The 142,533-nt window shown below is 48.3% G+C and overlaps 2 protein-coding genes and 2 long non-coding RNA genes across 10 annotated transcripts; 2 read left to right on the top strand and 2 right to left on the bottom strand.

Moving 5' to 3' along the window:
* Window positions 1–2,331: 2,331 nt before the first annotated feature.
* Window positions 2,332–56,710, bottom strand: Znf652 (zinc finger protein 652). 2 transcript variants are annotated; one of them, XM_021641641.2, is made up of 6 exons: window positions 56,600–56,710; window positions 19,981–21,112; window positions 17,138–17,285; window positions 16,708–16,823; window positions 16,142–16,286; window positions 2,332–8,392 (listed from the first exon to the last, which is right to left on the bottom strand). In XM_021641641.2, the coding sequence occupies exons 2-6, from the start codon at window positions 20,869–20,871 to the stop codon at window positions 7,872–7,874; spliced, it is 1,821 nt and encodes a 606-aa protein (XP_021497316.1). In that variant the 5' UTR covers window positions 20,872–21,112; window positions 56,600–56,710; the 3' UTR covers window positions 2,332–7,871. The 2 variants fall into 2 exon arrangements, with proteins under 2 accessions (XP_021497316.1, XP_060242881.1); XM_060386898.1 differs by lacking the exon at window positions 56,600–56,710 and adding an exon at window positions 52,979–53,215.
* A 283-nt stretch (window positions 56,711–56,993) lies between these two features.
* Window positions 56,994–71,957, top strand: LOC110551194 (uncharacterized). 6 transcript variants are annotated; one of them, XR_009592821.1, is made up of 6 exons: window positions 56,994–57,172; window positions 65,943–66,044; window positions 66,884–67,126; window positions 68,054–68,996; window positions 69,165–69,739; window positions 71,573–71,957. It is a non-coding gene; the product is annotated as an uncharacterized LOC110551194 (long non-coding RNA). The 6 variants fall into 6 exon arrangements; XR_009592825.1 differs by lacking the exon at window positions 66,884–67,126 and having other exon boundaries at window positions 68,054–68,697; window positions 68,835–68,996; XR_009592822.1 differs by lacking the exon at window positions 66,884–67,126 and having other exon boundaries at window positions 68,054–68,333; window positions 68,835–68,996.
* A 14,051-nt stretch (window positions 71,958–86,008) lies between these two features.
* Window positions 86,009–97,887, bottom strand: Phb1 (prohibitin 1). Its single transcript, XM_021641636.2, has 7 exons — window positions 97,806–97,887; window positions 96,729–96,843; window positions 93,769–93,930; window positions 90,707–90,849; window positions 90,450–90,566; window positions 87,856–87,951; window positions 86,009–86,346 (listed from the first exon to the last, which is right to left on the bottom strand). The coding sequence occupies exons 2-7, from the start codon at window positions 96,814–96,816 to the stop codon at window positions 86,134–86,136; spliced, it is 819 nt and encodes a 272-aa protein (XP_021497311.1). The 5' UTR covers window positions 96,817–96,843; window positions 97,806–97,887; the 3' UTR covers window positions 86,009–86,133.
* A 15,422-nt stretch (window positions 97,888–113,309) lies between these two features.
* LOC132655158 (uncharacterized) lies at window positions 113,310–121,025 on the top strand. Its single transcript, XR_009592819.1, has 4 exons — window positions 113,310–113,536; window positions 115,469–115,505; window positions 117,619–117,705; window positions 117,820–121,025. It is a non-coding gene; the product is annotated as an uncharacterized LOC132655158 (long non-coding RNA).
* The last annotated feature ends 21,508 nt before the right edge of the window (window positions 121,026–142,533 follow it).

The following is a 142,533-nucleotide window of genomic DNA, read 5'->3' on the forward strand; positions in this document are numbered from 1 at the left end:
CTGTGGGCCAGTCAGAGCCCGCCTAGCTCCATCCACGATACAGCTCCCTGGTCACGCAGCCCTCCTCTCCCATCCTTCCCACATCAAGAGGTCCTGTCCTACCTGCCTGCCATCCCCCACCCCCAATGGCAGGTCCTCTAAGCTTTACAGCATGACAGACATGTTCCCTCACCGGGTCCCAATTTGACCTTCACCTGTGCCTCTCCAGAGGTGAGAGAGAGACACCGTCCCCTTCTAGACTAGACATAGTCTTAATCTTCTTGACCTTGCAGACAGGCCCGGAAACAAGCAGCTTCTGCCTTCTCTCACTCCTTTGGATCGACACTCAGCAGCAAGTTTTGCAAACCTAAGGCTGAGGAGTTCTGGCAAGCACACTGAACTTCCTTGAAGAGATGAGAACGTGCAAGTGAGCTCAGCACTCTGGGGGACATCACCTGGCCACCTGCCTCTGTTCCACTTCTGCCTAGTGCTGGAATTACAAGGAGCCCTCGCTCTGTGTGTCTGGCCTTGCTCAGGTTCTCAGGTCTTGCGGAAAAAGGGACCAGGAAGAAATCAGTAAGGGAGACCCTTCCGCAGGTAAATCCCACCAGGCCAATGTCCGCAGGCTGCTGCTTTCCCAGGGATACCCACCTGTTCATGTGAAGATGCTGCAGGGGTCACAATCAAAAATTCCCAGAGAGCTGGTGAGAGCCAGGAGCCCAAGGACAAGGTACTGGCAGAGAGGGCTGGGCCCAAAATTCTGTCTTGCAGGGGTGCTTGCTGCAAGACAGAAGAAGACCTGCTCCTGGTAGCAGATACCCACCAGGGGCAGGCGGTGAGACGGCGTGTGCTCGCTGGCACTCCAGAGACCCCGCTGCTGTCACAGACGTGATGGGGCAGGCAGGGCTGGGACAGGACTTGGAGGAAGAGAACAGGGAGGACCGTCACCTTCCAGCTCTGCATTTAGTCAACACTGGATCCTTCATGATAAGGGCTAGCTTTCAATCTCTCTCTGGACACCAATATTAACAATGGCTGGTTGATCAGGCTGCCCAACAACCCACACAGACCCCAGACCCAGGAGTCCACACTAGGCCTGAGCAACTACTCAACTTAGCGATGCATGAAAACGCTTTAGTCAAATCTAACCAGAGCACCAAGGGATGGATAAGCCCAGCAGAGACTAAAAGCCGAGAAGAAAATACTTTATCGCCCCCTTATGGCTAAAACAAGTACCGCAGAGGAAACAATTCGCTCAAAAATGTTTTTTTTTCCCCCCTCCATATTCTGGAAGATAATACACCTGGTTTTCTGAGGCCATGTATCTGGCGATAAAGCTTGAGAAGTAAACACAAACATTACACCACACCATTTATTTCTTTTCGACTTAACGCACACTTTCCAATGCAGCCAGGCAGTCTCAGATCCTATGCAGGGTGCTAGCGAGGCCCTGCTTCGGGCAACATGGGTCCCTTTACCTGTAAGGCTGTGTTCATTCAGGGGAGCCACAGATGCGGAAACAGGCCGCGCTCTTCTCAGACAGGCAGGCTCTTTACTGAAGCCAGCCAACACAAGCAGCGGGTTTCCTTTTGACATGAAGCAGAACCCAGCTTCCACCCTTTTTGAGCGTCTCCGTTTCCTGTTAAGAACTGATTTGTCACCTCCCCAGCCTCACCAGAGTTCAGATAGGATGGAGTTAACCTGGAGTTAAGCGACGGGGGCACCTCTGAGGGGCAAGAACTCTCTTTGATACCTGACCAGAAGCATCCTAATGAAGACACAAGACAAGACCGCCCCTCTAAGGACACAGGCCCTCCCAGCGACAGGGAAGTGTGGTGCTCACAGGCAGCTGGCTCTCAGGAGGCGACTGTCTAGGCGAGGGGTGGGCAAGGCTGAGGATTCCTACAATGCCTTGTCTACTCAGCCGGGGTGAGGTTACCCCCGTGGCTTGGCGTCTACATTTGCAAACCAATGCTCACAATTTGCCCCACCGATTAACATCCTGTCTGTTTTCAGACAAAAGGGATTAAAAGTTTATCATCGGATCCCGACTTCATACAGCCAGCAGTCTTGGATGCCCGAGTACTAATAACTTGAAGGAAAGAGGCAAGAGATTGTAAGTCAGAAAGCAAAGATTTTGGCTAAGGTTAGTGTTCATTCACTTACAAAAAAGGAAAATAAATAAAAAACAAAACCCAACTGCCTCACTGACAGAGTTCCTCTGTTTTCACTTTAGGAGGGAACACACAACCCATTACATAGCACACAACCCATTACGTAAGTCGGGATGCGAAAGAGCCGCCAGTTGCTGAAGCAATTTTGATCAATGAAGTGCACACGTTACACAAAGAACACACTTCAGCTTCCTTTTTATTCCATCTTTCATATATTAGACACCAGTCACACTTTTTAAAGGACAGCTAGAAAATAAACTGGGCTTTAGGAGGGGACAGGTGGCTGACGGGAAGGGGCGATCAAAACTCAATAAAGGACTTCTGCTAAACCCAGAGAGCACTTTGATATTCCTATGACTACGATAAGGTCACGGGAAGAACCCTGTAAAACGCTTATGAAAGAGAGGGTGTGCCCCACCAGCAGCATTCAGTATCCTTTTAATTAGATTTGGAAGACTTCAGATGAGAAAAAGATGGCTGGAGACACACCAGGTGGCCTCTGGTTTTAAAGGGACAGCCAGCCTGTGGCGAAAGACTAGCAGGCGAAGGACGAGGACGGCTCTGGTATAGGGGTGTGGTAGATGGGGAGTAAGACAGAAAGAAGCTACAAACACAATTGAGCAGCGAGCGACACGGGGCAACAAAAAGACAAGTGTGTTCACAAACCTCGGCCAGGTTTTAGCAAGTTTGCATTTAAGCCCTTTGACTAAGGGTGAATTCCAATAATTCTGCTGAATGAAACAATCAGAGGTAGGATTCAGACCAGGGGGAGAAGGTTCCAGGACGTGGGCTTCTTGAAGGCACTCGAGAGCAGAGTGATTGAGTCTAAAGCTGCAAGGGCAGCAGGGGACAGACCAACGGCTAACAACTCACTCCTCTGTGCTACAGCAGACAACTGTACAACATAGTGACAGGGACACTGTCACTATGCACAAATGAACCGGGAACCCTGAGTTACCAGGGCAGAGAGACCCCACTTTATAACAACATGGCCTGTGGGCAGGGAGTGAGGAAAAGGAGTTTGTTTTCAGAACATGTAGGTCTGCAAAGCACTTTTGATCTAAATGTGTAATTTTTTGAATGGCATGGCATTTACTGAAGCTAGAGCTCCGAAGCTGGAACATTTAAGGAATGTTTCCTTGGCGTCTAGCAAAAGCTACGCTCTAAGGTGGAAAGGTCTGAGTCTATAAAAAGTCTAGCGAGTATAAAAGTATAGAGCTGTGAAGGTGGGCACACTGACAACTTTTATGGCTTCCATAGAAAGTTTAGCGAGGGTCTCTGGGTTGCTTTATCGAGGTAGTTCCAGGGTTGGAAGGTCCGTGTTACTTCTCACGAATGCTACAGATGACAAAGGCGGATTAGCTACCGGGTTGTTACCATGCAACAATGCCACTATTTCTAATGGCTTATGACCTTTTCTTCCTGAAAATGAAAACAAAAATGGAGGGAACTCGAGAAAATTCCTAACTCGGTGAAGCAAAGAAAAACCAGCCTGGCAGTGGTGGTCCCAGCACTCGGGAGGCAGAGGCAGGCAGATCTCTGTTTGAGGCCAGCCTGGTCTGCAGAGTTCCAGGACAGCCTAGGCTACACAGGGAAAACCTGTCTAGAAAAACCAACCCCCCTCCCCCACACACAAAAGGAAATAAAAAACCCTTAAAAGCCAGTGATCCTTTGCTCAGCTTTCGAGTTTTAGGACTCCCAGGCTGATTTTTTTAAGTGGATAAAATGGTTAGCGCTCACATAGCCTCTTTTCATGACATGCTCCACTGTAGTCTGGAAAACATCAAAATCTGTATCATATGGACGATCAAAGCAACAAGAGTGGTATTTCCATACAGTAGCTCCAACAGAGGGGTTCCTTTAGCTGAAACAGGGGATCTCTTAATGCAAGTTTTAGTTTTTCTCTCTTTAAACACAAAAACTCACCTACCATAGTAGTGTTTTCCTAACCAAAATCTACAAGAGGGAATAAATCCACATAGATGTACATGCAAACTGGTGTTCAAGCGCGCGCGCACACACACACACACACACACACACACACACACACACACCCTGCAATGGAATTCTTTCTCTAGTTCATAGTCTCAAACTGTAAATCTTCCAGTGAAATACAAGTGAAAACAAACACATAGCCACTCAACAATAATAAAAACTGAAAAAAAAAAACTCAAGAAGTTCAAATTCAAAGCTTCCGAGATTTTGCCTCTGGTTAGCAGAGGAAGGGGGTGGGGATGGCCAGCTTAGAAAGACAATGTCAACAGATGTGGCTCTCAGGCAGGACAGCTCCACAAAGGTCCATGCGCAAGGACTGATTCGGAGGGCCACTGAGACAGTCCCTGGAAATGATTTTCAAACGTGTCTTTGAACTTTATTTAACTTTTATGTGGAGACTCCCCATTTGCTAAAAATAAGAATATACTGAAAGTGAAGCCACATGCCTTTACATGGTTCATCTCATTTTCATTCAGTCTTAAAATCTCACCCACTAGGAGCCTACCTGGCTCCATTTGAGAGCAGCCGCCTTCCATTAGGATAAAAATGTTTGCATCCAAATGATAAATCTATGTGAAAAGGACTAAAGGTGCAGAACCCAACCTCCAAACCAAAAGATGCATCACCAACTCAAAACCAGCTTGTGGAAGCCAGGCAGGGTAGAGCAGGTACCCTAGTCCCAGCACCTGGGAAGCGGAGGTGGGGGGAGTCATGGATTCAAGGCTACCCATGGTCAACTTCCACTAGGGAGTTCAGGCCAGCGTAGGTAATGTAGGTATTTATCAAGACCCTTTCTCCTAAAAATTACCACCACCAAGATTCTTGGGTGGGCTGGCTGTTGTAGTTTAGTCCTTAAGACCCAGCACTCAGGCTGTGAGTTCATGGCTAGCCTAGTTTACATATAAGTAAATAATCCTTGCAACAGTAAAAGTCTTTGAAGATAGTATAAAATGACATAATGAGAAAAGCCTTGATTTACAATCTTATTCTGAGATGTGGCCTGTGTCTTTACAAGACAACAGTGTAGATAAGGGCCCGGGACTCAAACTCTCCCACAGGTCTTTTTTCACACACAGGTGACAGGAACGTACCAGGTTCTGCAGAGCTAACTCACAGGAGACAGCACAGAGCAGGCAGCCGACCCCAGGCACATTCTCAACCCTGAGTCTGAGTCTCCATCGAGTTAAACCTGACCCATAAGGCCCCACCCTGTGGCTCCTGACACAGAAGCATTTGTTAGGAACTTCGTCACGCAAATACTCATTTTTCCTATGACACTGTCGAGAGTCACTTTTTAGAGCAGGTTTTCTACAAATCCAAGGGAAAAATATTTGTCTGGGGGGAAAAGTGGCATTTCTAGACTGTTCCACATTTCAGTAAGAATTATACACTGTGACAGTGCTAACTCATTTCAAATTTTTTTTTTGTTTGTTTGTTTCTGCTTCTGTTAAGGACGGTGTGGTTATTGACTTGCTACTGGAGTTCCTATGTAGAAGACAGTTTCTTATGGCTATAGTCATCTGAGTTAAAAAAAAAAAAAAATTCTAACCGACTACCTGAATTTTTCAGTGAGTATTCATAGTACATCCATAGAATGGCTGTTCCACCAGCCTTGAGCCTAGAATTCGGAATCTTTGCCCAATTCTGTAAAACTCTTCAGTATAAAATGAGATAACCAATTGACTAAGCTACAGTTTCTACCTGTTTTGATAGTGTGGATGAAAGGAGCCTGTAGAGGTCCACTGGGGCAGTGGGGGTGGGGAAGCTTCTGGGCCACGACAGCCAGACAAGGACTTGGCTTCCTCGTTACCTTGTACGTGCGGGCTCTGAGAATGTATGCAAATATTAAAAATACCATTCGTTAAACTTTATACCTAGAAACTGTAGGAAAGGTGTGCCCTGAGATAATTTTCTGCCACGGCACACAATTTTTTTCTATGCTTTACAAAAGACAAAGGTAAAACTGGAGTAAATCTAGAAATAGTAAACCAAAAAAAGTAATGTAGCGTGTGATACTTAAAAGCAGGAACCTGACTTCATCTGTAGTCCATGTGTCCCCACTGCAGAGGTAAGGGGCCAGAAAAAAGTGCGTGAGGCATATCTGCACATTTACTATCAAAGATAAATAAATACCAGCAAAGGTTCTGAGTTAAGAGCCTGAGGAAAGAGACACGAGGGAGAAGTGGTGGGTAAGCGGCCACTCCTGGAGCTCATCCTGAGATGAAGAAGTGAAGGCATGCAGCTGTGCTGTGCGAACTGTCAGCTAACCGAGACCACCCCGTCAGCCCTGCGCTTCAGCCTTCCGAATAACCAGTTCCAGGGTGCCGGGGCTCTGTGGAAGCTCCCCAAATCTTGAACGAGGAAGCTGCTGAGCGGCAGGGGCACTGCTCGCCCCTTACCTAAGACGCTGCGTCACGCTCACCTGCAGGGGACGAGGCACCAGTATTTGGGGGTTTCCTCTCACTACAGTTTAAATGAAGATACGGATCAGTTGTGGACACCCACACTTTAGAGACTGCAGACATCTTAAAACCTAGCACGTCAACATGTCTTCTCATCTGGTTCTCAGCCACTGTCAGCGATTACATTTGTGATTTCAGTTCACCGCGTTAGTTTCCCCTAACAACTCTTGGAAAACAAAGCAGCCTCAAAGTTAAGAGATTCCAATCCATCTTCCCCTAACAGCTGAGCACGACACAGTTCCTAAGCGAGAACAGATGTGGTCAAAAGGGAACAGCCTCTGCCACTTCCTTCTGAAGAAAGTATTCTCAGTGTCACTCAGATTTTCAAACCAGGCAAGCTTGGGGCGACTCCATTCCAGCACCCGCCCCACTGCATCCACAGGAGCTCAAAGGGACACCCAGGTCGGAGTGTGTCCGTGAGCCTGAAGGACTGAACGTCCAGCAAAGACTTTCAGCTCGGAGTACTGAGCCCGTACTGAGCCTGGCTATTGCAGTGACCTGGTCTGAAGGCCCTTTCAGATACATCCAGTCTCAGAAGCACCTTTGAGTTGTACAGATGTAAGAATAAATTTGAAATAGAAGTTATTATATGCATCTTTAAGAATCACATTTTGATGATTATAAAAATTTATCTATTTTACAACATGGGTTTAGCTACACTGAAAAAATTACACAGCTTATTGAAATAATTTCATTTTAGAAACAGACTACTAAAGTCTATACAAAAACTCTAAAATAATTTCTGTAGTAAAATAAAGTGTGTTAAAAGAGCTACACAAAGAAGAAAATTCCCATCTTCTCTATAATGCTTGATATTGTGTGAAACGTGGCCAGCGTGACTCTGCAGCCAGCACCAGAAGCTGAAAAGAATTCATTACAATACACAGTGATACAGTTAATGCTCTGGATTAATCTCACAGCCTTCCCGATTAGTATAAAGGAAACCAGGTCTGTCCCCTCTTTGAGGAGAAGACCTGGATATAAAAGCAAGCATACCTCATCTGCTGATATGAAATTATAAAATCCCACAGTCTCAGTATTTGAAATTTATAAAAGTCATCAGAAAATGCAAGCAAATTGGGCTTTAGTTCGGTGGTTCCCCTGGTTTTGAGGGCAGTCTTGTTCACTCCCTCGGGTCAGTCTGATGGTTCTCCAGGACAATGGCGAAGGCCCTGAAGGATGCCATGGAGACAGGGAGACCCAAGAGAGGCATGGCTGCATCCCTTCCGCCAACTCAGGGTGGGGATGACACTCCAGCTGGCTAATGATGCTGGGCCTGGGCCGCACTGTTCTTCTCTACCAGGTGCCTGAGGAAGGTGTCCTCACTCTGGCCTCTGTGGTTTAGGGGCTCACTCTTGAAGAGGGCTGGAGGCGGGGGCAGGTGAGGCACGGGTGGGATGGGGAGGTGGTGCGCGTGGTGCGGATGCGCGTGGATGTGCAGGTGCGAGAAAGGGTGCGGGACCGGCCTTGAGGGAAGCGCGCCACCTACCGGGTTCATACTGACTGCAGGGGCTGGGCTCGTGGGAGTGTTGGCCACAGGTGGGGCAGGGGCAGCTGGAGCTGAGGCCAGCGGGATCTGGACAGCTGGCGGCACATTCACTGGGCTGGTCACTCGGAAGCACTTCTCCTTGTGGGCCTTCAGCATGTTGGAAAAGCGGAACCGCTGGCCGCACACATCGCAGGGATAGGGCTTCTCGCCTGTGTGAGTTCTGCGGTGCCTCTTCATGTTGGGTCGGCTGGTGAAGCTTTTGCCACAGATTTCACAGATAAAAGGTTTCTCTCCTGAGGATGAGCACAGACAAAGAGGGCTGATGTTCTGGGCGTAAAGACAGGCACCGGCCACTCATGCTGTCCCCCATAGCATTTTGTTCCCCAAACTGAGACTTAACATGTCACAGTAGGCACAAATACAACGTGTAACCTCCTGTGCTGGGAGGGGAAGAGGAGGGAAGTTAGAGCTAGTGATGGATATGCAGGTGTGGCCTATGGGCACCCTGTCTCTGAACATTAACTACTGCTGAGCCAGCTGTCACTTCAGCTACCCATCCTTTATTTCCTTACACCGGACACTCCCCCTAGACTCTGATCACTACATCTAGGAGCTGTCCCTTCTCCCGGCAACTGTTTGGGGTAGTATACTACCCCTACTGTCTGTGGGTTGTCTTGCCCGAGGCGCTGTGAGGCATAAAGTTAGGAACACTGAAGTCTGGCTCCCGGCGCGTGCTCTGCCAGCTCAGAAGCCAAAGCATTTCATACCCTATGGGTGTGTTCTTCATGTGTGAAAGAATGCATTTGCACGTTTTTTTCTGTAACTCTGTCCCGTAACCAGGAGCAAATAGCTCTTCACCCACACTGTAGTCCACTCTTTCTTGTTCTAGAGAAAGCTGGATCTCCTGCTGCTTCCTCTATCCTACCCACAATTCCCAGAAGACGGAACGAAACACCAGCTACCCCTGCTGAAGGACCTTCCCTGCGACTCACACTCATCTTTCTGGTTGAGTTCTGAGCTTGTCGCCTTTTTAATCCATTTCTTTCAATCTTTTTCTTCCTTCCTTTGAGACATGGTTCATTGCGTATCTCATCCAAATCCCTTGCCTGCTTCCAGAGCTTTGGGATCACAGCTGTAAACCACAAGCACTTGGTCCCTTCAATCATCTCCCCTTCCCTTTAGAGACAAGCGTCTCATGCACCAGAAGTGGACCTTAAGTTTCCTATGTGGCCAACAATGACCTTGAATGTCTAACTCTCACATCTCCACCTCCCAAGGGCTGGTATGACAGGCTTGTGCCACCATGCTCAACTTCCCTTTAATCCTCTTAAAAACGTCAAATATGGCTAGTGGGAAGGTTCAGCGGGTGGAGGCACTGCTGCCAGCCCGAGCACCTGACCCTGAGAAACGCCCCAGCGCACAAGGGCACTGCCACCCCAGCAAGTATCTGTAACTAAGCGGCCAGCACGCGCCCTGCAGACTGTATTGTGGCGGTCCGTCCATCTGAGAGAGGCGCCAGTGGGAACAACCATGTACAGCACAGGGTTGTAGCCATCAACATGAAATATGTGAAGGCGTCTGTAGACTATTAGCAAAGTAAAGCACGCCAAGTTAGAAAAATATGTGCACAGCACCCACCTTTATGTGAAATGTGCACAGAAAATACATGGAAAGAAATAGTGTGTTGTCAAGGTTACTTCCAGGACTTCCAGGTAACAGAACTGCAGACGGTTCTTTATTGGTGTTTGTTTGTTTGTTTGTTTGTTTTGAGACAGCATTTCACAATGTAGCCCTGGCTGGCCTACAACTCCATATGTAGATCAGGCTGGCCTGAAAATCACAGTGAGACACTTGCCTCTGACTTCCAAGTATTGGCATTAAAGGTGTGCACCACCACACTCAGCCTTATTTTTTTACTTATTATTTTTTTCTTACGTGTATAAGTGTTCTGCTGTATGTATGTTCCACATGTGTGCCAAACATTCATAGAGGCCAGAAGACAGTACCTCATCCTCTGGACTACAATTTTAAATGGTTGTGAGCCAACATATGTGTGCCGGGAATTGAACCCAGGCCTTCTGCAAGAGCATCAGGTAATCGTTAACACTGAGCCATCTCTCCAGCTCACATCCTTACATTTAATACTTTTCTGTACTTGTTTTGCTGAAATAAACATTACTTACTTATTCAATAAAATGTTTAATTTTTTTAAGATAGGTTTTGATATGTGGCCCAGGCTGGCCTGGTAATCACTATGCAGTCTAGGCTGGCAAATGCATGGCAATCCTATTGCGTCAGCCTTCTGGGTTCTGGGAAACAGGATTTCGCTCTAGTATTTTAAAAGCACAGTGGTTTGCTAACTGCTTAAACCCTGAACCTCCATTCTCGCTTTCAGAGTCAGTGTTCTTCCTTGCAGCAGCACACGAGAACAGCCCAGGGACAAGAACAGCCCAGGGCCTCTAAGCTCTGACCGCCTGTGCATGGAGAGCACACACTCCCCGCCTGACTCGCTGACAGCACCACACTCGGCTCACAAGCCCCAACGCTGAGTGTTCAGTCAATAAACACATGTTCAACTTTCCTGACCCTTTTAATCATCTCCATTCCCAAGCTCCTGGGCCTTGTGACTTGCCATAGGAAGCCACAAAGGAATTAGGGATGATTATAAATCCATGTCTCACATGAAAATCTTAGTGCATTGATAAGCTTTTACTTCTTATTATACTAGCAAAAGTTTCCACATTGTTGTCCCATGCCTTCACCTGACAAAAAACCATTACTCCCACCTCATTATTTGGTCCCATTGCCTAATTGTGCTTAATGGTTGGTGTTAAGGTTACTCTGAAGCATAAGATAAACTAAAATGCAACATTTGAAGTCAAACCACTGTACCATGGTCCGCTTTAAAGAAGAGTTTCGTGAAAAATGTGGGCCATGAGATGGGAATAGCTAAATTCACAAGATAACTTGAAAAACACAGGCACTAACTCATCTAACAGACAAAGCTGACCCAGCTCAAGAAGTCTACTGTAAGTGGCCAGAAGAAGGGCACTATAAATTAGGAGGACTGCATGGAAGATAGAAAGGTGCTTGGGTACTTGTCTTTCACACTGTGCAAAGGGAAGTGATCTGTCCCCAAACCCAAGCATTCCTGCCCACGTAGAATGAACAGCCCGGGCAGCATCAGATATCCACTCATCTACCTCATATAAATCTTTCTTGAGCTTTAATCCTTTCTCAAACTGCCTCCTGGACATTTTCATTTGAATGTTTCATAGATCTCAAAGCCAACAAAAGTAAGTTAAATTCATTATCCTACCTAGCAAAGCACTCCACTCTCCCATTTCTACCTAACACCACTCACTATTCTACAACCTCTGGAACTACCCTTAATTCAGCTAACTGGGCTTGGCACCTGCTTCCCCTCACTCTCTACACTGGGGCCAAACTGAACTCTCACAACACTTGTGTCACACACCACATAAAAACACACCCTTCTCACTGCTCTTTAAAGCCAAAGGGTTCGTGCTCGGTTTAAGGGAGTCTTTATGGTATAGTCTCTGCTCACTGCTCTTCAGTATCATGCCTTGTACTCCTTGTCTCCTTGCATCTTCCTGCCCAAGCTGTCAACACAAAACTTCCATCAGGCTTCATACACCCAACCCCAACCCCAACCCGAGTAGACACTTTGTGGAGCTAAGGGTATCACTATCTTGCCTGTTACAGTAGCTTCACTTAATAAGTTCTTCTACCCTACTTTTGGTTTTTTAAGACAGGGTCCCTCTGTGTAGGCCTGGCTGGCCTCAAACTGTGTGGACCAGGCCTCTGCCTCCCAAGCGCAGGGACTATTAAAAGTGTGTACCACCATGCCCAGCTTGAGAAGTTTTGTTTGTTTCTTTGTTTGTTTGTTTGTTTGTTTTGAGACAGGGTTTCTCTGTATAGCCTTGGCTATCCTAGAGCTTGCTCTTTAGACCAGGCTGACCTCAAACTTAGAAATCCACCTGCCTTTGCCTCCCAAGTGCTAGGATTAAAGGCTTGCACCACCACCACCCGGCCTTAGTAGGCTCTTAATAAATATTTATAAATTTGAGTTTTAAACATTTAAAGACATGGATTTCTTCCCACACTTTAATGCCTCTGAAACTGTCATTTACCTTATAGTCAATGGCATACTTACAACATTTTCTCAGCAGACCATAAACTCATTTTATAACTGATGGCAACCTGAATTCAATGAAGTATGGGGATCACCATTTAGATCCTTACATTACCTTCTCTACTCCTGGAAACCTTCTCATAATTCAGCTTCTAATATAGAGTTTAGTTTAGGCAAACAATGTTGGCCAAAAAGGCATAAACAGTTTTTGCCTGGGCTGGAGATGTAGCTCTGCAGTAGAGAACTTGACTAGCACATGCCATGACCCTAGTTCAACCACTAGGACAAAAACAAACAAACAACAAACACCTGGGCAGTGATTAAGACCACTGGCTGCTCTTCCAGAGGACCTGGGTTCAATTCCCAGCACCCACAGTGGCTCACAACCAGCTGTAACTCCAGTCTCAGGGAATCCAACACCCTCTTCTGGTCTTTTCACCAGGCAAACATATGATATATAGACAAATACGCAGGCAAACATTCATACACATAAAATAATAATAGGAAGAAAAATAAGAAGAACCATGCAGTCTCTCAGACACTGCGGTCCTTGGAGCTGGAGGCCAGCCGAGGTTGTACAGTTCTGCTGGTGAGGTTTGTTCAAACCTACCATCCAGTTGATTTTGTTGCTGTTTTGTTTTTTTTTTCTAGACAGGCTTTCTCTGTGTAGCCCTGGCTGTCCTGGAACTCACTCTGTAGACCAGGTTGGCCTCCAACTCAGAGATCCGCCTGCCTCTGCCTCCCCAGTGCTGGGATTAAAGGTATGCGCCACTACCACCTGGGCCCCCATTTTATTATTACAAACAATACTGAAAGGCAGGTGAAAGACATGGGGGTGGGGGATTAAACAAGGTCTAATGTACCTCATATATCAAGACCTTTTGTAAACAGTAAAAACACAAAAGGCACAAGCAATTCAGAAAATATACTACTACTCAATAAACAAATGAAAAAATATTCAATCCTATTTAGTAGCTAAAAGTGCAAATGAATACCTGAAACTGTTTCTCACTTATGGTCATAAGGGCTTTCCCAGCTCCCAGGCCGGAGAGCTGCATTTTTCAAGCACATGTGTTGACAACAGACGAGAAGGCTAACTCTATCACACATGCCATCAGGTGTGAGAAGCTTCCCGCCTCCTTGCCCTGTCAACCCCATTCCCAGAGCTCTGCTCTAAGTAAACGACTGTGGATGTATTAGCGATGCTATTCATTTTAGCATTATTTATAATGGAAGCTGGAAACAGAAACAACTTCTAATAGGAAACAATATCTAATAGGGAGTTGGCTAAATAAACAGAAAACATCGTTTACTTTATAGGGCTGCTATAAAGGTTGTGCTAAAGAGATCAGTGTAAGGAACAGATAATCCCTGATGAATGTGTACATACATGATGACTACTCTCATAGCAAACTTTCAAGGACTATTACACAGCTATTAAAATTATATTACTGATAATGATATATGGTAAAGTAGGTTAAAAGTCATGTTGGTGTGGGCTGGAGCAATGGCTCAGTAGTTAAGAGCACTTGCTGCCCTCGCAGAGCGCTGGGTATGATTCTCAGTACCACATGGTAGCTCACAACCACTTGGAACTCCACTTCTAGGGGATTCAATATCCTTTTCTGACCTCCAAAGGCACCAGGCATGCACACGGTGCACATACAAACATGCAAGCAAAACAGTCATACACATAAAATGAATTAATCAAAAAATAAAGAAATAAAAGCAGGTCAGAATAGAGTATAAGAACCCAAATTACCATATGCACAAACATATGAACATTTTAGGCATACAACTTGCCTATAGCCATACTAAGAACAGAACATTTTGTTTTGTTTACGGTGCTGGCTACTGAATCTGCGCCTGCTAAGCACATGCTATATTACTGAGCTATACTCTTAGCCCTTGGAAGAATTTATTTATTTATTTATTTAAAATAGATTAAATCTTGGGCTACAGAGATGACTCAGTGGTTAAGAGCACTTGGTTTCCAGAACCCAAAGGGCAGTTTACAATCATTCTTAATTCCAATTTCAGGTGATCTGGTGCCCTCTTCTGGCCTCCAAGGTTAGCAGTGCACATACATACATGCAGGTAAAAACACTTATACACATAAAATAAAAATAATAAATAAATCTTAAAAGAATAAAATAGGGTGCTGGAGAGATGGCTCAGAGGTTAAGAACACTGGCTGTTCTTCCAAATGTTCTGAGTTCAATTCCCAGTAACGACATGGTGGTTCACAACCATCTTTAGTGAGATATGATGCCCTCTTGCCTGCAGGCACAAATACAGGCAGAATGCTGTATGAATAATAAATAAATCTTTTTTTTAAAGGTTTGTTTTACTTATATGAATGCCCTGTTTTCATACACACCAGAAGAGGTAATTAGATTCCATTACAGATGGTCGTGAGCCACCATGTGGTTGCTGGGAATTGAACTCAGGACCTCCGGAAGAGCAGTCAGTGCTCTTGACCACTGAGCCATCTCTCCAGCCCCAATAAATCTTTTTTTTTTTTTTTTAAAGAATAAACAGGTTAAATCAGCCAAAATATTATTATTTGGTTAAATCTTGGGGTCTCTCTGTGGTGAGACTTTATTTAGTTCCTAATTTTCATTGCAGGCTACATACAGCAGGCTGGCCTTGAATTCACAGAGATCCATCCGCCTCTGCCTCTCAAGTGCTGGGACTAAAAGCATGTGTAACTATTTCTGGCTGGTACCTTCTAACATATTTTAATAAGTATGTGTTACTTTGATAATGGAGAAGAATTGTATTCTTTTAGAGGAAACATTCTTGGCCTATTAGCCAAAGAATATTGATCATAAAAATTTACATAACAACTAAAATAACCACCCAATAAAACGTCTGGGCTGCAAACACAGTGTAACTGGTAGAGTACCAAGGTCAGTTGTGGACAGTGCTAGTGTTTGTAAAAGGAGCTATTATTTCAGCCAGTCCTTTGGAAGCTGGATAATTAAATGTTTATAAGATTCTTATCAATTCTATGGAACATACATCCCTACACGTTCAGAGGGTTAAAATTTATTTAATTTTCTTTAATGGATGTGTTCCTGAAAGGTAATTGGAAATCAAATCCAAATGACTCTAAGAACATTGAGAATGTTTTAATGCCTTTAATCTCAGCACCCCCGAGGCAGAGACAAGGACAGCCAGGTCTACAGAGACTATGTCTCAAAAAATAAGACCAAACAAACAAACAAACAAACAAGCAAGTTATTTATAGTTGGTCATGGTAACTCACACCTGCAATCCTAACACATAGGAGCTGAAGGCAGGAGGATTGCTGTGAGTTCCAGAGCAACCTATGCTTCAGTATAACAGCCTGTCTCAAAAAACAAGACAAAACAAAACAAAACAAAGAAACAAAGTATTCACATAAGTAATTATTTTAAAAATAGTTATGAGGAGGGCTGGAGAGATGGCTTAGCGGTTAAGAGCACTGTCTGTTCTTTTAGAGGTTCTGAGTTCAATTCCCGGCACCCATATGGTGGCTCACAACCATCTATAGTGAGATCTGGTGCCCCCTTCTGGCCTGCAGATAGAGCACTCATATACATTGATAGAAAAATAAGTAAGTAAATATTTATTTATTAAAAAAATAGTTCAGAAGAGAAAATTACAGCACAAATGCAAATTTGTGCCGGTCATGGTAGTGCACACCTTTGGCCTCAGCGCCTGGGAGATTGAGACCGGAGGACTGCTGAGCCTGAGACCAGCCTGGGCTGCACAGCAAGACTTCACCTCGAGACAAAACGCAACAGGAAAATAATGGACATGGATGGCTGGGCCTGAGGACAGCCTGGCAGGTGGCTACGGAGAAGCACGGGGTAATTTACCCTTCGCCAGGAGACCTTACCAGTGTGCGTCTTCATGTGCTCGTCGAAGTACTGCTTCATGTTGAAGTCCTTGCCACACCACTGGCACATGAACTGCTTGTGCCCGATGTGGATGCTCATGTGGGAGCGGAGCTGGTACTTGTACTGGAACCTCTCATCGCAGTTCTGCACGGACACAGAGGACAGGGCTGGGTGCCAGGCAGAGTCTCACCCAGCCCTCACAGGCTCACAGGTGTCTCACTCAAACACAGCCTGCTTCTGGCAGCTATGTCATTATGTTCCTGCAGCTGAGTTACGAACACGGAAAATTTGTCATGTAATCGTTACCGGCTCGTATTTTCTGAATCACCGAGAATGAAAGATCAGTTACTGCACATGACTCCCAAGTTACATGAAGAGATTCAGCTGTGTGCTCATGGGACATTTCTTGTCCTAGCAGTGAGAACACACCAAACTCCTGGTGCACGCCTGAAGCTTCCGTGGCACACAGCCTCCCAGCCCCACGCTTTGCAGCCTGCACTTCGTTCTTGCTGCTGCATCGTCAACACCCCCCCAGCCTTGGCCCTGGCCTGGGCTTGTCCCTTACCTCACATCTGAAGGGTTTCTCTCCAGAATGCTGCAACGAGTGCACCTTGAGTGACATGCTACGCTTGAAAGACTTTCCACAGGTTTCACATGTAAATGGCATGTCTTTTGTGTGTGCTGTAACAGAGAATGCATTTAAACTCAAAACAATTCCACCAAAAGCTCAGCCTGGAAGAAACAGATGTCACAAAGTGAGGCAATTATGCCATCTTAATTTCTACCTCTCCCTTTAGTGCTCCAAAGAGAAAACAAACAGCAGTGCTGAAAGGAATTCTGGGTAGGGAAGACTACACCATCCAGCTTGGTGATGCTTACTAAAAACAAGCTGCTGCATTTAGTCTCAACAAGTTACAACTGACAGGTGCTGCCCACTGTGGAGCACAGAGTACGTCAAAGAGTCCGCAGGCGGAGAACACGGGGCAGAGACTTACCGACCATGTGTTTCCGTACGTGAGCCATGGTATAGAACTTCTTCTCACAAATCTCACAGGCAAATTTCTTTTCCGCATATCCGTGGACAATCTTGATATGTTCATGAAGGGACCAGAGTTTCTTGAAGGATTTGTTACAGGAAACACACTGAGCAGGATAAACAAAAAGAACCTTTATTTATCAAGGCTTCAGGAGGCCATCCTGCCTCCTGGCAGAGGAAATGGAGTTACTTTAGATTCATGGCACAAGGCCAGAATCTTGACAAAAAAAAAAAAAAATTTCCTCCACGGAGTCCATATTCTAACACCAACATCTGTATGGTCTACTTTCCAAGACCCGTCTTTTAGACACCTTGGGAGTGTGCCAACAGTGGCAAAATCTAAGGCAAGAAGTGGAAAGTTCCACTAGCACCAAAAGAGTTAATAGCTATGACCACTTCCAGTTTCCACTTAGCAAAAGGGCATCCATTTTGTTTGGTGATTATGTATTTTGTTGTTGTTGCTTATTTTGAGATGGGGTGCCTCACTATATAGCCCAGGGTGGCCTTAAACTGACTTTACGGCTAAGGTCAGCCTCAAATCATGATCCTGCCTCCATCTCCAAGGTGTGGGGAGCCTAAGCATGTACCGGCATGCCTTGGAGCGCCTTCAGGCTTGCCAGAGCACAGACCTCCATAGCAAGCACAGCAAGACCTCCTACCCAGGCTGCCATGCAGTTGAGATGTGTTTAGCAGAGAACATAAATAAGTTTGAAATTAACACAAGTAAAGACAAGATATATAAGCATTATAGATCTCAAGAGTATAAAAATGTCCTTTACGCCTTGGAAAACACCATTTAAAGAACTCTGTAACAAATGCTCAAGGTTTCCTACCTTTCCCTAAATTTAACTCACTCCATTGCCATTTCCCTCTGAAAGAAGCTAATATAACCTCCAAACCCCTGGCACATCCCCTACCCACTCAACTGCAGACCTCCTTACGTCACAATGATTATTTCCTCAAATCATGGCTGGACTAAATCAACAAAACAATACCAGAAAGTTCTTGGCAACTGCCAGGCTCTGAGAAATGAGCAGTAAAAGAACTCAGTCACTAAAGGCTCTTGAGTACCACTGCCACTGCAGAAGACAAAACCCAGGAGCCAAGAGCCAAGCCGCTGGCCGAACACCGCCCTGGGAAAGGACAGACAACCCTTGAAAGCTGCCTTTTCTGTAAGGGTTAGTTTTCTTATTATGAGCAGTCAGGATTATCAGGAGCTCAATGAAGAAGCCCAGTACAAGGTTCTTTAGGAATGTGAAGGACGTTCTTTTAAAAATATTCCTTTATGAACATGGGCATTTCAGCCTGCTTTGTGTATGTATACTGCATGTGTGCCTGGTGCCCAAGGAGGACAGAAGAGGGCACTGGATTCTTGGAACCAGAGTTACAGAGAGTTAGGAGCTGCCAAGTGGGTACTGGAAAACCAACCTCAGGTCCTCTTCAAGACCAGCTTCATTCGGCAGAACTCACACAAGCGTGAACATACTATGACGAGGAAAAGCATGGAAGCTCGCAAACGAAACAAAAACTGTTGTTTTCTATAATTTCAGCAAATTCAAGTTTAAAAAAAAAAAAGAAGAAGAAAGGGAGGGGAGAAGGGAAGGAGGGAGGGAACAAATCCACAAAACAAGCAGGTCTTAAGAGTCACAAATGAACCTTTTCAGTAAGGAGCCATTATGAAAGCCAAGTTTGACCTTTAGGGGGCAGCACGGGACCACACTCCATTGCAACCAACTCCTCCCTGCCCAGACAACTGCAGAACTTGGCCAGTCTTCGTTTATTTACCCAGCACATCTTGATCAAATAATGACATACAAGTCAAATCAGTGGATTACGAAAAAATCTCTTTAAAGAAAGGCACTGATCTCAGTTGCTGATGAAAAAAACAATTGTCAAAAAGAGAAAATTAAAGGTGGTCACCAATATTAGCAGTTCTCAAATAAAAAGTAAAACAATTTATCTTTTAAAGAGTTACCTTTTAAAGAGTATATACATAGTAATTATATATATCGTATGGAAACATAACAGACTTACCTTGTATGAATATCCACTAATACACAAACATACGCACAAACCAATATAGCTGCAATACATTTAACCTGTCACAGTACAGTCTTTTTTAAGCTGTCACAGCACAGTCTTTCCAAGCCACCAGCCTGGCTTGAATAGCATGTTGTTGCAGTGACAGCACTGTTGAGCGGTGTTATGTAGCCCTACTGCCAGGTGAGCAGCATTTCCGCACTGCTCGGCCTGTTTAAAGCCTGCATATCCCCATGGGCTGCTCTTGACACATTTAGTGTTGCCGTCTCTCCACCGGTGAAAGGAAACTCACTGCTGGAGATCTTCCATTTCCACGGGTCTGAGTCATGGTTTCTGTCCCCATCAGCTGCACTAGACTCTGGCATCCTTTTAAATAGAAAGGAACCCTTCTCTACTCCTGACCTTCACTCAAGACCTCTCACCCCGACAGAAGATGCCAGAACAAATATCCCACAGGTCCTGCAACAGGACTCTCAATGCAAGGTCGGCGCTGACCTACGTCCCAGTCAATCATCTAGAACAGGGCCCCCTTCCAGTGCACCTGGGTTCCCACTAGTCCAGCGTCAGGGAAGAGTAAAGCTTTTGAAACACAGGATTAAGCCTCGGTTTTGAAAAGACCCAAGCAGCAGCGTCTAAAACGATAAATTGGCGGAATCTGTCCCTTCAGCCTCTAGTGCATTTATTCTCTTGGGCAGACACCAGATGACTCTGAACAGCCAGGCTCTATCCTGGAAACTTTGCCCTCTCGGTGATGAGACCTACCTGAATGTTTTTTTCACAGTCTGTTTGCTGGTGAAGGGACAGCTCACTTTCCAGGACAAACTTCTTGCCACACTTATCACAGATCTGCATGCGCCTGTGAGTAACGTTCATGTGCTTCTCCAGGTACCAGCGGGTGTTAAACACCCTGGGGCACTTCTCACAGGTCAGAGTCTCTTTCTCTTCGCACTTAGCTTTCTGCACTGGCGCTTTAGGCTCCGCGGCAGCCCGCTTCTTCCGCTTGGGTAGCTCTGCACTCTTCCTCCGGCCTCGAGTTGTTCGGGGGGTAGGGGAAGTGGTAGCTGCGGCAACAGAGGCAGCTCTCCGGGTTCGCCTTTGTGCAACCCTGACTTTCTCCCCTCGCTTCTCCTTTTTCTTCTGCCGCTCGTTCTCTCCGTAGTCACTGCTGTTATCTGTGGCCTCCTCCTCCTCACTCTCTTCCTCGCTGCTTGTCTTAAGAACAGGAGTCTCTTTGGACTGAGAAGAGACACCCTTTTCCCCTTTAGACACATTTAACGTTTGATTATTAAGGTTTACCTCCACTATGATCTGCTCCCTTTTGTAAGAGACTTCCTCCTCCTCTTCCGTGTCATCAGAATTCTCCCGGTCTTCCTTGACAGTGTGCACTTCAGACACTGCTCTTGGCTCCCTGAAATATGGCTGTTCTTCGGTCTCGTGGAGATGTGGTTTGCTCATCTTGCTGTCCACTAGCACAGAGTAAGGGCTTCCAGACTCCCTTTTATACACTTTGGTGGACAGGTCAAGCTCCTGGCTGGCACCATGGTAGAAGGTGGGTGGTGCCTGACTTCGATGGCTCTCTTCCTGTGCCATTCCTTCTGCATGCACTGCACAGTTTTCAACCAGCTCCTGACAAGGACTGGCTGTGTAGCTCATTGGGAAAAGGCCCAGTTCAGACTACACAGAACACCCTGAAACAGGGCAATTAAGACTCAACTCTTTCTCCATCCACAGAGAACTAAGTACTCAATTGAAAACAAGAAACTCCTGGAGCCCGCGTGCAATTCTTTCTGCGTCACAGCACCAACTCGTTAAGAACAAGGCTGTTCTTACGGCATGAGCAGAGCACTCCTGATTTCCTTCCACAGAGAGCTACAAGGGACTTGGAGCATCTCAGCTACAAAGAGAAAAGAAATAAAATGAGGGAAAAAATTATTATCACCATTTCCTTCTTGGGCCACAAAATTTCTCACAACATACAAAATTTAAAATCATTAAACTACATCCACTCTGAAGCGCTATACTCCTTAAAAGGTTTGGGATAGAATTATTTTACAGGCTTGCATGAGTTCCCATTTTCAGTTAGGATGGAAATTCTACCATGCCAAGAGCCACCTGTCAAGTTCACCAACATATCTCCAGAGCTTACTATCGTGTCTAGCATAGAGCAGGCATTCGATGAGTAAATATCCTCTGCTGCACGCTGCCTGCCACACTGCATGCTGCATGATCCACTGACAGCTGTTCAGTGACACAGGAGGCCGTCAGACACTCAAGAGGGCCATTCAGGAAGTCTCCTTCGGCATCAGCCACCACAGTGAGAGCCCGCAAACAAAGGTGGCAACATGGGCACTGTAGGCCATGGAGATAAAGGAGCTAACTGGCATAACCACACAAGAAAAGTGCCCTGGCTTTCAGTAATTACAAATGAACTGTAACTACAACTGGCTTCAGGTCTATGGAGTAGAGCTGCGGCATTTTGACATCTGTTGCACAGCTCACTAGATCCGCTCTACAACTGGGTGATTTTTCGTTTGTCAGTTGTGGAGAAGACAAAATTCTGAGAATCAGTAACCACCAAGTTCTAAAATCATCCATTTTAAAAAAATCAGAAGGATATACAATTTGTTTGCAATATGCCTCACACATTTAGCCGGCTACCCAGCAGCTGAGTCATACAAATAACACTGAAGTATCGATCCCGCCTAGCTGACAAAATGAAGGAAGACAGTGTTTACTAAGACAGTGTCATGTGACGAGCACTGAAGACACTTTTATTATTCATTATCTACTTAGCACCTACTGCAAAACTTTGGGATTGATTTTTTTGTTGTTGCTGTTTTGTTTTTCAAGACAGGGTTTCTCTGTGTAGCCTTCACTGTCCTGGACTCAATTTCTAGACCAGGCTGGCCTTGAACTCAGAGATGTGCCTGCCTCTGTCTCTCCAAGTGCTAGGATTACAGCAATGCAACACCTTGCCCGGCTATGGGGTTGATTTTTAATTAAGTAAAGCAAGCTTAATTCCCCACTCCCTTCTTTTTATTGAGACAAGAGTCTCACTATGTAGCCCTGGCTGTCCTGCAACTCATTACACAGACTAGACCACCCTGGTCTCACAGAGTTCTGCCTATCTTCGCCTCCCAAATCCTGGGATTAATGCTGTGGCCTCCACTCCTGGCTTTTCCTTAACATAATCAGCTCCACTTGCCTAAAATGAACAAAATACTGCTATGCTGTCCTTTATTTTCCCTTTCCTTTTTTTCCTTCTTTCTTTCTTTGTTTAATTTATTTATGTTTGAGACAGGGTTTCTCTGTGTAGCCTTGGCTGTCCTGGATCTCACGGAGACCCATCTGCTTCTGCCTCCTGAGTGCTGGGATTATAGGTGTGCACCACCCTGCCCGAAATGCTTGCTGTCTCTTCTTAAAAATTATCTCAATAAGAAACTGTTTAGAACACTTGACACTGAACTGTTACGTAACTTTAACAAGTAATAGGAGTCACTTAGGCCTCTCTGAGTTGCTGTACATAAAGCAAACTACCATTAGGGAAGAGAACATGTGAACAGCTAGGCTCATCACGGTGCCAAGAAGTAGGGTTAATTCCTAACCTGACTTTTGCACTGTCAATCCTGAACTGTACTCACATCTAGACTTTAGTATTCTACCTATGCAAAACGTGGGAGCCAAGACAGCAAACCACAAAACTGCAGAGCTTGGCCAGTTCTCTGGTTTATAAACTAACCATAAAGACCTGCATTTATACAGAGCACTTTGTCACATCTTTGTTGACACTTAAGTGCTTCCCATTGTGAGGTACTTTGTGAGTTGTAATAAGCTAGCTGGAGGAGGACAAAGCAGAGGTGCTCCTGGACACTGTCTGATGACTGGCAACAGCCTCCACAGCTCCACATAAGAACAAAACTGAGTGTGTGTCACTCATCACACGGCTAGCTTAAGCAACTCTTACTTTCATCCAATAACCACCGTGGGCCAAAGAAGCAATCAGGCACAAAGTAAGCTACACTGTAGGACCTACAGGGTCCCAATGAACGGTCACGGCATTTTCTAATGTTCAGTTCTCTCTGTAGACATCATGGATAGGCAGAGACACACTTTAAATAAAAGGAACTATTTATTTTTAAGGTAAGAAGTTCTGTGTCTCACTGAGACATTTTCTATTAAAATCTGACAAAATCCAGGCTCTAATAAAGCTCAACATCTCTCAAGAACCAGAAGAGAACTGGCATCACTCTGCCCACCTGTGGCTCCCAGCAGAGAGGGACAGCAAAGTCAATTTACATATATATCAATCGTGCTGGGGTCGTGGGAAGACTCAGTCTAGGGTAGCTTTCTAGAATGCAATTTTCAATACTATCTTGAAGAGGGCTAAGAAAAAAGAAAACCCATATAGAGAATGAAAATGAATGAGAAATGTCCTCTTTTAACAAAACATAAATAAAAATAAACAAAACAAAACAGGTTCTCACTATGCAGCTCTGACTTGGAACTCTCTATCTAGACCAGGGTGGCCTGCAAATAACAGAGATGTGCCTGCTTCTGCCTCCAGAGTACCAGGGCTAAAAATGTGCATCACCATGCCCTGCCCTACAATAGTTTATAAAAATTAAAAGTCACAGGTACTTTATTAACTTAAAAAAAAAAAAAAAAAGATTGGGCCTGGAGAGACAGCTCTGTGGTTAAGAGCACTGTATGCTCTCCCAAAGGAGCCGGGTTCAATTCCCAGCACCCACATGGCAGCTCACAACTGTCTGCAGTGCAGATACCAAGGGATGTGACACCTTCACACTAATGCACATAAAAAAATTAAAGAAATTATTTAAAAAAAAGATTAAATACACAATGTTGTGTTTGCATGTACAGCTGCACACCAGAAGAGGGCACCAGATTTCATTATAGATGGTTGTGAGCCACCATGTGGTTGCTAGGAATTGAACTCATAACCTCTGGAAGAGCAGCCAGTGCACTTAACCTCTGAACCATCTCTCCAGCCCCACTTTTTCTTTTTTGAGATAGGGTCTCATGTAGTCCAAGCTGGCCGCAAACTAATAACTGTGAGTACTTTTTGAATGATCATTTGTGCATGGGTGTTTTGTGCAGCTGGTGCCTGAGAGCACGGAAGTGGGCCTGGAACCCTCCGGGGCCCGAGTTACAGATGTTCGTAGGCCACCTTGTGGGTGGTGGAAATTGAACCTGAGTCCTCCAGAAGAGTAGCAAGTGTTATTAGCCCCTGAGTCATCTCTCCAGTTCCCACCAGGAACTTCTGATCCTCTTGACTCTATTTCCTGAGTGCTGGGACTGCCAATAGGTGCCACCACTCCCAGTTTTATGTGGCACCGGGAACCAAACTTGGGTCTTCACGTGTGCTAGCCAAACAGTCTCACTAAATAGCCTAAACTGGCCTGACTCTTAAGCTCCTTCCTGCCTCTGCCTCCCAAGTACCCCTGCCTGGACTACCATGGCTTGCACTGTGGAACAGCGTCAAGGAATGCTGAGGATCTGTTATTTTCTCACTAGTAAAATTTCTTGGCATTTCACAAAGTAGCACTGTGTGGAGGGGAGGGGGAATTTTATCTAGTCTTAGACAACAGGTATAAATAGTCTAAAATCAAAATATCTGAACCAGATGGGAAAGTTTACTCCAAACCATAATATACCCCAAATACACCCCCTGCCTTTCCCTGCCAGCAAGCCTAACATATCTCCTTAGTAGCAATTCTAAGACACTGTGAGATTCTTTTAAAAATTAAAAATCTTCTCACCACTGCAAAACTGAGAGTGGAAATTTTTATATGCAATTTCCATGTTGCTGTGCACTTCTAAATACCCACCACTGACTCCCCAAGAATAAGAGTAGGTCTTACTCTTTCTTATCTGTAGTGCGTATTTAGACAAAGCATAGAAACTGAATTTTTCTCCACCTTTCCCCTTTAGTTTCTTCTACAGCACACACATAGGTCAGAAATGAGTTAACAACATAAATGGAGACGAACCTTGAGGTCATATACAGAAATGTTGGCCCACAGTTTACAGACAAGCCTGTATAATGTCAGGCAGGAAGCAAGGCACAGCCTCAAGAACTTACTACTTACCCCAATGTGCTAGCTACCCAGACAAGGTGACTCTTACACAAACTCATACTCAAGGTCTATCTAAGGGCTATTGTGAAGGCTGAATCCAGCCACACAGGCCAAGTTTCCGTGTTATACAGAGGACTGGGAGCTGGTTCCTTTTCCCACTCTACTTAAGAGCTTTTCTGAAGAGGTTACAAGTGTGACCGGTACATCAGAGGTTTATGTATATGCTGGACACCCTTGGCAGAGTAAATGTGGAAGAGATACGTAAGAAAAAGGTTAAAAATGAGAAGACGGGGCTAAGTGAGATGGTTCAGTCAGTAAAATACTTGTCCCACCAGCAGGAGTTCAATCCCTGCACCCATGTTTTAAAAGCTAGGCACAGGAGTAGGTGTCTATAATCCTAGTACTGGGAACACAGAGACAGAAGGACCCTGGGGCCTGTTGGCCAGCCAGTCTAGCCAAATCAGTAATTTCCAGGTTCAATGTCTCAAAAACACAGTGGAGATCAGTTTATGAAGATTCCTGTAATCAACCTGAGCAGCCACAGGCATGGGCACATATACACAAACACCAACAAATGAAAGTCACCGGTAGTGGCCGGCACGTGGCCAGCAGGAATGAGCAATCCAAGGTCATTTTGGCTAAAAGCAAATTCACAGGCAGCCTGTGCTCAGAGACCCTGTCCTACCCAACCCTCAACAAAACACAAACACACACACACCTCCCTCTGCTTCTTTAGCCACCCATAGCATCCAGCTGGTAAACCTTCCATGCTGTTACGAACATCAAGTTTCCCTCAAACTTAAGCCAGAACAATGCTCCCTTCCTTAAGCTGGTTCAGTCAGCTGCTTTGTTACCACAACAAGAAAGGCGACCGACACAAAGAAAATTTCTACAGAGAAGTGGCGCTTTTGCTGTGAAAACCAAACCAAACCAAACAAAAAACCCTGACTATGCGGCCCACTGGTCTTAGGAACTGGCTTGCGAGAGGGATGTGGAAGAGTCTGGCACTGTAGGCTAAAAACCCTAGAATGCTGTAAACGGTCTGATGGGCTAATCTAAGGGGAGTCTGGAAGACCAGCATGCCAATTCAATCAATGGAGGCCTGTCCAGGGGAACTGGGCAAGGGGCCTTTCCTGTTACATCCTGGTAAAAGTTGGCTGCCTTCTTCCCAGTCCTGAAAATCTGAGTGAGACTAAATTTGAATTAACAAACTAAGTTGTTTTGAGAAAGAAATGTTAGCACAGCGAATACCCAGGCTGTGGCACGGTTACTGCTTACTTCTCCTAGTCTTATCCTCCATGAGAGAAAGCATATTACTTGAAAAAGCTCTGAGTTTAAGGCTATAGATAAGGCGGGTGCAGAGAAACCACTGGAGCTCCGCACCACTGAAGACAGCCTCCTGCTCTGCAGTGGGACAATAGGAGAGCTGAGGTGAGGACTGAGACTGCTGCAGAGAGGTTCCTACTTTGGAAAACAATCTAGAAAACACTTTCCTGGGGTCAGTCATTAAAGTGGACAAAAAGTGAAGCCCAATTTTCAGTGGAGAAACCAGGATGCTGGAGATACTAGAAAAGTGGGATTATCTGCTGAGGTAAGCCACAGGCAGAATGGGATCAGCCCAGGAAATGAACTGTGTATGCTACCTACCCACAGCAGAGCTCGAAACCAGTCACTGGAGCCCATAGGATCCCACCCAGCCTCCAGATACTGTGTGTGTCCCGCTGGGTTTTGTTTTGTGCTAATCTTTTCTTGAGGAGGTCTATGCTGTGCCTTTGTATATTGGAAGTGTACAACCTGTCTTTTATTTTATTGTATAGGCTCACAAGACATTTCTTTAAATTTCAGAAGAGACTCTGATCCTGGGCATTTTAACAGTATTAGAACTGTTAATACTTTGGGAACGTCTACAGATGAGTGAAATGCATTTTGCATTATGAGATAACCATAATCCCTTGAGGAAGAGCAGAGAATTATGGTTTAACAGGTGTCACACTAACAAGGGGCGACAGTTAATCTTTGCTGTCAACCTGACTGCATTTGGAATCACCTGTCTTTGTGGGTATTTCCAAGGAGACTGAATAAAAAGAAGGAAGCCAGATGAGCAAAAACAGTCATCTCTCCCTGCTTTCTGACTGAAGACAGAGGCCAGCCACCTTATGCTCATTCAAATGTGTTCCCTACCATGATAGGGAAGGGGAAGAGAGGGAGAGAAAGAGGAGGAAGAGGTGCTGGAGGGCAAAAGAAAAGGAAAAACTACAAATTGAACATTATTGAAATAAATAATGTTTGCACACCAAAGGATGTTATCAAGAGAACAGAATCAACAGATAAGATCAGAAGACTATATTAGTAAGACATAGGTTCGATAAAGGTCTGGTATCCAGAATATATCACAACTTAAGAATAAAAAGACAAAAATAATAACACAATGTGGGCTAAGGCAATGGCTCAGTGGCTCCACGGGCTCTTCTTGCAGAAGACCTGAGTCTGGCTCCCAGGACCTACGCAGTGGTGTGCAACCACCTGTAACGGAAGTTCCTGAGGTTCAGTGCCATGTTCTGGATTTCACTGGACACCCGGCACACATGATGCACAGACACACACATAGGCAAAACACTCACACACACACAACATAATAATAATAATAATTTAAAATTAATTTTTTCCTAAGACAGGGTTTCTCTGCGCAGCTCTGGCTGTCCTGATACCAGGATGACCCTGAATTCAGACCTGCCTGCCTCTGCCTCTCCAGTGCTGGGACTAAAATACAATTTTAAATTAACTAATTAAAATTAAGAAGATTTAATGGGGAAAAGATTTGAACAGTTATTTCTTCTAACATGTAGAAGGATAAAAACTCACTTGTGTAGGCATAAGATTATTGTGTAATTCAAATGTTGATTTCTGTACCCCCATATCTGGCTGTAATCCTGTTCTGAGAATCTCCTGTCTCAATGTTGTGTAAACAATGCTCCCCAATTGTCCCCTGGTATGCCAATAAAGTAGCTTACAGCCATCAATGAGAAGGGGAGAGAATAGGGCTGGACTTCCTGCCAGCCAGGGGAAGAGGAATTAGAGGAGAAGAACAGGATGGAGCCATGGCCAGATGTCCAGGAGGGAGCAGGAGAGAGAGCTCAGCAAGGAAAGCTACAAAATGTAAATATTGCTGGGATGTATGCTGGGAGGTAACCAAATTAGTTTAGAGGGTTAAGAATAGAGTAATTGCTCAGTTATTGCGATGTGGAGCTCATTAGTAAACAAATATGAAAGAGTCTCAATTATTTGTGTGATAGCTGGATTAAGAGAGAAACTGAGAGAGCCAGGGGTAGTGGTGCACACCTTTAATCCCAGCACTTGGAAGGCAGAGGCAGTCGGATCTCTGAGTTCAAGGCCAGCCTGGTCTACAAAGCAAGTCCAGGACAACCAAGGCTGCACCGAGAAACCCTGTCTCTGTAACAAAACAACAACAAAAAAAAAAAAAAGAAAGAAAGAAAGAAAGAAAGGAAAAAAGAGAGGGGGAAAGTAGTGAAACAAACATAGTTTTATAAAAATAGCTTTAACATACTTGAAAATGTAAATAATTGTACTGGCTACTTTTGTGTGTCAACTTGACACGGCTAGAATCATCACAGAGGAAGGAGCCTCAGCTGAGGAAATGCCTCCATGAGACCCAGCTGTAAGGCATTTTCTCAATTAGTGATCATGGGGGGAAGCAGCCCATGGTGGGTGGGGCCATCCCTGAGCTGGTGATCCTGGGTTCTATAAGAAAACAGGCTGAGTAAGCCATGGGAAGCAAGCCAGTGAGCAGCACCCCTCCATGGCCTCTGCATTAGCTCCTGCCTCCAGGATCCTGCCCTGTTTTGAGTTAACGTCTTGACTTCCTTTGGTGACAAACAGCAATGTGGAAGTATAAGCTGAATAAACCCTTTCTTTCTCAACTTGCTTTTTGGTCAGGGTGTTCCATTGCAGCAATAGAAACCCTAAGACAATAATACACACTAAAATCCCACTTCATATTTACTAAAACAACTATAATTTGTTAAAAGGTGAAACAAGAGTTAGAGAAGATCTGGAAAAAGCATAAGCTCCCTACATTACTGGTACATATAAAAAGGCACACTTTGAAAAACAGTTCTGTAAGTTCTAGAGGCTAAGCAGATGATACAAAGTATATAAAGTGTAATTAATAAAGAATTAAAAAGACACTGTCAATAAAAAAGAGGCTAAGCAGAGATGACCCAGTACTTCTGCGCCCAAGCATATGTAGAAAACACCGTCCCTAACAGCACACAGTGGGAGCCACACAGGCACCATCAGCTGGGAGACAGGTAGACAGCCGTAGGTCGACAACTATCAGACACCCAACAGGGAGACTGATGCCTAGTCTTTCAGGACTAACCCTGAAGGCATTCTACCGGACACAAACATCTGCATAACTGGAAGATTCTTTGTATGTGAAATGGCCAGAATAAACCAATCCACAGACATATAAAGTTAACCAGTGGCCAGTAGGAGCTGCTGTGGTTAGGGAGGTATGGCAATCACTGCTAATGGACTCCAGGGTCAGTGGAAACATTAGTGGAATTATGTATGGTGAAGGTTATACAGCCTTATTAACACACATACACACAAGCACTGAACTGTACATTTAAAATGGTCCTATGGGCTAGAGACAGCGGTTAAAATGAACTACACTGCCTTGCATGTGTGAGGCCCTGACTTCAATCTGTAGTGCTGAAAACAAACCAATAAAATATAAAAAGAAATAGACTATCTGAACACAAACAATTCAAAGATTATATGAAAGTAACACAATATTTCACATAAAAATGATATTGATCTCTTATATAGCTCATCGCATATAAACTAGATGACAACAGCTGGGCCTGAGACAGTGGAAAATAACAGCCACAGTACTGAGAGGTGAGGGGGGTGGATGGGAGTGTGCAAGAGCCCCGGGTGAGGCTCTTCTCAACTGTGGGGGCAGGCCAGACTACATTCCTAACCTTCAGGGTGCTTTTTTTTTTTTTCAATGTGAACTTAAGAAATTCCATTCCACTAACATTTACTGTCCCACAAAATAATTCACCTGGCCACCTACTGCCACACAGGTAATTCCCAACCTCTAAACTTACAAGCTACAACATACCTCCTCTTTGCCCCAGCAGGCCATACTTTGTTTTGAAAACTGTGTATAGACATCACTAATAAAACAGCCAGTCACAGATATCTTAGTGTGACGGTAAAGTGCTATCGTGGCTTTTATTTGACTAAAAAAATTATTTATGAATCTCATTTTGGGGACCGTAGATAATGAATAGTGTTGAGATAAGTATGCTTAATGGGACTGAATACAACCTTAGCCATGGGATAGGTTAATTTTCAACTTAAAAATTTGTGACTTAAAAAGAGGTTCCCCCCCCCTTTTTTTTTAAATGTAACTCATAAAAGACTAAGCGAATTAAACCTGGCAACAATGCCACCGCTGCATCAAAATTCAAAGCAAAAATGTCCAACAATACCACAAGGAGCTTGAGCAAAACCGCCAAAGACAGGTCTTCCCTGGTGGATGCGAGGAAACTGATCCAACACTGCCTTTCTCTGTTGGGGGCAGTGGGGTAAGGTGAACACAGAGAGATTGATACTGAGATCTGGGGCGATACACTATGATTAGTGAATCTTTCATTGAAGATTTTTATTATTATGTGTGTGCATTCATGCATGTGTTCTGTGTAAGTGTATGTACAGTACCTGTGGAAACCAGAAGAGGGTGTTGAATCTGGAGCTGAAGTTACAGGTGACTATGAGCCACCCCATGTTTGTGCTAGAAACTGAACTTGGGTCCTCTGGAACAGCTGCAGGTGCTCTTGACTGTTAGGTGATCTCTGCAAGCCCTAGTGATTAATAACTCATACACAATACTGGCTAGCATCATGCTAGAACTGAGTATTACTGAAACTGGCGCCATTCAGCCTCGGGCATATATGTGAGACTATCCTCGCTTTCTCTTTCCTTCAAACAGTCACTTTTTTTTTTTTTTCAATGCAGTTTATTCAGAAACCTTGAACAATCCTCGGACCCTGGGGAAAGCCAGCCCACAGCTTAAATAGCCTCTGGGTAGCCAACCCAGGCGAAAACAGTCACTTTTGAATTCTCTTGTTATAAAGGTAAAGCTATAGATAGGTAAGTGGGTTTATTTGGCAAGTGTTTCCTGCTCAATTTCTGTACTCAATGCTTTTACTACCGTCTACACAAGTATAAGAGGAAGATGCTTATTACTGAAAAGAAGTACTGTATTTATTTGTTCGCTCATTTATTTTTAAGACAGGAACTCCCTATAAATACCACACTGGTCTCAAACTCAGAGAGAGCTATCTGCCTCTGTCTTCAATGTATACCACCATACCCAACTACTGTACTGATTTTAACTTTCACAAACTTAAAAGCTGCCAGGAAGCAAACCTGATACACAAAGCAAGTCATGACTGCCAATGATACTTAAAGGGCCTAGAAGGAATAAACTGGACATGATGGAAGGCTATGTACAGAGTCTGAAAACCTGGCTGGATTTTAAAGAATGGAGAAATCTGGAGGCAGAGGAAATTAAAAAGTTGTTCTAGGGGCTGGAGAGATGGCTCAGCAGTTAAGAGCACTGGCTACTCTTCCAGGGGACCTGAGTTCAATTCCCAGCATTCACATGGTAGCTCACAACTGTCCGTAACTTCTGTTCCAAAGGATCTGACACCCTCACACAGAGGTACATGCAGGCAAAACACCAATGTACCTAAAATAAAAATAAACAAATTATTTAAAAAAAGATGTTCTAGGCCCAGAGAAGACTCAGAGAAAGCCATGTTCTCAATAAAGCACAGCCTACTTAGGGAGAAACGAAGACATGGACCCATCTAAAGAAACCCAGGGGCTAGTAGGAGATATGGTTACAAAAGTAAAGCAGAGACAAAGAATGGAGGGGTTTACAAATATTATTATCATCAGTGTGTGCGTGTGCATACACATGTGTAAGTATGGAGGTCAGAGGACAACTCTGTAGTTGGGTCTCTCCTTTGGCCTTTACTTGGGTTCCAGGGATCAAACTTAAGACAGAACAGAAAGTTTTGATGGAGTCTGAGAAATAAGGACAATGAAGATAGCAGAAAGAGCCATAAAGGGGAGATGTGGTAGACTCAAGGTAAGCTTGGGCCAGAGTCCAGTCAGCCTAAGCAGCCAGAGAGAGACCACCTCAGACAATTAGAAATTTCATTCCTATATTTAATGGGAAAATGCAGGTGAAGGACAAGAAGTTACATTATTTTTTATTAGTTTTTTAAAAAAAGTCTCAAATATAAACACAGCATCTAATTCTACCTTCTGTATAGTGTGTGAAAACTGGAGTTTTGTTTATTTGTTTTCAGTACTGGGAATCAAGCCTAGGGCTTTGTGCATGCTTCAAGCACCCTACCACTAAGCTGCAGCCTCAGCCCTCTTTTAACCCTTTATCTTGAGCCATGCTCTCTCTCTGTGGCCTTGAACCCACTCTAGCCTAGGTGGCTGTGAACTTGCAATTCTCTTGCCTCCATATTTGGAGTGTCCGGTATTACAGGCCTGTATCACAATTCTGGCTCAAAAATTGTTCATCTACCCCCATGGCCTTTGGCAGGGATTGGTCTGGAGGGGCCTTGTGGAGTTATACATGATGGGATTTAAGGGGAACACTGCTGACTTCTGAACGCCGTCTTGTGCACAAGTGATGCCAGGAGCTGGGCGCCATCTTGCACCATGCTCTGAACTGGGAAAAGGATACAGTATGTTCAAGGCGGTGTGAAAAGGGGAAAGAATGAGTCTTGAATTTTATCATTAAGCCAGAATCAAACCAGTCCCTGACAAAGATATCCTGTTGATGCGGCTAAATTTTCCTTGTTTTCAAATTGCTTTAAAATTGGACTTTCTATTATCAGAATCTCAAAACATCCATATTCATCTAATCATGTTTGTGATGCAAAGTAGACACTTCTGAAGTGACCTGTCGAGCAGTCAGGTGGACAGACAAGTCTCTAGATAAGAGAGAAACCAGGGCTGTGTGTGTATTCTGATTGTCTCTTAAAGTAACTTAAGATTTTATTCAACTTTATTATTCAACTTTATTATGACACAAAACTTGTGTTCAATAACCACATAAGAAAAACTTAAAGCATGGTAGGGCATGCCTTTAACCCCAGCACTCTCGAGGCAGAGGCTGGCAAATCCCTCTGAGTTTGAGGCCAGTCTGGTCTACATAGTGGGTTCCACTTCAGCCAGAACTACATAGAAAGATCTTGTCTCAAACGAACAAACAAAAATTTGAAAAATTCCAAAATTTAAAACCACTCTATGATAAACTACAAGGACTTCTGAAGTTAGACTGAATGCATTTTTTAATTATGATATATCTAACTCTGCATTAGTGATAAAATTCAAGACCCATTCTTCCCATTTTTCTGCCACACCAATGAACATGCTTTGTCCTTTTCCCCACTTCCCAGCACTGGCGGAAGATGGTGCCCCAGCTCCTGGCATCACTTCAACAAGCCTATGGGGGCTAGTGAGTACAATGTGGTAGTTTGAATGAGGACGGCATCAATAAGGCTCATATATTTGAATGCTTAGGCACCAGGGAGTGGAACTGATTGAAAGGACTAGGAGGTGTGGCCTTGTTGGAGGAAGTGTGTCACTTCGAGTGGGCTTTGAGGTTTCAAAAGCCCAAGCCAGTCCAGGTGTGGCTCTGCCTATGAATCAGGATGTAGCTGTCAGCTACTGCTCCAGTGGCTGCCTTCGTGCCACCATTCTCCCCACCAAGGTGATAATGGACTAAGCCTCTGAAACTGTAAGCAAGCCCAGTTAGCTGCTTTCTTTTATAAGAGCTGCCATGGTCATGGTGTCTCAGCACAGAAACAGAACAGTGACTAAGACACACTTTAAAGTACAACCACTTCAAAGAGGAGGGATAATCTCAAAGTCAAGACCAAGACAGCGTTTGATGCAAACCACGGCACACTGCAGAAGCAGGAACCTGGTTTCGGTCTGAGTGGAGCATCTGCTGTCCTCAAGAGCTGCGACTTTCAAGCAAGATTTCCTTCACTACATGCCAGATATCAGGTAGAGCAGAGAGGCCAGGGAGGGCCAGCAGCACACCCCTGTGCTGCAGCCTGGCTCAAGTCTTCTGTCTGGAAAAAAAAGTACACGTCCAGAGAACACACGCACACACTGACAAGCCTCTGTTCATTACTCCTGACCTAACACTGAAATTTAACTGGAGGCTAGGGTAGGACTTGTGACGGTTTAATGATGTGCTGGGGGTGAGGGGGCTGCGGGATGCAGTTCCCCTCTATACACAGAATTATCCTTGCCTATTGGCTTTATCCACAACTGCTCATGAGTAACCTCAGCCAGGAAACATGATGATTCTTGAACATACAAAGTTTGTTGCACATAGCCTGTTTTTTGGGGTTTTTTTTTTCTTCATTTTTATGTTTATGGGTATTTTGTTCCCATGTATGTCTGTTCACCACCTATGTGCCTGAAGTCAGTGGAGCCCAGAAGAGGGCATCAAGCTGGGTACGATGATGCATATCTGTAATCCCCTCAGGAAGTTGAGACAGACAGATCTCTACAAATTTGAGGCACACCTGATCTGCATAATGAGCTACCAGTCAGTCAAGGCTCTCTCAAAAGAAAAGAGGATGGTTGGTCTAGCCTCCAGCCCTTACAACAGGGGAGTAAATCCCCTGCAACCGGAGTTACAGATGGTTCTGGGCTGCCACTCGGGTGCCAGGAAGCGAATGGGAGTCTTCTGGAAGAGCAGCCAGTGCTGTTAACTGATAAGCCACCTCTTCAGACTCTGTTCTTTTGTTTTTAATTGCAGTTCTAGAGATGGTTCTAGGGTTTTGTGTATGGTAGGCAAATGCTCTACCACTGAGCTATGTCCCCAGCCCTCCACATAGAATTATTCATCTTTACCCAAAACATTTCACTGAGACAGAAGCCCTACACACCTGTATTTCTGATTGAACAATCTGTTCACTCCATGATCTCTTTATACATCCCAAAGAAATTACTTTCAAAATACATGTTTGTTAGTAAGCACCCATTTGTTTCTGCATTTATATTTTAACTGCACAAGAATGTCTAAAAAGTGTCAATGAGCAACAAGGGCACTGGGCCAAGGGAAGTGAACAGACACTCAGGCCTGCAGACAGGCAGGTGGAGGAAACACTTACTAGGAAAATTATTTTTACATTAATCATTGCGATTGACACACGGTGCTGTTTTAGTCTGAAGAAAACCCCAACTCCTCACAATGTATGTGCTATGAGTAAACACAATCAGGAGAAACTTGAATGGTTTACTTTTAAAAACTGTCTTCACATTTTTATTTACTTCATTTAGTGTGTGTGTGTGTATGTGTGTGCACGCTAATGTGTGTGCCATGGCATGTGTATGGTGGTTAGAATAGTTGCCAAAGGGATAAAACAGGTCATCAGGTTTGGTGATGGGCACCTTTACCTGCTGAGCCACCTCACAGGACCACCTGCCTTTGTAGACTAGGCTGGCCTCGAACTCAGAGATCACACACACTCTCTCTCTCTCTCTCTCTCTCTCTCTCTCTTACTCACTCACTGGTTTTCTCATTTTTAGAATTTCTATTTAAATGTAAAGAATCATTTACATTACGGTATGTAAATGAGTGGTCAGCCTGCATGTCTGTGCACCACATGCATGCCTAGCGCCTGCAAAGGTCAGAGGAGGGCATCAGATCGCCTAGAACTGGAGTTACAGATGGGTTGTAAGCTACCCTGTGAGTACTCAACACTGAACCTGGGTCCTCTGCAAGAGCAACAAGTGCTCTTAACCACTTTCCAAAACAATTTTTTTTAAAGACCAAGTTTTATTTTACACCTCAAGCTAGCCTCACTTACTTTGTGGCCAAGGGAAACCTCAAAGACTTAAGCCTCCTGCCTCAGTTTCCATGCGCTAAGATTACAGACATGTATCACCATGCTTATAATTACTCTACCACCTATCTACCTTCCTATCATTTCTTATTTAAACAAGGTCTCTTTGTAGGCCAGGGTGACCTTGAACTCACCCTGGTTACAAGACTGGCAAGGCTGGACTTGGAACTCTTTTTATTGTTTTGGTTTTGCTTTTGTTTTTTTCCAGACTGGGTTTCTTTGTGTAGCCCTAGTTGTCCTGAACTCGCTTTGTAGACTAGGCTGGCCTTGAACTCACAGAAATCCACCTGCCTCTGCCTTCTGAGTGCTGGAATCACAGGTGTGCGCCATTGCACCTGGCCTGGACTTGAACTCTTAATACACCTGACTCCACCTTCTGAGTGCTGGGGTAACAGACTGTACCACCACGCTAGATTATCATGCTTATCTCTACCTTGTTTTTATTTTACTTGAGATTTTCACTTCTTCCTTTTGCTTTTCTTCTTTCTTTTCTTTCTGTCAAATGTATGTGCTGGGGCTCAAACCCAGTTTCTGGACCAAGGTGGGCAAATATACCAATATAAAACAACTAACTATACATTGTATTTCGCAAATTATATAAAACATTATTTTAGATAGCTCATTTTGACACACACATCTATTAATGAAATCAAACCTTTGCTAGGATCAAGAATAAAGTCTTGACTGAAGTGACAGCTCAGTTGGTAAGGTGCTACCTCAGCATCGGGACCTGAGTTTAATCCCCAGCACCATGTGAAAGGCTGGGTTCATTGGCATGTGCTTATAATCTCAGCACTGAAGAGGCAGAGATAGGATGAGCCCTGGAGCAGCCTAACCTATCGGTGACTCCAGGTCCCAGTGAGGAAGGACACCCAAGATTTATGTCCATTCATACACGCATGCACACGCACACACGCGCATGCACAGCGTGTGCACAAGAGCGCAATTCAATCCCTATCCACACATCTGAATAAAATCTGATTTTGATTATATCAAAATGTACATAAAGCAGTTAAGTTCAATAACTTTTAAAACTCAAAACTTTACATTTTATGAATTCCTTGAGGCATGTAGCTTTTTCTTTCTTTCTTTTTTTTTTTAGACAGGTTTTTTTTTTTTAAGGAAATAAAATTTCGCAGTGCTACCCAGACTGGATGTTGTTTATATGCAGTTTAAAAATAAATTAATATCCTCAATTAATTTAAAGATGGGGTCTTGTTTTGTAGTCCAGGCTGGCCTCAAACTTGCGTTCTCGTCTGGGCTTACAGAGTGAGCCCTGACTAGAAATTTATTTTTGTTAGTATTGCAGCTAATAAATACGGAGGAATTATATAACTATATACTGCTCTGCTACTCCTGCTGAACAAACTTGTAGGCAGTGCTAATCAAGGGCTGAATAACAACACCAAGAAAGGGAAACAATGTTTCCTGCTAGAATTGCAGGACATGGCCTACACAATAATCCCCCCACCCCAGGCAAGAACTGAACAGTAATCTGATCGAGCACAGACAGCTAAAAACAAATTGCAAGCCATAAAAATAATTAAGAAGTATGTCACATTGCATCAAATGAATACAATCAGCAAAATTCAGACTATAAGAAATACAACAAATGACTGGGTCAACAAAAGAACCGCAAAGGTGGGGGAAGGGGAGACACAGAAGCCAAGCAGCCTAGAGATCTAAAGGGATTTAACATGGATTAAGGGATCTGCAGCACCCTCTCCTCCTGCTGCTGCGGCTTCTTTTTTACTTTGAGACAGGGTCTCACTGTTACTCTACTCCCTATGTAGAGCAGGCTAGTTTCAAACTCAAGAGATCTGACTGTTTTTTCCTTCCAAGTGCTAAGATTTAAAAAAAGGTAATAAATTTTGGTTTTGAGCATAACACTAATGCTAGCTGTCGTCTTCATTTGATTTTTTACAGTCAGAGTCTTATGTTGCCCAGACTGGCCTAGAGATCATTATGTAGCCAAGGAGGACCTTGAGCTTCTGAATCTCCTGCCTCTGTTTCATAACTACCAGGCTTACAAGTGTGTGCTACTAGGCCCAGCTGAAGATAAAGCCCAGGGCTTCACACATGCCAGGTAAACTTTCTATCACCTGAGCTACATCCCCAGATTGGTAAAATAAGAGTTCTTATACTGATAACATAATATCTGAAATGGTTTCAAATTAATGATAGGGGCTCTAAGCTGAGCAGTGAGCATCAATATTCATAAGCAAAAACTAGCTCCATATATAGGTAAGTGAAACTGAAACTGGTTCAATGGATATATTAAGTTGAGCCCTTTCCCCCTTCCTTCCCCTCCCCCCATCCTTTTGAGGGAGAGGACCTTACTCTGGGTCTTGGGGATGCTGCCACCTCTACTCCTGAAAGCTGGGGCTACAGACATGAGCCACCTACGCTCACATTTACATTTCCCTCTTCATTTTTTTATAGTACAAGTTTTGTTTCTTTGTTTTGTCTGTTTGCTTAGTTTTGGTTTGGTTCTGTTGTTTAGGGGCTTTTGTTTTGTTGTTGTTTGTTTTGTTTTGAAGCAAACTCACAATCCTGCCTCATTCTCTTGAGTGCTAGGATTACAATTAACAATATGTTTTTTCCTCAAAAGCAGTATTATCTCTTTTTTTGGTTATCGTTTTTCAAGACAGGGTTTCTGTGTGCAGTCTTGGCTGTCCTGGAATGGGCTCTGTAGGTCAGGCTTGCCTCAGAATTCAGGGTTCTGCCTGCCTCTGCCTCAGGGGTGCTGGGATTAAAGGTGTGTGGCACCACAGCTTGGCTAATATTACCTCTTTGGAAAGCCCCCAAAAGATCATAATTTAGAAACATATGGGGCACTAAAACTTGATAATAGGGAAAAATGTTTATTACAATGAAATCCGAAGTAATTTCTGTGAGCATGGCCTTCTTTCCTTCTATGGAGAGTACCTTTCCCATCCCGCTATCACACAGTCCTAACCATTCTTCAATTCTAGCTCCAAGGCAACCTCTCCTCACAGCTTCTCATGACAAGTCTGCAAAAGCTTTCTGCCTTCTGGACAAAGCAGACAGGTCCTCTCTTCGCCCCAGCATCCAAATGACAACTGCTTTTCTCAAATTTCATTCCTCCCACTCTAAGCTCTTTGAGAGAAAGAAATGTTCCTGAGACACCCAGTGTGTACTCTGGGTGAGCACACACAGAATAGGACAACTCTGTTTAGCCTGTTTATCTCACTGACATAAGGGACAACTGCCACACCTCTTTTCTGCTTTTTGACTTCAAAAATGGAAGATGTATTTCAGATTTACTGTCCTTAAAAGGGGGGGGGGGGCTGGAGATGTAGACCACTTGGTAGACTGCTTGCCCAGCATGAGGAGACTGCACAGTGTCAGCACTTGGGAGGGGAAAGCAGGAGGGTAAGAAGTTCAAGGTCATTTCCAGCTACATAAAGAGTTGATAGCAACTTTTGGTAAATGAGCTCCTGTCTTAAAAAAATAACAAAGGGGGCTGGAGTAAGTCCTCAGCAGCTAAGAGCCCTGAATGCTCTTCCCGAGGATACGGGTTCAATTCCCAGAAGCCACACAGCCTCACACAACCACCTTGTTGTAACTCTAGTTCCAGGGGATCCAATGCTCTCTGCTAGCCTCTTTAGGTACCACACACGAAGTATATAGACACACATGTAGGCAACACAGGCAAAATAGTGACACAGTGCCTTTTTGTTTGTTAGGAGACACGGTTTCTCTGTGTAGTCCTGGCTATCCTGGAACTTACTCTGTAGACCAGGCTTGAACTCAGATGGCTGACTACCTCTACCTCCCAAATGCTGGGATTAAAGGTGTACACCACCACTGCCTGGCTCAAACAGTGTGCTTAATCTCCCAGCACTGAGGAGGCAGAGACAGGGAATTCTCTGTGAGTTTCAAGCCACCTTGGTCTACAGAGCAAATTCTATGAAAGCTAGAGCTACACAGAGACACCCTAAAAATCCATGCACATAAAATTTTAAACATTTAATTATTTTTAAAAATCCATATCTGAAAGCTGGAGAGCTAGCTGGAGAACGTTAGTTACTCTTGCAGAAAACCCAGATTTGGTTCTTGGCGCCTATATGGTAGGTAGCTCATGACCATCTGTGACTCTAGTTCCACAGGATCAATGCCCTCTTCTGGCCTCCACTGGTCACTGCATGCATTCAGCACACTTCCATGTAGGCAAAACACACATGAAATAAAAATAAGTCTGAAAAAAAAAAGCTGCATCTTTACCCAGTGAAATGGATCAAAAGTGTTGGGACTAAAGTATACCACCAAGTTATTGTGGCATTAGTCATTTGGGAACTTATACCAGAAAACTTATTTGCAAATGTTTGTACATGGATTCTGGTGAAAACCAGGCCCATTTGCTCATTGATAGCCTTTACCAAATAAACGGAGACTATTTGCCATCAAGCTGACAAATGTGTTTGATCTCCAGAACCGTGTGATGGAAAGAGAAGTGACTCCCCCAAACTGTCCTCTGGCCTCCAAACACACTCACATAAAATCAATAAAAGCCTAAATTTAAGCTGTGGTATCTACTCGATGCTGTCAAGTCCTGTCAAGTCCTTCCTTCTCTGCCATGCGCTCAGCTGCTTAAACAAATGGTTCACATTAACTTAGAGAGTCTGGAGGAGTAGCAGTCAGCTTCCCAGGGATTCTGTGCATTCAGACCCAATGGGATTCTGCCTCAAGGCCAGCACCAGACAGGGCTGGACACGAGGGAGGCCCCTGCCTAGAATGCATAAGGCCCTGGGTTCTGTTCCTAGTTCTAGAAACAAACAAAACAACCCAAGATATTTAACTAGCTTAAATGACAGTGAAAGTACTCTACATAAGACACTCTTGACTAGGGCTAGAGAGTTGGCTCAGAGGCTCAGAGCACTGGCTGCTCTTCTAGAGGTCCTGAGTTCAATTCCCAGCAACCACCTGGTGGCTCATAACAATCTATAACGAGATCTGGTACCCTCTTCTGGCGTGTAAGCATACATGCGGACAGAACTCTACATATAATAAATATATAAATATTTGGAAGGAAAGAGAGAGAGAGACTCTTGACTACCATTCTCAATTAGGTCAACTTCCTAGTAAATGAAAGTAGTGAATTTTCCCTGTGCTCTCAGAGATGGGAGCTTCTAACTGAAAAAGGCAGCGCTGCGCATGAACCACACAGGTAACTACAAATCATGTTTCTGCAGGAACACAAGATGGGTGGAGAAGGTTCTTTAGTCCTAACTTAAAATTGCCCTAGGTAGAATTGTCTGTGAATGTTAAATTTTTGAGATATTAATGTCAAAGATAACATTTGCTTAACAAATAGATATTAATATAATTATATATAATACATATATATAAAATAATTGTTATTAATTAATCTATGACAAGGTTCAAGCATTTTAATGTCTAAAAGCTTAATTGATTTTTCAAATAGAAAAGGTATGTATGCTGTAGAACTAGTGAAATATGAACTCTGATATCTAGTTAAAAGGAACAGAGCCAAGTTGGTTTCTTAGTTCTGAGAAACACTGTTACATAAGAATTTATCAACAGAGAAACTGAGTAAAGTGCAGGTAGCTTGTTCCAACTTTTCTCCCCTCCCCCTCCCCCACTCTGTCTTTGAGACCGGGTCTCACTATGCAGCTCAAGCTAGCCTCTAACTCATCAGCCTCCTCAGTGCTGGGATTACAAGTGTCTATCTCTTTGCAAATTTTCTGTGAACATAAAACCACTCAAATACATAAAAAAAAAAAAAAACAAAACTTACTGCAGTAGCATATTGTGAATTATAATCACCTTAAAAGTTTTTCACTACTTAAAAAAAAAAAAAAGGAATCTGTTTTGCTTTTTTTTTTTTTTTCAAAACAGACAGTTTTGGTTTTGGTTGTCCTACTGCCCCTCCCAGCCTCCACCCTGCACTGGAAATGAAATCTGGGGCCTCATTCACATAAGAGCCCTACCAGAGATATATTCCTAGCCTCCCCCCCTTTTTAAATTTCTTTTCTTTCTTTTTATTTTGAGCCACAGTCTTGCTAAATTGCCCAAATCAACATTTTAAAAAATAGTGGGTTTGTTTGTTTGTTTTTAAAGCTTTTATGTTTTTAAATATTTTGTTTGTTTGGTAAAGACTATCAACGCGCAAATGGGTTTGGTTTTCTCCAGAATCTATGTATAAACATGTGTAAATACGTTTTATGGCATAAGTCCCAAAATGACTAATGCCAAGATGACTTGACTGACTTTTGGCGTGCACTGGCACTGTCGCCTACAGCTGGCGGCACTGTGAATCTGGAACAACTTCCTGAGTGCAGCTCAGCACTTCTCCTAGTTCTGAGGTGTACCTGCCCTTGGAGCCCGCAGGGACTATTCACCACTAACAGTGTATGAAGACATGTGAGTGGGGACATCCCTAAAGCATCAGCTACGGCAACAAAAACTTTCAACAGTAACAAAAATCGGTACATATAAATGCTGAAGGAGGGTCTTTTGCACTGAATTTTTAGATACTGATTTCAGTGCCCTGAGATCTGCTGTAACAATTTCCTGTATTTATTAGTTAATATTATAGAATAATTATTTTTACATATAGATACAGAAATATTACAAAACCACCTACATTAATGATGTAGATATATATATTAACTGAAACAGAAATATGTCTATGTGAAAAAAGAGATTTCAGAACATGTGAGAAGGAAATCATATAGTTTCATTATGTAATGCCACAAACATACTCTCCGTGAGTCTGGAGTCTACATCCCTAAGACCTTCCTGTCTCCACTTCTGTAACACCACAGTCTCTCTTACACACAGACATCACATACACGCAATAATGATTAAACTTAAGATAAAATTTAAGACAGACATGATGGTTCACATCTGTAATGCCAGCATCAGGCATTGTAACAAAAGCAGAAGGGGAGCCAGCTCAGCACAGTTTTACATCAGTTGCAGGCTGGCCATGATTAAAGCCTGCCTCAAATATAATAAATAAACAAACAAACAAATAAATAAGCAGCCAGGCACGGTGACACATGTCTGTAATCTCCGAATTCGGGAGGCAGAGGCAGGCAGATCTTTGTGAGTCTGAGGCCAGCTGGTCTACAAAGTAAGTCCAGAATAGTCAAGGCTACACAAAAAACTGTGCCTCGAAAAAACAAAATAAGTAAGTTAATACATAAATAAAACATTGGGGGAAGCCAAATGTGGTAGTACAGACAGTACTTGGGAGGCTGAGGCAGGAGGAACCTGAGTCGGAAGCCAGACTACTACACAACAAGGGCCTGCTCCAAAAACACAAACACAGCACCAGCAGACAGGTTAGTGGTTTTATATAGTGGTAACATACATCATATGACCCAGTGGTGCCCCCCAGAACCTGCCTGTGAATGTTTATAGTGGCTCTGTCCATAATGACCAAAACCTGGAACCAATCCAAACATCCTTCAAAGGGTGAGTGATAAACAATCAGTGGCACACTCAACAATGGGATGTTACCTGGCAATAAAGCTCAACAAACTGCTGGTGGGCACAGAAACTTGTATACCCCCCAAAGACACTGCATGCAAGAAGTCATCTTTATAGGTTACATTCTGCATGTTCCTATCTCTATGATCTTCTCCAGAAGGCGAAGCTACAGCCATGGGGGTCTCGCAGGGTGGTGAGGGATGATGTAAAGAGAGAGGAGGGAAATCTGGGTGAGAATTATACTGTACCTTCATTGTGGTGGTATAGCTACACTAGTATATACTCATACTGACATTTACAGGTTTCTAAAAGCCAGAAAGAGTTATTGGATTTAAATCTTTAAATTACTTTTTCAATTACTGAAGTTAAAATAGTTTCAAAGTTCTTTTGTCAATGCAAAAAAACTGTCAACCTGAACATTAAAAACTGACCTGTTGGAAATATGGGACTGATAATAACTGATTTAATAATAACAAAACAATATAATAATACTTCAATAGGTTCTCAGATTAACTAGTAATCGCTATGTAAGTTTGTTAAATAAATATGTATAAATACACAGTATGTAATTTGGGGTATAAAAATGAAAGAGCACTCTAACCAAGTTACTTGGAATTTTGTCCTCTGGATGACCAAGTTCTGATTATGATTATTTTCTGGCATTGGGTCTCCATGTATCTAGGTTCACTGTGTACTTGAGTCTCTTGCCTCTGCTTGCTGAGTACTGGGCTACAGGCGCGCACCACGCTGCCCAGCCTGATCACTGCTTTTGACACAGCCATCTCTAAAATATCATCGAAGTTCATTACATGGATTTCTTTTTTCTTTTTCCTTCCTTCCTTTCTTTCAACGCAGGGTTTCTCTGTGTAGCCTTGGCTGTCCTGGACTCAGGCCTGGAATTCAGAGATCCACCTGCCTCTGCCTCCCGGAATGCTGTAAAGGTGTGTGCCACCATGCCAGGCTCTCAAACTCCGATTTCTACAGACATAAACGTCCTCTACTGGTCCTTGTTGTGTTTTTATTCTGTAACCATTATTCATGTAAGCTGCTGCTTAAACAGGACCAGTGTTAAAGAAGATTATACCACATAGTTTAAAAGTTTTCTGTGTGCTGGTCTGCCAATAAGCTTAGCAACCTGAGTACCCCCAAGAACCCTGACGATAGAAGTACCTCATGGTGGAAGTAGAGAAGTGACCCTTGACCCCTTCCTACAAGCTGTCCTCTGACCTCCCTGTGTGCAGCAAGACAACGCAGCATGCCCACACGACATACACACACACACACAGAATCCACACTACACACACAGAATTTTAAAATCTTCCCACTTACCCATTAGTTCTATCAGTTTAACCAACAAGATCCAGCAGGTGAATGTGTGTGTGTGCATGTGCGGATGTTTTTTTTTGTTCAAGACAAGGTTTCCCTGTGTAGCCCTGGTTGTCCTGGACTCACTCTGTAGACCAGGCTGGCCTCAAACTCGCAGAGCCCTGCCAAAGGCATGAGCCACCATGCCCAGCGCATGTGTATATATCAAATAGTGTTGAGCATAAGAAGATCATTGTTTTAAATGTGATGCAAAATAGCACCCAACATTAAACCTTTTTGGAATTTCAAGTCTTGAAAGAACTGCCATTTTGTATGGGATAAGATAATACACATAATGCTTTTTAATGATTTGTCGTTATGTGTCCATGTGTCATGTGGCGCTATGAGCACATGGATGTACGAGTGGCTGAGGAGGTCATTGGATCCCCTGGAGCTGGAGTTACAGGCAGTTGTGAGCCTACTGATCTGAGTATTGGGAACCAAACTCCTGTCCTCTGCTAGAGCAGAGGTTCTTAACTACTGAGCCATCTCCCCAGTCCATTTACGTGATGACTTTATCATTTCTTTTTCCACTCTCTTTACCTGGTGAGCAGCTGAGCCTCTATTTTAAGAGGTTGCTCTCTGTGAAATGTACAGGCAGTGGGTTTCCCTTTTTTCTGCTTGTCTAACCTTTATTTTACTTTATGTGTGGGTTTTTTGCCTGCACCATGTAGATGCAGTGTTTGTGGAGGCCAGAAGAGGGCATCAGATCCCCTGGGAGTGGAGTTATAGGCAGTTAGTATCCACTGTGTGGGTTCTGGGAATGGAACCCAAGTCCCGGAGAAGAGCAACCAGTGCTCGCAACAGCTGAGCCATCTCCACAGCCCCAGCAGTAGTTTTTCCAAATTGTCTACCCAGCCCAATTCCATTTTTCTAAATGAAGTAGCCTGAATAGAAACAGACTGCCCCACTGACAGCAAGGGCTGCACTGTGGCACAAAGCTTTGGTTCAGCTGTGGGTGCCGGCGTGAACGTAAGTGAATGGATGTGAGTACACACGGCCTGCTTATTCCTGTGAATCATGGTCCACAAGTTTAACACTGCTGGATGGAGAGAATAAATACCACTCCAGGAGCACGTCTGCCTGCAGGCCACCATGCTTCCTGCCGCGTCTTTTCACAGCAACAACACCCTAACTAAGATAGGTGGCAAAAGGACAGGGAGATGGGAAAGCAGAACAAACAGACTGCAGATCTGACAAGCTGTAATACATGCACAGTGCCTATCTCTTTACCAAAAACTGACAGGATAAAAGTCCCCATACAAAATCCTATTATTTTACTGGGGGCAGTGGCTGATACCTGTAATTCCAGCACTCAAGGGACCAAGGCAGAGGACTGCTATGATTTTCGAGGCCAGCTTGATCTAAATTTTAGGTTTCAAGCTAGCTAACATTACATAGTGAGATTGATCAAACAAATTGATTAAATCTATAAATAGGGCTGGAGAGATGGCTCAGCCATTAAAACCACTTGCTGTTCTTGCAGAAAACCTGGGTTTGGTTCCCAGCACCCACTTTATGGCTCACAACCATCCATAACTCTAGTTCCAGGGTATCTAATGTCTTTTTCTGGCCTGAATACAATGACGCACAGCTCATACACATGAAGTAAATATAAAAATGTTTTTTTAAATGAATAAATAAAATCAGGTCATTCCTACTGTGTATTTATAAATGTTTGATTTTAATATTTTCTCACTAGGTATTATTAGCATACCACATTATAGCAAAGATTTAAATATTTCTAAATTTAAAAATAAAATTTAGCAGCTGGAGAGATGGCTCAGTGGTGAACACTGGCTGCACTTTCAGAGAATCCACGTACGATTCCTAGCACCCACACAGCAGCTCACAACTGTGTGTAACTCCAGTTCCAGGGGCTCCAACACCCTTACACAGACATACGTACGAGCAGGCAAAACACCAATGCACATACAATAAAAATAAAAATTTAAAAAGAATGTTTACAAATATAAAATTATAAAATTTAAATATAGACATATATTAATATTAGGTCAAGAGCTGAAATTTTAGAGCAAAGAACCATATTAGAATCATGGATTATCTGCTTTTTTAAAAATTAAGTCATTACTGTTTTATATATGTCTCTGTGTGTGTGTGACTTTTTTTTTTTAACTTCTTAGTTAAAAGCTATATTCCCAGAAAATTTGGCTTTGCCCACTAGAAAACTGCAAGGAGCCTTTTTTTCTTTTCTTTTTTCTTTTTTTTTTTAAGGCAGGGCCTGGGAAATGTCTCACAGGATAAAGCTCTTGCCATGCATTTGTGAGGACCTGAGTTTAGACCCTGGAACACACACATAAACTGGGACTCAGCCACACATCTCTATAAGGCCAGCACTCCTATGGTGAGATGGGAGACAGGAAAATCCCGGGGCCCACACGCCAGCTAGCCTATGCATGTGCAGAGGTGAACAAAAGACCCTGTCTCAAAGACCAACCTCTGATGTTATCCTGTGACCTCTGCAGGTGCATTCCTGAACTCACACCAACACCGATATATATGAATACAGACTTGCCAGGTTTGGTGGCACATGGCTTTAGTCCTAGGACCTTGAAGGCAGAGGCAGGCAGATCTCTGAGATGACCAGCCCGGTCTCCATAGGAAGGCCCAGTATCAAAAGCGAACACACCAAACCTGCCCACTACACCTTATGCTAAAGTCTGCACAGCTAAGACTACTTTTATTTAGGAAACAACCTACTTTATTTCCTCTCTAAGCTAGAGTAAATGAGTTTCAGTCATGCACTAAATTTAATAAAGTTGAAGCTAAAACGGTCACGTGCCTCCTTAGCATCAGCTTAGTCACTGGCTTCCTAGCCTGGGCACTTGTAAACATGTTTGTTCACAGAGGTGGGGTACCTCTGTGAACAACCACCTCCAGTCCCCAAATTAAAACAAAACAAACAAACAAACAAACAAACAAACTTTCTAGATGTTGCCAAATGTTTCTGCAGGCAAAATAAATCACCTGGCTGAGAGTCTGCGTTACAGATTTATATACTTTAATCGTTTCTGCATTTGAGCAGAGGGGCAGGGTGAACAACATTTCTACAATGAAGGGAAACACCTGATCAAATGTGGGTTTTAACGGAACGAAAATGCTTCAAGGCTCACTAAAGTGTGCATTTATGACAACTACATTCTATCAGCCAACTGGTCGACAAATTTAACAAATCCTAAGATATTCAAAGCAAGCCTTCACTATGTTGCTATTTGTTTAGTACTTGTTGTACCCCAAAATATACTTTCACATGTGACATTTATAAAAATTATAATAGCTGGACAATGGTGGCATAGGCCTTTAGTCCCAGCAGTGAGGAGACAGAGGCAGGAGGATCTCTCTGAGCTTAGGACCAGCCTGGTCTACAGAATGAATTCCAGGACAGCTAAGGCTACACAGAGAAACCTTGTCTCAAAAAAAAAAAAAAAAGGAAAGAAAAGAAAAGAAAGAAAGGAAGAAAAGAACAATTATATTTGTTTATTTATTTATGTTTTGTTTTATCTTGTTTTTGACACAGGGTTTCTCTGGGTAGCCTTGGCTGTCCTGGACTCACTTTATACACTAAGCTGGCCTCAAACTTATAGAGATCTATCTGCCTCTGCCTCATGAATGCTGGGATTATAGGCATGAGCCACCACACCCAGCTCTTAAGCAAATAATGTCCAGTAATGAAGAAATATAGGGAAGCTGCCTTTTTGTCTTTTTGTTTGTTTGTTTGTTTTTTGACACAGGGCCTCTTGTACCCAAGATGGTCTCAAACTAGGTAGTGAAGGGTGACTTTGAGCTTCTGATCCTCCTGCTTCTATTTCCCAAGAGCTGGGAATATACGTATGCACTATCATGTCCAGTTGTGATTTTGATACATAAACTGAGATAGTTAAAAAAAAAAATTAAAAAAACCTTAGGAAACAGAGAAACGCCTTTCCGATACTGTATTTTTTTCAACAGGGTCTCTGTTCACTGGGCAGGCGTCAGCCACCCCAGGAGCTGGGACTATACAGAGAGATGTCTACTGCACACCCGGCTCAGCTGTAATTACTTAAATGACATTTCTATACTATTTGAGAAGAAGAGTACTTTCAGGGGAGCAGCGACCGGGAAAGAACAAAAGAGGTTATTGGGACTTCAACCATCTATCTGCTTTCTTGGCTGGTCATGACGGCAGCACCTGTATACCAGCTACTCAGGAGGCTGAGGCAGGAAGATAGGTTGAGCTGAAGAGTTCAAAACCAGTCTGAACAGTGCAGTAAGAGCTAAAACAACAACAAACAATTTCCCCAGATCTGGAGAGATGGCTTAGTGGTTAAGAGTATTTGAGTATTTGTTGGTCTTGCAGAGGACCCTAACACATACACAGTGGCTCACAGCAATCCATAACTCCAGCTCCAGGGAATTCAACACCCTCTTCTGACCTCCATGGCACCAAGGAATGCAAGTGGTACACTTCCATACATGCAGGCAAAACATTCATACACGTAAAACAAATAAATCTAAAATAATTTTCATTTTAAAAATATTTCCATTCCTGGTGTGCTGGTGCACATGCAGGCAGAGATAGGAGGATCTCCGTGAGTTTGAGGCCAGGCTGGTCTACACAGGGACTTTCAGAGCCACACGGTGAGACCCTGTCTCAAAAAACAATTTCCTCTCCTGGGTACTGATTACACAGGAAAAATTCATCGAACTGCACACCCATGATTCTTCTACTTTTCTGTGTGCACTTTAATAAAATGTTACTTTAAAGAAAGTATATACTAGCTAGACATTGGTGGTGCACGCCTTTAATCCCAGCACTCAGGAGGCAGAGGCAGATGGATCTCTGTGAGTTGAAGGCCAGCCTGGTCTACAAAGTGAGTCCAGGACAGCCAGAGCTGTTACACAGAGAAACTCTGTCTCGAAGAACCAAAAAGAAAGAAAGTATATACTAAGCTGGTTACTTTCAACTTGGTTCCCCATCATTCAACACCCTCCCCGCCCCCCAACAAATTAACCAGTATTACTGGCTTTCTGGAGAACTCTTAAGTTTTTACACAGGAAAATCCCCATGATACAGACATAATATAGACAGTGGCACACCGAGAATATTATTCTGTACCTTTTGGTTTTGTTTCTGCTTTTTCAGACAGGGTCTCCTATAGCCCAGGATGACCTCAGACTTGCTATATAGCTGAAGCTGGCCTTGAATTCCTGCCTTAGCCTCCCAAGGGCTGGGTCACAGACATAAGCCACCACGTTAATTTCCCTCTGGCCTTTCAAAATTAGCACTACTGTACAGTTCCACAGTCATATAGTGTCCTCATTCTTTGTTGCAGTTATATACTATCCCTACTATGTAAATATGTGCCAATGTATTTAATTAAGTCCATACTGGTGGACATTGAGATGGTTTCTGAACCTTTTTACTTTTTTTTTTTGAGACAGAATCTCTATGTAGCCCTGGCTGGCTGGCCTGGAGCTCCCTAGATAGAGCAGGCTGGCCTTGAACTCACAGACACCTAGATCTACCTGCCTTTGTCTTCTGAGTGTTGGGATTGAAGACCAGCTGGTTTCTGAACTTTTGATTAATTAATTTTCATGTAAATGCCTCTGTATGCTAAATCTAGAAGTGTAAGGCTTTCTACAATGAGAAACCTTCAAGCAAGATATTTTCAAACTATAATCATGTACCAATACAGGAAAAGCCCTAACCATTCCAGTTGCCCAATCACAGATTTATCCACAGATTTGAGATCACAGCCTCTTCTCTAGTGTAAGATGCTACTCTGAATGTATTAGAATGACACACCCAGAAGGGGAAAACCATTTAGGTCTTCATTTTGTAGGTCACACAGTGTAAGCAAAAAATTCTGTTCCAATGCTCAGCCTGAAAGAGTCCAAATTCCAAAGCTGAGAGGCAGAGGTATACTTAAGACTATAGTCTGCACTTTGACACTGTTTCACCTTCTGATGCCATAGGCACAGGAAAGCCCAAAACCTTACTACCCATTCAGACTAGTTTTTGTGCTAAACCATTTGATTTTAGTGACCCAGGAAAAGTAACGCTTGTTTGCTTGTTTGTTTGTTTGTTAGAAGAAAGCATCCCTTCTAGAAAAATGTACTCAGCAAAATCTATTACAATTGATTGGAATGTGTAGCCCCAATCTATTGTGTTTGCTCCTTCATTCCTGGTCCACACGGTGCTAGTGCTACTGCAATTTCACACTCTAGTCAAGGACCTTTTTCTCAGTAAGCAGTAAAATCTATGGCAAGTCAAAGATTTTGCCAATCCCTCTTTATCATAATTCAAAGCTAATGACTGATTCCACTGATAGGCAAGCCAGTAGGCAGCTCAATAATAAAAGAAAATAAGGATTAGCAGATTCCCTTGAGGTAAATCCTAATGCATTGCTGATATGTGTCTTCCTTATCTGAAAAGCCTCTAGGTAACCAGTGGGCTCAGAGACTTAACCACAATGCTATCCCGCAAAAAGTGACAATTTATCCTATACCAGCCGAAGAAATTCTATTTTAAAAGTTGCATGCACCAAAAACCACTGCATACATGACCTTAACCGAATCTGTTCATCTTTCTTTCTTTCTTTTTTTTTTTTTTTTTGAGACAGGGTCTCTCTGTGTAGCCCTGCTGTCCTGGAATTCATTTTGTAAAGCAGGGTGGCTTCTAACTCACAGAAATCTGCTTGCTTCTGCCTCCCAAATGCTGAAATTAAAGGTATACATCACCACTGCCTGGCTGAACCAATTTTTCAAAGCAATCAATCTCTATCTTTAAAAGAAAATGAAATGACATATTTTACCACAAAACTTCCTTGTTTAGTAATAAGCAAGGCTACACACAAAATCTACAGACCAAAACCACAGTTAATTAGATTCAACAGGTAAAAGACCTTACCTTTCATTCCTTCCCCCAGTAAAGCAAAAATGTACAAAGCACATACAAACCTACAGCCCTATTGACAGTTCACGATCGAAAACTCAGGTAAGCAAAAGGATTTCTCACAAGTATTTTCACAAAATAGTCATAAGTATTTTTTTAAATCAAACATAAATAAGCCGACTAACCAAATAAACAAGCATCTGATATCTCCACTAGCTCTATGAAGCACTTTATGGCTTACATTAACCATGAGAATTTACACAAGGCTTTGCACGAGATTCAATTCTGGACACAGAACTCTCTGAGATATGTTAATGTCCTAAAACATCTTTTTTTTTAACTGCACAAGATCTGAATAGGCTTAAAAATAAGCTTAGCCTGTCGGTAACACTGCAGAATTTGGAGCTAGGTTTTAATTTACTAGATTTTACCAAGTTTGACCAAGTAACACATCACATACACTAACAAGTCAACTTTCTAAAAATCACGTCGTCCCTGCAAGACAAAGGCAGGCTCCAAGTCAAATATTTGTAATTTTTTTCATCTTAAATCTGTGCAAACAGAACACACCAAATCTCTCAGGCTTGTCATAACTTAAAGTGATCTTCACTCTGTTTCACTCTGACATGCTCCAAATCCTGCCATTTCCTGACTTCCTAACATGAACATATATCAGGAATTAACTGTGCTGGGAATTTGCATACTTTAATCCTCACAAGAAACTTCACTGTACTGATGAGGAAACTAAATTGAAAGAAATCAAAGTGATCTGTTCAATGCTGTAAGGCCAGAAAACAGTAGGGCTGGATGTTAGCCTAGTTTTCCTGGTTCCAGGGAACTCCTTCCTTAGCTAAAGCCACCAACTGCAACACCAGTTCATCCCTGCAGAAGTCAGCACACACACTTGCCTCAAAGTCAAGAGAAAAACAACATACCTGAAACAGTTGCATACAACCCAAAAGTGAGCAAGGAGATGAAGTCACCTAGTCCAGAAGAACTCGTTCTAAAGACTATTTGTCCAAACTCCAAAACAATCCACTCTTTCCACCTTTCTGGCTATCTTTCAGCTGACTTTTTAGAACAAGGGAAAAGAAACTCAAGCACATATTCCCAATTTTGGCACAGTCATCAAAAACCTATGAGAAAAAAAAAAAAAAGAGAAGTATAGTTCAAATTATAGTTTTTTTCTTCAATAGGCTTCAGACTTGTAAAACCAAAAATATCAGTAATCCTACCCACCTACCTACCTCCACCTACTTACCTATCTACCTACCTACCTACCTTTCTACTTATCTACCTACCTACCTACCTACCTACATCTCTCTACATTTCCTTCAGACTTGAAATTTCTTACCACACTAGAAGCTTACTTCCCAAACTTAGAGCACAAATGGAAGCGGCTCCTCTGGAAGCAGATCTGGGAGGCAACAGCTGTGCAGAGGCGCTGCTGGTCTGCAGCCTCCTAAGGGAAGGCCGCCTGAAGAGGACTATTGAAGAAACTGAAGCTGTTGGCACTAATGAGGGTGAGCTGCTGGCATCACTGCTCCTCCAACGCTGCCTCACTGCTATGCTGCGCAATTGTTTCTCAGCTTCCATGTTCTGAACCTGGCAAGCAGAGAGAATGCTGTTCTCACAGCCCTGCGTGTTACGGGACCAGCTGCTCCATGGTCTGTGGGTGTTTAACTAGGTAAGCGACTGGTTAGAATAGGTTCTGCAAAACTAAACCACATGAGCACACTGTCCCTGAGATTCCAGTGGCCCTCCTGTAACTGCAGTCACTGACAAAGGAAAGCAACGTATCTGCAGCTTTGAAGTCCTTTGAGTTTAGAATAGACAAATAATTCAGATGATAAAACTGCAGGTGTGCCACCAACAACATATAACCTGTAATATAAGTCACTTCAGTCATGCATATGAGGTAATAAAAATGCAACATATGCAACCTCAGCACACTTTCAAACATCACAGCATACACTACATAATTATTAGAATAGATGCTATTCTTCAGCTGTGTAGAACAGGGTTCTATGCAAGATTCCAAACCACTTGCCTTTCAAAATGCCATTTAATACCAGGAATTCCTTAAGCTCTCAGAAACCCAAATAATTTTTTTAAGTGGATACTATACGCTCCTGGAGACTGGCTACTATTACGGCCTATCACAAGCTGCAACACATGTCTCTTGGTTGACATATGATCAAAAGACAAAAGCCGAATGCAGAGTAATTTAAACATACACACAAAAACTGACATTTATCAACTGCTTCTTGACAGTAAAGTGCAAAGTTCATTCCCAGCTCTGGATTCCGAATATGAAGAGCAAAATTTCCAATTATAAGTGAAATCTTCCCATTAAAATAGATGATTTTTGATGGCACCATGAAGCCAGATTTAGCACAGTAGGCAGAAGATCCTCAGCCCTGAACAGGTGTTCTACCTTGGGGTGACAAGGAGGCCAGCCTCAGTCTTTAAGCACTTCAGTCCCTACAGGCACTATAGAGTAGATCACACACTTGGCTGTTGAAATTTGCTGCATTTGGAATATGCCAGGAAGATAAAGGATCAATTGGTGAAATTAGGATTATTTTGTCACTAGTTTTAACTTCTTCGGAATGATTCTCAAACTTTTCACAGGAAGATGGAAAAATATAATTCCTCACTGGCCTTACTTCAAAGAACAAAAATGACAGGCCGCCTGGAGAGATGGCTGAGCAGTAAGAGCACTTGTTGCTCTTATAGAGGACTCAGGTTCTATGCCCAGCACCCACATGGTGACTCACAACCATCCTTAATTCTAGTCCCAGGGGTTCCACCACCCTTTTCTGACCTCTGTGGGCACAAGGCATACATGTAACGTGCACACATGCAGGTAAAATATTCATACATGTAAAAATAAGTATTTTTTTCAGAAACAAAACCTACAATGAGACATATGCGAGCTCCTTTGCTCTTTATTCTACGGCCAAGGTAACGCTAACGCTTAAGAGAAACAAAACCCAAACGCAAACTGCTTTCACTTTTGCCTAACACGGATTGTAACGTGAGGTCCCAGGGCCAGCTTCAAGAGGACTGTCCAGTTGCATGCAAAATCATGTATGTATTTCACCGCCAAGAGGGACCTAAAGACTTCGCACACGGCCCGAGGGAAGAGTTCAGAATCACAAAAACTTAGCGGTGGATCTTTTTACACTAAAGACAGAATCTACGTGGGTGCATGTGCACAGCGATGATATAAGCAGGGAAGCCGTTCACCCGACGTGCCCAGCACTGACCAGCCCCACTGGAGAACACCAACAGCCTTCAGCCCACGTTCTAGCATACGTTCAAGCGGCCGCAGCGAACACACATGCTGTCAACAAAGCATGTGCCCTTTCCTCGCCTTTCTCGGAACAATACGGAGCCAGCCGACCATCCTCCGGGAAAAAGTCATAGACCTTCATCCTAAAACACTCCTTATGTAGGCTACGCCTTAAGGTAAACGTCACAACAACAATAAAACCGATGACATTTCTGTGGGCAGTTAAGTACCTAATTCACGGGGGGGGGGGGGGGGGGGGTGCGCCGGAGAAGCAACATCATGAAGATGCTTAGACATGGCTAAGATCCAGAGACAAGCAAAGACCGGCTGTCAGAAGTACATCCCGTGGCTTGGTTGTGGAAAACGTCCTCCTCCAAAGACACATTCCTTTGATTGGCACAAGCTATTTCTGACAATGGATCCGCAGTGACAGGGGCCGTTCTGCAATCAGGAAGTGCTCGAGTGTGCATGTGTGTGTGCGCTCGAGTGTGTTCGTGATGTTGTTGTTGGGGGAGGGACCGGCTAGCTGTAATCAAAGACCCGGCCCGCTTCAAAGAGGAGCCTATGGGATCTCAAATCCCGAAGACCGACTTCGAGGCGAGGCAGAAACCTCTATCCTTGTTACCCGGAGGCATCCCGCGACAATGAACACGTTTCGTGGAGATGTTAGCAGGGGTGTCACTCTCTCTGGTGTCTCCGACCTGAGACTCTTCAGGAGAGCCTGATTGGAGGGGAGGACGGAGTGGGGGGTGGAGAAAGGTCTGCATCGCCCACTGGGCTGAGTGTGGTGCTGCCGGTGGCGAGTGTACATCACATGCGTGTTATCTCCGGGTGCCACAATACTCCCGAGGGCTGGAGGTTTGGGCGCAACCGCAGGGCGGGGGAGGTAGTGGGTGCGAGCCACCAGCTGCAGGGCAGGAGCAGTGTTCCCCTCCGCCTGCCAACCCGTGCACCCCGGCCACCCCGGTCAGGCCTCGAGGCGAGCCCCACACGCCGCGGAAACTGCAGCCGAGCTGGGGTCCCGGGGGGAGGGGGCGGGGGTGAGGAGCCGGCAACCCCGGCCAAGCCGAGAGCCGCAGTCGCGCAGCGGCCGGGGCCTGCCCGCCGGAGAGGGGGCTGCTCCGGCCTAGCGCCCGCAGCTGCCTCGGCGCAGGCTCCGCCGGCCCCGCCAGCCCGGCCGGGCGCGGAGGAAGCGCGGCTGCCAGGGCGCCGCCGCGGCGGGTGGGCGAGGGCGCGGGGAAGGGGGGCCCCTACTCACCCGGGCCGCCGCCGCCGCCGCCTCGGCGGCCCATCCCTGCGGCGGGGGCCTGTCGCCGCGCCGCGCCGCGTCGCTCCAGTCCCCACCGCCCGCCGGGCCGGCCCCTCCCCCTGCCCAACGTCTGCGCTCTGGGCCGCTCCTCAGACCCGGCCTCGGCCGCCGCCGCCGCAGCGCTACGTGGCCGCCGCTCCGACGTCTCGCGACTCCCTCCCGAGCGCGCGAGGCCGAGCGGGGCCGCGGGGCGGGCGGCGGGGGGAGGGGGGTGCGCCGGAGGGATGTGAACGCGAGGGGGGCAGGGAGGCCGGCGGGAGCGCGCGCGCGCGCCCGCGCCCCTGCGCTCGCGGCTCCCCCCCCGCCCCCCGCCCCGCGCGCCCGGGATCCCGGACGCCTCCCCGCCTGCCCCCCTCCCTCATCCCCGGCTGCGGGGTCGGCGCGCATGCGCGGCCCTCGGCTCGGCCCGGGCGCACCTTTTCTCCCTCCTGCCACAATGTGAGCGCTCAGCCGCGCAGATAACCGCCGGCTGCCTGCTCCACCCCCGGCCCTCGCCCACTCCGCCCACTCCCGAGCGCCCAGGTAAAGGCGTGGGCTGCGCATGCGCGCCTCTTGGGAGGGTGGTTGGGGGGGGTGTGGTTGCCAAAAGGAAGCCTGAAGGCAGAAAGCGGGGGATCTGTGCTCAGAGATCCCACGAAATAGGGGGAAAAGATAAAAGTGAAAGACAGGAGAAAGTGGAAGAGTGGGTCAGAGCGAGATTTGGAAGTAAATGTCTTTGACGTACGGAATACGATTGAAAAAAAAAAAAAAACCAACAACAAGCATACCCTAAGTGCTGGCCGCCTTGTTAGTACAGAGCAGTGAGTGACAGAAATAAAAGTAGCGACACGCTCATAAGCAGCATTCATTCTCTAGATAAAAGGGATAGCTGAGAACAACTGGGGAAATTTAGAGACCGCCGGGATGGTGAGCAGAACAGATGGATGGTCGAGCTTGTCCTGTGGCCAGGAATAGGGAAGTGTGTGTGCGTGTGTGTGTGTGTGTGTGTGTGTGTGTGTGTGTGTGTGCTGGAGCCTCAGAACTGTTGCAAGAAGGGAAGGCTCTACTGCAAGAAGTATGACCACATTATGACTAATTAGCTATTAATCATTAATATAATTAATGTTACTATTAGCTAACAAGGTAGCATTTATCCAAGCTCAGAGCCAAGAGAGAGTGTCTGCAATTGAAAGTGCTCTGGCGTACAGGGAGAGAAAATGACTCGGCAAGCCGAAGGCTCCATGGGAAAAGGCCCAAGGTGTCTAACGTCAGGATAACCCTTTCCCACCAGAAACCAAACTTCCTGAAGTTCTCCACGCCTTAGTTGGAACTCCTTCCGTTGCTTTTGCTATTTATTTAGTTTGTGTGTATAAGTGTTTTGCCTGCTCGCAAGCACGTACGAGCTATGGGTGGTTTGCAGGCCACTGTGTGGGTGCAAAGCTTTGAACCAGGGTCCTCAGCAAGAGTAACAAGTGAACTTCTGAGCCAGCTCTCCGGACCCCTTCCTCTATCCTTAAGAGCATACGATATTAATGTTCTTCCATTAAAGCTGACCCCCACAGCATGGGAATAATTTCCACAGAGATCCAGCTAAAATTTTCTCCCAGAACAGCCGGCCATAAACCCCACTCACCCAAATCCTCCGGGGAATAAAATGACCTGAGTCTGGGACAAAGCTAAGAAAGAAATTAAAACTTGCAAATAAAGGGTCCAAGAGCTGACTCTTTCTTTGGCCCCTTCCAAAAACAGATGTTCAGATTTTATTATACTTGGATTCTAGACTCCAGGGATCAGGGGTTTTGGAACTTAGGGCCATGTTCTTCAATAGAGAGTGTTCTCCATGGATAAACACTTAAGTCTGTATCAGGTTGCAACAGGTGGGGAGAAGATCTTCAAGCAGAACAGGAGAAAGGAAGCATAGGTAATAAAAATGAAATTCAGTGTGAGAATAAATGAGGGTTCTGGTGAACTCCTAAGGTCTTCTTGGACACCCGAACCCTTCCTCCACCCTCTGCTGGTCAGCCTGTCCTGTTTGAATGGGAGTATGCAGAGCAATAGCCAAAAAAAGAGGTGACCTTTCAAGTGTCCAACTCTCCATCCACAGACTGTCTGGATTCCCCCTCGTAAGCACAGTATTGTATTAACTCAGCCTTCCATTTCAACAGTGCTTCGTGGTTTGTCTGTTTGTCTTAATTATTACATTTTTGTTATTTATGTTTCTGTACGTGTGCGGTCGACCACTCCATGTGTGCAGAGGTCAAAGGACAACTCGTGGGAGTCGGTGCTCCCTTTCTACCATGTGGTCCTATGCATTTGAAATCAGGTCTTCAGGCTTGGTGACAAGCAGTTTTACCCATGAGACATCTCCTGCCCCTCACTCGCTGGTCCTCGAAGGGAGTTTCTGTCCGTTATCTCATCAGATGTTCCAGCTGCCAGGGCAGACAGAACAGGTATTTTTCCCAGTGAAGGAAATTTAAGCCAAGGAATGTTTTGACGGCTTAGCCAAAGTCATGCAAGCCAGTAGACAACAGAGACAAACCAAGACCCAAGATCCCTAGTTCCCACTGTGCTAGTCTCTCAGAGGGTTTAATAAGACCACTGGGGGAGGGGGAAATGTCACATAGCCTTTTTAAAAAAAAAAATCATTTATTTTTATGTGCGTTGGTGTTTTGCCTGCATGTCTGTGTAAGGGTGCTGTGTCCCCTGGAACTGGAGTCACAGATAGTTGTGAACCATGTGGGTGCTGGGAATTGATCCCAGGTCCTCAGGAAGAGCAGCCAGTGCTCTTAACTGCTGTGCCATCTCTCCAGCCCCTCCTTGCATATTCTTAATAAGTGACAACTGGTACCTTTGGCACATGATAGAAAGGAATCCTGATATTCAGCTCTGTCTCTGTATCTTCTGTATTTTTCCCCCTTCTTTCTTTCTCTTGACCCCTGGGACTTGCCTCTCTCAAGAAACCTTTAGTACCTAGTGTTTTGCAAGTGTTTGGGTTTCAGGCCTGGTTAACAAGATCCAGCTAGGAGCACAGTTCCTCTGCTCTCATTTTACTCTTTCCCCTTCCCTGTGCTGTCTTCTAGTGCTACTGAAGCTTGACAGTCACTGCAGGAGACCTTCAGTGTACATCCATTCTGGTTCCTTGGTCTTGGATAGCTCTTCACAATTTTCTGCAATTAAGACTGTGTCTATGCCAAGGGAACCCACCCAAATTTCTTACGTAACTCACACTTGCCTCAGAAACTCTAGGTTGCTGACAGTGACCTGAGCTCCCGATCCTCTTGCTTCTACCTCCCAAGTACTATAGTTACAGGCATTCATCACCATGTCTGACTCAAAGCAGCCCCCCCCCATTTTTTTAGTGGAAACAAGGACTCACTATGTAGTCCTGGCTGGCCTGAGACTGACTGTGTAGACCAGGCTGGTCTCAAACTCACAGAGATCCAACTGCCTCTGCCTCTGGAATGATATGATTAAACATGCACCACCACGCCTGGCCCCACATTAATATTCAACAGCCAATAAAAAAATAAGGTCCTGATTTTCAAGAGTCACATGGGCAGAGCTAGAACCTGGGTCTCCAGGTCCAAGTCCAGGATATCTCTAAGCCTATCCTGCAACTCTTTGCTGGATACCACACAAAGCAAACTCAATAGATCTGGTCTCTGCCCTCTGAAAGTCTGGACTCCAGTGGACAGCCAGGATGCCAACAAACATAAAAGAACAAAGCGATTTATAGTCAACACATGCCAATAAGTGAGTGAGTTCAATAGATAAGGAAAGCTGGGTTTATCTGGTCTACTAATGTTCTTTTCATTCCAGTCAGGCAAAAAGAACAATATTAGTAAGACTAAAGTTTAGGTCTAATCTCAATCTGCCTACTTAACTTTTCACAGATGAAAAAATATTTGTAGGGGGTAGAGAGATGGCTCAGTAGTTAGGAGTACTGGCTGCTCTTTCAGAGAATTTGGGCTCGATTCCCAGGACCCATGTGGCAGCTCATAATTATCTAATTCCAGTTCTGACCTCCACAGGCACCAGGCATGCACATGACATATAGACATACATGCAGGCAAAATACCCATACATTGAAAATAAAAATAAATAGGGCCAGGCATGGTGGCCAGGCAGGAAGGCATAGGCAGGCAGATCTCTATGAGCTTGAGGTCTGAGGCCAGCCAGGTCTATAGGATGAGACCTCTTTTCTTCAAAACCAATAGGAAAAATAAAACAATGACAAATAAATAAAAAGGAAAGAAATGGGAAGGAAAGATGATGGATGTCTGCTTTCCTCTCTCTTCCCAGTCAGTAACATCTTCAACATTATTCTCCATGCAAGGTCTATAGTGATGGCAAAATGATAGATCAAGTCAATATCCGTTTTAGTGTTGGGGCACACGGTAAAGATTCAGTTCCTATAATGGAGAGGTGGACTTCCAAATCTGAGATAGTTTGGTCTCATCCTACAGAAATGAGGCCACCTGCAAAGGCATGAAGGAAGCCCAGCCTTAGGAAACTGGGCCCAAGTTCCTCTTTAGGGTCTGTCTATGGCAGAGGGTTCCAGAGCCTTAGCCTGCAGTTGTATGTGAGTCTTCCCAAGAGGCTCCTGCACCCTTTTAAGTGGTAGGCTTAATTGTTTCTTGTTTTGGGGGGTGTTTCTTGTTTTTATTTTTTGGTAATTGATGTGACATGTGCCTCAGAGGCATGCACTGAGGTCCAATTGAGGTTTTTTTTTGTTTTGTTTTGTTTTATTGGAATTAATTAATTAAAGAGGGCAGCTGAGAGGGGCCAGAGTCAGTGCCAAACTCTGTAACCCTAAACCAGCCAACCCACCCAACCGGCTGTACCACCTGAGAAACATCCGGAAGTTCTCAAGAAAAGACCTGGGGAGCAGGGGAGGAATTAGGGGCTGCTAGGGAATTCTGGGCACCTCAGATTTCACACACACCGGGGACTGACTCTTGAGGACTCTTAAGGACTCTTAGAGGTAACATGGTAGCTGCAAAAGGAAAAAAAAAAGGTCAAAGGAGATCTGTGAGATTACCAAGCCCGGGAACAAGGGGCCTGGAAGGGCAATGATTGGCAGGAGTAAGAATAATGGAGCCACCAGAGCGTCTGCTTAAGGAGAGGACCGGTGAGCGGAGTCGGAGGAGGCGGAGCCTGGTCCTGGAGTTGTGGGGGCGGGCACCACGTTGCCTGAGGGCTCAGCCTTCAGAGGTATTAATTAAACCCAGACCTGAGGTTGTTAACAAAGCTGTGGCAGCTTTTCATAGGAGTTGGGTTAATAACAATAACAATAACAATTAAGGATGAGGAGACCTTATCTGGAGCAAGTTTTTCTTAGAGGTTGTACCAATAAGTCTTTAATTCTCCTGGCCCCTCCGGGCCACATTTCCTAGAAAGTAAACAAAAGTTTGAGAGGGTTACCCATTGCCCTGGTGCACCTGAGATGCATTTGTCAGCCCTCAAGGCCTACTTGCCTTTGGTTTGGTGGCTTTGTTCATTACTCCATTACTTGGAAATAAAAGCCCAGGATTTCTTTTCAGATTTCATGCTGGGGGTTTGGGGGGTGGGGAGGGTGGGAAGGGATGGCTCAGTCGGGAAGAGCACCCACAGCTGCTCAGGGAACCAGGATTTGGTTCCCACCACCCACATGGCAGCTCACAACCGCTTGCCAATTCCAGTTCCAGGGTTTCTGACGCCCTCTTCTGGCCTCCACAGGTACCAGTCACTCATGTGGCACACACTTAAGTATATGCACATACACATGAAATAAAAATGAACCTTAAAAAAAAAAAAATCCATGAGCTATTCAAGTATTCTGCACTGTTTAGTCTCTGAAAGGAGACTTAAAGAGTGTGGAAATGTAGGCATCTACACCACAGGATGCCCGGACAAGTCTGATGTGGAAACTAAAATCTGTCTTGAGAACACCGGGCAGGACAATGAGACAAGGCTGTGACATATTTGGAGCGGAACGGCTGGCACAGGGCTCAGCTTTGGCCTGCAGTCACGACAATCTGGGCCAGACATGGTGCTACACTCCTTTAATCCTAGCACTTGGGAGACAGAGGCATGGGAGTCCCTACAAGTTGCATTCAAGACTAACCTGCTTTCCATAGTGAGTTCCGGGCCAGGCAGGGCTACACAGAAAAACTGTCTGAAAAAAGCAAAGTGGCGACCTCAATACACTTCAACAGTATGAGTAACCTGAGCTCTCTTTAGAGCCCAGAGAACAAGGCTGATGTGTCCATTAGCGACGGGGGCTCGTCTGTGTGTGTCGTGAAACATAGAGCTGGGCAGCAGAAGTGTCTCTATTGTGAGACGGCAGGGGCCAGTGTCCAGTCTTCTGACCACCATCCCTCCAGAAACATCTCTTTCTCTCCTCTGTGTTAACCACAAAGAACTACCTATAAAAAGGACGCTAGAACTTTCTGGACTTGAATACTGATTTACCTTGTAAATCACATCACAGAACACAGTAGAGTATTACTTGCGATGCCAGGGAATGGAATGTTCTCATTAATGATAAAGCACTCTTCAACAGTTAGTAATATTTCGAATATACTTACATTAAAATTATTCGTTGTTTATCTGAAATCCAAATTTCACCGGCTGACTTCTGGTTTATTCGGCAACCCTTTTGATAGGCAACCTGCTAGACCTTAAAGAAGAAATCAACAAGGAAAAGAGAGCAGGGGGGGGCTTGGGGCCTTGGTAGAAAGGGGGGACAGAAAGGATGGTCAAACCTGTGTAAGAGCATCTAGGAAGCCAGAGCAAGTGACTGCCAAATCTGTTAGGGGTATATCATCCCACTGGGCATCTGTCTGAAACATTACCAAGTCTTCAAATGGCCAAATGTCAAGTTAAACAGTGTTGCAGAAACCTGCATTACATTAAATAATTACATTACATTAAATAAATGAACAAATAGGGGGCTGGAGAGATGGCTCAGAGGATAAGAACCTTGCCTGTTCTTCCAAAGGTCCTGAGTTCAATTCCCAGCAACCACATGGTGGCTCAGAACCATCTGTCCTGAGACCTGGTGCACAGGCACACATGCAGGCAGAACACTGTATACATAATAAATAAATCTTTAAAAAAATAAATAAATGAACAGATAAATAAATAATGTTAAATAATTAAATAAGTGTCATGGCTGGTAGTCCCAGCACTTGGAAAGCTGAGGTAGGAGAATCACCATGAGCCTGAGGCCAGCCTGGGCTCCATAGTAGCTCTAAGCAAGCCTTGATTACAAAGTAAAACCTTATCTCAAAAATATAGAATAAATAAATAAATATCAAACCAGGAATGGTGGTGAATAAGTTTAATTCCAGCACTCAGGAGGCAGAGGCCAGCCTGTTCTACAGAGTGAGTTCCAGAACAGCTAGGGGTTCACAGAGAAACCCTGTCTCAAAACAAAACAAAACAAAACACCAAAAAACAAAAAACAAAACACAAACCAACAGATCCTCTACTCTTTGACACCCAGAACAAATCTCACCAGAAAAGGAGGATAGATGTAGGTAGCTTCCAGCCTTTCGTTTGGTTATGCCAACAGAGGCAGCAGGCCAGTGTCATCCAGAGGCTTGTAGCATGACACGTTCTTCATGTCATAGGATCCCTGGAGCTTGGGTGGCTCCTTCCTTCCCGTGCTGATGAGCCGTCCAGTGGGCTAGGTTCTGTTTCTAAGCACTGAGCACCAAGATACTTGCAGTTTACCGAATGGTTCCTCCTGTCCTAACTCTTATCACTGTTACCCCGTATAATCTGAGCCACTAGGGAAGGAGGAAGGTATCCCTGTTTTACGGACAAGAAAGCCAAGGCACAGAGACCGTGAGTCGGAAATGACATAAGAGCACATTGGTCTTAATGGCAGAGGCAAGAGCGAACTGGAGTAGTTAGGGCCCACGCCTGCTTTTTTCTTTCCCTAAGATTTCTTTTTTCTTTTTTTAATGTGGATATGTGAGTACCTACCATGTGTTTTTTGTACCACATGCGTACCTGGAGCCCGGAAGAGGATGTCAGATCCCCTGGAGCTGCCGTTAAAGTTAAAGCTGGTTGGGATCTGGGTGCTCAGAACTGAATCTTCAGACTGCTGAGCCGTCCCTCCAGTCCCCACACCAGCTCCTTTAACTGCAGCGCTACACCACCTGGCACCCCAAGCTCCACTCAGATTTCTTCACCGGCCCCTGTCGCGCATGAGTAGAATAGTAGCCTCCCTCCGCCCCCTAATTCCCACATCTGCTTTTCTGAACCTGTGAACACGTCACCGCACACTGCAGAAGAAACTTTGCAAGGTGACTGAGTTAAGGGGTGTGGAGTTCACGCTGATTCTAATGAGCCCAGGGCTGTCACAGGAGAGCCCCTGGAAGACGGAGGCAGAGGAGTGCTGGAGTCTGAGCTACGGTTAGGGAAGCAGGACCGAAATCGTGTGAGGCTGGCTGCGAAGATGGAGGAGGAGGTGAGCCGAGGATTGGGGGCTACCCTGAGGAGCAGAAGCAGGCCGGCAAGGAACCATTTCTCCTGGTGGCTATCAAAGGGGGCACGATGCTGCCCACTGCAGCCCAGTGAGACTTCTGGCCTCCAGAATGGAAGGCGACATGTTTGTGCGGCTTTTTGCTACCCAGTTTGCGGCGATTTGCTGGAGCATCCGCAGGAGATACATCCAGATCTCCACAGCTTACGTGGAAATGTTTCCCAAGACATTCCAGGACTTGCCCGAATGTGAGGTCCACTTCACTGCTCCGACTCCCCCGTGCTGAAAATCTCCAGCATCTGTGACAGGCTGTGCTCTTTGGTCTAAGTTTTTTCCCCATACCAGGTCTTCCACCTGGAACACCCAGTCCTTACTTGATATGAGACGAGACAGTGTTTCAGCTTAAAGAAATAAAGGTGCTGAGCTGAGATGTAGCTCAACTGGTAGAGCGTTCTAGCATACACCAAGCCATTGGTTTGATCCCCAGCAGAGTAAACTGAGTGTGGGGTGCACATCTGTCATCCCAGCACTTAGGAAATGGATGCAGGAGGATCAGGACTCTTGAGACCCCATCTCAAAAGTGGGAGAAGGAGAAGGGGGGAAGGACGATGATGAGGTGGTAGAGGAGATGATGATGATGATGATGATGACATCATTATCACTATCCAATAGCCCCCACCATGTACACAACTTCCTCTTCAAGTCTCAATCCCTTAGCCTGAGACATGGTTCTGGAGAGAAACTTCACTGCAGAGAGCCATGTCTGCCTTGGTCCTTTTCAAACCTCCAGCATTTACACTGCTCTTAAGTCTCAGGCGAGGTCTTCCATGTTGGCAGGTGACAATCCTACAGAAGGCTTCCCCACATTCTTTGGATTCCTGGTTTCTTCCTCAGCGTGCAGTGCTGTTTGGAATCACCGGAAGGCTGATTTCCCCACAGGTAACTGATCTCCATCCAGGTAACTGGACCCCGTGGTATTGTGAAAGATGGCCTCCCACCTGCAGGCTGCCCCCAGGGCTCTCCATGGTGCATCCAAAGGCAGGGATTCTGTCTATCAGGGATCTAACTGATGTTGTATAAGATGTTTCTCTACCCAAGCATGCTATGGGCCTTGACTACTCTAATGGCGGCCTTTCAGGACACATTCTCCCATGATTAATGAGAAGAATAAGAATAAGGACAGAAGCTCCATCAAGTCCTACAACAACTCCTGCTCTCTCCACACTTACAACTTGCCTGGGGAACCAAGACTCAGGCGCGTTATTTAGCTAGACAACATCAGACATGTATAGTCAAAAATATCGAGTAGCACACTTTATCCGATAGAACTAGAATTCAGAGAGAGGAGAGTTCAAGCAAGGCTTGACAGGATGGGGAAGGTGGTTTTAAGTACATGGAGTTGAGCCGAGGCACACTAGAATGAAAGCTAGATGGTTAAAGGGTGTGCTTGGCTGTGAACTACAGAGAGGTGTCCCGAGGTAGGGACACACTGGTTCCACAGGGCAGCAAAAAGGAGAGGGGCTAGGGGTGGGGAGGGAGGACAGGGAGAAGAGGGGAGGAAAGAGAAAAGAGGAATGGGAGAAAAGAAGGGGGAAGAGAAAGGAAGGGAAAGAAAAGGAAGGGAAGGGGAGGGAGGGGAGGAGAGGGTAGGGAAGGGGAGGAGGGGGAAGGAGGGAGGAAGAGGCAGTGAAAGAGGGGAGGGAATTTGGATTTGGGAAACTCCACACATAGGGTAGCATTTTGACCATGTTATTTCCCAAACCTGTCTCACTCTACAGCCCCAAACACTTTTCACTGCTGCCAGTCACACCTAAATACGACTGCTTTCCTGCTGGGTTCAATGGGCACAGCAGCACCTCTCTCAGCGTCTGCGGGAGCTATGCCAGTTTCATGACCAAGAATTCTACCTCTGGGCCAAGGTGCCTTGGAGACAGAGCCACCAAGTTGCAGGAAGGACCCTAGGAAAGCCCCAGGAGATCAGCCAAGCATGTTCTGGCTTCCATCTGCTTCCCAGTTATCAGGTCCTTTCACGATTATCCATAAGGAATGCTGATATTTAAGGAAATGAGGGCTATCAGATCCAAAGGCTTCCTGCTTATGTTGGTTTATAGAAGTTGTGCGTTCAGAGCAGAGAACAGTTCATAACTTGCCGTGTGCTCTGGGGCAGATAAGCAAGAAGGAGGACCTTGTAGCATCTTGCCTTGGTGAGACGGTTGAAAAAGACTTTTCTTCTGATTAGAGTGTGAAACGCCCACCCCGAGTCAAACAACCATGTGAGGTGTTAGAGCCTTCCTTCATGGACAAGTCTCTATCTCTCTTCCTCTCCCTCCCTCTCCCTCTCCCCCTCTCTTTCTCACAGAAGAATTACCTACCTCTATAGCTAGAGATAGAGCCAAGGACAGTGGATTTCTTTCCCCACAAGATGGCTACCCTATGGGTCAGGGGATGGGAGCTGTCCTTTCCTGAGTGAAATGGTAGGGGCCTTTTGCAGCCTTTCATAACTTCCGTTGTTTAAAGGGTGGATGGGTGAGGTAGGCAAGCTGTGCACACACACGTGTATGGAGGCCAGAGGTCAACACTGAGTTTCTTCCTCAGACTCTTGCCATCTTAGTTTTGAGACTGGGTCTCTCATGGCATCTGGGGCTCACTGACTTGGCAAGACTGGCTGACCTGCAAACCCCTGACAGCCTCTGGGCTGTTCCTCCCCCGACACTGAGGTTACAACGTGGGCCTCCGTGCTGAGGTTTTTTTTGTTTTTGTTTTTTGTTTTTTTCTGTTTTTTGTTTGTTTTCATGACTGCTGGAAATTGAATTCAGGTCCTCATGCTTGTTTAACAAGCATTTTACTAACCAAGTCCAGCCTCCAAAGGGATTGTTTTGTTTTGTTTTGTTTCAAAAACAGATATTTTAGACTCTAACTTCTGTCTCTGTTTCCTGTGTCACTTCCAGAGGATGCTGACTCCAGGAATGGAGAAACTTTTTCCACTGCAGGAGAACAATGTGGCGCCTCCTGGATCGTGCCGTGTGAGCGTCTCACTAGAAGCTTCTGCAATCCTCCCAGCAAGGCACTCTCTGAGATGTGAAGAAGCGGGAAGGAAGTCTCTATGGTACCATGGTGGGCAGCACGGAAGAGCTTGGGGGCAGCCGTGAGCGCTGCTCTGTCTCACTGCATCTGTCTCCGTTAGCGTCTGTCCTCCCCGCTCAAGCCAGTCCCTCCACTCCATGGCAGGTGGGCCTATCTTCCCTGCGACACACATAGAGCGACTTAGTGGCTGTCACGGTGCCTGGTCCATAGCCTCTGTTCTGTAGATGTTTGCCGAGTGAGTTGGCTGTAAACATGGGAAGGTTTCCCTTGGAAAGGCTGATACTGCTGTTCAGATGTTGAGCATTACAGCACTGATATCTGTGTGCTACGGAGGGGAAGGAACGTGGTTGGGAATGGGAAGGGACTCTACTGGGCAGTAAGAATGAAAGCTTGTAGCAGGGTCCTGAAAACCCCCAGAAGCTCAGAGGGTATCTAGTTGGCTTTGAGAAACTGCTGTGGGCTCTCTGGATCACTCCTAGGAGAGAGCAAGTGAGCGGAAGTCTTCACAGTGAGTCCAAAGATGGCCCGACACAGTGGGATGCTCAAGAGGGCTTGTGCTGAGGGCTGGATCTTTTGACTGGGTGGGTATCAAGATACCAGCAAGCCTTCTCGTGAAGCTTGCTTCCTGTGTGTGTGAAACTCCAGGGAACAGGCAGACTGATGGCATAGGTAGAGGCGGCAACCCCCCACCACCAGGGAGGAAGACGATGTCTCTGGACTCAACTCAGAGGTTCTCCGAAGAGAAAGACTTGTTTTTCTCCAGAGAGCAGAGAAGATATCTCACGTACCTCACTACACGGTAACCAGGTAACCTGCCATGCTCGTAGTAGCTGCTTAATAAGCTCAAGTGACTGTGTGGCTGTTGGCTGGCTCTGGGAGATGTGGACCCCAGGAGCGCTAGTGGAGGCTGCTGGGGTACTTCCTGTCCTCCAGCTCCCATAGCCTCTTCTGCGTTGACCCGCTTTTTCCTTTAAGCCAGAAGATGCTTCCAGGGGCTGCTGCTCTCTAAGTGATGTGCACGGGTGGAGAAAGGAGATGGGGCCTCAGCCCGACGACTGTTAGAGCACTCCCTTCCTCCTCCGGTGGGTGCCTAGAGGGCCAGAACTCATGTGTCCGGATTGCAGGATTCCACTCAACTCCTTAGCTAGCCATCAGTCTGCCCTTCTCATTCCCTTCCAGCCCTTTTCTCTTTCATCTCAGCTCAGCGAGCAGAGACACGTCCCCGCTGGAAGCTGCTGTTAAGAAATGTGGCCACAACACATGTGGACACACACAACACACACACACACACACACACACCTTTCTCAGTCTATGAGCCTTTGTCTGGCCCTTTGCTCCTGGGCCTGACCCATCTTTATGAGATCAAGGCTCTTTCTATCCCAGGATGCCGAACCCTGGCCTCCAATGGGACAGAGCTGGTCATTTTGCACGTCTCCAGCCTTGCCCTCCCTTGGGGGCTTGTGGAAGATCCACCCATATGGCAGAACCTTCCAGAGAGACTCGAAACCAGGAGCCTGACCTCATGATGCCCGAAGCGCCTGGCACAGAAGGTACCAGCTCTGATGTCCTGGCCCGAGCCCAGTTCTCGCTTCTAGAATCCACACCTTCTCTGGCTCTCCTCCAGCCCTACCCCAGCTTAGAATAAGAACGGCCGCAGGAAGGACGTGGTAAGGGAAGGACGGGTCTCTGCTGAGGGACCTAGGCCAACTCATTCCTTGCTGGTGTGTCTCAGTTTCCCCTGGAGGAACTCTGACAGTGTGCCCATGGTTACAAAGGAGCTCGGAACGGCCAGAAAATCATGGTTTTACGTCCTGTTCTGTTGCTGCCAGGAGTCGCCTGCCCCACCCCTTGGCTAGCTGGTGACGCTTGCTCAGCCAGGCAGGGTCCTGCAGGATGAAAGTTCCAAGAAGCCCAAGCAGGAATAATAATGATAATCATCAACGGTGGTGGCGTCTTAGCTACCTGGGAATGCAAGGCCCCACGCCCTGCGCCTCACACCCCAGGACACCGCGAGGGCTCCTTTCCCTGCATTTTATTGCAGAGATCCCACACTCTGCCAGTCCCGGCCCAACCCACCTGAGTTCCCAAGAGCTTCAGTCCAGAGGCCGCTGGCCTCATTCACCACCCAGGCTCCATGGGAAGATTTAGCTCAACAAGGCCCAAGCCTACAGCAGTCAAGGCCGCCCAGCCCAGCTGCTTAAAAACTTGGGCTCCGGGGCTTCCCAGAGAAGCTATCTGCCTGCCTCTGGTGCAGGGCGCTTTCCCACGGACCTGTCCGTGTCTGCTCAGCCCAAAGGCTAAAAGCCTTGCAAGTGTCCACCTGAATCTCCATCCCCCAAGAACTCACCTCAGGGCCCCAGACAGGATTTGTTTTGACCTACAAACTTTCCAAGGCTTGTACTGCTCAAGAGTGATCAACGGGGGTCTAGGTGGGAGAGCGACTCTCACCCCCAATACGCATTTGCAACTCCTTCTCCCACATTTGCTGGCCTGAAGGAATGACTCAGTTTGACACATGCGCCCCACACATCTCCGTTTGTGGGGTTGGCTCCTTCTTTGCGAATGCCTGTGTCTCCATCTCCACTTGATCAGACTCTCTGACCCTTCAAAAGTAGGCCTTGACTCGTGACCTTGTCTGACTCGTGTCCCACTCTGGTTCTTCTTCATCTGAACCTCCCAAGTCGCTGTCATCCATTTGTGCCATGCTTACCTGTATATCCTAACTTACCCACAAGGTCACTTGTGCCCTGGCATCTCCTCCGTTTTCTTGGCACAAGGTTTCTCGCCCAAAGCATAAATCTCAATGAATATGTGTTGGATATAAATTGTGGAGAAGAATCCTTTTCACCCTGTTAAATTCCTCACACAGATGCACTTTTAAATAGAACACATGATTATTTTACTACAAAATGGTGTGGAGGGAAGGGAAGAGAACCTCACCCTGGGTTTCCTGGCAGGTGGGCTGCAGGAACCTCAGTGAAGACTTCATCCCCATGGCTTTGATCCCTAGACACATGTTTTTTATGACCAGTCACTGGCCCAGTTCACTATTGGCCTCTGTCTAGAAAGAGATAGGTTCTTCCAGAGAGAACGACACTTCCCCCCCCTTTCAGGCTTCCATTTTTTTTTTCTAAGCCCCAACTTCCGTCATGCCCACTAGGACTCGTGCCCCAGGGACCCCTAGATTTATACGGTGTCAAGAGAACAAGAGTTGGAGTGCTACAGACCCCTGGCCTGGCTGTTTCACTCGAACCCCTTCGAGACACATTTCACCAACCACAGCTGCGTGTGTTGTTAATAATAGTAACAATAGCTCAGCAACGTCCCGTATTTACCTAATGCTTTTCTCCAGGGAGCTCAACTAATCTTTCTCTCATCTCCAGAAGGAAGGGAAGGACTGAGGCGATGAAGGACAAGTGAGCCATTGCAGCCGCGCTCCCGAATACAAGCACCCTTTGTTCTGTGGGATAAATACAATCCTCAGTATTTCAGCCGCGCAGCGCCGAGGAAGTAGAAAGGCAGCTTATTCTCCGAGATCCAAGACCCACGACTTAAAAACTTTTTGCCGAAATCAAAGCCTTTGTGAAGCATTACATCTTGTTGTTTCGAGGCAGGATCTCAGTGTGTATCCCTGACTGTCCCGGAACGAACTGACTGCTCTTGAACTCACAGAGATCCACCTGTGCTGGAACGAGAGGCGTGCGCCACGGTGTTTGGCTAAGGTATCAGTCACATCTTATCAGCAATAACATTTTAACATGGACGCCAGTATGTGCTTGATTATTTCAGGTGTGTGTGTGTATGTCCGTGTGTGTGTGTATGAGCGTGCAAGTTGTCTGTGTGCTTGTTCGTAGAGGCCAAAGGAGGACATCAGGAGTCCTTTATCACTTTCCATGCTATTCCCTCAAGACAAGGCTCTCTCACTGAACAGGGAGAGCCAGGTTGGTAGTTAGCAAGCCCCAGCCATCCACTTGTCTCCATACCCCTATCCCAGCACTGAGGCTACAGGTCCACGGGCCCAGCCACACCCAGCCTTTCCCATAGTTGCTTCGATCCGAACTAAGGTCCTCGTGCTTTCAAAGCAAACACACTCAGCCCAGGCCTCGTGCGGTCTGTACTGGACTTACACTTGCTATGCAGCCGAGGCTGGCCCAGAACTCCTGATCCTCCTGCCTCCACCTCCCAAGACACGCATCGCACCAGGCTCAGTTACCTCTGACGCACAGCCCGCTACCATTAATATCTGAAGCCATTGTATATATTTGAGGTGACTCTCTTTTTTTTTTTTTTTTTAACAATGGCACAACTTTCCACTTCAAATTGTTGCCTTAATAATCGCAAAAATCACTTTGGCCATGTTCCTGTTAGACCTCATTAAATGGTCCCTGTTTTAACATCGTAATGGGACTATCAACAGAGACATGTGAAGAGGAGGGCCAACTTTGCTCTTTCCTTCTTTCTTCTTATTTCCCCCTTTCACTTTAAAAATATCTATTCTGGACTGTATGTGGTGTGTGTGTGTGTGTGTGTGTGTGTGTCCGCAGGTGCCAGCGCACGCCTGGAGGTCAGAGGAAGATGCTGGCTGTCTTCTTCTATTACTGCCCACTTTATTCTTTTGAGGCAGGGCCCCACCCTGAACCTGGAACCATGTTATAACCGGCAAGCTCCAACGGCTCTCCTGTGTCTGTCCCTCAGAGCACCAAGATAACAGGGGCCCACAGCCACATCTACAGCTTTTACATAGGTCATGGGTTCAAAGCTCGGGCCTCCACGTAGGGCCTTTTACCTATGAAGCCATCTCCCCAACTCCTCCACTCCTCCTCCTCTTTTTTTCTCCTTGCGTGTATCTCTTGATTTGTATATCTGTGTACACACGCTTGCGGAGGGACTATAGGAAAGCCAAAGTTCGACACTGGATGTCTTCCTTAGTTACTTTCCAGCCACCATTTTTTTTTTTTTTTGAGACAGGGTCTCTCTCACTAAACCTGGAGCTTGCTGATTCCACTAGACTAGCTGGTCAGAAAGTGCAGGGCTTCTCCAATGTCTGCTTCCTTAGCGCTGGGATGATGGTCACTGCTGCCACACCTGGCCTTACCTTTTGTTTTGTTTTCCAGACAGGCTTTCTCTGTGTAGCCTTGGCTGTCCTGGACTTGCTTTATAGAACAGGCTGGCCTCAACCTCACAGAGATCTGCCTGCCTCTGCCTCCCGGATGGTGGGATCAAAGCTGTGTGCCACCATGTCTGGCAATTATTTGATTTTTTTTTTTTTGACAGTCTTGCTATGTTGCCCAGGCTGGCCCAGAACTCATGACCCTCCTGCCCCAGTCTCCTGAATGCTGAGATTGCAGGTGTGACCCCTTGCCCTCAACTAGGAGCTAACTCTCAGCAGGCAACTTTGCACCTGTCCCTGCCGACTCTCCCACTCGCTCCCGCCACTCCAGAGACATCCCCGAGTGTACATGTTCCCTCCGACTTAACTGTCATTCTCTCGGCTTCCTTCTTGCCAGGACCAGCTGGCCTGGCCCCCTCCGAACACAAAGGGTTTATCTCTGCCTCCTGGATATTGGTACAAAAATACTCTCTCGTACGACCCTGAAATGTGATTACTTAGTTTTGCGTATCCTCCATCGGGCATTAGTCTCTGAACACGTGGGTCTGGGCTGTATTTCCTGAAGATCATCTTCTTTGCTGTTCCCTCCTGGCCGGGTGTGTAGCAGGCTGTCTGCGAGAGGCCTCCCATTGGCACTAGAGATGCATGGGAACGGTGATGTCTCACCCCCCCTCCCCCCGGCACTGCCTCCCATCACACCTTCCACAGCCAGCTTTAAGAAGCAGCTTGTAGGGACCAGTAACTTGGACATTCTTCCCTGCAATGCTACCGCGCCACCGCCTACAGCCGTCTACTTTCCACAGATATGGAAACAGACGCTGGGGTCAAGTTCTAGTTCAAGGCCACGCTAGTGTGTGTGTGTGTGGGGGGGGGGGTCAGGCTTCCTACACCCAGAGCCCTGATGGAGACCTCCGCGGCACCGACTCCCTGCTGACTGCTTCCATTCAGCTCTCTGCCCTCCCTGTTCTTTCTCCCCGCAAAGAGCAGGTGAGGTTCCCAACCAGCCTAATACCCTCCCCACTCTCCACAGGGTGTGTGCTGTGGTGGCTCAGTGGCTCTTCCTTCCCAGGGACTACATCAAGCGTGACAAGCTCTCCTCTGAGGCTCCACGGTCCATTGACCTGAAGGTCTCTTGCTTGTCCATCTCAAACCTGGGTCAAGACTTTTCATGGGGATCCAAATCCTAGTCTCGGTGGACCCAGATGATTCCTCTGCGAGGCCCACTACGGATACCTGGGGAGCGTGCCTCAGAACCTCCACCTGGTCCACTCTCAGCCATTAATAACAGCTTTTTTAAATTTTTTTTTTTTCCTCTAGACTGCCTCCCCACACTTCCTTCCTGTCCTTATTTCTCTTTACAACAAGGCTGGGTATTTTTAACCTGAGGTTTCCATTTATCTCATCTTGTCTATCTGATCGGGACAGGGCTGGGGGAGGGTACAGGAGCTGGTATGCCCATAAGGCTAGGAGTGTCTGGCCAGTCGTCAGTGCTGAGCCCAGCTTCTGCTCTGCTCTCTGGACAGAGCTCTCCCTTCCTGGCTTTGGAAATGGATGCTGTACATGGCCCTGGGCCAAAGCTTTGGGAACCACACAGGCCACCAGAGAAGCTCACACCGGTGATGTTGGCAAGGCTGTGTGTGTAGCTAGGAAGAGACCAAGGAACACACCTTGCACCCTATGGTCATGCGTCCTTGGAACAGCCACCAAGATGGGTCTCTGTCCACTTTATGGGCATGGTACCCCTCGGGAACCTTCAGAGCAGCTGCCTCAAGGATTCCCTCTCTTCTCCCTTCCTCCCTTTGTTCTCTAGTGCTTGGAGAATTGGACCCAGGGCCTTGAGCTTGTCAGGGCTCTGCACTGAGCTACACCCCCAGATCTTGCTGCAGTTTTCTGTGACCTAGCTCAGAGAGCACCATGCTCCCTCCCTCCCATCTGCTTCCATCTTGTCCTCTCTCAGCCCTATCCTGGCACACCTGTCATTTTCATTTTCTTCTCTATCCTCACCCTTCCACACCTGTGTCACTTCTCTGCACCCAGATGCTTAATAAAAACAAAAACAAAAACAAAAACTTTTATTACTTTTATTCAACGTCTAAAAACTGCAAAGAAAAGATGACTGAGTTATCTTTTAGGTTAGAGTTCTGTAGTATGTGTGTGTCTTTTCTTCTCTTTCTCCATCCAGTTTTCTTAAAAAACAAAACAATAACAACAGGTTGATAGCAGAGAGGTTTCTTCTTCTTCCTCTTCTTCCTTTTTAGTGGCTGACAGTGACTCAACCTGGGCTGCCAGACCCACATCTAATGTTCTCCAAAGTAACTGATAGTCACAAAGCTCGCCCGAGGCTGGAGGGTATCCTACTTTGTACTCTGAGTCACACTGTAAAGGATTAGACCACATGTTCAACATTCTAACATGTCTGACGGCAGCTTTTTAAATGATATTTAGTTTATGTGGATAGCTGTGTTGTCTGCTTCTATGTTTGTGTATCTCGGGCCTGAATGCCCACAGAGGGGCAGAAGAGAGTGTTCAGATTCCCCAGGGTTGGAGTTATGGAGGGTTGTTCGCCAACACGTGGGGGCTGAGAATAGAACCAGAGTCCTCCGGAAGAGCAGCAAGCGCTCTGAACGGATGAGCCGTCTCTCCAGCCCCTCCGGCAGTACTTCTTAAAATTTGAGTTCCTTTTGAACATTTGCCCTCTGTCTGCTGCCTCAGAGAGTTTTCAGTTAGGCAGCCCAGCTCCCATGGGAGCTGGTGGCATGCAGGACTTGTCGACTGCACCAAATATCTGTAGTTCTCATCTGCAGCCTCCACCCTGGCCGCACCTCTGTTTCTGGCTCTTGTAACTGTCCCCACCACACCCTCTGGTTCAGCTGCCCCGTGGCCCCATGTGGCAATGCTTCCTGGCCCCATCGGGAGCCAGCTCTGTGTGGTACCCCTCTTCCTATTGGTTGTTTTAGTCTGCAAACATTAATTGATCACACATTAACTGAGCATCCCAGTGAACAGAGAAAGATGTTCTGCCTCTAGGGACAGCACATTCTCACAACTGTTTCCTAAAGAGCTGCTTTAGAGGTGTTCCATGTCACAGTGCTGGGGCCTAAGGGGACCCAGGCAGGGTTGGGTTTATCAGAAAAGCCTTTCCATGGGGGAGACTGGAGCTGTACTCTCATTGTCAGGATGTCTGGCCAACCTGGGCAAACAGGTAGAAAGCCCATCCTGGCCAAGGGACCAAAATTCCTTGTCATCTCTACCAGGAAGTTGTCTTCTGAATCCTGGCCTGTTCCTTCCCCTCTGGGCTAACTGGCTGATAAAGACTAGGGGCCAGCCTCACCAAAGAGGAAGTGGACTGGCTTCCTGTTTGTTTGTGACTCTCAGAGCTGCATGGCACAGCTACGTACAGCAATCAGACAGGGCAATCTGGCCTGAGCCTGTCCTGAGGCCCTCATTCGCTGAACAGCACAGCCTCCACAGCTGGGTGTCTCAGCACTCCATCCCAGATGGGTGCTCAGGAGGACGGCAGCTGGAGCAGCTAAGCCTGCAGATCAAGGGGAGAGGCAGCAGCAAGTTCCCCCAGGGAGCCAAAACCTTCTCAATGCTAAGTCACTGGGAAGCTGAGGGCCCAGGGCATTGCTGTCCTCCTCACCCCAAAGGTCATTTCCCAGAAGAGACCTTGGGTACAATCCTGTTATATGTGATAAAAACAAGTGCAGGGACCTCTTGGGTCCTTTTAAGAAGCACACAGCAGGCGTAAGATTTATCAGCAATGGGAAAAAGCCACCTAGAAGCAACAAAGGCAAAAGCAAAGACAAAAAATACCCTTCATGAATCCACATGACCTGAGTTCGATTCCCCAGATCCTCCAGTGGAAGAGAGAATAGTCCACCCTGTTTTCTTTCTTACATCTCTCTTTGTCGCTGACAATCAGGAGTATTAAGCTAAACTGCCAGGATTTTTCCTAAGGTCCTTTAAAGAATGGGGCTGTAGGCTTTCAGGATGGAGCAGAGTGGGGTCAGTGATTCACTGAGATTCTGGCAGGGAGGAAGTGTGGGGGGGATGTTTCGCTTTCAGATCTGACCGCCAGTAACAGTGGAGGGGATCCCACACTCTGCCCTGCGGATCCTTTATGGCAGAGGTCTGAACCCTCCAACCAGTTGGAACCCTGCCAACCACTCCCTTTGGGTTTCTTCCCCATTTCACCGCCTCAGAGTTTAACTTTTGGCCTGAGCCAGATAGTAAAGAACAGAAATCAGAAGGAAAAAAAATTTTTTAGTAAGTCCTTTAATAGAGATGACCCTATCACTCGTCATGTGGACTAAGCCTTTAATAAAGTTATTTGTTTTGTTTTTTGCTGTTGTTTGGTTCTGCATGCATATCTATGCAGCAGATGGGTGCTTGGTGCCTGGGTAGCCAGAAAAGGGAATCTGATTTCCCGGGACTGGAGTTATAGAGCCACCTTGTGGATGCTGGGAATCAAACCTGTATTTTTTGGTTTTGTTTGTGTGTTTGTTTGTTTGAGACAGGGTTTCTCTATGTAACCTCGGCTGTCCTGGACTCGCTTTGTGGATCAGGCAGGCCTTGAACTCAGACAGAGTTCTGCCTGCCTCTGTCTGTCTCCCTTAGTGCTGGGATTAGTTGTATTTCTTGGAGGAGCAGCCAGTGCTCCTAAATGCCAAGCTACCTCCTCAGCGCCTGGATGGAGCCTTTTAAAAAAGGACCTGTGGGGCTGGAGAGATGGCTCAGCAGTTAAGAGCACTGACTGCTCTTCCAGAAGACTCAGGTTCAATTCCCAGCACCCACATGGCAGCTTACAACTGTCTGTAACTCCAGCTCCAGGGGATCTGACAACCTCACGCAGACATATGTGCAGGCAAACAAACAAACAAACAAACAAAAACCAAAAACCCAAAAGGTCCTATTTGCAGCTTTATCTCCTGAAACATCCCCCTAGCCTATGACCCCACCTAGTGCTCCTAACACTTGCTAGATGAATGCATAAGCACGTATGTATAGCATTTGCTTTTTTAGGTCTGCTCATTCATAAAAATACCCACGAGATTGCCGGCGGAGCCTCTTTCAGCACCCGGCTTATCTCGTTTAATTGTGGGCCCTCCCCTCCTCTCACATGTTTTGGGAAATTGCAAGGACCACTTTGGGACTTCAGAAAGAAATCCACTGTCCCTACGGTGTCCTGCTGTAAATTCATCGGCAATGGGATAAGCTCCCTCAATGTGATCTCAGGTCACTAAAACCTGAGCATTCTAGCACCCCGAGGGCCTCGCTGGTCTAGGAACAGGTGAGACCAGGGCTGCCTAGAGATTATGTTCCCCCTGGTAAAACATGGGTAGCACTGGTTTGGCTTGTGGATAGAACAGTTAGTATATTTGCAGCCACAGATGACCAGGGAGTTCTCTATCAGAAGGATATGTACAGAGGGTCACCTTAACCTATTTGCTTATCTTTAGTGCTGGCCGGAACAGATGGACCTTTTCTTCTGAACATCCTGTTCCTGTCATCCAGCCTCGACTCCTCAATGGCAATCAGGCTGCTGCCACCTGCTGGAGAAGAGCAGCCATAGTCATGCCTGGCTCAGGGTTTGGCACTGGGAAGAAACTGGGCAAGCTGGGTTCCAAGCTTGCCCAGCCCAGCGGAGAATCTTCCCACAAACAGCAGCAGCATCTAAGGCCTAGATGCTAGAAATACCCCGCAGTGCCGTGAGGCGAGTGCGTCCACCCTAGCTCTTCCTTTCACATCGCTGACTTATGGAGATGTTAGCTAAGTCTTTGTTGCTGAAAGAAAGGTTTCCTGAGAAAAATCAGCTTAAAGGGAGAAAGGCTTATTTGGGCTCACAGTGTATGAGTCCACTGTCGGCTGGCTGCACTGCTTTGAAACAGAAACATCAAACCTCTAGGTTTGTGCAGGGTCACTACCTACCTCACAGCCTGGGAGAGTGAGGGGTGAGAAGGAAGAAGGGAAAGGAGAGCCAGATGGATGCCACACTGACTGACTTCCTCCAGTGAAGCCTCATTGCCTAGTTTCTACCTCCTCCTAAGGTCATTAAACTGTGGATCCATGGAGATTAATCTTGTGGAGGGGGGTGCTGGTGGTGTGCACACACATACATGTGTGCCTGTATGCATGTGTGCGCCCATGCAAATATTTGTGTCCATGTGTGTAAGGCTGTGCACATCTACCAGCCTATGTGCAGACTAGAGGCGGGTGTCCAAGTCTGGGGTCCTGCTCTCGTATTCTGGCTTTCCATAAGATAGGGTGCTTCACTGAACCTGGAGTTTGCTGTTTATTTCATTATTTTTTATAATTTTTTTTGGAATAGGTTGTAGTCCACAACCCCAGCAATCTTCTGTCTCTATCCAAGCCCATGCTGGGCATACAGGCACTAGTAAAATGATGCCTGCCTTTTTTATATGGGTGCTGCGGATATGAACTCAGGCTTTCTTTATATTATACACACACACAGAGACACTTGTGAGCTGCCATGTGGGTGCTGGGAATTGAACCAGGGTCCTTTCAAAGAACACCCAGTGCTCTTAACCACTGAGCCATCTCTCCAGCCTCTGAATGCAGGCTTTCACGCTTATGTAGAAAGCACTGTTATCTACCAAGAAATCTTCCTAGCCCATGATTAATGTGTTAATTAGGTTGGAGCCCTCAGGATCCACCCATTTCTCACAAATCACACCTTTATCTTTGGATTTTGCATTAGGAAGCAAATCTTCAATGCACGAGTCTTTTATATCCAAATGACTACCCTCAGGGTTTTATTGTTATTGTTATTGTTGCAGTTGAAGTTGTTTTGTTTTTTTATCATTCGGTACTGCAGAGGAAACCCTGGGCCTTGTGCTTGCTGTGCAAGTGTTCTTCCTGTGAGCTACATCTCCAGCCCTCTCAGTTTTGTTTTTATTTATTAATTAAACAAAACAAAACAGGGGCCAGGTGTGGTGACACACACCTGTAATCTCAGCACTCAGACGGCAGAGGCAGGCAGATCTAGTTTGAGGCCAGCCTGGTCTACAAAGCCAGTCCAGGATGGCCAAGGCTACATAGGGAAACCCTGTCTTGAAAAAATAAAACTAAAAAAAAAAAAAAAACCAACCAAACAAAAAAACAACCAAAACCCCCAAAAACAGGGGTTGCAGAGATGGCTTAGTGGTTAACAGCACTGGCTGCTCTTCCAGAAGACCCAGGTACAATTCCCAGCACCAACATGGCAGCTCACAACCGTCTGTAATTCCAGTTTTAGGGGATCCAACAGCCTCACACAGACATGCAAGCAAAACACCAATGCACATTAAAATAAAAATATATAAACCATAAAAAGGATAAACACATATTTAAAAAACCCAAACTCAGAATGAAGAATTTACGTGATTGACCAGAGTTCTCCCAAGAGCCAGATTTCAACCCCAAGTCTCTGCTGTTCTACAACTTCCCCTCCGGTCTGGGTTGCCTTCTAGAGTGAGAACATGGGCAGTCCCCCCCAGAGGATATCTTTAACGTGGGTGCTGCGGTTCACTTGCATAAAGGAGCTTTCAGAGGAGAAGGTACTGCTCTGCTTCCTGCCCCGTCTAGTCTAGCTGGTGACAAAGGTACTCAGGAGAGGCATCAAGAGATCACGTCAGCACCCGCGAGTGCAAAGAAAGGATTTCCAAGTCAAGATGCCCCAAACACTGGCACAACTGAGAGCTGAGTGAGAAGCTAGGAACGGCACTAGACAGCAGGTGAAGACCTGGACTTCCCTGATGACGACGATGACGATTCTGCTACCTGGATCTGGTGGGAATTTGGGCAAAACTCCTAACCCTCCATACCTAAAGGAGTAAGTGTTCCCAAGGAGTTGAAAGCTCCCTGCTCAGTTCCATGCTGTCCGGGATGTCAGTGGAGTACAGTTAGACAGGAAGGGAGTCATGGAGGAAGGACACCCTGAAGAGAACCTTTGAGAGTCTGAGGCAGTGGCTCAGGGCAACAAGGAAGTCCCTCAAATTGCAAAAGGTCAGGTTTGGTACAACCTACCATAAAGGGGTCCTGCAGGTTTTCTTTGGGTCTTTGACTGTCTAGGATGAACACGACCTTAGCTAGAGGCAGGAATTTCTGTGCTAGAAGCCATGATTTGGGGGGTTTATGGACCTCATCACTGTCCTTGTCTCTCTCCTTGGCTGTAGCCTCTTTTTGGCTTTTGGGATGGGCCAGCAGTCAATACCTCCCAGAGAACACAGCCATGGATGTAAAGGCGTTTGACCCACATTTAAGCTCCTTAGGAAGGAAGAGTTCCCTTCCTTCCTAAGCCTTATTTGCTCCCCTCCCCATTCTTCTAGTGCCTTGGAAATGTGTGCAAGCCAGTGAACAGCACGTGGTGTTAACCTGCATGCCAGAGCCTCAGTGTAACCGCTCCTTGGATCACTGTGGCCTTGGACACAGTCAAGGACCCTAGGGACAATACACTGTATCTGATAACTCCCCTGGGGCTGGGGCCTCCAGATTCCAGAGCTCTTCCCTTTGAGACATTCTGATCCCCCAAGTCAGGGGTCAGCCATGTTTTCTAGAAAAGGAGAGACAGTATTTTAGGCTCTGTGGGCCACAGGGCTCTGCTGAAACCCTTTAGTGCTATGGCTGGAGCACCCAGGGGTGTAGACAGTTGCACCCCAAGCCAACTCAGCTATGGACATTAAACTTGGACATTTTCCACGTGTCACAAAATATTATCCCTTTGATTTCCCCATCCCACCCTTTAAAAGTCTAGAAACAGTTCCTACAAAAACAAGTAGTGGCTACAGGTGGTTTTTAGGTGACAGTTTAATAATGCCGAAGTACTTACAAGCTTTTGCAGCCAAACTCAGATGGTTCCAGCCCATGGCTTCTCCTCCAGTCAGGCAGTTTGTACTCATCTCCCAGAACGACAAAAGCCTTAAGAACCCCCCAACAGTGGCCCTGCCATTTTGGCTTCACCTGCTCTTCAACAGTAGCTGGACTAGAGGGGACTGTACAGAAACTCTCTTTCCTCCATCCACCCAGTGTCAATGGCAAGGACGTTCTCTTCTGGCTACAAACCAGGTCCAGTATATTTCCATCCGTCCTCTCTCCCAGCTACGTTCATCCGGGCTTTGCCAAGACACCCAGGCATCTACCGGCTGGGGCAAGCCTCCTCGTTACTTTTCCACTTTACTCTCAATCCTGACGTTGTCAGAGTTCCAGGGACAGGCTCTTCTTTACCAAGGGAGACTTCATGATCAAAGCTTCAATGAGGCCAGCTGGAGGTGAGGGTCTCAAGCAGAAGGGTGGAAAGCTGGCCTTGAGGTAGGGAGAGGGCAGGGGTCAAAGGAGGGGAGAGAAGACAGGTGGGCAGGAGAAACAGACTGCAGAAGGATGAATTCATGGGTCATCCTCAGCTACATAACGAGTTGGAGGCTAGCCTGGGACACATAAGACCTTATCTCAACCCAAACTAAGCCAGAGCTAGAGCCTTGGCCCCCAGCTCTCGTTCGACAAACACGGATTCCCGTAAGAACCAGATATGCTTGGCTTGGGCAAAGGGCAAGAAGAGGGAGGGTACCCTGGCCTAACGGATGGTGGGGGAGAGAGTATGCATATATATATACAAACATGCACATAGGACTGCACCACAGGGCGAGTGCTAAATGCCTCACAAGAATGTGCATGACATTGCTCAGGCTGGGGAGAGGCAGTGGGGATAGGAGACAGGGGACCACAGGCAAAAGTGTTGCTCAAGAGAAACAACGGAACCAAGACTTAAGTGTCCTGTGGGCGTTGGGGGAGGGCAGGCTGCTCAATATGACTATGAAAAAAAAGTACAACACAGGCATGGGGTGAGGGGGTGGGGGGGCAGACAAGGGTAAGGATCAGTGCTTGCAAGGGAGGTGCTAGTGACAAAAATGAGCCTTGCCACACAGCCTCCTTCTTACCCAGGTTACTTCTCACAGAGCTGGTGGCTTTACCCAAAATTATTGGCAGACGGGTAAAGGTCATGCCGAGGTCCTAACCACACAGCTCTGCCTGCTGTTGCCGCAAGGCCCTGTAAGGGTAGCATGGCATTTGCACACTGGGCATGGTGGCACATCATGCCTGTAACCCTAGCACTCAGGATGGAGAAAGGAGAATCAGGAGATGCAGGCTAGCCTGTGCTACCTGGGAGCCTGCCTCCAAATAAACAAACAGACAAAGTTTAAAAAACAAAAACACAAATGTCATTTGCTAATCACGCATTTGACTAACAGTCCACCTTCTTTCTCACTTTTCACAGAAACCCATGCAGGAATGACTACAACCCTGCCCCAACTACCACAAACCTATCAGGTTCTCAGAAGTGAGAAAAATGGCAAGGCTTTGAGGTTTTCGCTCCCTTCCGTGTCCAGGGTCCACTGTCTTAGCATGCGAGACTTTAAGCCTGAACAAGGAAACTATTCATCCTCCATGGCGCCACCGGGGAGGAAGCCACTTCCTGTTCTCTCCCTTCCTGACCAGACCAGGACAGGACATGGCTCTCCATCCCAGGCTGGGAGAAGAGAGTTGATAAAGGCCCATTGTGATAGACTCACAAACCTAGAGGCCATCAGGGGCTAAGAAGCCACTTAACAGCTCTTGAACATTTGTGAAAAGAATTATTCTGTGGAAGTGAAGGCAGAGAGAGGCCCCAAGGTTACCACAGGGATGCACCTCTGCCATCCGCCACTGGGCAGCTAACAGCAAAGCCAGCAGGGGACCAGCCTGCCTGCCACCCCATGGGCTGACCTGAGGCAGGAGAGATCCAGTCACCACCAACAAGCAGCTTTACAGTTCGGGGCTCCTGGACACCTGGAAATGAAACCCAATCTCCTGCCAAATGCAGGAAGCACCAGGGTCCTTAAAAGGGCCTGAGGGAGAGAGGAGCCTCCTGTCTCCTCCTCCCAAGGGTGTCCGAAGTAATAAATGGCAGGAAAAGAGGAAGGCTGCAGAGTGGATGTTGGTCTGGAACTTATTAGAAATTAGGCTCTTTCTGCTGCAGTCTTCCGTGTGCTTGGGCCAGGCACCTCATCATTCGCAGGCCTCCCCAGGCTTATAAGCAAATGCACAGCCCAGGAGAGATAGGAGGCCTGAGATTACAAGGGACACCCAGGCAAGCGGGGATATGGGAGTGTTGGTATTAGCTTTGAGGGCAGGGAGCCTATCACTTTCTGTCATTATTCCTTGGGAGGCGAGAGACCAGATTCTGTATAGGCCCAGGGAAAGGTCTATGAGTAGCGTGGGGAAACCCCATCCTTCAGCTCCACCACAAATCTATCTAGCCTGGCCCTGTGGGAGAGGAATCGCGCGGTCCAGGTTAGACAGGAGCTTGGAGCCATCCTGAGGGGCCCTCAGTAGGGCCAGGTGACGAGAGGAAAAAAGTGTTTCTGCCTTGCTCCTAAAAATATGGGGTAGGTACTAGGTCAGCTCTCTCTCCATGATCTAAATGCATGCATTTGGTATCCTTCAGGTGCCAAGACACTGCCAATCCCACCAGCCAAAGCAAAGCAGAGTAACTCACCGCAGAGAAATTCGGGCCACCTGATGTCTAGAAGTAGAGGACAGGAGGGGTCTGGGACTAGATTTGGTACCAACTGCATCCATCCTGCCAGGGCAGCACTGACCAGAGTTGGTGAGCAGAGCAACCCTCTTTGTAGTGATACTAAAACACAGAAGAAAATTAACCTCTTCCCCTGCCTCTCCTCCTGGGAATGCATTTCATGACAAACTCACCCAGGGCTTGGTACCAAGGTTCACTTCAGGATGGGGTATGATCCACCACACACAGCTAGGGCATTATCTACAACCAAAGTACTTTCTGCCTTGCCGGATCTTCCTCCCCATCTGGTGATGCAAACACGTACACAAAACTGCTGGGATACTCTGTTCTGATCCTCTCGATCCCCACAAATTGAAAACAAACCCTGAAGGCAGCTGGAAGGTCTGGGTGTCGTTTATTGACAGCAGCTTACGCTGTGTTTTCTCCCCTTGATTGCTTCCTTCGGAGCACTGGCCCACAGGCCTTGGGAAGGAAAGGGCAAGCTTTGAGAGAGGGGGCGGGAAGGCAGCCGCACCGTCCTTGGCAGGTGTGCTTGGCCGGGCAGGATGCAATCCTTCAAGTTGGAATCCCACTGGGTATTTAAGAGGACCAATGGTGGGGGGTGGAGAGGAAGTCTTCAAACAGGACTCACATCTCAGTCCAGGCCTCTTGTACTATCCAAGTCCATCCCAGGTTTAGGACTCTGGTGGGGGCAGCAGTTAGGCCCACCCACCTGGATGGCAGATTCTTCACTCCGTGCCCTGGTTCGCACACATCTGCTTCCGCTGGCCATGGTTGGAGGGGAAGGGCCTTACGGTTAAGATAGAGCACTTCCTCTGGCCCTCCCCAGCTGCGTCTGTGCAGATTCAAATGGCTGGAAAAATTGAGGGCTTGCCTTTTTGGTTCAAGTATGTGTGCCACTGTCCTTAAATCTTCAATATGCGACAGGATATAGGTCTTTCAGGCTGCCCGCTGTGCTCCCATCCATCACACACTGCCCTGCCCTTCTTCTGCCAACTGCCAGTGCCTAGGAAGGCAAGCAGGTTCCAAAAGGCTCAAGCTGGTTTGCATAGGCACTTGGCAACTTTGGATAGGAAAGTGGGTTAAAAAAAAAAAAAAAAAGTGGAACCAATAAAAGCTTCATTTTATAATCAGAGATCTGAAGTGATTTTACTTTTATTTCCTTCACTTTAAGCCAATCATGAAATTTCACAGTGATTTCTGGGGTGGGGCAGAACGATGGAGGCCGTGGCCTGGTTGGTCTGGTCGTGGAGGAGGAGGCCTCACTGTGGAAGCTGGAGGAGCACGGACTGGCCCGCTGGCAGGTAGGTGATGTTGCGAGAGCGGGAGAGCTGGTAGGCGATGTCCTCAGCAGCTTCCAGCTTGCGCAGCTCAATCAGGCCATCACCTGCTGTGGCCAGTGAGTTGGCGATCAGCTCAGCTGCCTTGGAGTCACCCTCAGCAGAGATGATGGCTGCCTTCTTCTGCTGCTCAGCCTACAGGAGAGGAGGTACGGAGACTGGGATTGCACCATAGCACTGCACATCAGGCTACGGATGTGCCTAACCAGAACCAAGCCGGGCACCCTCACAGGGCCCGTAAGGCACTCGGGGAGCATCCTTCCCTTACGATGTGGTTAACACTGCCCACCCAACCTTCCTCATTCCCTGCATGTCCATTTGTCATTCTAGGACATGCTTCTCTTGGCTGTAAAGACATGGCCACTTGTACTCTGATCCAAAGCCACAAAAAATAAAAAAGGAATCAAATCAATCCTTAGGCCTATCTTTCCCTCCCTGCCAAGTCAAAATGATCTCCATGAAAGCCCGGACATCCAGGTGTGGTGCTAACTGTAATCTTAAATATTAGCGTAGTGGCAGCAGACAGGAGGATCACTGCAAGTTTGAGGCCAGCCTGGTTTACACAGGAAATCTTAAGTCAGCCAGGACTACAAAACAAACAAACAACCCCCTCTCCCCTAAAAATACCCTAGCAGAGTTGGGCTGGGTATAGCTCAGTGACAGCACTCTCCTAGGGTTTGATCCCTAGCACCACAAAAAACCAAATTGTGGGCCCAAAGAGCTACTAAAAACAGTCTGCTCCCATGACTCTTAGTTAGCTGTGGAAAACAGGGGCCCCCAACATGTACCCAAGGATGTCCTTGGTTCACCCTACCAAGACCAACAGGACTGCACCTACTGGGATATGTGGCTTTCAGAGTGTGGCGCTGGGACTCTGAGATCAACAGTCTTCCCTCCTGCCCCTCACTGTGGCACTGGACACAATCGAGCATCTAGCATGTGCTGGGTAAGCTCCCGGCCACCAAGCTACCTCTTTAACACACACCCAGTTTGTTCAACAGATGTTTATCATGCACCAACATCACCAGGCAGTGCTGGACCTGTCACAGCCCTGGAGCACAGCAGACACAAAAGGAGACACCCCTGCCCACGCGGGGTTTATGCTCCCTCAACTTACTTACTTTTCAATTTAAGAACTAAACATCCTTAGATTAGAAAAACTAGCAGTGGAGAGTGGCAGAGAGCAAACAGCCTCTACGTACACCAGGAAGAGCACGATGCTATACAAATACATTGTGTTCCATCACTCTCTGAAACATCTGGATGGACTCGGCAACAGAAGGAAAAAAAATAGCACATCTGGCATATTTGATCTTTTTTGCTGTCAGTTTCACTATGTAACCACGGCGTAAAAATGACTCCTTGATGAAGCGGAAGACATTCCAGGAGTAACATTTTTATGTGTAGGTGAGGGTTTCTGATCTTGGGCAAGTAGAAACTAAGTGACCCTTCAGTGATTTAGGAGCCAAAACTCATGACAGCTCCCAAAGACTCTGGAACTGATTTTAGGAGTAAGGTTCCCTCAGCCCTTGTTGGTTATCCCAGACAGATGACAGATGACCAGTTGCTAGGCCACCCAGCAGATGGGGAAGATTAACACAGGAGAAGGGAAGGGCCGCTCCTGCCATCTGGTTGAACGCTCACCTTTTCCACCACAAATCTGGCCCTCTCCGCTTCCTGCTGAGCCACCTGTTTGGCTTCCACTGCTTCTGTGAACTCCTTCCCGAAGGTCAGATGTGTCTATGGGGAGAAAGTGAGTACAGGATGAGGCAGTAATTGCTTCGACAGCATTGCTGGAAGGCCACCCTGGCCACTGGAAGGAAGAGGCCAGGAATGGCTCTAGCAGCAGCTGCAGGCACGGAGATGCCCTTGTATCTTGATTCCCTCATTCCCACCTCTGTATTCTTAGCTGCTAACACTGTGCTTACACACACTGTGGTCAGTCATCCCATGAGGAAAATGTCCCCCGGGGCTTTGATGGGGCCCACAGACACTGAGAGGGAGCTAATCAATCAATCAACCCCCAGAGGAGACCTGTGGGTCCCAGGACCCCCACCACTGACTATGGCTCTTCCAAGAGCCTTTGATGCCCTGTTCCAAGACTTGAGGGGGGAGGGGGAGGCAGATGGAAAACCGAGCCCCTGAGAGCGGGGGATGTAGCTAGTTCCCAGGGATGCGAGAGCCTGATGCTCCCTGCTTATGGATTAACCAGTCCACTTCCTTCTCACAGCACTTCCACCCCTAGACAGGAAGACAGAGAAGGTGGAGTGCAAATCATGGCATCCCCAAAACACAAGCAGTGCTGGCAAAGGTTTTTAAAAAAAGGCAGGTAAAGCCACTGGTCAGGGTGAGAGCCTGAGTGTGACTACTCGCAGACATTCTCGAGTCACAGAGGTAGCCGGGACCATTTGGCTGCAGCAGCTGTCTCTAAAGATAGTATAGAAGAGGGAACAGACCTCGGAGCTCCTAAGGCCTAGCCTGAAGGGTGGCTTCACCGCACCCAACTGTTTACTGAAATAGTAGGTACAGGGGCTGGAAACACGGCTCAGTGGCTAGAAGCGCTTGCTGCTCTTGCAGAGGACCCAGGTTTGGTTCTCAGAACCCACATGGTTCACAACTATGTGTAACTCCAATTACAGGGCACCCGATGCATACATGTAGTACACTCACATACATGCAGATGAAACATAAAATTAAAGAAAGTTAAAGAAAATATAAATGTAGGAAAAAGAAAATGAAAAGGCACGAAGTAAAGAAAGGGGTTAGTTTAAGCTCAAATGCAACCTGCTTCATTTCCTCCTTTACCCTCCCAATCTCTGCTTTTTTACAACATATGAGACCCCAAAGTTTAGTGGAGAAAATCTTGGCCTCACACCTTCCAGAGTTTTTCACACTACACCCCTAAGCCTTTTGGTTTGTCTCCCTATTTTCTGTGACAGTCTTACTCTGTAGCCCAGGTGGGCTGGAACTCCCAGCAAGACGGGGCTGAGATTTCAGGCCTGGAACAATGTGCCCACCTAGGTCTTACACTGCAGCTGCTCTGCTTTGCCTGACCCACTCTGGACTCTTGTCCAAAGTTTGGATACGGAAATACAATCCTAAGAACTGAAAAGCTAAAAGTGTCATTAAAAAATAAAACTTCTTTTTGAAAGGACCAGCTGAGGGCAGCAAATTCCCCAGGAAATCTAATTTTCTTCTCACACCTCTTAAGCTATGGTTTCTTGTGGTCAGCCCACATTTCCCCAGGATGGAGTATGTGGTCAGAGTCTAGAGAGATGCCAAGTTTCTCTTAGGTTTTTACTCCATGCATTCTCACAGCCAAGGCCCTTGTGTTAACAGGGGAAGAGCCTGGGGATGGCACTCTGCAGAGCCAAAGGCTGCAGCCTGGCATGCTGCCAGGAGAGGGAGCCACATGCCCTTGTCCCTAGGAGACAGAGAAAAGGGGCTGTGCCTGGAGGGGAGCATGAGAATGGCTCCCCATTCTCAACAGCCATGGGGTTTGTTCAGAGAATGGCTGTTTGAACAGCTGCACAGATGCTGAGGGAAAGTCCAGCCTTTCCCAGGCCGGCAACAGAGAGAACAGGAAGCACTCTGCCTTGTTACCCGAACAAATCACTCTAAGACTTTTCCCAGAGACTCTGGAAACTGGACCCGTTCCTCTCACCTCGGTCTGAACTGCTATACTGCCTTCTGCTCAAGTTATGACACCCAGTGTCACATTAATAGAGAGAATAAAGTCTCAAGAGGCCAGCTTACACCTCAGAGGTGTCTCCTGCCCCTGTACACCAAGCCCAAGCAGTCACTCACTTACACTCCATCACTTTTCACCAGGGGCTCCCAAGATTCCCTGCACTAAGCTTCTGACCCTCAGCCCCTTGGTGCTGAGGAATCCCTGAACAGAGCTGGGCTACCCTAGAGAGGAAGACTGCCAGCCTTTCCTGTACTGAAAAAGCCAACAGGAATCACTTTCTAGGGAGCTTTGGAAACAGTTCAGTCGTTGGGGACCAGCAGGGCAATTAGAGGTTAGAAGAAAAATGTGTGTGGCAGATGGGACGTAAAGAACACTCAATCAAAAGCAGACCCGAGGCAACGGCTTCAGGCATTAGGAAGTTTTCACGTTTTCAAGCCCCAGATCCAGTTAAGTGGATATAGGACCTAACCCCGAGTGCCCAGAAACAAAGCCAGTCACCAAAGCAAGAAAAGCAGTCCCTTTCCCCCAGCTTCCTCACGGATCTCACCAGGGACACGTCATCCAGGATGAGCCCAAATGTGGCTGCTCTCTCTGTGAGGTCATCGCTCACCTGCCTGGAGACCAGCTCTCGCTGGGTAATCAGTTCCCCAGCATCGAAGCGAGCCTGGTAAAGGGATGGACAGAAAGCCAGTTGGGTTACTGAGGAAGGAGAAGCAAGCAGCCTACTGACGGCTGGGACCCGCCTACCCACCACCCAGCCACCCCTAGGGCTGCGCTCTGGGCTTGAGGGCCCTCCTCACTCACCACCACCGACTTGAGGATCTCCGTGGTGATAGACGGCAGCACCCGCTCGTCGTAGTCCTCGCCGATGCTGGTGTAGATGCGAGGAAGCTGGCTGGCCACCGGCCGGAAGAGGATGCGCAGGGTGATGTTGACGTTCTGCAAGTCTTAGGGTGGGACACGTACGGGAGTTAAACACGAAGACCGCAGGCGGGCTCTCCGACCGCTAAGTCCATCAAAAGCCACACACGCAATTTCAGTCAGACCCCGAAGGAAAGAGGCGGCTAAGCTGGTTCCTCGGCAGGGAGCCCAGCAGAGCACCAGTACCACGGAATCAGGAACTGGGAATGGCACGGGGACGCACTAGCTTTGCAGCACCCCCTGAACGGCCTCTGATGAGAGCAGCTCACACCGTGTGACCACAGGAGCGTCTCAGTGAGACCATGAACACCTAAGGCAACACATAAGCGAATGCCAAGAATTCTAGAGTGAGCCTTTCCAAGGGCTGCTGTGCGCGCTCAGGTCAAGAGCCAGCCTTGGGTTACTCAGATCTGGTGGAAACAGAGTCCACTGACCTGGGCTGTGGTGCCTCGCTGCTGGTTAGTAATGATGTAGCCTGGTGAAGCCTTGGTCAGACTCAGCCTATCAGTTTGTGAGAATGGGGAGAAACCATGAAGACGGGGAAGCCAGAGAGAGCAGCCGGCTAGCAAGGCCACACTGGGCTTAAATCACCAGCACTGCCGGCCAAGAGCTGCCTGTGAGCTGGAGTCCTGACCCAGCCACCGAGAGAGAGGTGGGAAATTTCATGAATACACACAAGCCTTTGATCTGTTGTCGCCTGCCCCAAATTTTAACAAGTGAAGGTACAAACACAATTTAGCACAACTTTGAGACTACTCAGAAGGGAAGCCCAAAGGTGGGAAGTTCAGATAAATCCAACCTCACTCTTCTCCATTAGTGACCCCCCCCCCCCAACTCCTCTTTGCAGCAGGCAGGCCTCTTATCCTCCCCCACCCCCACCCCCCGCCCTGTCCTAACTTCTTACTCTTCGGGTTCTCTGGGTAAGCTCCAGATCTCTGAGCTCCACACCATCTTCTTTTTGTACTATTTTTGTTTTGAGACAGGTTTTCTCTCTGCGGCCTTGGCTGTCCTTGAACTCACAGAGATCTGCCTGCCTCTGCCTCCTCGAATGCTGTGATTACAGGCTCACGCCACTGCGCCCTGGCTTCTCCTCTATTACAACTGCTTGTTCTCAGTCCTAAGGACTGAGGTCCTTAAGAGCTAGCTCTCTTCTTGGTCATTTGTGTACCCCGGCATCAAGCTTGGCACAGCCCAAGGAGCCCTGAGGGCATCGGGTGCTACTGACACACCAAGCCCACTGGATCCCTCTTTCCCCCCACAGTTCCCTTTTCTGCCTGCACTCTGACAGGAGAGGGGAATGGTAGGGGCTGGTCGGTCACTTAGGCTCTAACTGACAATCCAGTGGAGGATCTCAGGCACAGGGCTGTGTGGCCCCGCCTGTGAGAAAGCAGTCTGAGGTCTGCCCTGCTGGAGCAAAGACCATGGAAAGCAAGGCAAAGGCAAAGTTGTCAGCCACGAGGGCAGACAAACATCCAAACACTGGTTTGGACAGTCACTCTGGGGAACGAGAACTGATGGGAAGGGTCAACCAAGGCAGGAAAGACACATTTAGATTTCCTCAAAGTCAGAACAGTATGTAACTTTTTCCCCTAAGATTTATTTTACTTGATGTGTATGAATGTTTTGTCTGCATGAGAGTATAAGGACCACATGTGTGCTTGCTGGATCACCTGAAACTGGGCTGTGTTGCCATGTGGGTGCTGGGAATTGAACCCAGGTCCTCTGCAAGGGCAACAAAGTGATCTTAACCACTGAGCCATGACTCTAGCCCTCAATACGAAACTCTTAGGTTAATCCTTTGTATTTGTCTCTGAATTTATCCTGCTGCTTGTGCTCATCTGAAATATATTTCAGTCTTCAAATCCACACAAGTACCTCTCCTGGACAGCCACCCTATGAGTCTTTAAAACATTTTCTTAAATAACAATTTTTATTTACATATTCTACGTGTTTGAGAGCACATGGTGCCAGGAGCTACTTGCTGACCAACTCACCAGCCTGAAGTTTTTTTAATTTTTTTTAAGTTAACCTTTTACATTTATCTATTTATGTATTGCGTATTTTGTGTGTGTAGAGGTCAAAGGGCAACTTGCAGGAATCAGTTCTCTTCTCCTGCCACATCAGCCCGGGGACTGAACTCAGGCTATTAGGCTTGACAGCAGGCATCTTTCTAGTCTTTAAGTTAGCATGCAAAGTTTATTACAACATTTCTCCTCTATTCCTTCCATATTATCTTTTTCCCTGAAACAGGGAGTTATATGTATAAGAGGTTAGCCTCAAACTCACTTTGCAGCCAAAGATGACCTTGAACTCCTAATCCTCCTGCCCTGCCTCCCAAGTGCTAGGATTACAGGCGTGTACCGCAACACACAGTTTGTGTAGTGCTGGGCCTAAATTTAGGGACTCCATGCAAGGCAAGAGATCTTACCAACCATACCTCCAGACACACATTATGGCATTTCCCTATATGTGAGTCATTTCGCCTGGTGTACCCTGCTCCAATGCCCCCTAGTACTTCTGGTCACTCCCATACTAAATATTCCCTCTCTTAGTTTTTTGAGACAGGGTCTCTCTGTGTAGTTCTGGCTGTCCTGAAACTTTCTCTGTAGACCAGGCTGGCCTAAAACTCATAGATCCACTTGCCTCTGCCTCCCAGAGTGTGGGGAATTAAAGGTGTGGGCTACCACCCCCCAACTTAGAAATTCTTTTTTTTCCTTAAGACAGGTTTCTCTGTATAGCCCTAACTGTCCTTGAACTTGCACTGTAGACCAGGCTGGACTTGAACTCAAGAGGCAGATGCCTGCCTCTGTCTGTGCTGGGATTCAAGGCACGCACCATCACCTCCCAGCATAGAAATTCTTACGAGGTGAAGTCCAACCTCTTGTATCCTGGGTGTTTCTAGAATGAACACAGCAGCACAGCCCATCGCCACAGGCCAGACTCACCTTTGCTCCCAGTGATGACCGGCACATTCCGTGGTCGAGAGCGGCAGTCGAAGATAATTGGTTTCTGTACCCAAGGGATGAGAAAGTGAGTCCCTTCCCCCACCACAATGTCCTGCACTCCACGGAATCGGTCAAAGATGACAGCTCTGTGCCCAGCATCCACTAGGAAGGAACAATATTGACAGGTCAGAAAAACCAGCAGCCCTATCTTTGCAAGCTCCTTGCCTCTTTCTTTAAAACTTGTAGAAATTCTTTAGTGTGCGTGTGCTTATGCACAAGCCTCGATGCTCACTCACGTGGAGGTCAGAGGACAATTCAGAAGCCAATCTCTCCAGTGGGTTCTGGGAATTAAACCCAGGCTGTAAGGCTTAACAGCACGCGCCTTTACCCACTTTGCCAATCCTTTCTTTTATTTTCAGAAATAATTTCTTATGACTGGGAGGGGACCACGTGCATGCCATTACACACGCCTGTATGCTTCTTCTGCCTTTGCACAGGGTCTGGGGATAGAACTCAGGTCATCTGGCCTTTTTTGTTTTTCTTTTCTCCTTTCTTTTAATATTTGAAGAGTTTAGACCCTTGCCTTTTTCTCTCGTTTATTAGGTTTCCTCTTTCTGCCCTGGGGACTTCAGTGACGGCTGCTCCGTGGCACTCTTTCTCCTTTAAAGAACTGGCAATTGAATTCTGATTAACCATCCCACCCCACCCCCGACTCCCACCAGCACAATTCCAGGAATCCCCTCCCAAGAGCTCTATAACTCAAGCGATCTTCCCCAGAAGACATGTATATACTGGCTCCAGTTTAACCCGATGTTCCCAGAAGCAACGTCCCCACTATGGGAACCCTAAAATATAGATGTTAACGCTGTGCTGTCTTTTTTTGAGACAGGGTCTCAGGATACGGTGCAGACTCGCCTGGAGCTGTCTCATCCCTTCTCTGCCAGCACTGGGAGTGGAAGGGGGAGCAGGGGAATCACTCTGCCCAGTATCCTTCTATGTTTTGTTTTGGGTTTTTTTGTTGTTTTTCCCCCCCCCAAGATAGGTTCTCAATACTTAGCTCTGCCTGTCCCGAAACTCATTCTGTAGATCAGGCTGGCCACGGAGACTCTGCCTCCTGAGTCCTGGGTTTAAAGTCGTGCAACACCACCATCTGGTTAGTTTTTTATTTTGTTTTGCTAAGATATATTTTTACTATATATAGCCCTGGGTATCTGGGAACTCACTATGTAGACCAAGCTAGACTTGAACTCAGAGATCTGCCTGCCTCTACCTCCCAAGTGCTGGGACTAAAGAGCCACCACTATGGCCAGCTTGCCCAGCACCTTTCTAATAGCTGTTTCTCTACCATTTGGAGGGGATGCAGAGATGTCCTGTGGACCCAAGAGAGAAATTTAAAGATGCTGATAGTCTGGTTATACACACGATTAAGGCATCAAGGTATGCCTCACCAGCCAAGTAGATCTCTCTCTCCTCCACCCTCTGACTTTTTGAGACAAAGTTTCACTATGCAGCCCAGGCAGGCCTGCCTGCAACTCAAGATCCTCATACCTCAGCCATATGTGCTGAGATTACAGTATGGTGGCCCCAGACCCTGGCTGAAGTAGCTACTTTCTATCGTTTCCTATTTGAATTCAGACTTGGCCTAAAAACTTTCACTCTGAAAATACTCATCAAAAAGTCATATAGCCAGGGGCAAGAGGCTCAGGAGTTCAAAGCCAGCCTGGGCTACAGGAGACACCGTCTTAAAAAAACAAAGCAAAACAAAACACCCACACACAAAACAGCTGGATGTGGCTGAGTTGCTTAGAGCTACTACATTTGAGCTGGGTACAGAAGCGGGCACCTTTTGTTCCAGCACCCAGGAGGCAGAGGCAAGTGGACCTGAGTTCCAGGCCAGTCAAGAGCTACATGGTAAGATTCTGTCTCAAAAAACAAAACAGCAAAAAACCCACAAAACACCCAAGACAAATCCGTTGCTGTTTTGAAAGAATATCAAAGTTGGAGGGGTTCTTAAGAGAAAAAACTAGTCCAGTCCCACTGTTTGACAATGAGAAAACTGAGGACTGAAAGGAGGGACTTGTCCATAAGGCTGTCAAAGAAAACGCAGCTTAAGCTCCGGGGCACAATTGATGCCCAGCAACGCATCTCAAAAATTATGTTCTCTCCAACTAGCTGAGCAAAACCGTCATTCTCAAGCTGGTCTAGAGATTTCGCCGAGTTAGTTCATGAACACGCAGAAGAGAACCAATAAAATCCTGCCACTCCGCAGAGGCATCTAGGTAATACAGCATTACTTCAAACAACTATAGCACTAGAAACATCCAACTAGCAATTGGACAAGCTGAGAGCTCTAAGGCGTAGCTCTCAACCTGTGGGTCACGATCCCTTGGCAGGAGGGTTGGGAGGTACGGGGGTTACCCAAGACTATCAGAAAAGGCAGATATTTACATTACAATTCACAGCAGTGGCAAAAGTACAATTATGAAGTAGCAATGAAAATAACTCTATGGTTGGGGATCACCACAACATGAGAAACTGTCTCAGTGCATTGGGAAGGTTGAGAACCACTGCCTAGGGCTGGAGAGATGGCTCAGAGTTGGTTAAGAGCACTGGCTGCTCTTCCAGAGGTCCTGGGTCCAATTCCCAGCACCCACATGGTGGCTCACGACCATCTATAATGAGATCTGGTGCCCTGGGGTGCAGGCGTACATGCAGACAGAACACTGTATACACAATAAATAAATAAATCTTAAAAACGAAAGAAAAAAAAAGGGACGAGAACCACTGCCTGCGTGAAGACAGATCGTCTGCTAACATGCAACCATAGTTTGTGGGGTAGCTGCAGGTGAACCCCCTTAACCTCACACACCTTCCCACAGCAGCTGGCATCAGGCATATCAAATGGGCGACGCAGATCAATGGGAATCATTCAGAAAGCACCACCCCAGTCAGGGCCTCACCATTATATAAGGCAGAGTTCACCACGCCTCCTGCGACTGCTAAAGCCAGGCCGAACTTTCCGATGGACTCAAACACTTTGGCAGCCATGATCCTGTCCGTTGCATCCACTCACACCTAAACAAGGGGTAAAAAAAAAAAAAAAATAAGGCAACTTGACATCCAGCTTCTCAGAGAAGACCCTCTCTGGGGCACAGCATTCACTTTTCACTCACCAAACACCCCCGTGAGAACAGTTAACATCTTACAAAGCATGGCACCACGCTTGCTTCTGTAGGTGGTTTTCTTTAGAACCATTCAAGGAAAGAGTCTGCGACGCTTGGCTCATCGTCGGAACGATGCTTGGTACCCAGGAAGCAACTAGCACCACAGAGAATCCCACTCCCATTTCCTAGGCCCCCAAGAGAGGGGTGCTGAGAGGGTGATGCCAACAACCAAAAGCCTAACTCCTGTTAACATTTAAGTTAAGCAGTGGCCAACAGCTTTGTTTAACCTCCGGCTACTTTATGAAAGTTATTACTGGTGAGGTGCCCGGGGAGTAGTGGAACGAGGGTAGACCGGAGAGAGCGAATTCTGGACGGCACTGTGGGACTCCTCCCCATATCTGTTAATAGGAAAGCGGGAGCTGGCAGGGGCGCAGTGAGGCAGAGCGGTGCAGGCCTGGAGGTGGGGCTGCGGCGGGGTGTGTGGGAGCACGGAGCGGACCGGGCTGAGAAACCATTCAGCCTTGAACTTTTTGAATGCCCCGCCCCTGCGTCGCCCTCCGTGAACTCTTCAAACCTTCCTTCCCCTCTCTCAGCCTCCCCCCGAGGGTCTAGCCCGTTTCCCCCACGCACATTCATCTTCCCGCCCTGACACGAAGACACCCCGTCCTTTCTAGCTGTCCTAGCTTCTGGATTTTTCCTCGGCATGTCCCCTCCCCTTGCACAACTCCCAGCTCGTTCTGGACTCAGCCTCTTCCCCCTTCTCCGCTGGGCGTCCCCACGCATGCATCCCATGCCCTCACCACACGCAGGAAAGCAAAGGAGGGCCACAGGGCCACAGAAACAAGAGGCCTGCGACGCCCCTAGCACGCTCACCTGCTTTCACTCTGACCTCCACATGAATTTCCCCAGCCTCACCTACTGCGCACGCGCCAGGCAGCTCCTCCCTTTCGCCCCGCCCTCGTCAAGATCCGTTCCTTCAATTGGCGGAGCCCAGCGAAATGCATCCTGGGAAGTGTGGTTTGCAGTCTTCCTCGGGCTCTGTGGCATTTCGGAGGTCGACTACAACTCCCAAAAAGTTAAGCAGCAGCTGGCTTGTTCAGGAAACCTGTTTCTGTTTGGTGATAACGGAAGGGATGTTGCCGCAAAGCCTCTCGGGGGTTGTAGTTCCTTGGTAATAAATGCACGTGCCTAGTCCTTAAGGAGGTAATTGCTGGGAGCGGAGCTCAGGTCGGAAAGGAGTTGGGTTTCCACTTGGTGGCGGAAGTAACTGGGTGGTGAAAGCGGTGGGTGGGCATTTTGGAAAAAGGTGAGGTGAAATAACTGATGGGCTGAGAGACACTTCTAGGAAGCTAAGAACGGCCCTCAGGGAGACTTGGATAGAGCCTCTTCGGAACCTTAAAAACGGCTTAGAAAAAAGAGGAAGAGAGTCATTCAGGTCTTGCCATCCTCCTGCAAAAGGGCTAGATTTAGGGTTCAAGGGCCTAAGTCTCCTGGGCACCTTTTTTTTGAGACAGGGTTTCTCTGTGTAACCTTAGCTGTCCTGGAACTCGCTGTGTCTACCAGGCTGGCCTTGAACTCAGGTGATCCACCTTCCACTGCCTCTTAAGTGCTGGGATTACAGAATGCACCATCGCTGCCCAGCAGAATTTTTTTTCGAGACAGGATTTCGCTGTGTAGACCCGGCTGGCGTAGAATTTATAGAGATCGGCCTGCCTCTGCTTCCCAAGCGCTGGGATTGAAGGCGTAGACCACCGCCGCCCTCCTCCACTTTTTTTAAAGTTTCTTATTTGAGAAGTTGTGTTTCTCAGATTCACCTGTTCTCAACAATATCCGTATTTGCTGTTGTTTTTGTTGTACCCTCTCCTCGACTCTCTACTTTGTTCTCCCCACTACAATTTTTTTCTCTTACTACCCTCCCTAAGAACAGGACATCCTCTTACTTAAGTAAAAATAATCCACGTCTGCGTTCCAGTTTTGCCAATTCCAATTTTGTCAAGCACGTAGTGACTTTTACAGCATTCCTTGCCACGATTCGATTAAGTAAAAAAATGAAGTACTGTGTTTATTCTCCTGGACATGTTGCTCCGTAAATACAAACTCTTCAGAGAGGATGTGCATACACACACCTAGAAAAAGACATGAAAACAAGCTAGGTGTGGCAGTGCACACCTTCAATCCTATCGCTCAGGAAGCAGGCCCATCTCTGTATGTTTGAGGCCAGTTTGGTCTTTGCAAGTTCCAAGACAGCCAGAGCTACCCAGAAAGACCCCTAGCTTAAAAGAAGAAAAAAAACCAAACAAAAACACAGAAAGACTATGTAGACTGCCGGAAGGTGGGAGAAAGGACTGGGGAGGGTAATAAGGAGGTGAATATAAGCATCGTACTTAAAAACTAATAAACAAAACAAAACAAAACAAAACATTTCATCAGAAAAAATAAAAGTGTGGATGATGTTATGTAGCTCAAATGGATCAGAAACAATATGCAAAGAGCATATTAACAATTAAATTATTATCGTCTCAGTAAACAAACAAACGAACCACGGAATTTAAATTTAGTGGTTCTAAGGGCTGTTGGCTTCACAAAGGAGGAGAGGAGCACCACAAGTGAGGTTGCTGAGGCCCATGCCTGCTGTGTGCTAGGTGTTCAGTTTGAGTAGTTTCGTGAAGGGTATAAGCAAACAATTGGAGGATGTGGGAACTTGTGTGGAAGGTTTGGGCTGCGCGGCAGCAGTAACTTGACTCAGCTGTCTTAAGCAATAAGGAAAGGGGTAGGAATTAAGTCTGGGGGAGCGTTGCCGAGGGTGGTTCAGTCAGTGGCTCGCGTACTGTTAATTTTCTAATTGCTGTGACAAGGTCCCTGACAAGAGCTACGTAAGGGAGGAAGGGTCTGTTTTGGCGCACAGTTTGAAGGCACAGTCCGTTGGGCCGGAAGGAAGGCCTTTGGGGTGGCGGGAGTGTGAGGCAGCTGTCTTTGCATAGGCGGGAAGGAAACAGACCAACATTGGTGCCTCACACGCTTTCTCCTTTTTACTTAGTCCAAGACACAGCCTAGGGGTAATGCCATCCGCACTCAGCATAGGTCTTCTCAGTTAAACCTCTCTGGAAACTCTCAGACACAGCCGGAGGTGTGTTTCTGTGGTGATTCTAGATCCAGGCTAGCTGACAGTGAAAACTTACCATCACACCCATCAGTCTCAGAGGATGGAATTCTCCATCCGTCGGTCTTGACACCTATTGGTGATGAGTCTTGTTCTCATGCGTGACTCCTTGAGGTCGCACAAGATGCTATAGGGGGTCGGAGCCTAATCTTCTCATACTAAAGCCAGAAGGCAGGAACAGGGCACGCCATATTTGGGGGTCTTTTTTTTACAAGACTGAGAGAAGGTTTCTCAGATATGTCAATAAAACATCCACTTCTGTTATGGCCCAGAACTGGGTCCCTGACCATTTCTAGGCCAGTTACTGGCTAAAGAAAACCGCAGATGTATTTGAGACCCAAGGACTCATGAGGCAAATGCTGGCAAGAGGTCTTGTGTGGATATGTTAGGTAGCTGGCCCACCATGGTGGAGCTATTTCCCTACAGTGCAAGTTTGGTCCACTGAAGAAGACGAAGATGACTGAATGGAGTGGGTGGGAAAGTGACCCCCAGGACCAACCCCAAATACCAGTTATTGCAGGCTTGGCTGGAAATCTTTGCTTTATTTTAAGTGTATTGAGGAGTCCTGGAATGGTTTTTTTTTTTAATTATTTATTTTTATTTTGTGTGCATTGGTGTTTTGCGTGCATGTTTTGTCTGTGTGAGGGTGTCAGGTCTTGGAGTTACAGATGGTTGTGAACTGCTGTATGGGTGCTGGGAATTGAGCCCAGGTCCTCTGGAAGAGCAGTCAGTGCTCTTAACTGCTGAGCCATCTCTCCAGACCCAAGTCCTAGAATGCTTTGAAATACCAGAGTGGATGATTCTTTTAGGGGAAAATAGTGGATCCAAAAGAAAAATGTATGAATGCAACACTTGGAATTCCTCAGCAAAAGGACCTGGCAAATCACCCTACCTCAGTGATTCTTGGAATTTTTTAAGTTTTCTAAATTAAAGTTTGTTGTTGTTGTTGAGACAGGGTTTCTTTCTGTAGCCTTGGCTGTCCTGGACTGGCTTTGTAGACCAGGCTGGCCTTGAACTCACAGAGATCTGCCTGCCTCTGCCTCCCTGAATACTAGGATTACGGGAGTGTGCCACTGCCCCTGGGTCTAAATTTAAAAATTTTCAAACGTTTATTTTATTTTCATGTGTGTGTGTGTGTGTGTGTGTGTGTGTGTGTACATGCACACACGTACAAGGGTACTTGCAGAGGCCAAAAGACATCACTCTGTTGGAGCGAGCATTACATGTATTGTGATCCCTCTGATGTGCGTGCTGGGAACTACGCTCTGTCCTGACGGCAGCAACGCTTTTAACTACTGAGCCATCTCTCTAGCCCTTAATTTTTATTTTTGACAGTGCTAAGACCTGACCCCAGGACCTCATGCATGCTAGGCAAGCACTCTATAACCGAGTTACAACTCTGGCTATTCTTGAACTTTTTTTTTTTTTTTAATACTACACTGGTCTATTTTTAAAGCTATCAAGTTCCCCAAAGAGTTTTAAAATATGAACTCCACACACGCTCAAAATAAAAATGAGAAATTTAATACTTTGAATCAATTTAAAAATAACAAGCGTGGCCAGGTGTTATACATACAACTAATCCCAGGACTCAGGCTGAGGCATGAGGGGTGTGAGTTGGAGGCCAGTCTGGGCTACAAGGTCAACATCCTGGCCCAGAAAACAAACGGCAGGACATGGCGGGGCACACACCCTGAGCCCCAGCGTTAAGGAGGCACGAACAGGTAGGTCTTTATGAGATCAAGGCGGCCTTGGTTTAGATAATGAGTTCCAGGCCAGCCAGGCCCACATAGCAAGAACGTGTCTCAAACAGAGCAAAACATCAAATGAGAAACAACTTAGGAAGACTCACAGTTCCTCAAAGTGGCTTGCTGAGGAGAGTGGCGCGGTGGTTTCGCATATTTTGCTAAGCACAGATCCTTCATCTAATCTGCGGGGCTATCAGAAGTCAAGTGGCCCCCGGAAGATTCAGGAGAACAGCAGTGAGCTAGGTGTGCTGGCACATGCCACCCGGCACATAACCGAACCTCTCAACTTAGGAGAATCATAAATTCAAGGCCTGTTTGAACTACATAGTGAGAGTCTATTTAAAACAAAAACAAAACAACAACAACAACAACAAAAAAAAAACAAATAAAATGCACAATAAAAGGAGATAGAGAGATGGTCAGGAATGGTCAGTCATTAAAACAAGCCTGAGGATCTGAGTTTGGTCCCATGTAGAATGTCCGCTGCATGAGCCCAGCGCTGAGAAGCTGGAGACAGAAGAATCCTGGGGCTCACTGGCCATCCAGTCCTGGTTCAATTAGCAAGCTCTAGGTCGAGTGAGAGACCCTGCCTCAAAAACTAAGGTGGGGAAGCCAGAGGTGATGGTACACACCTTTAATGCTTTAATCTCCGTGCTCAGGAGGCTGAGGCAGGTGGTCTGTGAGTTCGTAGCCAGCCTGGTCTACAAATCGAGTTCAGGACAGCCAAGGCTACACAGAGAAGCTCTGTCTTGGGGGGATATAGGAGGGGGACAATTGAAGAAGTCATCTAGCTTCCACATGCATGAACTCACATGTACACCGGCACATACACACACTCACACACAAGAAGATAGAAGTTAATTTCTTTTGAAGCTGGATCCCAGGTCTGTGCCATCAGAGGTTAATTTAATTTTTGCTCTACAGGTCACTCACAGGTTTGATTTCTTTTTATTGTGTTGGGTTTTTTTTTTCTATATTATTTCTTTCTATTTTATCTGTAGGAATGTTTTTCCTGTGTGTATAGCTGTGCACCATGCACTTGCCTGGTGCCCGCAGGAGCCAGAAGAACTAGCTGTGGGTGCTGGGACTGTCACCCTGGTCGTCTGGAGTCTGTGCTCTTAACCTCAGAGCCATCTTTTCAGCCCCTGACTATGCTTTGTCTTGTCTTGTTTCTTTCTTTTCTTTTTCCCACCCCCTAAACGATGACCTTCCTCTAGCCACAGTACATCTGTGTTCTGACTTGCAGGAAGGAGGAAACAGAGAAAACAGTAGTGATTTTACTTTTGGCAAACGAAGCACAGACAGCACATATATTTTCTGCCCTGTTTTATTGATGAAAATTCAGTTACTCGATCTCATGTGGTCACAAAATGGGCTTGGAAATGTAGTTGTGGCTGGACAGCCAAATACACCGGAAGAAAGGATCTGGGGTCTTATTTTTCTAAGTGAGCAACCAGCCAAGTGACATAATTCAACATAAGAAAAGCAATAGCAGGAACGAATATCAAAACAAAACCAAACCAAACACAACAACACAAATGAAAGCTTGGTAGAATCTGAGACGAAACATACACACACACAGAACATAAAAGAGCTAAACAAATCATTTGCTGTAATCAACACATTCAGAGAAAGATTTTGCCACTCATGAGAACAGAACAAGATGGTATTAAGAAAAAGAAGTCGAGTTGAAAAAGCAACTGTTTTTCCTCTAAGTTAGAAAAGATGCGTGGGGCTGTGGAGATACCTGACCGGCTAGAGCCCTGGCCAAGCGTGAGGGTCCAGGTCCCCAGAGCCCACACAAACGCTGGGTGGGCGTGGCCATCTTCCTGTAGTCTGGGGCTGAGAAGTGAGCTGACTAGCTAGACTACCTGAATCAATGAGCTCTGGGTTCAGCTTGGTGTCCTGCCTCAGAAAATAAAGTTGAAGAGCACACCCTACATCGACCTCTGGACTCCATACACACGAACACACACATGCACGCACATCGGCACATGTGTTGTCATACACGCAGCTCCCTGCCTCCACACAAAATGATGCTCACTCTCACTCAGTGAGCATGGTCCCAGAGGAGCCCAGCCAGTGCAGTTGCTCACAACATGTAAGAAGAAACGGAAGGCACAGGATTTAGAAGAGAAGTAAAACTCCATTAACAGAGACCACAATTACACGTGTAGAAAAACCCCAAAGAATATGCAAAAGTACTATTATAACCAGGGCCTGATTTTAGAAATGATGGAAGAGCCAGGCGTGGTGGTGCATGCCTTTGATCCCAGCACTTGGGGAGGCAGAGGCAGGCAGATCTCTGTGAGTTTGAGGCTAGCCTGGTCCTGGACCAGCCAAGGCTACACAGAGAAACCCTGCCTCGAAAAACCGAAAACCAAAACAACAAAAAACCCCAAAACCAAAAACCTTTGGCCTGCGCGTGCGCGCGAACCCACACACACACAAACACACACACCAATAAGTCGGAGGCGGAGACAGAATAATCATTGAGACTCACTAGCCAGCCAGCCTAGCTTAACTAGCAAGTTCCAGGCAGGTGAGAGATCTTGGAAAGAAAGCAAGGTAGGGGTCAGGGGAGATGGCTTCAGAGTTAAGAGCACTGGCTGCTTTGTAGAGGACCTTGTTCGGCTTCCAGCACCCACACACAATGGCTCACAGTCTCCTACAACTCCAGTTCTGATAACCTCTTCTGACCCCCTCAGGCTCCGGCTCAATTGTGGCACACACCAACCCATGCAAACTCACATACTCATAAAAACCTTTAGGAGAAAAAAACAAACAAACAAACAAACAAACAGCACCTGAGGTTGACCTCTGGGCCACACATACATGAGTTCATGTATGTACCTGCCCTACTCACAAAACCAAACCAAATAAATAAAACACTAGCGGAGGATTTTACTCCCGGCAGTGTGAGGATTCGTCAGCAAAGGGTACGTGGAAAACCAGTGAGAATTTAAAGAGAATTTGAAGTTTCGTTCCTAGGATATGGCCACGTGAACCGGCTCAGTGTGAGGGATGTGTTCACAGTGACAAGGTTAGCACTTCAAAGATTGCCTGAAGTCTGAGGGGGCTTCTGGGTAAGGGGGAGTAGGGGGGAGGGTGTGTATGGACTCGACATTTATCTCCCAGATGGAAGGCAATAGGTAAGTATTGACTGTGGGGAGCTCTGCCAATAAATAGTGTGTTTCTGCTTAGAAACATGAAGGGGACAGCAAAACCAACAGATAAAGAGGGCTAGAGGGTCTGGAGAGATGGCTCAGAGGTTAAGAGCACTGTTTGCTCTTCCAGTAGGTCCTGAGTTCAATTCCCAGCAAGCACATGGTGGCTCACAACCATCTATAATGAAATCTGGTGCCCTCTTCTGGCGTTCAGGTGTGCATGCAGGCAGAACACTGTATAAACAACAACAACAACAACAACAATAATAATAATAATAAAAGCTGTTAAAAAAAAAAAGAGGGCTAGAGTGAAGCCAGCTGAAATCCCAGCACCTGGGAGGTGGAGGCAGGAGGATCAGGAGACCAAGGAGGTTACCCTTGCCTAGACAGTGAGTTTAAGGCCAACCTGGGCTGTGTAAGGCCCAGTCTAAAATACAAACAAATGAGATTTGAAAGTGCCTGGGAGTCGTTGCATTTATTTATAATCTCTCAATGCTCCGGAGGTTATGGTGCGGGGGGGGGGGGAGGGGGTGTTCTAGGAGTTAGAGGCGAGTCTGGGCTAGATAGAAATACCTTGCCTAAGTTAGCTAGCTAGTAACTAGCTAACAAGTATGTATATTTGGGAGCAGTGAAAGAAGGGTGTTCATTTTTTATCTACCTTCTGGAACTGAGTTATTTTTTAAAAATTTTGAGACCAGGCTGTCCTTGAACTCGTTGTGGATGTAAACATGTTTTTTGTTTGTTTGTTTGTTTGTTTGTTTGTCTTGATTCCAGTTGTAGGATATGGGACTGATTCAGACTGTCCACAGCAGCAAAGTTTTTGCCTCAGGCGGGCCCTGAGAGGGGCTCTTTGCCAGCTGCAGATAGTTTAACTCTGAGGACTCTGAGAGGGACTAAAAGCCGGAGCCCAGAGGGCGTTGGGGGCTCTGGGAAAGAAGAAGGCTGCTGCTTCCTCCTGATGCTCCTGGTTGCTGTTGCTACAGCGTGACAAGAAATTGGAGAGCTCCCAGAACAAAGATTGGACTCGCCTTAAGGAATCTGATGACCCTAACCATGAGGAAGTAACTAAGAAAAACTATGCCCCTTCTCCCCACTAACCTTTTTTTCCTCTCCTACTTGGTGTTGGGGTGTTGGGAGGGGTTGGGGTGGAGAAGGGAGAAAGAGACATAAGAAACCAAAATAAAATAGAGTTAAAAAGTACGCTAACACGAACTCACAGAGATCCACCTGTCTTTGCCTTCCTAGAGCTGTGATTAAAGGTGTGTGCCATCGCAGTTGGTTGGAACTCTGAGTTCTATGTGGGTATATACTACTTACGTATCTATCTTTAACAACAACAATAAAAACAAACAAGGTGGCTCATGCCTGCGATCAGAGCACTCAGAGGCAGGAGGATAATGAGGCTAACACAGACTGGGTTCCATAGTAAGGCTCAGTCTTAAAAAATAGGAGGAGGAAGGAGAGACAGATGCTAAAAAGAAGAAAACAGACACAGAGTGGCAAAACTTTATGTAAATGGAACCCTACTGTCAGTAAAAAAAATTAAAAAAAGACTCTAAATGTAACCAAAGCTGTTTTCCTAAACTGCTAAAAATAAGCAGAATGTGTTAACGAGATTGATTGCAGTAATCACTTCGTGATATGTGTATATCAAAATAATTACTTAGAGTATTGATTAATTACAGAGAGCATGCCATGATAATTGCGTAGCGCACAGACATGCCTGTACTTCTTAGGCACAAGACATTTAGCTAACGGCATTTTTCTCTGTTCTATAATACTATTTTTTTTTGAATCATAGAAACTGAAATAATAATAATAAAAAAAACCCCAAGGAACCTTAATAAACAGCTGCTGTTAGAATCTTGGCATCCTTCCCTGGTTTCTAATGTATGGATAATTGGGATCCAACTGAGCACCTGGCTTGCTATGGCGCCTCTTGGGCTTCTCCTTGGGGAATCCTGTCATCTCTGAGTGTTTTTGCAAGCACAGGGGATGGTGACAGAATGGGACTCTAAGAAGCGGCAGTTGAGCGTGTCAGTGATTACTTGGGGATGGAAGACGAGCAGTGAGGTGGGGGCGGGATGAAGAGAGGAAAGCAGGCAGGGGGAGCCCACACTTGAGGTGCAGGAGGCTCAGGAAAGGGCACAGGAGGGGAGCAATGCCTCCTGAGAGGCAAAGGTGTTGACTAGGGAGCAGGGGGAAGGCCTCAGTCACAGAGGAGCGATGAGGATACAAAAGCAGGAGGGTTTGAGGCTGGTGGTGGGCAGGGGTGTTGTCATGGCAGCTGGCATCTCCATTCATGATGGAGTGGGGATAAGGTTGAGTGGGGATAGAGGGGAGTTGGGGGTGTCAGGTTCCAGGAATGGCAGGAGGCACGAGGTGGAAAGAAGCAAAACTCCCAAGATGGGACAGACTAGCTGTTGAGGCTTGTGGGTGCAAACGAACAAAGAAGGTTGATGGCTGGTCCCGGGATCCTCTGAAGCAATGGCTGGCTCTTCCAGCCAGGTGTTGGGGTATGTAAATAACAGATTGTTCCGGCTGGGGTTCGGTTGCTTGTCTTAGGACAGAAGAGGAGAAGTTGGGTGGAGAGATTGTAATCTAGGAAGGGTTATTGGGTAGCAGAAAGTGGTACCTGACTTGGGGTCCTTGAGGAAGGGTTGCCATGGAGACCCAAGAGAGTGAGCAAGAAGGACATGGGGTTGTTGTTGGGAAGTAGGTGTTGGGAATGAGAGGCTTGAGAGATGGTTTGGGTGGTGACAAGGTTCACTGGGTTAGCCAAGGGACATGAAGTCACATGTCAATGGGAGGGGGAAGTCAATGGCTCTTCTTCTTCTTCTTCTTCTTCTTCTTCTTCTTCTTCTTCTTCATTTATTTAATTTCAGTGCATAGGTATCAGAATCCATGGAACTGGAGTTATAGACAGTTGTAGATGCTGGGAAATGAACCCGGGGCCTTTGGAAGAGTAAACAGTGCTCTTAACCACTGAGCCATCTCTCCAGCCCTGTCAATGGCTCTTCAAAGGATTGTGGGAAGTCGTTAAAAAAGGGAAGGGTCTGGGGGCTTGTCCACCACGCTCCAGGCCGTGAGTTCCATCCTCACCAAAGCAAAGAAAGAAGGGTAGACATGAGAAAACAACAACAACAACAAACAGATGGTGGGGTGGAGACTTAACTTTCCCAGCCCCCTTCGGGAAAGCTGCAAAGGAAACCACGAGGAGCAAGGGGCTTTCTGAGAAGGGAGAAGGGACTTTGCTCATCAGAAACCAGGCACTGTGAAGGGGCCAGGATGGGTTGGATTACAGGATGGTGGGGAGTTAGAGGGGGGGCTTGGGGACACTGAAGCCAGGGCCTCTCATGGTGATGGTGGTGATGTTTGGGGTGGGGGAGAGAGAGAGAAACCAGATTCCCTCCCTTTCCTTCCCTTGGCAATCTGGTTCTTTCACAGTGGACTGGTGTGAAGACTCTGGGCTCCTTCCCTTCTCTGGGAAGGGGGATGAGGACACGTCTTTCTTGCTACCATGGCACAAGACACTTGCCCATTGGTGTGTTTGCTGCCTTGCTCTGGGCTCTTGGAGGCCTGGACCACGCCACAGAGTGGTACCTTAGAGTCCTGCACTAAGCCCAGGCTGTGCACAGGCAGGACTCTGTGGGCTGTTGCATTAAGTGGGATTAATGTAGGAGGTGAATGGGTCGGACATGCGCTTTGTGGGCATTTTCTGTATCTAGTCACAGGCTGGCCCACTCGAAGGCAGGCATTGACTTCCTAGAAAGGTGCTGATCCTCATCAAGTGTCCTCGGTTGTCCTTTAAGTTCTCGAAACACCTTCTTCAGTGGGGCATTGGTACCTCTATCCTACTCATCCATTGTATGTGCCCCGCAAGTGCCTCCCACCTGAATATCAGACACTCTCCTCAACTAGACCCAGCCAGGGAATACTAAGTGTGTATGTGTTAGTGTGCTGGTCCCCCTTCTCTCCTCCCTTTCCCTCCCCTCCCCTCCCCTCCCCTCCCCTTTCCCTTTCCTCCTCCTCATCTCACACACTCTCTCTCTCTGTCTGTTTTCCTCTCTTTCTGCCTTCCTCCCTCCCCGTCTCTCCAGGGTCTCACTATGTACCTCTGGCTGTCCTGGAACTCACTATGTAGAACAGGATGGCCTCGAACTCACAGAGATCCACTGCCTCCTAAGAGCTAGAATTAAAGGTGTGCACCGCTATGCCCAATGCCTCTTGGTTCATCTCAACTCCACATTCTCTTTCAGTCCTGCCCTGTGAGGGCGTGGGGCATCTTGGGTGTCTCCTTCAATCACATCTCTACCTTGTTTTTGTCTTTGCTCTTGTTTCTTGAGACAAGGTCTCACTATGTAGACCAGATTGGCCTTGAACTCATAGAGACAGGCCTTCCTCTGCCTTCCAAGTGAAAGGCATATGTTACCACATTCTCTTATATGTCTCTCTCTCTCTCTCTCTTTTTGTCAAGGTCTTTCCTTGAATCTAGGCTCTTTCGGATAGGCTGGCAGACCAGGAATCCCTGAGGAATCCTCTTCGTCTCCTTCTTCCTAGTATTAAATTACAGGCACAAATGGCCACCCTTCGCTATTTGCCCAGACCTCATGTCTGAGTGGCAAGCATTTTACCATTTGAGCCATCTCCCCTGGCCCTGGAAACTGTTTTATTTAAAGGCCTTACATGACAAGGGCTGGGCATGTGGCTCAGGGTATATCCCCTTCTCTAGACATGCTAGCACATGCTAGACTCTCGGTTTGATCACAAACACCTAAACAAATAAGCTACTAACTTCGTGATGGATTGAATCGTGGAGGCCCAGTGAGAGTGGCTGTTCCAGCCAGGAGCAAGGGCTGGATGGGTGGAGTGGGCTTCTGATTCCCACGGACACTGAACACCAGCACTGCAAGTACTGTGCGCAGCCTGGAGGACAGAGCAGTGAAGTCGGGGAGGCTCAGCTCCCCCAGGAGCTCCAGGCTGGCCGTGAGAGGCGCAGATACGGATTGATTCTTCAAGCTTCCTTGCCCTTTGCTGTAAATCATGGAAACACTTCTGTCAGGCCCCTGAGGGACCTGCGGGTCAGCTCACAGCCTTGCTGAGAGTGACTGTGTCCTCTGTGAGGTGGAAGTTCTGTCCAGCCTGAGGGTCACTGGGACTGGGCTCAGTTGTGGAGATGGATCGGGGTGGGGGTGGGGGTGGGGGTGGGGGGTGGTGCTCTAGGAACTTCAGCTCCGCGCCAACGGGGACCAACAGCAATACTCTATGTGGCCACTAGGAGGAGCCAGTGTCCTTGAGTACCGGGTGGCAGTTCTCTAGGGATTGGGAGGCAGCCAGCCAGCCATCCACCATGGGGAAGGGTCAACCATTCCCAGGTCCCTAGGCCTCTCCCAGAACACCTCCCCCTTGGCCAACTGTGTGCTAGCTTCCTCTGTCTGCCACACACATGCTCCGTGGAACTAGTCTGTGCATCGATCAAAGGTAAATGCAGAGTCCACTTTCCCAACCTCAATGTAATCTATTTATTTATTATTATTATTAAATTTTTTTTTGTGAGGCCATTCTACCCACATAATCTCTCTGTTTCCGCATCTGAAAAACATGAGGGTTTGCCCAGTCAGATGTCTTCTAAGGCACTATCATGGGTTTTTTTTTGAAGTCTCCCTGTTCTCGGCACTGTCATTTACCCTCTGGCTGGTGCTGTTTTCTGCACACCAATTCCTGGCCCAGCTGCTGCCAGTGAGGGCATTTCTCTGGAAGGTGTGAGAGGCAGCAACCTCCCTGGGACACTAAGAGGGCATCTGTTGAGATCCATGCTCTTGACATGACCCTGGGCCCTCTCCTAAGAGTGTGCTCCATCTCTCCAGGTGGAGACTAGGTTTGCAGGTCTCCACCGGCATGTCCCTCAGGTCCCTGCACTCCGACTTACCCCAGGCTTCCCCTCCCCCAACCCCCTAAGCTTGAAATTCGGGTATGAGCATCAAAGTCTTCTCTCACAGGTCCTGCTCCGTGTTTATGAAGTCCGGACAGGCTTTCCCTGACCGTGCCCCCGCCCCCACTGTCACCACTGCTTCCGGAACCAGTCCGTCTCCCTGACTCCAGCCTGTCCCCTCTCCGGTCTATCATATCTCTCTGCTGCCAGAGAGTGCTTTCTGAAGCACAAATCTGATTATGCACATTTCTGTCCTAGCATCTCCACTGTAGCCTTGTGGTCTGAAGATGAAGCCAAGTCCTAATGAGGCTTCCGAATCCATTCATGGTCTGACCCTTGCTTTCCCAGCCCAAGCTCGTTTCCCAGCATGCTCCTTGACCTGTCTGTACCTCACTTCTCATCACACTCCGGTGGTCAGCCCGTGTCCTTTCGGGGGGGGTTCCCCGACTTTGTCTCTCTGCCCAGAATTCCAGCCTGGACTTCTGCCTCCTGAACTGGGACTCCTCTGAGTTCAAGGACAAACATTTGTCTCCCTTGACCCCTCCCATCCTCTCTAGGTTACTCCCAGAGTTTCCAGACAGGCTTATCGTTATACATCTTATATTTCTCTGTAATCTGTCTGCCTTCCCCGCTAGGCCATAATCCCTGTTTATGTATGGTCGTGCCTAACTAGTATTTGATTCGGTGGAGGGATTCAGTACATGTGCTGAGTGATTAAACGCTCGGACAAATGGTCTGGGAAATCACACACTGGGCTGTAATCTTCTCTCTTCTCTGCTGGACCCTGCGGAGTCAAGGAAAGGGAAGAATGACAGGAGATGAGATGGGAGCCATGGCTGAGGAGTGTGTGGCTTTGTTATTTTTTTTTTTTGCGGGGGAAATCTCTGATACTGATACTCGCGTTTAAATCTGTGCAAGCATATTCCCCGAAGTAAGGGCGTCAGCCTCTTCCTTGTCATTATCACCTGAGTTTTTGGGGGGTGGGGGTGGGGGTGGGGGAAGGGGCTGCCTCCTAGAACACGGTGAAAAGTCAAAACACTTTTTTTTTCTCTTCTCAATCCTTCCGCCCTCCCCACTTCACTAGACGGCAGAATTGGAGTTTCATTCTCTGGGCAATGAGAAGTCTGCGGGGACTTTTAAGTGAGGAAGTGACATGATTTGATTTCCATTTTATAAAGATTGCTCTGTCTGCTGTGTGGCAAATGCATTGTGTGTGTGTGTGTGTGTGTGTCGGGGTTGGGGGGGTACAGGCGTGGAAGCAGGGAGGCCGGAGGGAGGTGGCTGGTGTGCACAGATGAGCGGGGGAACCTGAAGAGATGGAGGAAGGTGAGCAGGTGGACACGGGTTCTGAGGGAAGAGACGATGAGGCCGGTAAACGAGTCTTGTGATCAAACGAGAAAAAGACCTCAGTGGAGAAGGTTCCAGAAGTGTATACAGAAGAAGTGTAGGGACTCTTTGGGAAGCTGGTTTTGTATAGCAAGCACGCTTACACTTATACAGTGGAGCCGAATAGATTCTTAGGGAGATAAATGGGGAGGGGCAATTCTGTCTCTTTGAGCCAATCCTTTATTATATTATTATTATTTGGTTTTTCGAGACAGGGTTTCTCTGTGTAGCCTTGGCTGTCCTGGAACTTCCTCTGTAGGCCAGGCTGGCCTGGAGCTCACAGAGGTCAGCTTGCTTCTGCCTCCTGAGCCAGGCTGGGATTAAAGGCGTGTGCCACCACTCCTGACTCTGAGCCGGTCCCTAATGCCACCACTGGTCACAAGCGTGTGCATGGTGGAAGGTCTCCTGCCCTAAATCCATGCAAACAAGTGTCTCTCTCCACTGGCATCTCAGCCTAAAGGTCATCTCGGGCAGGGCAGCTTGGACACCGTGGCCAGAGAGGACAGACTTTGGTCTTCACTCACTACCACTCTTGACGGCGCCTTTTCTTTTTCTTACTGCACTTTCCCAAGCTCTGGTACAGTTTTCTGACGCAGCCCTTTCTAGAGCTTTGCCCTGAAGTCCCTGCCCACCTCTCTGGTCCTTGACAAGTTTTGACGGAGAGAGAGGAAGCAGTTGAGCACAGGAGATGGTGTGTGTGTGTGTGTGTGTGTGTGTGTGTATGACCTAAGGCTGGAAGACAGCTCACAGCAAGAAGGTGGTAACTGCCCCTCCGCACTGCTGTCCCTTCCCCCAGCTCCACCAGCTGCTGGGGAGGGACGTTGGGGAGGAAGGAGGCCCAGTGATTAAGAGCTCTGGTTGTCAGGGCTGGGGGCCAGGGGGCACGCCCCCTGGGTGACATTTTCTCGCATTGTGTCCTGCGAACAAAAACGAGTCTTATTTGAGGAGCTGGAGCGGGGAGGGGCAGGGGGCGCCGAAGCAGCCGAGTGGAATCGTGGCTCCGGGGAATAGCCATTACTCATCAAAGGCCGGGGCAGCCCGCGTCTTTGTGTGCCCTCCGCAACCCGCCCCGTGCCTGGCCACAGGCCCCGGCTGCCATGCTCAGGGCTGCGGGTGGAGCTGGGAGCGTGTGTGGGCTGAGCCGGTGCTGGCAGCAGCGTGGCCCCTGGTGGGCTTCCCGGAGGAAGGGGTGTGGAGCAGGGCAGCAGCAGGTGAACCGGGGCTCAGGGGACCAGGGACGAGGCGGGGGGGGGGGGAAGGGGTCTAACCTTCCAAGGTGTCAACGAAGCCCCCGGATGGAGTGTCCTGGAGGGCCTGGGGGAAGGGGCCCGCTTCCTGCTACCCTGGCTATTTTGGGGCCTGAATCAAATCAAATCCGCCGCAGCCCCCAGAGCCCCCAGCAGCTGCGCAGAACAGCTGTCCGGCCACCGAGGGTGAGGGGCGGCTGGGACGGCGCTTCCTGCCCCCCACCCATCTCCCCACTGCCCAAGGGTGTGGGCCGCAAGAGAAACCTCTAAGAGGGCAGGGAAAGGGCTCTGGGTTCCAGGCAGAGAGACCCGGACCTCCGGGACCCCGTGCTGTGCTGCAGCTGAGCTCGGCCTCTCTGTGCTCTTTTTCTGCACATTCCCTCTCCTCTGAGCCCCTTCCTGGTGTATTTCTAGGCCCAAGCCAGACCTGTCAGAGCAAGGCTTCCTCCCACCGCACCCCGCGGCCCCTCCACCCCACAGTCCTTTGGAAGCCTTCTTGGTCCTTTTTTGACGAGATGGACTTTTTCTCTGCGGGGGTCGGGGGGTGTCTCTCGCTGTTATCTCTCCCTAGGTTTCTTTGGTATCTCTTTGATCAGGTTGAACCTTCCTTCCTATGGGGCCAGTGAAGGAAGGTGTGGGGGTCTGTTCTGAGTGCTCCTTCCCCAAGCCGGTTCCAGGAGGGCTGGGGCTGGGCTGCTCCTTTAACCTCACCCTCATCTTCCTCCATTCTGGCAGCGCTGCCCTGGGTCTAGTCATTGGGCACTAAGTGTTGGCACCAGGAACAGGTCAGTCCTGGCAGGTACTTTCAGGCTCCAGCTCTGCCCGGTTGAGCCCTCTCATGCCAACTGGGAATCCCAGGCCCTGGCTTGCCAGAGACTGAGGAGAGCCCCCCCCCCCCGCTCTCTCCTTGGTCCACCCTGGCCTAAGGCCAGCTAGTGACCACAAATGTGAGCAAGGCTGACCACGGCCTGGGGCAGGCCTGTCCCGCAGGTCACAAGTCCATGACTGGGTCCCCTCGTGCCCATCCGTGCAGAAAGAACCCCATTGTCCTGGAGGCATAGCTGAGGGGTGAGTTCAGAGGTCAGAAGACCACTGGCTTGGTCATGGTTTTCTGACCACAGCAGGGGCTGTGGCCCAGGAAAACACTCACGTTGGGGTGACAGGACAAGGCATACAGAGTTAGACGCCTCAGCGGGGGTGGGGGGCAGCCCTTCCCCTCCCCCCACCCCGGGGAGAGCCCTTCCTCTCCTTCCACATTCCTTTCGGCAGATGCTCCCCCTCCCTTCGCCAACAAGTGGTCTGTCTCCCCACCGTGGCTGGGAGGGCACCGATGATGAAGCCACTCTGAGGGGAAGCTGGGGGTGTGACACCTGTCCCTGGGGCCCCTGGGCAGCCCCTGGAGCCCCACCAACACCGGGGCAGGAGCCCAGCGAGCTTTGATCTTCTGCGTAGCACATTTATGGTCAAAGCTGCCAAGACAGGAGAGATGCGCCAAGCAGGTCTTCGGGCCACGCCCACTGCTAAGCTTGTCTTCTGGACAGAGGCCTCCTCCTCCGCAGCACAGCCCTCCCTTGACTGCTCTCTGCTCACTCCCGGAGCTCTCTCTCTTCCTCTCCCAGTCTCCTGCCCCTCCCACCCCTCTGTTCTCTGTGAGTCCCAGTCCTGCAGGACAGCAGCGTCCTTTCCTTCTCTGTGGACCCAGGGGACACAGGCATCGATGGTGGCTGAGATAGTTTGTGCCAAACACATCATGCACATGCAAACACCACACACACACACACACACACACACACACACACACAGGATGCCCCCACCTTCAACAAGGCCAGCCTGTGAAAGCTTGAAAAGGAAGCCATTTCAGTTGTTGAGATTCTCCTCATCGTCTTGACCCTACAGGGCTGGCCAGGGTTCTAGAAGACACCAGTGAGAAGGGGTAAGTGACAGGGGTAGACTTTTAGCCAAGCTGATTTGGTCCTGGTCTATGCTGCCAGGAGCCTGCATTGGAGGAGGCCCGTCTGTGGGATCATCTGCACACACCCCCACATTTCCCTGGTGCTGGGAGCCAGTCCCCACTCCCACCTTTCCCTCTCCAGGGATGGCCCACCCCTGTTATCAGAAAATCACACAGCAGGGACTGTGGGATTCAGAGGAGGAGACCCAGAGACCCAAAGAGCCTGGGACAGACAGCAAAGCCAGCAGTGAAGAGATGTGGGGATGGGAGGGAGGGAGAGGAGGAGGAGATAGCAGCAGGGGGGAGGTGAAGGGAGGGAGTGGGGGGGGGAAGAGAGCAAGAGTGAAGAAGTGCTGAGCCAGGAGAAGAGAGGAAGGAAGCCATCAGCCTTGGCCTCCCTCCCTCTCTCCCTCCCTCCATCCCTCCAGCCTTGCAGGCACCCTTCCAGACATAAATGCATCCGATTGGGCTGTTGGGCGTCTGCCATGAAGGCTCCTAAGGGCTCTGCCCTGTAGAGCTCACCTGGCTGAGGGTGGCAAAGTACTCGCTGCCATTACCCCAGAATCGTGGCAAGCCAGGCCATCTGGCTCCATAGTCCCGGGAACCAAAAGGAAGAGGAATCTGCCCAAGTCCCCTTGGGGACTCCGGATCCTTCCTAGCTCCTGCACTGTGCTAACCACTAGGAGCCCGGGCCACTGGCCACCCCCGTCTTCCACTTTGCCAGGCAGTGACTATTTGCTGACTGTCTCTTTCATGTTGCTAATCGCCCAGCCCCATCTAATTGGTAATTAGCCTTAAGAGCCCAAGCCTGTGCTCCACTAATTGCTGTTTGTCTCACCCTCATCTCCGGCAGCAGAGCCATGCCAACTCGGTGCCTGGGCTCTATCCTGGGCTGCTGGCATCCATCTGTGCCAGGCTCAGTAGAGGCTTCTGTGGCCACACCCTACTCTGTCTTCCAGAGGTGCTGTGATCCACAGTCTGCCTCAGCCACAATGTCGGCCCTGCAGGTGGCCAGCCCTCAGGAGTCCCTCTTGGCCCTCAGTTTTCTTTGACATGCCAAACCCAGTTACAAAAAGAGGGAGCCAAGAGCAGGTAAAGGCACTGGCCCCACAGGCCTGGCAACCCCACATAAAGGTGAAAGGAGTGACCCGACTCGACAAAGCTGTCCTCTGACCTCCGCATGCCGTGACCACTCATAGCATGCCCACATATATAATGATGTCTAAGTTAAAAGACGGCGGCCATGAGGCACAGCCTCCGCTAAGGAGAAGAATCCGGAAGGGTCCCCTGAAGGAGGTGTCTTTCTGGGGTATTAAAGTATCTCTAGGGCTTAGCTCTCAGGGAAGGGAGAAGTCTGGACGGAAATAAGCACACCCCTTACATTGGCTGTCAGGGATCTGAAGTGACTCCCAGAGGCGAGACTCTAGGGTCCTGCTAGGAGTGATGCAGGCGCATCGCACCTATCTGTCATAGCTCACAAAGAAGGTTGGGACCACTCTGTGAGCCTCAGCCATGCAGGTTCTTATCATAGGCCTGTGGCTGTGCACCCAGAAAGCCCCAGTGGTCCTCCGGTCCCTGGCCTTCCCACAGTGCTGTGGGTGTCAGCACGGACACGGCCATCTTTTCATGTGGGGCCCTGGATTAGAACTCACATCCTCATGCATCGAATACTCTTACCCACAGAACCATCTCCCTAGCCCCCTCTCCCCATCCTTCTAAATCCCAGAACAAGCCTAACTCCTCCAGAAAGTTAGCCTGGGTTCTGTGAACCCCTCTCGCCCTGTGCTGGGAGGGATGGTCTTCCGGTATGCCCTTCAGTTAGAGTAGAGCCTCCTAGGAGGGAAAGCCTCCCGCCTCACCCCAGGAGGTCCCAAATGTGACTTACACATTTCCCTGGACGGCTCCAGGGTGGGTGCTATTCTCCAGGCTGGGCAGCAAACATCCTCAATTCCTTGCTTATGGTTGAGCCACCTCCCCTGTCACCCCGGCCTTGCAGCATGTGTCCGGCAAGCCCCTGGTCCACAGCTCTGTGTGTGTGTGTGTGTGTATTTTGCAAAGCTCATCTGCCCAGACAGTCACCTTGCTCTCATGACAGTGGGCTCCAGGGACCCTTGGGTGTTCCCAACTTGACAAGAGCTCTGCCAGGAGTGTGAGCGACAGCTCTATGGCTGGCCCAGACAAGGTACTTCCCAGTCTGTTGGGGGCTCTGGGGGAAGATTGCTTGGGAAAAGGCCCTGTGTGGTGAGGCCTGTGCTTTCATCAAAACCATCAGTGACATCTTGTGTTTCCCTTTCAGGCCTTGATTTCCTCCAGCAGGGCTGGCCCGGTGCCCCACAGGGAGAGTGGGGACTGGGGAACCGAGCGGTTCCCGCTATACCAGACGGACCTCTGGAAGAGCTGCTGAAAGTCTCAGGAGCAGAGGGCAGATGAGCTCTCAAGCGTGCCTCGGATTAAAGATCTGAGAAGTGGGGGTTGGAGACTCCGCTAAGGGGGCATTCCGGGAGAAGATTTAGGGTGCTTTTTAGCTGTGTTTTAGAGACCTAGGGGTTTCCCTTGCCGGTGCTGGTGGCAAAGGCTGCGTCTTCTACATTAGCCTCCCTGCATATGTTCTGCCGTCCTGACTTCATGCTCTTTGGAGACGCGGGCTCAGCTAGCTTAGTCCCTCTTTTCTGTGTGGCCTTGGGCAGGCCATCCAGCCTCACACTGAATGGTAATCTCTGGACCTAAAGATGGACTATGACAGTCACCGAGGCCAGGACACTGCGCTGGGCTCCCAGTAAGGAGTTATACGATTAGCTCATATTATTTAAGTCACTTGATTTTTCTTTTTTCATCGTTGTCTGGCTTTTGTTCTTTTAATTCTCTCCTTTCCGTCTGTGCTGATATGGGAAAAGGTTGGTTGGAGGCAGGCAGATGTAGAAGCTGTCTCTCGGACTGTCCGACTTCCTGGAGATCCTCTTTCTGGTCAACAGAGGCTCAGGGATGAGCAACAGAAAAAGAAAAAAAAAGACACAGGTATCCCTTGGTCTCATTCTTCCAGTGTGCCCCTGCCCTTCCTGCCTCTGAAAATATCCCAGCCTTTGAGATGCGTTCCCAGCCTGCTTCTCCACCATGCCTGACAATGGGAGCTTCAGAGGGACCCTGGGGTCAGGACACAGCCCCTCTGTGAACCAGAGCCAGCTGCTGGGCTGGTGACTCTCTGAAGACACATTCCTCATGGAGCAGAGGGAGAGGAAGAGTCTGGGCAGAGCACTGGCCCCTGGCCTCCAGCCCTGACCCAAGGGCCAGTTGTTGCTGGTTTCAGACAAAGGCCTCCTCTTGAAACCTCTGTATGTTTTGGTGCCCACTTGGGAAATGGTGCCAACTAGGGCCTGCCTCAAGGACCAGGAGGGAGGCATGAGGCTGGGGTGCAAATGGAGCTCCCCTCTTGGCGCTGCTGGGCGAGGTGAGTCTGTCATCCAGCTGGCGAGAGCCTGCTGGAGCTTGTGAGGCCCTGCGGGCCTCTTGCCTTGGATTCCTTTCTGTGCCCTCGATCTACAGTGCTGCTGGCCACTCTGGGGCGCCTCGGGCCTTCTTTAAGTTCTTGCCCCTCAGGAATGATTTCTGAGTTCGTCCTTAATTAAGGAAGACTTCACTCAGCTTCACAGGGTGTGGCTACAAGGATTCCAGCACCTCACTGCACCCTCTCTTCCAGTGTAAACCAAGATCCACTGGTGTGGCCACTCCGACCATTTGGGAAGATGAGGATGAAGGCCTGAACAGGTCGTTGTCCAGCCCTGCCACAGCCCCTCCCAACACTCTGCACTCAGGGTAGGAGGGATACTGATGGTGGATGTTAACCAAGCCTTCGCTGCGGGCCAGGCTTCATCTGTATTACCTCCTTTAAGGTTTGGATCAGTAAACATTAGTAGTAAATACCATTACTACACCCCTAGGGGGAAAAATATAGATGCTCAGAGGAACCAGGCAATGTGCCCAGTGACTTAGCTGGGTACAGAAGCCTGTGACAAGGTGACACAGGCAGCAAATGGTGGACCTAGGATCTGGATCCGAGCTGGACTGCCAATATTCATTTCACTCAAAGCAAAAGGCCAGAAACAAAGCCCTAAACCCTTTGACAGTCATATGTGCCGGGGCCAATTAGCTGCTTCGCTCCTAATGAAGGGTGATGAAAGTGGCAAGGAGGGGAGGAATGTGGGATCGATCACAGCGAAGAAGAATGTGTTCATGAAGAGGTGGCTCTAGGAAGCTCCCACAGAAAGATTATCAAGTTGTTCATTCATTCATCCCATCATCCACCCAAAAAATGCACAGAGAACAGGGGCTCTGGAACCTCATGGACCACGTTCAAGTCCCAAGTCTGCCCCTATTCACTGTGTGGTCTCAAGAAAGTTGCTTCACTTCTCCCAGCATCAGACATTCATAGGATGGGGATAAGGAAAGAGTCTCTCTCGTAGCATATGTGGAGAACGCGTGCTATATTACATAGAGGACTTACGTGGAGCCTTGTGAGAAATAGTTTTCAGCATCAATGTTCACTGTCCTTAAGGCTTCAACTCCTCACCGGCTTTTGGGCTAAGGTGCCAGAAGCCAAAGATAAGCAAGACAAGCTGCTCTGCTTGAGTAGACTCAGAAGGAGACAGAACCAACAGATACAATGTCATATCAGGAGAGAGTCATATAGATGCAGCCATGTAGACATTCATGGTGCCAGAGAGATCTCAGGGGAAAGCCATTGTATCTGGGACCTGAAGAATAAATAGGAGACTATTATTAGCATGCAGGAAAGGAAGAGGTGAACACATCTCAGCCTGGGGAACAAGAGGGGCAGAATCCTCAGGGTAGCAGGAGAGGCTGGATGTAGCTTTGGTACCAGGAGTGGGGCAGGCAGAGGGGTCTGAGGGAGCTCACACAGATCAGGGCCTCCATGCTCCTCTGAGAACTTTGCATGTTGTCAGAGACAGCGAGTAACCAACAAAGGGCTGGGAAGGATTGAGAAACATAAGCTTCATCTAAGACATTCCCAGGAGTGGATCCTGAGGGTGTCATCTGGGTCCTGAGGAGTTCTATGATGGAGACACTGGAGGTTTCAGGATGGAGTGTGGCAGGGGTGTCAGCAGGTAGGGAAGAGCAGTGGGCAGTTCTGGGTAGGACTGAGCTGCTGCAGATAGGCGCGTCCAGTCACGGACCCAAGATGCTCACCACACTTCTCTGTGTGCTTTCTGATGAGTGTAAATCTGTCCATCTGGAGTCAGGGACTGAGAAATAAGTGAATGTGAAAATAGAGAGGGGACCCAGAGAGGACCTTGAACCTACTTCTGGACCTAGTAGAAAGGACCAGGACAACAGGGTCTTAAAAAATCAGAGCCCTTGGGCCAATGGGATGGCTCAGTATAGATTCTTGCTATGCAAGCCTGAAGTCCTGAGTTTGACCCCTGGAACTCATAAAAGAAGGAGAAAACTGACTCCACAAGTTAACCCTCTGGCCGTGACACATGTGCCCCCAACACAAATAAAAAAAAATTGAAAAAATAAACCAGAGCCCTGAGTTGCACTAAGGGAGTGCGGGTGTGTGTGTGTGTGTGTTGGGAGGGTTGGCTGTTTGACCAGCCCTGGGAAGCTCACTATAATAGAAGGCCTAGAATAGTGATTCTTAAACTGGAGTTTCTGTGGGACCCCCCCCCCTGGGGGGGAAGCTTGTTGAGGTAGATTCTTCTTCTGTGGCTGGGTGACATCTAAGGATCCAACAAGCCCCTCCTCCTTTGTGCTTCTAGCTGTGCGCCCGTGATCCTACGGCTATCCGCAGGACGCAGTCAACTCACCTGGGGAGGCTTTTCAAAGAAATGAGAAGGAGAGAGACAGAGACAAAGGGAAGAGGGGAGAGAAAGGAAGGAGAGAGAGAGAGACCAAGAAAAAAGAGAAAAGTGGAGGGATGGGTGGAGGGATGGGTGGGTGGGCGGACGGATGGACAGACATACGGTCCTCCAGATAGATGGATACCAGGGTCTCCCCCCAGACCAGCTAAATCTCTCTCAAAGCTCCCTTGGTTACCGGAGTGAAAGTGACTATATGAAAAAGAACTCCAGAATGTGCCCATTCAGGCAGGGGCAGACCCTCGGAGCTCCCTTCTCGGCAGATGGTCCAGAAATAGAGAGCAATTCACCCACATGCAGGCGCTCGCCCTGAGAATGGCATTCCTAGTAACCCCAGGAGGGCAACCGAGGGGTCCCCATATCAGGAAGGGGAAAGAACAGGAAGGGCAACCCCCCCCCCCCCGTCCCCAACCCTGTTCCCACCAGCCCCTTGGAAATGGCTTTGTCTAGTGTCTGAGGCACTCAGCTAAATATATCCGGGCTGGGGGCTGAATTCAGGCTATTGAGGCCTGTAGATGCTCTGGACTCACCCTAGAATTCTAGCACTGGGAAAGCTGGGGGCAAAGGAGGAAGCAGTGGGGAGGTGAGGAAAGGCTTGTTTGCTTGGTCAGCTGAAAAGGATCTCCCAGCTGCTCATCTTTACAGCTGGGTGCGACATGGGAAAGGATGGAGTCATTCCGGCGCTGTACTTGAACTGTTAAAGCCCTGGCCTGAACCTACAGAGAAGAAGGGCCTTTAGGGGGGAGTCAGGTTAAATAAGGCCGCAAGAAGAGAGACCTGATCCTACTGGAAAGATGCTGGATGTTCTCTCTCAGTCCTCTCCAACACTTCCAAGCCTCCTTGTAAACAAGCAGCACGAATTTGACCCAATGGTGGCGGGGGAGGACGGGGAGGACAAGCGGGCATGGTGACATACACCTTTAATCCCAGCAGCGGGGAGAGGCAGGAGCAGGTTGATCTCTTCTAGGCCAGCCTGGTCTACAAAGCTAACTCCAGGATAGCGAGGGCTACCCAGAGAAACCCTGTCTCAGAGCATTCCCCCCTCCCCCAGGTCCCACACACTAACAGCATGAAGCGGGGGGGAGGGGGAGCAGGGCAGGTCTGGGAGGAGATAAAGAGGAGTTCAGGTGAATCTGATCCAATGATCACATTGTATCCCTGTAGGAAATGCTCAAGGAATTAATAAAAATATTATTTTAAAAATAAGGTGGAGAGGGACTGAGGGAGTTGGGGACTGAGGGACTCTGGTGTTGACCTCAAGCCCGGACACACACACGTGTGTTCCCCATGTACATGCATACACACGTCACACACATATAAAACTCAAATCTTTGATGGAGTGCCTACTAGAAGTTTCAGGGAGGCAGAGGGTCTGGGTGGGGCACACAACAGAGTATGGGTCAGACCTACCCTCGGCCTCTTGCCTACCCACCCGTCTTACAGCGGGCTTCTCCAGCGGGCAGGCACTCCCGAGCACACACAGCCCCAGCAGCATCCTTGGTACACAACTCGCCATGGCACCAAGCCCCACCCCGAGGAATGCAAGCTCTGTGGCTGCACCCCAACCGGGGCCTGTTTAAGCGGTGAGTTTGTATAGCAGCAAGGCCAGAGGCACATTAAGGATTAACTTCCTGGCTGCAGCCAGCCTGGCTCAGCCTTCCTGTTAGAGGATTCTGTGGGCAGCCTCCACCCAGAGCCACAGTGCTATAAAACCGCAGCCCCCTCCCAGGCCTGGGCCACCATCCACCCACTAAGCACCCAGCTCTGGCACCCGGGCAAGAGCTACTGCTGACTTCTCTGTCAAAGCCTTTCCGGGCAGCTGTCTTCAGCAGTGGGCTCCAGTGGCAAGGGGTCTCACTCAGGTTGTGGGAAGAGGGTGCAGGGGGGGTGTCTCAGCTCCCAGCGCTGGTGGTTAGTGAGGTCCTAATTGGTTTGATTACCTTCTAGGGGCCAGACTTCACCCACTGAAGTCTCCCACTCCACTTTGGAGATATCAGGGAGGTAGCTCATGCCTCCCAGCTCCCACCACGAGACGGATGGTCCCTCCTTGCCCTCAGCATCTCTCACCTGAAGAGAGTGTGTCAGCCCACGGCCGGCTGAAGCAAGACAGAAAGGGCCCGTGTCAGAGTTGAGGGAAGTTGGGGGAAGGCAGGGGAAGTCGGGAGGGCTTGGTGGGCTAGGACAGGTACAGCAAGGCTATCCAGTGCCCAGCATTCCAAGAGGATAGGACGACAGGGTCAAAGCTGGCGGCACCGCAGGTTTCCCTGAGTGTCATCAGGAGAGCTGTCAGAGGCCTGATTGGCAGAGGTCCTCTGCTTTCTGGACCTCAGAGAGGCAGGGGCCCTATGAGCCGGGACAGCCAGCGACCTACTCTGGCACCCTGACGGACAGAGGGCCTTCCAGGCCACCTCAGGGCCCAGACTTGCCCAAGTAGGTCTTGAAGAAGGGCCTTTCCGACTGGGCCCTGGGGGTTGCCCGTGTCTCCTTCCTTCTTCTCCAGTAATAACTGCCTCCAAGTTCCAAGTAAGCCAGGAAAACGGCCCTGGGTGGGGGTGGGTGGGAGTCTGGGTTGAGGGAGGGGGAGCTATTAGGGAGTCATGCTGTGCATGACTAGGAGGGTTCTAATCGATGGGCTCATGTTATATTTATCAGCCACAGTACTTAGGCGCTACCCTGAGAAGGACTAATGGGCTCCCCATTGGAGACGCCATTACAGGAAGTATAGGGGGAGGGGCGAGGTGCTGAGAGGAGATGGGGACCTGGCAAGGTCTACTCCTGGCAACATCCATTCCTAAGCCCCTGCCACACTGGCTTGCAGTGCTGTTAGGCTTGGAGGCGGTAGCCATGAAGCATGAGCACGGGTCCTTATTCCCCTTGGCCCTACTGACTTCCAGCTATCCTTGAGAGTCCTAAGGCAGCAGGTCACCCCGGTCATCCCTCTGCCTCCCCTTCCATGCCAGTCCTTTTCCTCTACTCTTTCTGGTTCTCTAGACAGAAGCCATTCCGGCCACCCTTCTTTCTGAATGACAGCTATGTGGGCCAAACAAGTGGCTCAGCCTTTCCTGGGGAGTAGCTGGGCTGTGGTTACCATGGTGATATTTCAGGGTGGTGGTGGGGGCATCTAGCTATTTCTTCTAACAGCCTTAATTGCTCATTTATTTAGGGCAATTAGTCCCCAGCGTCCCTCCCTTCCTTGACCCCAGCAAAGGCTATTCTTGGCTCCCATAACATTCTACCCAGATGGGGTGGAGTCTGGTTCAGAGTGAATGGGGGGGGTAGGTGGGGGGGGACAGAAGAAACTGCAGCCTGAGAATCCAGTTAGAGGATGAGCTGGCCAGATCATGTCCTGTCACTAAACCCATGCTCTCACCATTCTCCCTGACTTCCCTTGGTCCGTTCAGCATCTTGGGTGGACCCAACCCTCCATGTGCCCCTCAGTCTTTGGATAGCAGTAAACCCCTCCAATGGCATCGCTGTCCTCCCTGGCCAGCCAGTCAGGGCCTCACGGGGCTCTGCTTCCTCCCTACAGGCAGCTGTTCCAGTTTCCCCGGGCCTCAGGGAGCCCCTTGCCTGTCCTTCTGGGTCTCACTGTGTTACGCTGGGTGACTCTAGAACCCTCTAACCCTGGTCTTCTGTCCCTTGGCAAACTTCAGCACTCTTTGCGTAGACAGATGGTCCAGACTGCTAAACCTGCCCTCGTCCCAAGTCTGAGGCAGAGGGGGATGACGGCCCAGGGCCCATCTAGGGACATCACCCTGCCTTTAGAAGACCCTGCCTTGGTTTTCCTCTAGGCCCCACCTCCCTACCCCAGGACCTCTTTTTCAGTTAGGCCCCACTGGAGGGAGGGGGTTTTGCTACCACTGGGGAAGGAACCTTAGAGATCTGTTTAAAGCTCTCCCTCCTCAGGTCTAGCTGGGGTTCACCAGTGTTCTGAGGGGCCCTTGCAACAGCCAGAACCTCTATTTCCAGACCCTCCACTTTTCCCTTTTGAGTTCTGAAGCACTGTTTTTTTTTTTTTTTTTTTTTTTTTTTTTTGGGCCAACCCGCATTTGTGCCTGGAGCTCCTTGTGAGGAAGGTTTGCCCACTTCCTGGGGGCTGTTTATCAACCCCACACTGGACCTATCTATACACTCTTCACCACCCCTGGTACCTGCCACGGTAGCCACCTTCCCTATCTCCCTGTGACCTGGAGGAAGCCCCTGGGAGATGGCCAGGGTTTGAGGACAGAGAATACAAGCAGACGGCCTGCGCTCAGCCTTCATGTTTCACTGGTTATGGGACAAAGAGAGCCATGTTGGGGGTGACCTCACCCTTTGGGCATCCTCTGCCGGACAAAAGGCCGGTTGTTCTCTGGCCTGGAAGCAGGAGGCAGAGATGACACTGTAGGCCTGTGACCCTCTTTAGAGCCCTGCTCTACACCCAGTACAGCCTGGCTCTCGGGGGGCCTAGCTGAGGGAAGCCACCATTCCACGAGGCTAAGACGAGAGGAAAGCCGGAAGACTGTTAGATGCTCTCCTGGGGTCTGACCTTAGTCTGGACAGTGAGCACGCTGCCCAGTAGTGGGGGTGCGGGACCCAGGGGCCTCTCTGCTTGCTGCTTTTGTTTCTAGCATTGTTCTAGGATGGGGGCTTTCTTTTCCTTCCCAGGCCCTGGGAGAGAAGTGAGAGGGCCCTTCAGATGAACTCTTTAGAAGGGTGAGATGGTGGGAAGAGGCGGTGTGAGGCTGGAGACTGCCTCAAACTGGCCCATCCCTCCTCCACAGCTTCCCTGCCTGCGCCATCTTCTCCCCAGCCCCCACCTCGCTCACGGATGTCCCATCTCTCACCTGCCTCTGAAAATGATCCTCACTCCCACATCTCCCCGGCACCTCCCTAGGAAACTGTCCCTTCCCTCCCGTTGATGTCCCTATTCCATCTTAATTTCTTAACCCCCTCCACCTCTCTGTCAAGACCCCCCCTTAGGTGTTGCCAACGTGTTTTCTCTAAGAAGTCTCTAAGGGCAGGGACCGTATGTTTCCATCTGAGAACCCCTTTACCTAGCTCCAGCAAGGCCTTCTGGGAGGGGCCTTTAATGATGGCCAGCCCTGAAGACCATCCACCAGCGTTCCTATAGCCAGCCCTCCCAAGAGCCACCACGGCTGAACTGAGAGTCCCCATGGGTGGGACCAAGTGTGGAGAAGGTGGGGGAGGGGGCTGCCCTCCAGATGTTGTTGGTATTCTGACACATCCCCTCCCCCCTCCTTCTCCCACTTCCCGCTCCATTTCCCCTAAATATTTACTGATTTTTTATTTACATTCTTTGCCCGAGGTGCCCGGCCCCTGTCAGGTCCCATTTGCTTGCCCGGCCCCTCCTGCCAGCTCCCCTCTGCATCCCCTCACATCTGGAGCCAGCAGTCCTGCGTGACTGGCCACAACCTCCCCCAGGCCCGAGGGGAGAGGAGAGGGGAGACCAGTAGATTGGTAGCTCTGGGCAGGGCTGGGGTGGGTGGGAAAGGCCCTGGGACAGGAGCAGCTCACAGGCACGCTTGGCCTGCCCCAATCTGGGATCGCTTTAGTCACCCCCTTTTGTTTCACGACGACTTCTGGAAGGGGCTGATGGATGCCAGATGCTGGGAGCACCCTCACCCTAGGAGGACTCCAGAGGGAGGGAGAGAAGAGAGGAGGGTGAGCCTCAACTGGACTGAAGTGACAGCCAGGGAGGCAACCACGTCCCTGGCGTATGGGGTTGAATTAGGGTTCTTGTGAGCCTGCTTCCTCCCAGCTGAGCAGGGAACCTTCGAGACAATCACAAGATTCCTCTCCACTCCCAGGCCCCCCAGCAACTTTCTGCCTTTTATCCTAGTGCCTTGGCACCAGCAGTGGGCCAGGTACTGTCCGGGGTGCTGATGAGACGTCCGAGAATCAGCTGACATTTTCGACTTCTTCCTTGAGGGAATAAGTGATGGAGTGTTCTAGAAGGTGCTTCTGCGGCAGAAAGGCCAGGCAGGCGAAGGGAAGGGGGAGAGGGCTGGAGCAGCCAATGTGCAGCATTACAGGACAGGATTGGGGGGGTTTATGGAGCAGAGCCTTAGGGAGGCAAGGAGAGAGCTGCGGCTCTGAAAGGAAGTCTCTGTAGGCAGAAGAGAGGGCCTCAGGGAGAGAGGGCCTCAGGTGCGTGGAGACCCTCAAGGAGTGAGGGCAATGGGGGAAACAGGAAGAGGGAAACAGGGAGATGGAGCTCCTAACAGCAGTGGTTTTCAACCTATGAGTCCTGACTCTGCCAAGATTGAATGACCCTTTGATGGGGTTCGCCTAAGACCATCGGAAAACGCCAATATTTATTTACATTTCGATTCCTAACAGTAGCGACATTACAGGTACAAAGTAGCAACAAAAAAATAATTTTATGGTTGGAGGTCACCACAACATGAGGAACTGTGTTCAAGGGCCGTAGCTCTGGGAAGGTTGAGAACCGCTACTCCAGAGTGACCTCAGCCAAACATTTTAGTGTGCAGGGTAACTCCTGCCTGTATGAACTCTGTTTTCTGCACACCAGAAGAGGGCATCAGATTCTGTTATAAATGGTTGTGAGCCACCATGTGGTCGCTGGGAATTGGACTTGGGAAGAACAGCCAGTGCTCTGAACTATCGAGCCATCTCTCCGGCCCTCGCATCACACTCTTTCCTGGTCCCACTGCCTTTCCTTGACCTCTATGTCCTGTTTCTCAGGCATCCAAGGCTCTCCCTCCCTGCGTCCTGGGTTTGAACTGTGTACCTCCCAGGCCACTTGTGGCTTCTATAAAGTTTCTCTACTCCAGGAAGCCCCTTGGGATTGCTCTGAGGAACCAGCCTGACAGAATCTGGACATTAGACACCCTTTTCCCTTTTCCAGAGCAGAGAAACGATGTTGCCCACCCCCTCCCACTCCCCAGGCAACATCCTGTCTCCCACAACCTTTCTCCTGCCACTCTGAGTTTCTCAAAGATGCTGTCTTTCTTGCCTCCCTCTTCCTCTTTCCCACCCAGTCTCCACCCCCTGAACATGGTTGAAGGCTTCACCTCTCCCCTCCAGGATGGATTGGGGTAGGACCATTTCAAAGGTGAAAAGGCAACAAGTCCTGAGCTCCCAGGACCTAGATGCCTAGGAGGACTCACAGCAGGACGGCTATGGTGAGATTTAACGCAGTAATGGCCCTGGCTGGCTACCGGGGAACCCCGTCTTTAAGTAGTAGGTGGAATCCTTCTTCCCCAGCTGCCTCTGAGAGCTAACCTCTCCCTACCCACTGAAACCCCAGATCCTGAGGACCTAACTGGGTAGCTTTCCAGCAGGCACTTGGCTCCTTTGAGTTTTGCTCATTCAAACATTCATCGAGCGTCCTCTGCATGCCAGACATTGTGCTGGCCTGGGGACAGGGAGAGAGCAGCACAAACTTGGCTTCTACCCATATACAACCTGCAGCTCAGTGCGAAGCGGATGTCAATCAGACAGGAGGTGCACAGCTGGAGCCAGAGCGACAGCCTGGATGGGTGCGAAGAAGATAAGAATGGTGGTGTGTGAAGAATGCTCAGATCTGCCTAGCACGGGGAAGCTGGGAGCCTGGTCCAGGGAATGGACACACAAGACGCAGCTCGAGGGGATGGTATCTTCAAGGGTGTTGAAGCAGAAAGGAGTATATACAAGCTGTTGGGAGAAGATGAGGCTGGAGGCAAAGTGCAAGGGGAACAGTGGAGAGAGAGAGAGAGAGAGGGGAGAGCAGGAACTGGCTGGATGAGCTCTTCCGGGTCAGTTTGAATATCAGTTTAGGGGCAAAATCTACAGAGCAGGGTCAGGAAAGGGGGAGACCTGTGGGAGGCCAAGACAGGGGTCCGGAGAGCTGGCTTGAGTCCTTGCCTTGAATCAGGAGTGACAGAGAGCCAGGCTGTTCCAGATTCACCTGAAAGGAAAGGAAAACTGCTCCACTTTCTCCTGGCCACAAATGAATTAAAGAGACCCCTCCCATCCCCCAGAAGATTTTGGAAGCAGCTGGAGAAGCAGCAAAGCTCACCCACTCCAGCCAGGCCATTCCACCATGGTTCCAGCCCAGATCTTTCAGACCTACATCCTCTCCAAAACCCGGAAGACAGAAGTGCACCTTCAGTGTGGCTGAGATCCTACGGCCCTGCTACCAACAGGCCTCTGGAAGAATGTCAGCAAAACCTAGAGCAGGGGACGGAAGAGAAGACAGGGTCTGCGGAGGGCATCCGGAGGTCAGACATCACAGGCTGTGGGTCTTCAGAGGAGCCTCCACACTCCCAGCCTGCCTTAGGGTCTCTATAACTGTGGCGAGGCTGTGAGAGAGAAGGCACACTCCATACTCAAAGAAGTGGAGCAGCCAGACAGGCACAGGGAATGCCAGGGTAGAGGAGCTGAGAGTTGTTCCTGGAAAAGGAGGAGGAAGAGGCAGCAGCCAGAGCTGAGAGCAGCTTTAGGGGATGCTATATCAGACAGTCCACTCTGTGGCTGGGGATGCATTCATCTAAGGGGTGCTGGGCAAGGTCACACTCCCCACTCAGAACCTCCCTCCAGATGTCACTGTCAATTTCCAGGCACCAGAAAAAAAAAAAAAAAAAAGATTGTGGATGCCGCATCACCCACTGTGTTTCTCTTTCTTCCTTTTCCACTCCAGCTTCTGGTCTCACTGGCTTTGAAAAACATTTCTGCTCTGCTCCTCCCCTCAGGTCCCAACTGAGGAAAGGCCAGATCCTCTGACCACTTCTCTACCCAAGGAGGGTGCATGGGGCGGGGTGGGAGGGGCAGCTTTGGCCTATAAGATATATAAGTTCCAGGGGCAGGAATGGTTTCAGGGCTGTGAGCTGGGGAGGGAGATGGTCCCAGGTACCGATTCTTGGCTTCCTTGTTGCATGGAAGGTTACAGCTGAGGGCTTGCTTGAAGAGGGAGGGCCAGAGGCTCAGGCAAAATCAGGACCAGCCAATAAGCAGACAGACAAATGGCTGTCGGATCCACAAGTGGCCGGAACATTTGCTGTCTCTGGGAACTCGGCACCTGGAAGGGCAGGTTTTAGGGAGCACTTGTTGAGAAAGGAAGTAGTGGATTTCTAATGAAGTTTCCACACCACCTTTCTGAACTTTTGGAAGTCATTTTCTGGCGGGATGGTGGCTCCAGGCTGTGTGATCTCATCAGACCGACACAAGGACCAAACAATTGATAATGGTGGACATACCTCATACGTACCATACCAGGGGCTTGAGCGTGATTATCTTGGTGACCAGCCAGCAGTGGCCACCCAAGGTAGAATGAAAGAAAGAGCAACCTCACCGGACTGTAAGCTCTGAGCCGGCAGAGACCAGACTATTTCAACTCAGCATTGCCTTCCTAGCTGCTGGCCCATGGTAGGCGCCTGTTAATGAATGAATGAATGAGTGAGCAAATACATGAACAGTGAAATGAAATCCTAACATTGGAGGGACTTCTCCAACTTTGGAGGTGACAAGACTTATCTCATTTTAACCTTGGAGGTAGCAAGGTCTTGCGTGAGTCCCGGTTCCCCTGGCAATCCTGAAGGCAGCTTTTACTCCCTCATTTTCTGATGAGGAAGAGGCCCTGAGAAACAGAGTGGCTTAGCCTGGGCCCACAGCAGCTGGACAGTGGTGGTGGTGGTGGTGGTGGTGGTGTCAGACTCGAATGCCCAGACTAAACTCTGAAGCCTGCGCCTTCGCTCACAGAAGGTCCTCCCGTGGGTGACTTGCTAGGACACTAGCCTCTTTATCAAACAGTCTGGAACATTCTTTTTTTTTGGGGGGGTTAAGGGTCTCCTGCTTGCACAGTTTCTCAGTGGCCCCCTAGTCAGGTGCTTCTGGGTCCAACGGGAGGCCAAAGGTCACTCAGGAAATGCTAGGCCTAACAGCTAGCACACACATTCAGGTGAGGTGACTGAATTGAGGGCAAGTGGCCAGTGGGGGTTCTCTGGTAGCGTCCCCCATCAGTATGGCTTCCCAAATGCTCCCCAGTATGCACACTGCCGCAACCAGGGACTGGGCATGTCATAGCGGACCATCCTGTCCCCAGCTGGTCTTCTGCTTTGCCCTTCAATGTACTGTTTCCAAAAGTGTTTCTGCGGGACCCCGTCTTGTGCTGCTTGCAGGTGACGTTCAGAAGGGGTGGTGTGTGCTGAACTGCCATGTGTGATGCACCAGGATCGGGAGAGCTGAGTCGGAAACCTAACCCTGCACCACGCTAAGGTGCAGGCCTTCTCAGAGCCTTTGTTACGTAAGCTCCCACAGAATATGAATCCCCCAAGGGCCTGCTGCTCCAGGAAGGGGCATTTCCCAACCGTATCTATCCCCAGACTGTTTCTGCTGGAGCATCTCTTGGCGAGCCCCGAGACACACACACTGAGAAAGACTTCTGCAGTTGGAAGGGTCCCGGCGGCACTTAAGGAGTCAGGAGTCCCGGCCAGCATCTTAGGAAGTCCCTTGTGTGCCGCCGGGGTCTCTGTCCGTGTGAGTTTGTGGCCAGCTGGGGAATGGCAGGAGTGGGTGGGAGTGGGAGTCCACCAGGCACTCTCCAGAGCAAAGAGGCCAAATGTTGTTTGCCGAGCTTCACTGTTCTAGAAGACTCTGGGTAGCTGCTTCTATAACCATCATAGACGGGACTGAAAGGCTCAGCCCTGGTCCCCCAGAGGAACACAGAGTCAGTCTGCTGTCTCATTGGGGCTGTCATGAGGCAAGTGAAGGGACTTGGCTCTGGAGCTTAGGCAGTGGTGCCTAGCTCACTAGACTAGACTGTTACATCACTAGACTATTATCACCAAAGGCGCAGATCCTTGCACCTAGGACAGCTGAAGTTCTGCCAGCCGGAGGCAGGACCAGGACACTTGCAACCCCTATTTCTCTGCTTCTGCCCTTCCCCTCCCCCTACTCTGCAGCTTGGGGTCACAGAGAGATAAATCATCACCTTAGCCCCTTTTCACTTCTCTGGGCAGATCAGGCAATCATAAGGTCCCCAGAGAAGCTGACAAGAACAGAGAGTTCATCACCACTCTCTAGAGCTCTGTAAACACAACTGGTGTTCAATGGATTCCTGTCCAGCTGTGGTGCCTGCCAGGATGCCTTAGAATGAACACTGGGCCAGGAGTCCAACAAACCAATGACTGGATCCTGCCACAAGACCTCTGGTTCTCAGTTTCTTTGTATGAACACTGGGTCTTGTTCTTTCACTCACTGTGGTCCTGAAAGCCTCCTTCTCTATAGAGATCTTCTCTCAAGAGTACTTCCCTTTCCCATTTCCCACCAATGAAAACTAGAATGAATCCCCTTCCCAAATCTCTTTTCTCTTTGGTATTAACCTAAGAAGAAGGACTGTTTCCCAATTTATGATCTGGCTGGATTGCCTAAGTTTTTCAAGCACCTTCAAAAACCTTAGTTTTTCAAGCTCCCTCTTGACGTTAGCATAAAATGATCCTGGGGTGTCAGAAGAGCCCTTGACGATCTTACTATCCTCTCCAAGTAAGGACCTCTGGATTCTCAGCTACTTCAGACTCATTTCCTAAATCTCATTGCATTTGCTTCCAAAGGCCACGGATATCCCAGCCCACAGTGCTTTGCCCAAGCTGGTTTTTTTGTGCCAGGAAATGCTTTATCTTGGTTATTTATCCAACAAATTCCTATGTGGTCTTTAAGTCAGAGCTCAACTCTCATCTGTCCTGTTATGGCATGCCTTGTTTTCTGAGCACCTCCCTTGTACCAGACTCCTTCTAGACAACATCATTTGATCCCCAGAAGCCTACCAGGGAGTTATGATGGTTCTTCCCACACTAAAGGTGTGGAAACTGACACTTGACAAGGACAAATAATTGCCCCAGGTCATACAAATAGGCAGTCAGAACTGGGACTCACTTCCTCCTGTCCCCAAAGCCCAGTAGCCGTCTCCTTGCAGCTGCCGCACCGCAGCCGCAGCCACCGGCTCTGCAGCTTGGAGTCTCCCTTGTTACACGGTGCTCCTGCGCCGAGTGTCTTCCTCGAGTGCCTTCCTCGAGTGCCGGGGCCGTGACAAGCCACCTGGTATCTGTCTGTCCCATAGCAGGTTTGCAATTAACACCGAATGAAAGAATGCAGAAGAAAGGCTCATGGGGTCGCCAGTGAACCCATAACACTTCTCACTCCAAAGCTTGCGGAATTGGTGATGAGTTAAGAATCAGTCACCAGCCAGGCTGAGCTGTGCTGATGACTGATTCTTAACTGATGACTGATCCCCAGCCCAAAGAGGCAGACAAATCTCTGTGAGTTCAACGCCAGCCTGGTCTACATAGTGGGTTTCAGGACAGTCAGGGCTACCCAATGAAACTCTGTCTTGGAAAAAACAAAACAAAACAAAACAAAAAAACCAGACCAAACCAAAGAAAGAATTAATCACCTAGTACAGCTGAAACTAACTGTCATAAGTCTGGTGAAACTCCGTTTCCCCTGTGGGCTCGAGGGTCAGAAGTCTGTGGTAGGTGAGAAGTGGAGGGGCCATTGCTTACCCTCCCTGTCTGGAATCTGCCTGTCCCCCTTGGCTCGTGACCCCCTTTACACATGGGTCCCACTCCTGCTTCTGTGACTTCCAGCCCGACCTCTCTCTCTTTTCCTGGCTGGGATCCTAATCATAATTGTTTGGCGTATGTGGTTAACCCAGGCCAAGCTCCTGGGTTCAAGACCCTTAACTCAGTCACACCTCCCATATAGGGTCACAGTTTCTGGGCACCGGGATGTGGGCTTTTTCAGGGAACCCTTATTCTGCTCATCTAATCTGGATCCTGAAACCAGGACCGTTTTGGATAAAGGAAGTGAGCCCTTTGCCTGCTCTCGGCTTCTTCATCTGTCTGTTGTCGGAGAGACAAAATTACAAGAATCCCAAAGTCCTCCCTGGGAATGCAGTTAGCCCACAAGAGGACAAGCTCCCTTTGCTGTGGGCGATACTGCTTACTCCACTCTCATTGCTCACCCAGACCGTCCCTGTAAGTCTCCTTAGCCCTCTGGCAGTCCTCTGTCCCTAAGGAAGAGGCTTCTTCCTGAGAGCAGGACAAAGAATTCTGGGTACCCCAGGATCATGACAGTATGGCTCATTAGGAGTACAGAGACCCCTTAACTGTTCCTGGGGTGCCTTAAGTGAAGGTGAGGGATAAGGACTCAAAGAAGTGTGACAGCTTAGCCAGACTTGGTGGCCCATGCCTTTACCCCCTGTACTCAGGAGGCAGAGGCAAGCAGATCTCTAAGTTCAAGGCTAGTCTGGTCTACAAAGCGAGTTCTAGGACATCTAGGGCTATGCAGAGAAACCCTGTCTCAAAAATCTAAAAACAAAAGAAAGGAAAAGTGTGGCAGCCTGACCAGAGAGAAGATGTCTTCGTGCAGAAACGACACAGAGTGTTCTGGAGGACAAAAGTTGGCTAGAATTTTGGAAACAGGGCTGGAGAATCGATTGTGGGGAAGCCAGCAAAGGCAGCCGGGAGGAAGTGGAGGCCCGTCCTGGAGGAGGCCACCCCAGGAGCTGAGAGGGAGAGCAGGTGTGCATCAGGGCAGCTGGAAGACAGCGATGGACTCCCTCGTCCAGCAAGGCCTGGGGGAGAGCAGTGGGAAGATGGACCCCACTCTTTTCATCCAGCCCCTGTTCCCGCCCTGCCCCCCCTCGCCCCCACCACTGCCCCTCCTGCCAGAGCCTCGCAGGGACTGCTTACAGGAGAGGCAGATGTTTCTGGATGCAGCTGAACACTGGGGTCCAGGGAAGGGGCTGGCCCCTTTGGACTTGGAAGAGTCACAGAGAGGAAGACGGTACAGGAAATGAGGGAGAAGGCTTTGTGATCTCTAGCTGGGGCCTTCACGTACTGGCTGATCCTCATAGCAGCTAGGGAAGCAAGTGTTGGCCCATTTTATGGACAAACCAACTGAGGCTCGGGGTGGCATCATTTCTACTTCTGAGATTGTTTGCCTCCTCACCTCCAACCCGTGCTTGGCCTACTCCCCTCCTTCTTTTCCTTTAGATCCTCTGTCTTCTCCTTGCCTCTTCCAGGAAGTCCACCAAGGCATTCACTCCTCACTCCTCACTATCCTGCCACAACTGTCCAGCTCTTTGGACCAGCGGTTTTCAACCTGTGGGTCGTGATTGCTTCAGGGTTAGAATGACCCTTTCAGAGGAGTCCCACACCAGATATTGTACATATCAGATTCATAACAGTAGCAAAAGTACAGTTATGAGGTAGCAACAAAATAATTTTATGGTTATGGGTCACCACGACACGGGGAACTGTACTAAAGGGTCTAAGCATTAGGAAGGTTGAGAACCACTGCTTTAGACTGTTGGCCAAAAATATCCGACCTACTCGGCATCCAACTAGGAGTGCATGGGAACAGACACCGGGCCTCCCATTGGATTTCCTACCAGGCCTGGTGTCGCTGGCATGTGGAAAGGAGCTACAGGTCCCCGTGCAGGCGCCGGGCATGGTGAGAAGACCAAAGGCCAGGGAGCCCCAGATGAGGTGAGAAGCTTGGCTCGCTCCCAGCTCATAAAGAAGGATGTTAACAGCCTCCTAGGGAGCTGGCCAGGGACGATCAAAGGGCTGGGCCAGACCAAAGTTCCTTTCAGCTTTGGGTCAGCACTGGCACCCCCTGCCCGGCGAACAGCTCCTGTTCGAAAATAGTTTTGCTTCCCCCTCCTTCCTCCTCCTCTCCCCAGGCCCCACCCCAGGACCCCTTCAGACCCCACACAGGGTCTGTCTCTCTTCCCTCCCCAGGACCCCCAGTGTCTGTTGTTTTCCTCCTGTGGGATGGGTGTGGGTTACTGTGGCGTCACTGGGTGATGAGGGAGGAGAAAGGGTGGGAGGTCTGGCCCGGCCTCCCACAGTCTGCTCCCAGCATCTCTCCAGAGCTGCCAAACCAGGACCTTAGGAAGAGACTGGGGGACTGCAGTGTGGGAAGCCATGAGGCGGGAACCACACGGAGGGCGAAAGCATCGAGAAAGCCAGCATAGAAGGAAGCCAGGGCCTGGCAGTTGAGGGATTAGAAATAAACTTGCCTCTACGTGGGGGTACAGAAGGGACATCCGTGTGTGCCGTGGCTCCCAGAGACAGATATTCAAAGACAAGTCATCATTGCACAGGTGGAGAACAGACGAGTCAAAGTACTACGGAGGGAATTGCTCAGCCCACAGCGCGCATGAGTCGGTGGCAGGACCACGGCCCAGGTCTGACTGGGCTTCAGAGCCAGGGGCTGTCTTCAGTACCGTGATTTGCCCATCTAAACACAGACAATGAGATTCCCTTGAATTTGCATACATGTATATTTTCATTGCACCCTCATTCTCTTTGTCCTTCTCCCCAAGATTCTAATGCTAGGCTTTTGCTTTGCCTTCCCTTATCCTCTTGAACCCTGACAAAGGATGCAGAGAAGAAACTGCACTCCCCCACAAGTCATTTCCTGGGAGTCTAGTCCCCCAGGCCTTTTCTCTGTCTCCTGCCTCCGGCCACACCATTGATTTTCACAATTACTGACTCTGAAAGAGCCACCCCCTCCTGGCGTGTCTACCCTGACCTCCCCCCCCCCAGTCGTCCCTCATTCTCTGGGGAGCCACCTCTTGGGAGAGCTCATGCCTGCCCTGGACAGTCGCCTTCCAGTCTCCGCTCAGTCTTCATTCATACTCAATGCAGGCATCACAGTGCCAGCCCTGGTCACAAACCCCCGAGCCATCCTATATTCATAAGCCCCAGATCTTCTGGAATCTCAGGACCAAAGCTCACCGCCTCACTTAGCAGGTAAGCATAAGGAAACAGAGGCCCACCGAACAACAGGGCCTCATCTGCAGCCTCCCACTTTGATTCAGTCTGATCCCCCGGCTTCACACTGTCACCCATGTAGTCCAGATCAGACAGATGTGAGTCCAGGGGCCACAAAGATCACAGCCAACTCCCAGAGCAGTTCAGTGAGACTCCTCTCTCTCATGGGTTCAACCAGGGAGGTTAATTCTCCTAAGTCCTCCGCTGAACATCTTAAATGTCTCAGGTCACAGAAGCAGCGGTCAGTGCTTCCTGGATCCTGTCCCAGGCCTCTCAGCCAAGTGCCGGGTGGCCAGCTGCTCGCTGCCGTGAAGTGTGAAAACGCTGGGCTAGCAGTCTGAGCTCAGGGCTGCATCCTGTCATCCATCCATCCTGCCGGGAGGGCAGGGCCAGCTTCCCGGAGGAGATGCCACTTAACCGATCTTAACTGATCATGGAAAGACAAGACGGTCCGCTGGGTGGGAGATGAGGGAGAGGACGCCGGGGCCCACGGCATGGGTAATAGCCTATAATACATTCTAGACAAGGCAAGGAGTCCCACAAGGCCAGCAGCTGACTGGACTTTAACAGAAAGAAGCCAGACGTAGGTCTAGAAAGGTCTTTTAGGCCCACCATGAGGATCTTTTTTTTCTTTTTTTCTTTTTCTTTTGTATTTCACCTTGAAAGTAGCGGGAGGCCAACCTGCTTGATGTAGAGGGCAAAGGATGTGCAAGATGCAGGAAGAAAGTGAGTGATGAGAGCCCGGACCTGGTAGGAGACTGCAGGAACCTTCTAAGCAAATAGGACCCAGAGCCCGAGCCAATACATGGCTAGATAATATGTGGCTGGACAGTACAAAGGGTTAGTTTTGTGATGAACTACATCCTCAAAAATTACCTGGCACACCTCGGAAGAGGAAGAGCAGATGGAGTAGCCCATGTTGCTGGCTTGGGCAGTCTTCAGCTAACTTTTTTTTTTTCCTGAGGAGAGAGGAGGCCAGCTGGGAGCCAGGGATAACCAACTCAGATTTCAACACCTTGTTAGAGGTCCCATGGGACAGCTGGTCGGAATGTCAAGTCAGTAGCTGGAAGAATGTGGCCGAGTTCGGGAGGGAATCAGGGCCCTGTGGCTCGGAGCTGACGGAGCGGAGCTGACGATAGACTATCGACCTCTAACAAGGTGTTGAAACCTGAGTGGGTTAGTCCTTGCTCCCCGATGGCTTCCTCCCTTGCTCCACCTCCTTGGGTCCTTGTGGGGGATACCTCTGCATTGATGTCACCTGCTGAAGATGGAGCCCCCGTTCTCCGCCCCCCCGTCCGGTTAGTGGTGGGCACACTGGCCGGCTGACAGGGTGTGATAATGTCAGGATGAACTAGATCCCTAATAAGACCCTCTGTCAGTGCTCAGGCCGTATCTGAAGCCCCACCCAGGGCTCATCTTTCTGGTGACCTTAAGCAGCCAGGGCCAGCTCTGGAAGACTGCGGCAAGTACCACCAGGCCTGCTTTAGGTGGGGCGAACGGAACCTCCGTACAGTGTTTTCTCCAGGTGAACCAGCAGTCTGGCAAGCTGAGTCCAGAGGGTAAAGGTGGGAGGGTCCTCGTCAAGGAGTGTCCGGTACCCCTGTTCCATGCAAATTATAGGCAAATGATCCAAAGTGCCACCATTCTTGCCACTGCTGGTCTCTCTCCAAGAAGAGGGTATTTTTAGCAGTTCTGAAGGGGTAGGGGTGGGGGTGAGGTTCTGGAGAGGAGAGTCCAGCAGCACCAGGGCCAGGACCCTACTTTGGGGGAGGGTGCAAGCCAGGGAACTAATGGGCCCATGATTCATCGCCCAGCTCCTGTCTGCACTAATCGGCTCTGCTGGACTACTGATTCATGGCAAGGAGCCGGGCTCTGGGGGACCCCTGAGTCCCCACCCCCACTCTGCCCAGCCTCCTGTCCAGGATCGCTGCAGCGTGAGGCTTTTAGATCCAGGATCCGTTCCAAGGGACCACGGCCGAGCATCCATCACTGATGACAGACGGGTGCTCTAACGTGGGGGCAGGGATGACGGTTCAGGGCTGCCATCTGAGGCTGTGGGCGCCACCTAGGTACCAAGCCTCTGGAGGCTGGGGGCGTGTCTAAAGGTAGCTGGAGCCTTGGTCGTGCGCTCCGAGGCATCTGGGAAACCACGGTAAGTGTGGGTCATGATTTCAACGGTAGTTGGGTTGCAGGTGAATATACAGGAGGGGCTTTGGGGGCAGGAAAAGGATTTGGTTATAAAAGACCCAGAAACCCATTGACTGGGAGACATGAGGTGACTCCAGGGACTGAGAGCTGCTGCCTTACAGCACTCTGAAGCTCTGTCTCAAGCTGCTGCTAAGAAGAGAGAGACCTAAGGGTGTGTGAGCTCGTGTAAGTCACTTGTTCCGTCTGAGCCTTCCGAGCACGGAATCGACAGAAGATAATTAAGCCCAGGCCCAGGCACTCCTTGGTAGCTGTCCTATGACAATGTCTGGGTCCTCTGCATTGTCTGTGGTTCATTACGCCCCACAATGACAAAAGCTGTCCACTGGAGCCAGGCCTCCTGGGTATGGGTATGGGTAGGATCCACATTCTCCTGGCCACCTCAGCACACGTTGGTTTTCAAAGCCCACCAAGCCCCCAGTGTCTTCCATCTCACTGGAATGAGCAGACCAGCCACGCCCACTCGGGTGGAGCCAGGTAGGCGGGGCTTTCCACCCCAGCAAGGGCAGGCCAGGCGACACAGACACTTCCGCTAGCAAGGGGCCCAGGCCGAAGCTTTCACGTCCTACTGGACTCTGTGAATGGACACGTATCTTGCAGCCTTGACAGAGGAAGCCTCGGCTTGCGGTGGCGCTTGATGAATGGAATGCACACCAGCCTCTTGGCAGCGTCACCACAGCCCGGCTGTCATTTCTACGCCTCCCTTTGACCCTCAGCCTTAGGCAGTGTGGCTCGCCAGCCATGAATTCGAAACCAAATCCAGAAACGGGCTTTTCTCCCTGGGTCCGCTGCCACCAGCATTGGTAGCTGGACACTCCAACCGCCCAATGTGATTTCCCTGCGCCGCCTCTGCCCTAGCACTTACCGCCTTTCCACTCAGCAGTCAGGCAGTGTTTGGAGACATAAATTGGGTCTCTTTATGCCCCTCTTCATAACTCCCACACGGCCTTAAATCCAAGCTCCTTGCTTTCCGTCACTTAGGAGGACGTTCGTGATCAGTCCCTGGCCATCTCTATGACCTCACCTCCAGTCCATCTCCCATCACTACCTACTCCTGTTCTAAATCTGCCAGCAAATGTTTCAGGGTCTGATTCAAGGCTGTACACTCGCTGCGATTCTCTCTTCCCAGAATGCTCTGCCGTTCTTCCTTACCTGGCCAAATCCTTCTTGGACTTTTCACGTGCCGTGGACTTTTCACCTCATCCGAGATGTCCTTCCTGTCCTCACTGCCTCAGCCCCAGGCGTCTAGCATACCAGCCTGCTCCGTTGTCTGCGAGCCCTTCAGATTATCCAATAGATTCTCATTCATTTTGATGCTGTTGTTGTTTTAAGAAGAGGTCTCACTCATCGCGTAGTCGAGGCTGCCCTCAGATTTACTCTGTAGCACAGGATCGCCTCAAACCGGCAGTCATCCTTTTACCTCAGCCTTTTGGGTGCCAGGATTGTGGGCATGGACTGCATGACTGACCCTGACCCCCCCCCCCCCCAGGGAGAAGTAGCTGAGGGGGGCACCACAGGAGAGAGGATTCTCTCTGAGCTACTCTAGAGCACCCTTCCCTCACAGGCCAGGAAGCCCCTCTCTCCCAGCACCCATCAACTCAGCCGCCATCTGAGCTCTCAAGTGACCTCAGTGACCCTAATCCCCTCACAGGATTTATTTCTCTTCCTGCCGCCCCACCACAGAGGAAGCGGGGGTGTGGGGGGGGTCAAGAGTCGGGGGTGGGGGAGGCCAAGTTCATGTTCTGGATGCTCCAAGGCCAGGGTCAGCAGGAAAAGATTCTGAGTTACAACTGGCGGGGGGTGGGGGTGGGGGGGTAGAGTGAAGGAAGAAATTTCGTATTCTGGATGGCAAATTCAAAACCTGGAGAGAACTCCACCTGTGCAAAGACACCTGGGCACTGGGTTCTTGCTGCTTCCTGTCACCCCAGGGATCCAACTTCCTTGGTTTCCACCACAGACTCCTTCACATGGGGATCCTGAGGTACTCCAAATTTCTGCTCCTCTCCCATTGGTTCCCCCATCCTGGACGACTGAGTTTCCCCAAATGAAGTGTCTGTGACCTGGATGGTGTAGTCACTGCTGGCCTTGCCAGATGTCCACAGATGACGACGGCAGCTCACTTCCACAGCCAGTCCAATGGGTGCAAATGTTCAGTTCCCTGGTGCAAATGTTGTGTCCCCTCTGAGACTCAGTTTCCCCATTTGAATAATGAGCCAAGGGTGCCTATTAGTTTTGGACTTTTTGTTTGTTTGCTTTTGTTTTCTCAAGACAGGGTTTCTCTGTGGTAGCCTTGGCTGTCCTGGATTCGCTTTGTAGACCAGGCTGGCCTCTGCCTCCCTGAGTGCTGGGATTACAGGTGTGAGCCACCGGGCCCAGCTTTAGTTATGAACTTTTTGTTCTGAAATATTCATTTAGCTGGGAATGGCACGCACATGTGATGTGTTTGTGTGTGTGTGTGTGTGTGATTGTCCAGGGTGGAGGCAGGATGAATGCTGAGGACTGACCATTTCAGGTTTGTCACTGTGATCTTCCTTATTTTGTATCAAGGTTCTCTAGAGGGAAAGAACCTATAGGATACACACACACAAACACAGACACACACATACACATGATTAATTCAAACACTTAATACCAAAATAGCAACAACAGCCGTCTCACATACCTGAAAGGCTGTCAACCTGGTAGTCAGTCACTCAGCTCTGGAGCCCGATTGCCTCAGGAGTTCCAGTCTGATCCTCAGACTGGCAATGGACAGAATGCCTTCAATGACAGAAGCCTGGAAACTGGTTCTGAGGTCAGCGTGGGCTTTAGCAGCAGCAGCAGCACCAGGGTAAACCCACTGGGCAGCAAGAGGGAAGAAAGGCCAAGTGGGCAAGAGTCTGGCAATCTTCCATCTGCCACGCACTCATCTTTTCCACAGGGCTGCTGTCACAGAGCACGGCCCACGCTTCTGGTCAGCTACAGTGGGAAGAGTCAAGGATGTGGCAAGTTGACAGTACAACCAGCCACAACTGCCTTCTCTTCCCCCAGGGTGTAGACCTTTCAACTGAAAGGAGAAATTCTGGGGCTGCAGAGAAGTGAGAGGAACCCCATTGCCCTGCTTAGTCCTCCTGAGGGGTCTCTTCCCTAGCTCCCCAAGCTGGAGGAAGG

This window comes from Meriones unguiculatus, chromosome 7 (assembly GCF_030254825.1).
Source record: "Meriones unguiculatus strain TT.TT164.6M chromosome 7, Bangor_MerUng_6.1, whole genome shotgun sequence".
In the NCBI taxonomy this organism is placed as follows: Eukaryota; Metazoa; Chordata; class Mammalia; order Rodentia; family Muridae; genus Meriones; species Meriones unguiculatus.

Excerpts from the sequence above, each read along its gene's own strand:
- Znf652 (XM_021641641.2), bottom strand. The coding sequence starts at position 20,871 with ATGAGCTACACAGCCAGTCCTTGTCAGGAGCTGGTTGAAAACTGTGCA. Across the intron at positions 17,286-19,980 it reads ACTGTGAAAAAAACATTCAG|TGTGTTTCCTGTAACAAATC; the intron begins GTAGGTCTCATC and ends TATCCTGCTCAG. Across the intron at positions 16,824-17,137 it reads CGTACGGAAACACATGGTCG|CACACACAAAAGACATGCCA; the intron begins GTAAGTCTCTGC and ends TCTCTGTTACAG.
- Phb1 (XM_021641636.2), bottom strand. The coding sequence starts at position 96,816 with ATGGCTGCCAAAGTGTTTGAGTCCATCGGAAAGTTCGGCCTGGCTTTA. Across the intron at positions 87,952-90,449 it reads TCCTGGATGACGTGTCCCTG|ACACATCTGACCTTCGGGAA; the intron begins GTGAGATCCGTG and ends TTCTCCCCATAG. Across the intron at positions 86,347-87,855 it reads CCAGATTTGTGGTGGAAAAG|GCTGAGCAGCAGAAGAAGGC; the intron begins GTGAGCGTTCAA and ends CCTCTCCTGTAG.